This window comes from Bactrocera dorsalis, chromosome 4 (genome assembly GCF_023373825.1).
Source record: "Bactrocera dorsalis isolate Fly_Bdor chromosome 4, ASM2337382v1, whole genome shotgun sequence".
NCBI classification, from domain to species: Eukaryota; Metazoa; Arthropoda; class Insecta; order Diptera; family Tephritidae; genus Bactrocera; species Bactrocera dorsalis.
In genome coordinates, this window is record NC_064306.1 from 71,770,058 (window position 1) to 71,914,236 (window position 144,179).

The 144,179-nt window shown below is 38.3% G+C and overlaps 1 protein-coding gene across 1 annotated transcript; it reads right to left on the reverse strand.

Moving 5' to 3' along the window:
• Positions 1 to 2,855: 2,855 nt before the first annotated feature.
• On the reverse strand, positions 2,856 to 60,679 carry LOC105225572 (carbonic anhydrase-related protein 10). The gene is made up of 8 exons (XM_049455109.1): positions 58,506 to 60,679; positions 18,577 to 18,624; positions 12,661 to 12,797; positions 11,834 to 12,025; positions 11,533 to 11,695; positions 8,385 to 8,539; positions 3,110 to 3,241; positions 2,856 to 2,994 (listed from the first exon to the last, which is right to left on the reverse strand). The coding sequence occupies exons 1-8, from the start codon at positions 58,588 to 58,590 to the stop codon at positions 2,908 to 2,910; spliced, it is 999 nt and encodes a 332-aa protein (XP_049311066.1). The 5' UTR covers positions 58,591 to 60,679; the 3' UTR covers positions 2,856 to 2,907.
• Between the last annotated feature and the right edge of the window lie 83,500 nt (positions 60,680 to 144,179).

Consider the following 144,179-nt stretch of genomic DNA (forward strand, 5'->3'; position numbering starts at 1 on the left):
ATCCATGACAAACATTGAAGTTCGTGGTCTCGACGAATTCTGATTTCACCAAGACGGCGACACTTCCCACATATCGCATCAATCAATGAATTTATTGAGAGAATTTCATGATTTGTGATATCATACCACTAGACTTTTCCCAGTAGGAATATGTACAGTCTAAAGTCTATGCGGAATATCCCGCTTCGATTCGGGTCTTGGAGCAAAACAACACGCGTCAGATTCGCCAGTCATCAGTTGAAATGCGACTCAGACGAGTCATCGAAAATTAGACTCGATGGATGGACGATCTGAGACGTAGACACGGTTAACATTTGAAAGAAATATTCTTCAAAAGATAAATGTCAAGGACTGTTCGTCAATCTAGAAATGGATCACCCTTTATATTCACAATGGCTCAGCCCTCTGATGAATTTCAGGAACTTTCTATGCACTGTTGAGGTGATTTAAGCCTTATCCAGATAAATGAATTCAAGGACTTTCAGTCTGCATCTATGTAATGCTGTACAATCTATGTAGAATCAGGTGCTCTCTGTAGAGTACGAATAGTAGACGAAATTTGTCTCTAGGAAGGTTTTAGCCTCCCATTAGTACCTTTGAATGGCACATACCTGTTTTTTCGTGGCAATAAATTTCTCTGGCCACTCTCTCTTCCATGCGGAGCAGGTTGTTTATGTTCTGGGAACCTACCGCAATACAGGGTTAAGGGCTAATCATCCTTGAAGCAGCCGAAGAATGGCGATATTTTTAGGAAATAGAAGGTTCATTATTAGACACCTCTGAAATTAATTGAAGCAGCGGATAAAGTTATGTTCATTCAAATTTAATCCAAAACGGGTATGTTTAGCTCAAAACAGCCTTTATAGTAGAATTTAATGTCTCTTGGCTAAACTCTGTATTGGTGACTACAGTAAACTCTAGTTAGTGGGTGACATGAGCCGTTACAAAACAATAATTGAATCTTTTGTAAGCATGTATACTATATTATTTGTCTCATAGCATTTTTAATATTATTCAGCACTAAGATTTAGGAGTTCCCGCTAGAAAGTGTTACTAAGAAAATGAGAAAGACAACAAGAACTAACTTATACATTTCACTACAAGATTATAGCAGAAGTAGCACAAGTTTCTCATTTGAGTTAAGAAACTGAACGAGGAATACATTCAGTGACAGTGCAAGTCTACGTGGCCATACAGCACCTTTTGAAATATGCGTTTTGCTTGGCTAGTTTCAATACAGAAAACTGGTTAGCGGTTAGAGTGAAGTATGGTTCCAACATCTTAAAAATATTTACATTTAGCCTGCAGTTTTCGATGGTGCGGACAATGCTGTGACCTAACACTTTTTTTATGTTTAGTCACTGAATTCTCAAAGTGTCCCTGTCTAACTATCTGAATCCTACACCCAAAAACTTGTTCGGATTCAATTGTAAATTTTTTTGTCAGCGATTTTATATTGGTTTAAAAGAGAAATAAAGCCGATTTTGGAATAACGGTAAAACTACTCACAAACTAGTTACATTAGAGCTATAAAATGAATACTTTACTGCATGCATTAGCTTACATTACCGTGGCTGTATGGGTGATAGTGAGTATGAGTCAAGCAGAAGCGGTTAATTATACATAATTATAGTTGTGACTAATGAGTAGATTTATTGAGTATATAAGTATGCGTAGAGTTCTGCTTGCTGGAGAGTTTTTATTTGGTTTTGTTTGCTTTTTTTTCTTATACTTCGTAAGTAACTACATATATATGCATGTGTGTATGTATATGTATTTACGGTGTCCATTAATTAATTTTTGCTAGTTATTTTGTAGTTATTGTCCGCCCATACAGTTTGCATATTAATTCATTATTATGAGTTCTATTTAGCTACAATTATTGTATATTTTCTGTGTTGGAGTATCGGCATACCCATACAATGACCCAAATGCGCACACACATGCGCACAAATGTTGCTTGTTGTTGTATATAACCCGTTAGTATTGATTTATTTGCATTTTTTCGCACATTAAATGCATGAAGCTTCGAGTTGCGCGTAGTATACCTGATGCCACAACGTATTCGTATGTATGTATGTAGGTAATTTGTTAATTATTTTATTTTTATACATAGTGTTGCCAAACTGAATCGAATTACAATTTAATTTAATAACGAAAAGCAGCGAATACTTTAAATATGTTCCACACGAGGCATGAACCACACACACGCATACTCATAACAATGCAGGTATGTATGTGTGTGTGGGCGAAGAATTGCATTTGTGTGCAGATCGGCATAATAATGACAAATGTGCGAAATTAAGCGTGGAAAAGCGCGAAGTCGGTGTGCGTGCTGGGCAGCGCTGAAATCGGCAGCAACAGTTGCAGCTGCCGCATTGGCGCATTCGCCGCGGCACTGCGGCTATCTTCGCGATTGCCGCGCCCCGCACGGTGGCCGTAATAACGAATTCGATTATTATCGCGCACATTTATTGCTGCACGCAAATTGCCGACACTCGCCGCAGCGCTCGAACATATTGCTGTTGTTTGTCGTGTGCCATTGTTGCCACAATTAAAGTTGTCACTTGTTGTCGTGTTGCTGTTGTTGTTGAAGCTGCAATTCTGACCACAAATGCTGCGTTCATAATTATTCGGCATACAGCGGCAATCTCTCAGCGCCCCAATGCTGCTGCTGTTAATGATGTTTTTGTTGATGTTGTTGTTGTTATATTCACAGTTACTGCCGTTGTTGTACGCATGCGTGTCGTAGTGTTTATTACCGTTGTCTTTACACTTATCGCAAATGTAGTTGCTGATGTCACCAATACTATTACAGTTACTAACGTTATGATTACCATTACCATTACCATTATTGTTATTATTATTAATATTATTGTAATTTATTTGCATGTGCCCTGTGTTGGGTCAACGAATCAATAAGCCAGTGTCCGGTGACCAGCGATTCGCTCGGTAATACATGTCCTTGTACATGGTCGGACACGAGTTTTGATTCTGCAAAGAGTGGCAAGTAGATTGTGGCAGTTGCATTAATGTTTCATTGCAGTTTTTCTTTGAAATTGCTTATCGCAATATTTGTGTGTTGATTTGTTGTTGTTGTCTTACTCACCTTATTACGCTTAAAGTCTATGTTTGTCCTTACGGTTCTATGGTGTAGTCCTTGCACGGGACGCGCATTATTGCCTAGTGGCGCTTTCGGTGTACTTTCGGAGCCTTGCATCAGTCGTCGGAGTTGGTACAACTGCAATCAAAAGCAAGAAGTGTGATTAGAGTTACGTTTGAGAACAATTTCCATGGTTAAATTTCTCAGAGAGAGCGAGTTAATCGTTAAATTTTGTCTCAAAAAGAAAGAAGCAGAAAAACAAGCTGGAAAAGTAATTGATTACAGACAATACGTGTATTTCCTTGATTCATAGTAAGGTTACCTTAGAATACCTGTCGCTCAAAGTGCGACAAAGTGTCACGATTAATAAATTTGAAATAAGAGTATGTTTCCAAAAGCTTAAGATATGCCCAGCTTAGTTCCAGTCCTTATCCCAGATTTGTTCCCATGCAGACTTTTCCAAGGCCACTAATAGTTTATCTGATTTTCTTAAGTATATTGGGTTTTATGTAGTCATTCATTTCGAATACACCGATGCTATACTACCCTTTACTCGGACGAACAGTAGGAGAGTTAACTCAGCGCGTCACGCTGAACAATTATATACGAGGTGTGTTTAAAAAGTATCGCGAATTTTGTGTTTTTTTAAAAATTATTTATTTATTCATGAATATCTATTTTGTCTCCTTTAAAGTAATCCCCATGAGATATTATACACTTGTGCCAACGGTTTTTCCAATCTTCGAAGCACTTCAAAAACCATTTTTTTTATCTTCTTTAGCTCCTCCTTCGATGTCGTCTTTATCTCCTCAAGAGAAGCGTAACGTCGTCCTTTCATGAACCTCTTCAGTTAGGGAACAAGAAAAAGTCACAGGGGGCCAGATCTGGGGAATACGGTGGCTGCGGCATCACTATGATGCACCACGCCCCTGCAATCGAAGAAAACTGTCAGCAAAACTTTCGCGATACTTTTTGAACACACCTCGTATACAATTTGGACGCTCTCCTACTCTGGATGTTACAAACTTCGTGGCAAAGTTAATATACCCTGTTTAAGGAGTGAGTGTCCTCAATTTTAAGACCGCTATGCCAAATTTATGGTCGATCAACAATTGGCGTCTCGCGTGCCATTGAGAGTATCCGTAGTGTCGAGCACATTGCTGCCGCTAGTGCATCAATTGAGGAAGACCCAAATCAGTCTCTCACACGTCATTCTCAAGCGTTGGCCATTCTGTGATGTCGTTTTAGCGAACTTTGCGAAAAGATCTTGGCCTACGTCCTTACCAGATCAAATTGACGCAAGAACTGAAGCCGCTTGACCTCCAGTATCGTCGAATGTGTGTGAATTAGGTTGAGCAAGAACTTGAAATGAAACGGATATTCTTAGAAAAATCATCTTCAGCGATGAGGCTCATTTCTGGATGGCTTCGTTAATAAGCAAGATGTGCGTTATTGGTCAAGCAGCAATCCACACGTACTTCATGAGTCACCATTGCATCCCGAAAGAATTACGGTTTGGTGCGGTTTATGGGCCGGCGGCCTCATTGGGCCATACTTCTGCCGTGATGATCAAGACCGGCATGTTACCGCTCAATGATAACCGAATGTTTCTGAACCGAATTGGATGTTATGGACATGGACCATTTGTGGTTCCAACAGGACAGCGCCACAAGCCATACAGCCGATAGAGTATTTCCTGCGGAGCTATGCCTGTCTATGGTTTATGCCAACAAGCCAGTGACGATTGATGAACTTCGTACGAATATCGAAGGTAAAACTGCCGCAGTACCGACCGATTTATGCTTGAAAATCGTCGAGAATTGAGTTCAATGTCTGAATTTCTCCGAGTGGGCCTGTGGAAGAAATCGAGTACCACACATAATGGCATCGAACTTTCACAGGAATAAAGAATTTCATTGATATCCTAAGCTGTTTTTATTTTATTTAAAATTACTTTTATAGTGCTCTTATTAAAAAAGCCGTTAGAAATTTCAAAATGTCGGCTACAATTAATCTCTTTATAGGACACGCATGAATAAAAGGCACAATTTGTTCACAAAGTGCCAGTGGCCACATGTTCTTAGCGATTAATTGCGGATTCGTCGCAGTCCTGGCACTACTTTTCGAGATGATCTTTAACCGAAACTATTGCAGCATTGTAATGAGCGTCCTCTAGCGAATAACAATGAGACTTTCAAATGGGATAATGAACTCGGCAAAGCTTCTGCCAGAGATATGAATGCCAATGCCTTTAATAGTTGGTGGACTCACATCTGAAGTTATACTTTCTATAATCTCAAATGATCTTTATATTAAAAGTAAAGCATACTAATCGTCAGAAAACAATTAGTAATTTAAACAGGCCTTTTAAATAAATTAAAGTTTAGAGTAGTGTTGCAAGCATTTAAGTCAACTTAAAAGTGAATTATGTGGCACACATATGTGTACATATGGAGTTTTAAAGCAAATACTGCTCACACACAATTATTTAAATTTTTTATTGCTTCGTTAGGCGCATAATTTATTCATTACGATGGTTTTTTCGAGCCGCCCGAATCACTTCCGAGAGTGTAAATATTTAATTTTGAGCTTTTATCGGCCTATACTCAACAGCAACTTTTTGCCAATAACTTAATTTGCATTTAAACAAGTGTGTGTGTGGACTGGGCAGTATTTTTGAATAAGCATGTGTGTGTGTGTGTTTTGCTGATTGTAAACATTATTGAAATTGTAATTGTTGTGTGAAAGTATGAAAAAATCTCCAATAAAACGCTTTAAACAAATTACAAGCACTTAACACGTAATTACGTTTATATTAAGCGCCAGCGATGTGGTGAAAGTGAGCACACTGCACCACACACCACTACACATACACTACACGCTACCACTTCGGTTGGCCGCGAACGGGTATGGTCGAAACTGTTCGATTGACCGCCTGCATTCACATCTCTTATTCATCGCAGAAATGTTTGCTTGCATATTGTCGAAAAAGCCAGATGACCAGAACGTTTCAATTAAATACCACTTTACAGTTACATTAAAAATACATATCAACATACAGTTACGGATTTATTGGAGCGCAAAATTTTCGGTTGAAAGGGAAAATACTTCGATTATATTTTGCAGGCATATTCTCAGAATTATATAAAAGTGATATAAAGTATCGAGCAGATGCTCAAAACTTTCTTGACTGAACTTTCAAGTAGTCAAATCGAACTTGGACTAGAATAGAGTTAGTGTGGAAAGGTACTATTTATTAGTGCTGGCTCCGACTGCACAGTAAGGCCAAATCTTAGAAATATAGTAACTGCTTTAGCCTTAATGAAACGTACATACCACAGGTGTAATGCTCGAGAATTCTACGAAAAGATGCGGCGACTAACAGAAGGTTTCAAGACCGGGGCATACTCTTGTAGAACCCCCAGAGGTGATATAGCAACCGATACCCAGAGCATACTAAAATTATAGAGGGAACACTTATCCACTATGCTGAATGGCAGTGAAAGCATAACACCAGGTGGTGGTGACCTTGATTGCCCAATCAATGACGATGGAGCACACGTTCCATTGTACGACCATCAAGAAGTTCGAGCTAAGAAGCGAAAAACCGATAAGAGGCATGCATCAGCTTCTTTGTAGGAAATGGTCGAACGAAGGCATGCCCAACGATTGGAATTTTAGTCTGATCTGCCAAATCGACAAAAAGGGATAAGTCTCCTCAACATCGCGTATAACGAGCGTATTGTCTGAAAGATTAAAGCCCATCGATGATATTGATATCATTGGCGTCAACACCCGCGCCAAGAGTTCTGCTTTCTCCGGAATGAATAAGGAAGCGAAGCAACTGGGTCTGGTAGTAAACGAGGGTCAAACAAACAGTCGTCGCTCTCGCGACTGAGCACCCTTGTCACTGTTGACACTCATAACTTCGAAATCGTAGATAATTTCGTCTATATTGGAACCAGTATTAACACGAACAACAATGTCAGCGTCGAAATCCAAAGCAGAATAACTCTTGCCAACGTTTGCTACTTCGGAATGAGTAGGCAACTGAGAATTAAAGTAATCTCTCGAGGAACAAAAACCAAACTCTATAAACCTCTCATTATTCCCGTCCTGCGATATGGTGCAAAGGCATGGACGATGACAACATCTGATGAGTCGACGTTACGAGTTTTCGATTTCTGGTCTGTGCGTTGGCCGCGGCGAATATCGCATTCGAAGGATAGATGAGCTGTATGAGATATACGATGCCATTGACATAGTTCAGCGAAGCATAAATCATGTCGCCCGAATTGACGAAAACACTCCAGCTCTGAAAGTATTCGACACAGTACCCGCTGGGGCAAGCAGAGGAAGAGAAAGACCTCCATTCCGTTGGAAAGACCATATGGAGAAGGACCTAGCTTTGCTTGGAATCTCCAATTGTCGCCACATTGCGAAAAGAAGAAACGACTGCTGTTGTTAACTCGGTTGCAACCGCGTATGCGGTGTCTAAGCCAGTAAAGAAGAAGTAGATAGCTCCTTTTTTGTTTATGGTTTTGGATATGAGATAATTTAAGCAGAAAAATCTTTCTCACCGTCTGGCATCGTTTTCGGAGATCTTTCGGAGATCGGCTACGAGATTAGAGGGATAAAATAACACTTGAAAGTGGATTTAATGCTAACCTTTAAGGCTGAAAAGAGTGGTCTTTGTTTAAAACTTGACTGATTTTATGACATTAGGCAAAGCAGTCGAAGCAAAATCGACTTGAAGAAACTAAAAATAGTTCATTAAAAGTATGAAAGAACAGTATAAGAAGAGTATAGCATGGTTACCTCCAGCAAGCTTAAAAAATAATTTATTCAACCTGATTTGCATTAAATAAATTATATAACATTAAGTATGATACCAAATAACTGCATTTATTCGATTAATATCGCCACCAACACATGCATATACACGCAGTTGCAAGTTCGTATTTGCATTTATAGCCTATTTGTTTCTGTATTTATTTCTGTGCGACAATTAAAATTATACGCAGAATTCAATTTGTAATTTAACCACCGAAATAAACAAATTCGCTGATGCGGTTAATTAAGTTCAATTAGGTTGTAATTATGCCTTCATTGCGCTTTTACGCACTTTCACGCACACACACACATGCATGTGTTTATTTTTATTGGCCGCTCGGTTTTGCCGAGGCTTACGTCAAAATGAATAAATTTAGCGTTAATTTAATACATATTTAGTTAATTATTGCGACAGTGTAGTTTTAGTGTGGTCAAAGGTAACGCTCACCTCTTGCTTTGTGATATAAATGGGTTTGTTTACAATTATCCAAACGGTGCTCTCCCAGCAGCCAGGATGCGTTGTGGATCCCTCGTAGGTGATGTAGTGATCCGTGTTTGGCAACAGTGATCGCACTGATATGTGCCTGATGGGTGTGGAAAACCCTAAAAATAAAGAATATAATATATGGTTATGGAGAAAGTCTGTTATTTTGCTGAAAGGAAGTTGGCTTTATACGTATATAAGATTTTATTTTTATTCTGGCTGTTGCTTTCATACATACACATCGTCACCTAAAATGCAAAATAAGGTAACTTCACTTTTCATAAGTTTACAGGCGAAGGAAAACCGATATTGAAATAAAATTTGAGTTTTGGTTAAAAAATGGTTATATATTGGTTATTATTCCGTTATAAAATGGTTATGTATTGGTTATCATTTCGTTATAAAATTGTTATATATTGATTATTAGATTTGACAGTGATTTTCGATTTTTTTTGATGTTACACTGTTTTGCATTTTACGTGACCATATACATATATTATGACCGAATTAGATATCACGACGCCGAGGTAAATTGATTTCAGTTTTGTGATTCCGTGACAATATAATTGAAAACAGTTACACCACAGCAATACTGTACTAAAAATTTTCAAAATCACAGAACATTTATGAACTCCCAGTATCTATATCTCGAGATCCCCATGTCGAAGAAGCGAGTTGAGCTTTTTACAAAACTTCTTCTCGGTTAATTTCAAAATCCGTCTAGAAGTTTACTGAAGGTGTCATATCAAAGTTGTTTCAACCTTAGTCTAGGAAAGGCTGAACAGTCTAGCAGAAAGGGTCTTGAAATATTTCTATATCCACAGAAAATTGGCGTCTGTCAACTTTTTAGGCTCATCTCATGTAAGACTATTAGACAATGTCCGGATAAAACCTTTATTAGTAGAGTTAGATTAACCTTGATAACGGTAAATAGTTCAGTGAATTTTTAGTGTTTTTTTTCGAAGATTCGCGAGCAAGCGCAAGTGCTGGCCAGCGCTCTCAAGAGGACGTTCCAATTGGGAACACATTTCACATTTGGTTATAACGGGGGATCCAAGTAGAGGTACTTTATTCAATAGCCATTTCGTGACAGATCATGCGTGAGTCGTATTAAGTTATCATGTTATTTTTGTTCACTTTTTATTCCGTTTAACTTTTTCCTGTGGGGATATGTAAAGTCTGAAGTCTATGCGGATTCCCGCTTTGATTATGGCCTTGAAATAAAACATCAACGTGTCATTCGCCAGTTACCAGTGGAAATGCTCGAACTAGTCATCGAAAATCGGACTCAACGGACGGTCCATCTGAGACGTAGCCACGACCAACATTTGAAAACGGTTATTCGGAGGTAACCAAAGTTCCTATACCAACTGGTCACTGTCTGGTGGCAACACACGCCCGCAGAATGTGGCTGACACATCGAGAAGACTGCAGGAAATCTAGAACAAGGTACCAGTGAAACAATGGAGCATCTTTTGTCTACGCTGTAAGCATCTGGGGTCTCCACGGTCTGATTTACTTGAGGAGGTATCAATATTGAGGCCACAGAATCTGTTAAATTTAGCGGCAAACGCTGGCATCCTAAAGGATGGCTACTTCTCATTGACCTAGCAACTGAACTCCATCTGGTATCGCAAAGGACCAAAACTGCTCTATGCGTGGCTCGATAACCTAACCTAACCTTATCGGGTCACACATGTTCTTTTGCGAAGTAGTTTCAAACAGACAGACAGAGAGTAAGCGAGCACAACACTGACATATTGTTCTGGTAACACAGTGAATATCCACATTTCTGCCGGCGAGTGAACTCCACTTCAATGTCAGAGCAGTCGTCTAAAGATCTGAAACTAGATCTCGCAACTACTTAAGTCACTTTAACGACTTCAAGTTATTGCCGTGCACAATTTTTTAAAAGGTAGCGGTAAATTATCATCCACACACACTATCGCTACTTGGCCTTTATTTTTTCTAATCATATCCCCATTTTTAGTTTCAGTTTCTATTTATTTGCTCCATTTACACTTGTAACCCTTGTCCAACTTGAGCGGCGATTTCTTCGTAGCACCATTTTCCCTCCACTTTCGCCGGCCACGCAATCGCACCGCGAAGGTGCCTGCCGTGACGGTACTCCGGGTTTGGTGTTGTAGGAAAATTTAACTGCCACTTTACGTTTTGCATTGCCCAGCAACACACAACAGCAGGACGACTATTACCACTGATTGGCTTTTTTCGCTTCTCGCTTCTTCCTTTTTACTTTCCACTTTATTGCGCTGAAGCAACGCTGGCACCTTCAAATGACGCGAGGCGCTGGGCAACCAGCTGGACGCCGCGCACTTGCTGGCCATTTGTGTGGCGAAATGCACAGCGGAAGGCCGAGTGGCAATTGCAATTGTTGCTGCCCTGTTATTATATTATGAGCGGGCGTTTTTATTGCATTTGGCAGCGCATAATTTTGCGCCAACTCGAAGGTGGTAAGCGAGTATTAAGACGGTCGCCGACGAGACGAAAGCTTTGAGCGCGCGTGCGACACGCTTGTTGTTGCTATTATTGTGGGTGCTTTGAACCGCGAAAAGGGCAAATGCACACGTGCAAACATGCATAGATTGCTTTGATTTGTTTTTACTATTTTATTTTCTTTAAAAGCCGGCTTGTTTGCTTGCGCGCTGCCGGTCGCCAACACGGCTCTTTTACGGTTCGTAATGGCTGTCGTTCTGGACGGTAGAGGCTCGCCATATTGATGATTTCAGCTACGAGAAATAGGAAAGTAAAACGGCCTGCAGAAATAATAACTGCTGCCGGCCGGCCTATATTTGGCGCCGACCTCCGCGCACCCACGACCCTCGCTGTTCTCTGAACTCGCCTGCGGCCGCTGCAGGGCGAATGTTTGCACTCGTTCGCACTCGTATTTGAATTCGCCTTTGCACTTTGTTGACCGGAAATAACTTCCATGTCTTGTTAATTTCTTTTTCGGCACGCACACACACACCCACACACACCACTGAGCTTGGAATCGCATTTGAAGTGCATGTCGTTGACATTTGAAATCCAAACACACACTCCAGCGCCCCCGCTGTGTGATTATGCAACACAAACACAAAGCCAACACACTTACCTCGGTACAAAACCTTGTTGAAAGTGGTGGTAATAATTCGCAGTTCGGGGTTTGGCGTGTCCCCAATTTGCACCATGAGCGAGAGCGCCACAATGCCCTGTGACTTGTGTTGCGCCTCGGACATATTGTGATAGAGTTCCTTGTTGAAGCCGTAGATTTGTATCTGTGGAAGTAGAAAGAGAGTGTGCATGGATTAGCGGTAAAGTGAAAAATGCTTGCGTTAGCCAACAAGTTGTCACTAGTCAACTGTCAACTGTCAGTAGTTGTCGGGTGTCTCATTTACATATATGTTTGTACTTACCTCGCCGGGGAAACTGTAACCCTGTATGTAGTGCTCTGACCCCCGACTGTTCTCGGTGCCGTAGTGTATGTAAATCTCCTCGAATTGATAGCGATAGGCAAGTGGGCCGCCGGTGATGTTCACCGGCTGCTTTGTGTCCTTGTCGACGCGGAAGACGAGCGATTGACCTGTGTTGTGTAGTGTACCGGAAACCTGTGCGATAACAGCCAACCAACGAACCAACGAACCGACGAGCCAAGACCACCAGCAGCCGGTTAGCCAAACAAACAGTCAGTCCAAAGAGTCAACCAGCGAATCAGTCAACAAAGTAAAGCGTTCAAACAATCAGCCAGTCGAGCGAGCAGGCAGACAGCAAGCGATGCGACGAAAATTTGAAAAAAGAAAAAGAAAAAGAAGAAGACTTTGAGATATTGATTGTACACATGGTTTTTGAACGATTAGTGGGTTGTGTGTCTGTTTGTAGACAGTATGTCTTTCACTTTGTGGAAAAAGACCAAAAGGGAAATGATATCACAATGTTTATTCTTCAAATGTGTTCCAGTGATGTACTGGTAAGGAGCGTTACAAACAGAATTTCGAAGACAGCATAAATGTTATATAATTTAACTTAACTATAAAAGTCTGCTTATTTAGGTTCATATACAATTTCGTTTTGCTATTGGTGGAAAGCCACCCTGTTTTAAAATGAAGACAGGCGCTTGCACTCTAGTTTATGGCACAACGTGAATTGTGACAAATCAACCACTTTGAAATGTGGAACTACAACTAATTCTAAATATGTCCCTGAATATATTTACGATTTTCGCCAACTATAAAAATGATCTTACCTTGTGCTTATCGATGTGCAATGGCCGCAAATATGGATCGAAGAGTAATTTGTCGGGCACTATGTCTATTGGTGACTGGCGCCGCCCTTTGTTGCACATATTCCATTGTGGATTGATAAGGCCCCAAAAACTTGGTCCTATTTAATTGAAATATAAAATAAAAATAATTTAGTTATTGATTTTTATCATTACAAATAATTAGATTGAATGAGTTTTTTATGTTATTCGCTTTTCGAAACTCATATAATCATTAATCTAGTTGCGCAACTCACTTGAAGTAAGAAGAAGACAACGGTGGAAATATTTTAGGATTTAGAAAAGTATTCAAGAATAATATACGCTAGAATTTTGAAAAACGTTTAACAGGTATTCAGAAATTTTACCAGGAACATTCTCGGATAGAAATTTCACTGCAGAAATGCCTCTAAACAAGTTGAAGTCTCACTATGAGTAAAAGTAAAATAATCTGTTCAAGCATTACAACTAAATATAGATATCAATGATGAAGCCGCCGAGATTATGAGCTTCAATTTCAGTCATCAAATGGTTGGTTATCATGACGCGATAACGGTCATCAGTGATGATTCGAACTGCCCAAAACCCGCACCATACGTCAGTCCGGGTTGCTGCGAATGGCGTCGAATCGAGTCTCCACGGTCTTCGTGTACATTCTAAGCTACGGCTGCTATATTTTCTTCACTGCGAAGCGCCCGAAACACATTTTTTACATATCGTAAATTTTCGCACTAAAGTTGAACGTCGTTCAGGCGTAAGTCTTTCCATGCTGGAATGCCAAACAATACTGAATCAAAAGAACATGACAGCTTGGCACGACTCTCGCGTGATCTGTCAAAAAAAGGTTATTGAAAAAGGTTCACCCGGATCACTTCCAGGTGAGGATACCCTCTAGAGTCTAGACGAGAATGAAGAAGGGGCATAATAGAGGAGGAAGATATCATTTCAGTTTTTACTGACGGCTCCAAAATGGACTGCGGAGTAGGTACGGGAATATATTCCTATGGTCTGGACATTTCTCTCTCTATCAGTCTACCGAACTAGGCTAACACCTTTGAAGCGAAAGTACTGGACATAGAGAAGGCCTGCGAAGCTCTATTGAATAATTACGACAGGATACATAAAGCAACAATATAAACGGATAGCCAGGGGGCTCTCTTGGCCTTGTCGTCGTTCATGACTAATTTCAGCATAGTTCTTAACTGCAAGAAGGCACTGAGCTCACTAGAAGACAAGCTCCACCTAGATTTGATCAGGGTTCCCGGCCACAGCAACTTTTTCGGCAATAAAAAAGCAGACAAGTTGGCAAAGTCAGAAGCTTTTCTAAAAGAATCCAAGCCAGAGTAGAAGAGAGCTCAATAGCTGCTGGAAAAGTACAACAAAATGCAACATAACTAAACAGTTATGGCCAAAATATGACAAGAAAAGAACTAGCGACTAATGAAATGGGTCCAGGAAAAGTATCTTCACACTAACTGCTACCATACTAGAGCATTGGCCATTTGGAGAACATGCGTTTAAATGGGTTTACCCCACAATAACATCTGTCGAGGCTGGAACTAGTAGAGAATAAGAAAACAATTTTCCACTTTCTTGGTGAATGCCCGGCCCTATCGCAGATCCGACGCAGAATAGTTGGTATCCATCAAGCATCAAACCATGAATAGATGTCTACAAAAAGCATTTCGGACATTAGTAGCTTCATCGAAACCAGAAGGTCTACGACTAGTGCATCAAAATGGACACAGCTAGTGCTGATTGAGGCCGAAATATAACAGGGCTGCACTCCTACCTACCTACCTACCTGGATCACCCGTTAAAATGCCTCTCGATAGAAAAAATACAACTAACTTATGTCTTAGACGTGGCTACTATCGGAGAGCTTTGCTACGATTCGGAACATTTCACTACAAAGCTCCCACTGTTGCAGACAAAGATGAAATGCTGGCTGTGGACGCACACAAATTTTTTAGGTCAGTTAAGAAAAGAGAGATATTTTCAAAGCTCGAAATTGTATACAAAGATTCGCAATTTTTATTGAAAACATTTCGAATGAAATGCTCTCTTCTAAACTTTACTTCAATAACCCATTTTAAGCGAAACTTCCATATTCTTAACAACAGCTTCATTTTACATACTATATCCTCATATATTAATGAATATACCATATGTATACTCGTACATACATATAATACAAAGACCCTAAAAAAGAGCCATATTTTACATGTTTTATCAGAGTGAATTAAATCGGCGCCCTTAAATAACCACTTTTAATTACTTCCAGTTTAAATGCAGTCAATGGCAAATTCAATGGCGCACATGTCAAGGCGGCAATGTGAAAGTCAGTCACTCACTGTGCGGAAGTTTATCCAATGTCAGTTGCCGGATTTGCAGGCCACGAACCGCAATTTGCTAGCAACACCGCTAACTCCCAACTTCGGTGACAACAGTTAGGTGAATGAAAAGCGCTGCTGTATTTTATCCGATGCCATCAAAGTGAACGCGCGCGCAAATGGAAAGCAACGAGTGGCGTAGTGCGAATGCTTGCCGTTATAATGTATATAGTTGAGTGCAACACGGCCAAATAGGGTTCTGCTGTAGGGATGGGTTGCTTTTCTACATTTTTAAATCCTACAAAGTAATATTTAATTGTCAACTTTTAAGTATCTGGAGGACAAATTGGTATTGGTTCCTAAGGGAGACAGTAGACCAAACACATTGTAAGTCTCATGCGCTCATTAATTGGTCTTGTTAGATGTTTTTTTCGTGCCGACGTCAGTCAAAACTTGTCGTGTGGCAAACGATTTTCAAATTTGCTTATTTCAAATATTTAATTTACTAGCTGGCCTCTCAAGCTATCGACTGATCCCTTTTCGAAAACCCTTTATATATACGAAACATTAGCCGGCATTTCACTGAATTTCCACAAATGCATTTTTGTACTTTTATAGCGGAAATATAAATTTTTTTATTCATTGCACGCATATCCAGCTGTCATTTCTATACGATTCAGTCGCCGTTTGTCGCTCATATTTTCGTCACTCGCTGCATTCTCCTCCCAAACGGGCCACCTGTCGTGCTGTGTTGTTTTTCACCTATACATACATACACACATACACAAATAGGTAAACAAATAATTTTTGTCTGCACGCAAACTTCCCGACAGGTCACATGTCACTCATGTCAATTCAGTTGCGGCTTAGCTCAATTGTGGCAAATGCAACTACAAACACACCCACAAACTCAATACATATACGAGTACATAACATACCTACATACATATATACAGTCAAACTTACATATACATACACAAGCTTATAGGTGTGCAAGCACTCACAAATAGTCATTTGTATTTGCAACCAAAGGGGAGTGAGAGCAACTGGAGTGACTTGTCAAAATGCGGTTGAGTCAGTCGCTTAGAATACCGTTATGCTGCACATAGTGCGGGCGGAATGTCGCAGTGGGCGGCGTTTGTGGTGCATGCAACAATCTTGTATGCAACAATTTCAAGTTTCCGCGCTTATTATTGCACTTTGACTTCTGCCGCGGGCTTTAAATTTACAAGCAGTCACCCCGTGGCCTACAATAAATTCTACTTTTTATGGCAATAGTGTCGGCTTTCTTAAATTTTATATTGTTTCTGAGTTAATACTTTTTTCACTTAGCTGTAATCTAAATTGATATAAAGAAAAATTTTGAAACCAAATCACCTCCGCTACCAAGAACATTCTATCGCCCAAGAGCTTTAGGAACTTTATCGGCTTATCCTACAATAGAGATGATCTAGGACTTTCAAGCTCCGAACGTCTAATATTTAATACATACAAGAAAAACTTATGGCTCTCGGAGTTTTGTCGTCATCAGCCGAGTAGTGTGTTCAAATTTTCGATGACTCTTTCGAGCATTTCGAATGGTAACTGACGCATGACAGGTGTAATGTCTTGCTCCAAGGCTTGAATCGAAGCGCGGTTGTCCGCATAGACTCTAGGTCTTACATATCTCCACAGGAAAAAGTCTAACTGTGTGATATCACAGGATCTTAGTGGCCAATCGATCGGCTGAAAACATGAAATTATCTGCTCTCCGAAGTATTCTTTCAATGGTCACATTGATTAATGCGATGTGTGGGAAGTGACGCCGTCTTGTTGAAACCACAGGTCGCCGAGATGATGAGATTAAATTTCAGGTATCAAATAGTCTGTTAACATGGCACGATGATTCCAAACCACATCAAACCCTTGTTTTTTATAGATAAAATGACAGCTCTTTCATCTTTTCAGGTAGCTCTTAGCCCTAAATGCGGCAATTTACATACCGACTGAGCCATCGCTGAACAAAATTTGGCTCGAAAACATCGGAACTTCTTGGAACTTTTCAAGAGCCCTTACAGCGAAGAGATGCACAAGCTATATAGTGTACGTTTTCAATTTAAGATCACGATGTAGAATGGAAGTCATTCCATTCTCCACGGTCTTCGAGTACACTCTCAGCTATGGCTGCCATATTTTCTTCAGTGCTGGACGTGGTCTATTCGGTCGAATATTATCCAATAATGAATACTAGATCTCAAGATGGGTGATTCTGTTGTGAATAATACATTCAGTAGCAATGAAAAAATAACTTCTACTTGTATCACCCGTTATATATTTTTATAGAGAATCAATGTGACAAGCTGAGTCGATTCATACCAAGAAGGTACTCATTTGTCGGAACGAACCAGCATATATTGTACATATTTATGTATGTATGTTGCTGTCATACAAAACGAACGATCGGAATGAAGTACTTGCATGGAAAGATTTTTTTTGACGAAATATCTACTAAAACTTGACATGGGTTATTATCAAAGCCCACGCTATAATCTCTGAACAAATTTTGCGGATCGGATCACTATAGCATATAGCTGCGGTACAAACAGTTTCCGATTCAGTTCTTATAAAGAATATTCGGTATTTATGAAGGGTATTATAACTTCAGTACAACCGAAGTTAACGTTTTTTCTTGTTTCAATTTTTGTTGTAGAAATATTAGTGAAACAATACAGAAAGACTATTATTTACGTTTCTCACAGGCATATCACAACCATTAAATATTTTGTACCTTTTTTTAATTTAATAAATGATTTTGGTTATTAATTACTTGTTTAGCAACCAGTAACCTGTTTTTTTTTAATCAGTAACTGAAACAAGTGGGTAGCTATATCTCATAATGTTGGATGGGTTGTGTGTACGAGCAGCTAATGTTCGCCGCGCGTTTTCGCGTTGTCCCGTTTGATTGGTAATTTATGTTGGCGCACGTGCAGGTTATGATTATTCTCAATAACTGTCGCTTTGGATTGATGTTAATTGATTTTATGAAATGTGCGCGAACGCAAGCGACAGCGAGTTCGTCAAATCACCACATATACATATAATATATAAATATATATTTATGGAAATCTGTAGATACAAAAGGGTACTGAAAGCACCAAAGTGCAATGGACTTTGTACATATTGACACTCCTAATTGATTGAATTGCACGATTGTTTGTATATTTTGCATATATACATATATACAAATAAATATATCTGCTGAATTGAGTTGTTGAGTTAGAAAAATAGTTTTCACATTGACATGTGTTGGAATAAATTTATTTTTCGATCAGTTAACTAATATTACTCCACATAACTTTATTAAAATGTGTTGATGATTTACATAGCTTTAATTTAGGGCGAATTTTATGAATAATATTTTTTCAATTATGGTCTCTTGAATTGAAATGCGAGCTTGTTTTTCTTTTACTTCATATCTACAGCAAAAGGTTTTGAATTTTTCAAAAGTTGGTGCAATAAATGTCCCATTTTCAGCTCAGAAATGCTTTTGAAAACTGTATTTACTGAAATTGGTTTTAGCCCTACTTACCGGATATGCCATCATATGTCCACCATTCTTCCCAGCTGGCTTTGATTCCTGCAAAGAAAAGGGTAGGAATTACAAATTAAATGATACAACAAATTTTTTCGCGTTTGAATTGAAAACTTTATTGAAAACTTTAAAGGCACTAAAAACCTTTGCATTCAAAGCAGAAGAGGATATAATATCAGAGTTCGTAAAACCATCAAAATACGCTCTTGCTCTGATGAGTAATATTCCGCAAGAGGACATCATTTCAAATACTCAGGAGCGCAAGCTTAACTAACATTCTCATCACAAAAAAACTCCTCACGTATTTGGCTCACTCATATATTAGCATGAGCGAGCATTTTTAAAAGATAACTATTTGCCTAACGCATCATCTTTATTTTTATCGCTCTGAGTGTTCAAGTGATGCGAAAAATAAAACTCATCTTTTAAATTATTTACATACACACAATACAACTTAAATTAACGGTTAATCATGCATGTACCCAAAACTGTTAATATTTACACCAACAACAATTAAACTTTAACATAAATTTATAAATATACATACTCTAAGAGAATAAGAAATTGCTCAAGAGCACTCTCTGCTGCATCACTGAGTTTATCAGCGATACAAAATACTGAGTGCTGAAACCTGAGATGAGAAAAAGAAACTTAGCGCTCTTGTGAGGAGTATTATTTTGAGGAGCACGTACGTTTGAGGTAAATATTAGAGCGAAAAGATAAGATAAGTATTAAAGAGAAATATTCTAGAAGAGCACTCTTTCCTTTGAACTCACAATTGAGGAAATCAAAATTTATTGCTCCTCAATTGTGTTGTACTGAGGAGGAAGATAGAAATTTTACTCCTCAGTGATGAGTATTTGCGAACTCTGTATAATATGAATGCTATCCATATATGATTTAATATCAAAAAGAGCAATAACCAATCTTCTAGAGTGGTCAACTTCTTTTCAAAGTATTTCAGTATCAGTATAAAAAATAAAGCATATATATGTATATACATACATAACTCTTCTTCTTCATTGGCGTAGACATCGCCAAGTACCTATATGTATATATTAGGGTGTGTAAAAAACCAAACATTTATTTTTCGCTTGCTGCTCTGAAAAATAGCTTCTTGAACACCATTACGAAATTCTCCCCAAGTATAAGCTCTTAATGGTAACGGTCTCCGCCTTACCGTTTTCTAATTGTTTCTTATTATCGGATAGAAAAATTCATACCTCGCTGCCAACTAATATACTGCATAAAATATATCGCTTCATAGCCTTTGTAAGAAATTGAATGCTTGAATGACTTTTCCCAATTAAGAGCTTATACTTGGAGACATTTTCGTAGCGAAGAACTTATTTTTCATGGTTTAATATTAAAAGTTGTTGGTCACCAGTAAAATTGTTTCATATAAATGGCATCTAAAAAATACTTTTCATTAAAACTGTCGCACTTTTCGAGCCGTTTATCATAACATATTTTACAGCGAGGGATCTTGTAAAGCACAAAATTTTCGAAAACAGCTTTACAGCTATTAACCCGAGCTTAATAGTTTTTTAGAACTTTTTTTACTGATCAGGGTTTAATGAGTTTTCCTCATTTGTAATATACATACAATATAAGGAAACGCCGGAAACGCTATAAAATATATTTTGTTAGTCGAAAAATTCTTTTCGAATTTTGTGAATATTTTGTCAATAGACGTCGTTGCAGTCTCATATCTCCAGTGTTACCAATCACATTGTGTCATATAGTGTTGGAAAGGTGAGGTTTTAAGCTTCGTTAAAAAAAGTTAAATTCGGAAGTTGAAAGAAAGTTAAAGCTGTTCTTCAATGAGTGAAAATAATGAAGAAATTCGCTATATTTTGAAATTTTCGTATAAAAAAGAGAAGAATGCCGCACAGGCCACCAATGAAATTTTAAGTTTACGTAGACGATACTGTATCAGTTCGTGTAGCACAACTATGGTTGCCTTCGTTCCATTCTGGAAATTTTGATCTGAAAGATGCACTTCGCTCTGGTCGATCTGTCGTTGAAAAAGTCGATGATATTATGGAAAAGATTGAACAGAATCGTCACATAAGCAGCCATGGCATCGCTAAGGAACTTAACATTCATCATCAAACGGTTTGGAACCATTTAAAAAAGGCTGGCTACAAAAAGAAGCTCGCACGGTCGCTACTTGAATTGTCTGTGAAAAATTTAATGGACCGAATTAACATCTGCGAGTCTTTGCTGAAACTAAATGAAATCGAACCATTTCTGAAGCGAATGGTAACAAGAGCTGAAGAGTGGAACAAATACGACAATAATCGGCAAACAAGATCATGGTCCAAGCTGGTCGCAAAGCCAGGAGTGACGCCTCGAAAGGTTGCGCTGAGTGTTAGGTGGGATTGGAAAGAAATCATCCACTATGAGCTACTCCAGCCTGATCGAACGGCTGACTCTACATTTTACTGTCAACAACTGATGAGAATGAAACAAGCAATCGAAAAAAACGGCCAGAACTGATGAACAGAAAGGGCTTCGTCTTCCATCAGGACAACGCTACACCACACACATCTTTGATGACTCGGCAAAAACTGGGAGAGCTTGGCTGAGCAGTTTTGATGCATCCACCTTATTGCCCCGACCTTGCACCATCGGACTACAAGTTATTTCGGTCAATGCAGAACTCCCTTAGTGAAGTAAAGTTGACTTCAAGAAAATTACTACCATTATAGCCAATACATAACAGCCATACAAACTGCATACCGTCAAAATTTGTTTATTTGTGAAGGCTATAATAGCCCAAGTTAAGACTTTTTCCCTATATATTGATTAATTTTAACTCATATACTCGTTATGTTAACATTTGGATCACCCCAATACACACATAAATTCACATCAATAAATTCTTCGAATTAATAAACTTCAACTGGAAAACATTGAGATATTTGTATCCGCAATTTCCTTGATCTTCTCTTATTACAAACTTATTACAAATAAGCGGACTGCCCACAAGGCACAATAAAAGCATGGTCCGCTGTACGTAGTCACAGTAAAGAAATCCATTTAAAATGAACGCCGCGCTTTCCCTCCGGCACTTCATTTACACACAAGAATGTCAACATGATCATTAATGAAGTACAGTGTTGTGCGCGGAGTTCATGAATGCACTTCATAAAAATTTAAATGAAACGAGGAAAAAATGTTAATAATAAATCCGAACGCGAAAGCGACTTCGGCAAAAGCCAATTACAATAACCGCCGAGCATTTCTGTCACATGACGATAAAGTAAGAAATAAATATTGCGCCATTTTTTTTTATTTTTTATTAATTTACAAAACTCATTTCAGCACTCGCGCTTTTCAACGCTTTTAATGACAAAATCTGCATGTGTGTGTCTGTGTGTGATCATTATTTATTTGTGCACTTTTGCCGGCTGTGATTGCAAGCGATATTGCCGACGGTCGGCGGCAGCAGTGCGCCTGAATTACAAAAGCGAAAGTAATCACAAGTACTTCTGTGTATGTGTGTACGTGGGTGTGTGAGTGTACTTTTCACTTTTGTGAAGGCGAACAGAAGGCAGCTGGCGTTGGCAGCGCTGCAGTGCAGCTTAACTTTAATGCCGAAATGAATTGCGCGAAATTATTTTTACAAGTATTTTGTTGTTTTTTTTTTCGCTGTTAACAAGTCTGTGTGTGTAATTTGTCATGTTTACCGCGCTAAATATAATTTATGGCAGCTTTTTACAGCGCGCTCGTAATGTAATAGCTTAAAGCTTACGCAATAAAAAGCTTCGAAGTGTCACTGCGAGAGCCAGTTGACCGCGCCGATAAAAAACTCGGTTAAAAAACTAAGCATTTTTTCGAATTGATTAAAAACAGTTTTCGTAAAAAATCTGTTGACAGGCAGCGCGCCAAAAAAGTGTGTTCGTGTTTTTTCGGAAATCGTTTATTATTTCATTAATTATTAAATATTTGCATGTAAATAAGTGATATGTAACTTTAAACTCGATTTTCTATCTTCTCCTGCCACCGGCGTTGGCGCTTTAATGCCATGCAAACGCGCGCTGAGTGACACCGTGGCGTATGAGGTACGCATGCACAAGCATGGCGAAGTTTGCGGCGAAATTTGCATTCTTTGTTTGTGCAATTCTGCTTTGTTGATGCAAATGGAGTCGATTGTGAAACCAAATATTTGCACAGATTTTGTGAAAATTCAACTGCATGTAATTCATAGTGCAAAGCCAATAAAAAACCCGCTTCATTTCATTGTCTGTCGAGCTCGTGCGCGTTCGTGTGTGCATGTGTGTGTGTGCTTGTGAGTTTTACACATGAGTTTGCAATTTAAATAATCCATTTTTGTGAACTTTTTCGCTTTTGTGCTGCAAATTGTTTTTGTTGTGCTGTCGTCCCAAAATCAAAGCGAAATTAATATTTTATAATTTCTGTGAACTGACATTGAATGCGGCAATGAAAGTGTTTACACAGTCATAAACGACACTAACAACGACAAAGTCGCCATTGTGGATTAAAGAGTTTTATTTGAGTCGTGTGTTAGAAAAAATGATTGCTGTTGTTGTCATGGCATTATCATCAGCTGCATTTCAATTAAAGCTAATGGCGCTTCAGAGTCCAGTGGACAATTAAAGCTCAAATTTCAATGACAACTTGTTACTTTGAAAAGCGCTCTCACACAAAGGTTGACAAGAGTTCACAAAACTTGAATGAAAATATTTTAAAATAATTTTAAAATAATGCTGAATTGAAGCTCTGAATATTTTTTGCACCAAAGTGTTACATACCTATTTTAAAGCATTTTTGTTGCATTTAAGAGTTGTTGTATAATTTGAAAATTTTTATAGGGTGCAGGCTCAACTTTTAAACCGGTATGTGGAATACCTTTTACGTTTTTCAACCCATTGGGTTATTTAAACATGATTATGGAACTTCAACTCAGTCCAATTATGGACAGTCAGCAAACTGATGGGATCTTATCTGCGTGTGAAGAAATTTTGAAATGGCGGCAATTTTAATCTTGCGTTAACTATGGGACACCCTGTATTTAATTCCTATCTTGCTGTAATTTTAGAACATCCTTTATTTTAAATATACATAAAGGCGATTAATCAGTTTTCATTGTTATTTAATGTTTATACATACATCTATCAGCATAAAGTACGAAGCACCCTGTATATATTTACATTTATAGTGCGGAAAAATGAATTAATTCGAAACTTGCAACCCACTAATCCCACATCTTTGTAAATATTTGTGTATTTTAGCAAACCAAGTGCTTTGTATTTACTTATTCTTGTGTTCTCATCAGTTGATCAGCACTAAATGCTTCTTCAGTTCTTTCCATCAGCTCTGAGTCAGGGCAATAGTAATGCATGAATTATTAGTTCTGAGAACAGAAAACAAAAACAAAATACAAGCATAAACTAACTGCACTCAAAGTAAGCACTGTATTATTTACGCTGATGACAACAATCGTCAAAAAACCGTTAGGCAGCCAGCCATCCTGCCAGCCAAAGAAAGTCAGAATTGCGCATGCATTCTTTGTGAACTTGGCAACAACAAACGAAGAAGTCTGAAAATACAACGAGAACTTAACTTCGCAAATAAAAAAACATAATAAATAGGAAAAACAATCAATTTCAGGAAGATGTTGCCGAAGACAGCCCGGCAGCATGGCAGCTCAGCGAGCTGACGCGTCAGAAAGTCTGGCGCCAGCGAAGTTTTTAAGTTCCTCCTCAAAGCCAATCGACAGCGAAGGGGAGACACAATTGCGGCAATAATACAAAAGCACTTAAAGACACAAACACACACAAATAAAATATGGACATAATCCTGTAGTAAGAATCGTAATGCTTTTGAAGAACGGGTACTGTGCTTCGCCCTGCCAGAAGATGGTGGTGGCTTGTGGAACATAAATATGTAGTGACTGCTCGTTTTATTAAAACTGTATTGAAGTACAGTAATATCAGTTTTTTTGCGTTATCGAGATTTAGATTTTCTAAAAAAAGTTCAAAAATTACTAAGGAAATATGAATTCGAAGTTAATTCATTGAATATAAATATTTATTTAACGGTTAATCACTTACAGATGGTTGATGACAGAGATTAGTATTAGAACTATCCCTACTTGGTTGGACAAACCAAGAAAACCTGAAAGATCTATAAATTGTGTACAAATGTAGCCACTTATGATTATTTACTCTCCCGTGACCTCAAAATGCCAAATAGATTTCTGAGCCTCTGTAGAGAAATCAAGGTGAACACACCTCAAGTCAAAGAGTCAAAAGTTCGTCGAGCAGTTTCTTCATCATATCCATAATACCACATCATGAGAGCCACGATTAATTAGTGCTATGTTATACTTCACGTTAGTAAGCCTCTTCATGGTCACATTTTTACCATATTATTTTTACAAAAAATTCATTCACTTTATACTTAAAAAACCTGGAAAACTAAATGTGTGGAATCAAACAAATCTGGCTAAATTTTACTTTGGCTTGCGAAAAAATATTTTAGCGAGTTTTGAAACCACAATCGGTTTGTGCCTTTGCTAAAGCTTGCTAAAGCTTGAAATCTTCATCTCTCTGTTATAATCCTGTCAAGAACACTACGTGGCGATTAGCTCTGATGTGAAAATATCAGTTCAATTCCGAGCCTTTAACTATCTGAAAAAAATACTTTCTAAACATTTGCCTTTTACATATATAATCCCCCAGTTTTTAACCCCAAAATAGCTTTAAAATACAAACGAAATCAGGTATTATAAAATAGTCCCTTTGCATCACGTTAACGTCATGACATTATGGTAAAACGGAACTTGTTCGATTCACTGCTGGGATGTCAATAAGTAATCCGCGTTAATACAAACTCGCACACAAGTAAAGGGTGTCTTTTTTTAGACCCGTGGCTTTCAATGACACTTTTTTCAGAGATGGTTGTTTTGACAGCTATTACTTGATTTATACTCAGTTGGGTTTGCCATTTTATAATGAGCAGACTTATTTAGAAGTAATGTTCGTGAATGTGAGCCCACAGTGAGTTGGCCATAGATTCCGCTTTTCACAAGAAAATTTGTCCAGAACTAATTCTTACATATTTCCTCCAAATTGCCATACCCATAGTGGGAAATGTAGGCTATTTATGCCTCTAAGTGACTAGTAATGACCGCCAACGGGTGACACGTTTGCACTACAAAGCGGTTTTTGTGCAATTTGCACGCCCCTAGTAGGACTATCGAGGCGATTTATGCTATACAGATAATGAAACAATCAATTTATTCGAGGATGCTTTTGGTGAGAGCCTTTTGGTAAGCATAATGTCGAGGAGCTATAGTATGGCCTCCAAGCCACAAGATCGTGCGATTTAACACCGCTTGACTTTTTATTTGTGGGGTTATGTGAAGACGCTTGTCTGCGCTGATAAGCTCAAAACGATTTACGCCTTGGAAGAGAATATGCTGCTCCAATTGTCTAAAACACCCTATATATGTAACTATCAGCAGGGAAACCCGCAGCAGCGCAGTTAGTTGGCAAGCGAACCAAAAAACTATGCCACACAAGTACTTACCTAGTAAGCCAGAAATGTGTTTGTTGCTTAGGGCTAGAAAATTAAGAAAAAAACAACAACTTCAAATGACAAATAAGCAGCAGCGGCAAAAATTTAGCAGTTGAAATATTAATAGCGACAAGAAGAAGCTCACGATAAAGTAGTGAAATCTAAAAATTGCTCAAACGGAAACACAAACACAGTCGGAGACACTTCCGCATCCGGCAGCAGCCAGCAACCAACGCGTCACCACGCCGACTGCGGTGGCGCTTTGCTTTTGTTTTCGCCATAGCACGCAGTTGTGGCGCCTATTGCTGGCGCGCACACAGCGGATTCGGTCGACCGACTTGGCTGCCGTGCAGGCTGTGAGCCACCGATAAAAACGAAAAAAAAAATGCCGTGCTTCGTGTGTGCATGAAGTTTTACCGCTATCGAACAGTGGCTGCTATTGTTTTCGTTTGCCATAGTGTTGGTGTGGTGTTTGTTTTTGTTTTGCGCTGCTTGGAACGGCGCTTTTCTCGCTTTGTGCGCATTGCTTGGTTGCTTAGAGCTGAAAAGTATGCTATTAAATTGGCGACTAACTGACTGTGGAAAGCAAAACGAAGAAGAAGATGCTGCGCCAGAAGAAGGCAGACTACAAGCGCTCGCCATAGCGACAGCGAGACCAAGCAACAACAATGTTGCAAATAATAAAAATTTATCAGCGTCGAAATTGCTGTGAAATAGCACTTAGAGAAGACAGAAAAGAGCAAACGGGCAGATAAGGAAGGGAGCGGGGGAAAGGTCAACTCGTGAAAGCGAACAGACGCTTAGTCTGTCCGGCGCTGGGCGCAGTCTTGGGGGTTGCAAGCAGGGGTATTTGCATTCGTCATCAATTGCTGCCGTTTTCAGCTTCCCCGCACACTCCGCCCGCAGTTTATTTTATTTCTATTTTATCACGCACACACATACACGCACATGCAGACGGTTGTGTCTGTGTTAGTCTAGTTATCATTTAAGCACTCGATTCTCCGTCTAATGGCAGCGTCGATGGCTGACGATAGCGTCGGCAGCGCTTCAGTTTTGTTTTATTATTGATTTTGTTTTTGTTGTTGTTGCGTCTATTTATTTGAGTGTATCAGGTTGCACTCCATTCAATTGCTTAAATGCATTGCGTTTATTTATCTCGTTTTCTTTTTTCCTTTTGCTTTTGTTTTTGCGTGTTTTGGCGACGCTGACGCCAATGACTCGCCAATTCGGTGGCATCGATTGGTTAGCGACGAGCGGTGGACCGGTGGTGGTGGGTAGCTGTGCTGGGCACGCCACAGTGGCGCCACTTTTCCGGTTATTGATGTTTTTCTATGTTGCAACAGTCAACATAGCGACTCCGCTCATGTGTGCGTTATTTGCCACATTTGGCTGCGGCGTTTGTTGTTGCAATAGTCGTGTTGCCAAATCGGTTTTATTTGTCGCCAGCAATATATTTTCGGTCGTTTGCACAAAAACAACTCGAGTGCCGGCAATCATTTGTTGTTTTCGCCATTTTTTGCGTTGGCCAAAATAAATACTTAAAGCGCTCAGCGATGATTATGCCGCGTAGTGCTCTTTATATTTGCCGACTATTATAAATTTAAATTCACATTTCATGAAGTGGACGTGCACTTTATAAATGGAGCGCTTGGCGCCGAGCAATTAATTAGTTTTTATACAAATCTGTGTCAATTTAAGTCGCGATGCGCTCGTGAGTGATTGACGTCATTATTATTCATAAAATATTAATTGAAAAATTAACAGAAAAGGCGAGCAAAATTTGATAGAATTTTAATTTCAGTTTCGTTTTTTCTTGTAAATTGTGAGGTTATGTCACAGCATGTAAAAAGAGTTCGGCAGTGATTAATTTATTTCATCAATTTTAGCGTTGAAGTCTACTTTTTAAAAGGTACATTATTTCTGAGATTTCGAATATTTACAAAGCAAGGTAATTGTCAATAATGACTAAGGCTTCCGCCTACAGAAATTATATATTTTTTACATAAAAAAGTGGAAGGCTGTTGTTGTTGTTGTTGTAACAGTTATACAATTCCCACTTGGGTAGAAAGGTTGAGCTTGGTTGCCATCAAAGTCATGTCATCTAAGGGTAGGTTCAGAAAACAAACTATTTCGACGGAGTTAGATCATTGAGAAAAAGATGTTAGATGAGTGGGGTTCGTGGGACGTGAAAAGAGCTGATTAGTGTCATGCTGTATATATGTTTGGTATGTCAGGGTCCATTCTGGATAAGCAGAAGTTTTACGTGCTACAGTATCCAGAACGAAGTTGCAATTCTTGCGGCAACTCAAACTCTTGCAATGAGTGTTGTTTGACTCCGAGTACACTATTCACTGAAAGGGAGTCGGTAAAGGTGTTAACCGCTCCATGAATGGCTGTCAGTGCATGTCTGCTGTGTGAGTTGTGTCCGAAGTCTGATCGGCGTACTGCTCGATGTCGTAGACGTAGTCAAGGAAAAACCTCTTTATGTTTGTAGCAGGCGATTTCAGTGATGTTTCCAACAGAAACTGCTTGGAGAAGAGTTCGTTACGTTTCTTTACCGGCACATTTTGGCTTCGCTTTGTAAGTGTTCGAACGGAGACGTCAGTAGGGATCCTATGTTAGTCCGGAGTGCAGTGTTCTGATACGTGTGAAACTTTTTCGCCTGAGTTTGACTACATTCAGGCGACCAGTTAGTTTAGCGTAGGCGTAGTTTAAGACTGGCTAGTCGACTGCATTGTATGTTGCCAACTACGTTTTTTTGGTATTTTTCCCATGGCTGCCGGCAAGCCAGTTGAGGATTTTATTGCGACTCTGTAATTTTGGCGTAGGCTGGCGAATATTGCATCTAAATTATTTTTTAATCTATTCTAATAATTATTGATAATAGAAAATTGAACGTAGTCGATTGAAATGTTAAGACCCAGACGGTACTCCCTCGTCCAGTCCGTAAATATAGTCGCTGTGGACTTAGGGAGGAGAGTGTTAAGCTTCTTGCAGAGAAGAAGCGAGAAAGGTCGGAGAGATAGCTGTTTACTTTGAGCACATGCCATCGACTCTATTGCCTTGCTTGACGTCAACATCGCGCAATCACCAGAATATGAGGTTATGGATATCCTCCCTGGTGGTTGAAGGAGTTTCGAAATGTGGAAATAAAGCAGTAACAGGGAGAGAACATTACCCTGCGGGTTGCCCTATTTAATTCTTTTAAATTTGGATTTTTGAACTCGAAACAGTTCGGATGATTGTCGACCGCTCAGGTAGTTCATTGTCCATCTCTGCAGCTCTGTAAGGAGCGTGGATTGTTTTCTGTCCTCAAGTAACATTGTATGCTTGGCTTTTTATAAATTCAACGCAAAATTTTAGAAAGCTGTAACTGAAAAAAATATTTGAAATATTATTTTAAACTTTCATAATCTGATTTTTAAAGGTGTACCAAGACTTCTCTCACACTGGATGTGCTACTTAGGCATTCTGGGTATGCAATGTGCCAACGTGTAGTCTTGCATTGAACGGTAAGTCAAATATCTACATACCTGGCTATTCTGATAACATAGTAACACTATTAGTTACCTATTAGTTACCATGTTGATATCAATTACTCCCTCTAACTACACCTCTACAACAGAATATAAGGAACAGATTAGGAACTCAAACAGTAATTGTGGTAAACAAAAAGCTCGTCATAACAAAACTTCTACGATACCTGCATCTCGGCATTCAGCCGATTGAGACGTTTTATCTTCTATTTATAACGTTGAGGCTGAGTGAAAAAAGTAGAGAAGAGAAGAAAAGTTGAGAGTTTCCTGTGAGCAGTCTAAAAAATATTATAGAGTGCTTAGTTGGATTTTTAGGAGGAGTAATTCGTATCATTTGCCGGCCTACCAACCGGGAAGCTTTCAACAGAGTTGAAACCTTCTCAGCCACTATGATTAAGGGTAGAGTAAATTAATGTCTTTTAGTATATCTGAGTCTGAGTCAAATCGTTATCGAATTATACGGTTAAAGTCAATCATACAAGTAAATAAATAGACTCTCTGTCTGACCTTAGCACTTATCTGAAAAATATGAATAATAGTACAGTTGACACTAATTTCATTGTTTACTCTACTCTGAACTCAAAATTTTTAAACAAAAAGCGGTTTTTTTTATTGGTAAGTCGTCAATTAGTCAAAAAAATACTAGTACTTCGGTCGTTACTTTTAATCATCTGTTGTTATAGTAATTTTTTTTGCTTTTTAAATTAAAATAATTTTAAGCAGAAAAATCCATTTCACCTTTTTCGTAGATCCTTCTAGACTGTACATAAATGCATCAGGGTGTACTGTATAAATCAAAGTAAGACTCTTTTGCCTCACATCGACATAGTTCACATAACAGTACAAATATACGAAATATGTTTAGCGAGTCATGCGTGCATTTTCTGGATAATACAATAAAATACAATATTAATGAGCAACCTTCCTTGTCCCCACAATCCCTTCATGCTTTCGGAAAAGTTCATAACTCATTTTCGTGACGAAAAATAATTAATATGCAAAAAGTGCAAGACTTTCCTCGCAGACAGACAGACTTTGCGACGAATGTAAGAAAAAGCAACGCGACAGACAAAGCTTAATAAAAAAACCGATGATAGCCGACGAGCAGAGAGGAAATGACAGCGACGAGAGGGCAAAGTCTACCAAGAAATTAAAAACCAAAGCGAAAATGAAATTAAAATTCAGCAGCCAAACACAAACACGAGCAGACGCACCCACACCATTGCATAATGCAAATGCACAAATACACACACACACTTACATGCAAAAATATAAAATATGCTGTTTCAACGCGGAAGTCTGAAGAAACGATTAAGAAACGCAAAACGAATTAAGCGCAAGCGGCAGCGACGCCAGGAAACGCGGCTGTCTGCAGGAGTAGAAGAGCACTGCTTGCGCGGACGTGATTATCTTTGAATGCGAGCAGCGGCGGTAGGGCAAAATCAACAGCAAAAAAATGCACTCACACACACACACATACACAGCCACAACTATTGCCTGAAGGTTGCGTTTCATAAGTCGAGGCAAAAGTCAACAAAGTAATTCATCACTCAGAGTCGCACTGTGTACGCGCTTGTGATGCTTATCAGGCGACGATTAAAAACGGAAGTGGCAGCAATAAATTCACCGCACTAACACACACAAGCACACACTAATATAGTTAAGTATACGAGCATACGAGCGCTGAGGCGACATTATCACGTGTGCCTTGGCTTAAATGAAAGTAATAATAAATAATGGGCTGCTACAATTGTCGAACGCCCAAATGTATGCTACGGCGGCAAGCGAAACTATGCATTATGCGTCTATTGTTGGCAGATACGACACCACAACCAAACCCTAGCGAGCGTACAATGTGTGCGTGTGCCTGTGTGCGCGTAGAAATTTTAATTAAAATCGATGACATAACGGTAATTCAATATCTAAATAGCGCCTATTAATTTCGATGAGCATTTCCTCTCCACCATTGAACCAATGTCAATATCTAACGCCTGCAAACACCATAACTCAACGCATACACAACTACACATACAGTCACATACATATACACTCACACTCATATACATACGAACACATATATCAGAATATGGCTGTCGTTATGCAATGCCGATGTAATGAGTAATGAAAAGGCGAAATGGATTGATGGCATTAATAGTTGGCATTTGAGTTGGCTGGCGGCGGCGGTTGGGGGGTGGGGAATTATATGGCGTAGCGCAGTGGTAATAGCGCGGCCATAATAATGTACTATTGATGGCGTTCTACAAAATGTCAATATCGTCTGGTCAGCTGTGATGGATATGTATGGTGTGGCATGGAGGATGTTATGTGGCAACATGCTCTTTGTGGGTGTGTGACGAAGTGATTGTAATGACAACAAAAACTAGCTCACTTTCCAACTGTGTGCACCGACACACATTCCAACTTCACATATACATATGTATGGATGTATCGTGTGTGGCGACATTGCGTGCCACATGCATTCACTGTCAAGTGGGTGTGTCCCGTGACTGTGTTACGCCTGTTCGTGGTTTTGTTTGTCATTTCTCATTTTGATTTTGTTAATTTCATTGCTTCGTGGCTTTTCTCAGAAATCAGAGCCGGTTACGCATATATTTACATTAACACTAATGCCATTTTTCGTCTGCTGCCTTGTCTACTGGCGTACAAAGGTTTCTATAAATATATATTTGTTTATTTTAAGTCATTTCCTTTAATAAGAGTGATTGCTATTGTTATTGTAGTTGCTGTAACTGAAATTAGTATAGCTTGTGTATACAATATTTCTTTATTTAATATTAAATAGACGCCTTTTAGCTGCGCCTAAAAAGCGTCTCGAAATATATTACCAAAGTGTTTATTTTAGTAAGCAAAGTGTTTCCAATATTATTGATGGATATATGTGAGCCTCTTTCCTTTTAAGATCTGAAATATATTGCGTCACTTTTTTAATATCGAAACACTAAATTTGTTTTATTAAATAGCCTAATGTACTCACGACTCTGTTGAATTTAACTATTTGTAAATGCACTTTTAGATGTTAGTAATTACGTCATAGCATACAAGCTGCAAATGCCATCGGTGAATATTCTCGACTTCAAATTAACGCCAAGAAGCTTGACACTCTCGCTTTGTGTTGCGAGAGTTAGCATTAGCGATGATACTAAATTACAACTCTGACAGTAAATAATGGCTTATTTAAAGTAAATAGAAATACTTTTATTGTGGCTTTATTTGAAATGGAAGTAATGCGGAGAGAAACTAGAAAAACATGGGAACCTTGGGCTAATAAAATAACATTATTAATAAGAACATTACATGCTACATTTTTGGACTGGTTTTAATACCCACGTGGATGTCATTTCAAGCATATCATGGAAACCCCTTTAAAAATGCTCTATAAAATGTAATTCATATTTAAATGCCAGAAAATTACTCAGTTAATCGGTTTCGTTTCGCCACTTTTATGGCACTCTATATTTGAGCTCTCCGCTGTTGTCAAAAAAATGTACATAGCTAATATACAGAGAGAGAGGGAGAGATAAAAAGCAGTGGCGGATCCTTTGACAGGTTTGTTGCTTTAAATTTTTCCGGCTATTGCCAATATCTTCAGCACTAACTAGAAGCAGTGTCTCTATGACTTCGGTTCCTAGCTTAGCATAAGAGATAAGGAGGTGTTTTGGGGACAAGGTTTCGATGACATTCTTCGTAAAAGATGCGCTTTTGGGTTGATGTGCCTTGTTTTTGGATTTCGACATACAGATTTTGTATGCTGTTCCCCAAGGATCTTGGTTCGCTTCCACAAAGAGTTTTTCAAAACAATTCTTTTTACTGCGACCAATGACTGACTTAAGAAGCTACTTCCGATTATTTCTTAGTTTTTATCACCTCGCTATGGTAATAACGATAGCTTTATGGGAGGAGTAATTGGATAAAGTGCTTAGAAAATTTGAAAGCACTTCAGGATCCTAATCAGCTAAGCAGATGTCGCAAGACGATTTTTTTTAACAGATAACTGATGCGCTTCCCTAATAGAAAGCCTTCAGCCACTTCAATAGCAAATGCGAATCAAAACACATAATTTCTTTCAAGTTTTGTTAAACATACTTAGACTTTTATTAAAAATTTATTGAAGAAAAAGGCTTCACAAAATGTCTTCTATATTATTTATTGCTTTTAAATTTATATTTTGAGTTCGCATTAGCTTTGAATTGCTTGAGTAATAAAATATTATCTTGTAAAGTGATTTATCACTTTTAGCTTTCAATTTAAAATTATCTCAGGGCACTTAGGAAAATAGCGAAAAGTAAACAAAAGCAAATTAAAGTACTTTTGCTTAGTGAGCAAAGGTTATTGCATATAAATCATAATATGCTCAGTTAAAAGATATTTTTAATGGATGAAAATGCTTTATTACTAAGACACTGATTTGAGCATGATATTTACTGTTATTCACAGTTCATTATTAAAAGCTTTAAAGTGAGAAGTTGCATTAAATAATTCGGATAAAAAAACCGAAACTAACGAAAGCAGAACCGAAATTGCAGTTCGATCGAGAACAATGCAAATGAAAGGTGGATTTAAAATAAATTACCTTTCCATTTAAATTTCTGAAAATCGACAAAAAGTAGAATGATACAAAACAGCGTGAGACGTGTATTGCATTTACCGTTAATACATGTGTATCCACTCTCGCTCTCTCCATTATTGGTAGTGGCGTGTGGTTAGCCGCCTCATGTCGTCTGATGAATGACTGAAACGCGCACGTGACCTTTTTCACGGCTAACGGCAATGCAAGTACAAAACGGCAAAGTGAGAATTACAAAAGCAATAAGGTGGACCAAGGACAAAAGCAAAAATAGACTAAAAATTAAATTCCTGCAAGTTAGTAGCCAGGTCCAACTAATAAGTATAACATTCCTTACTTACTCTCTCTCTCTCTCGCACCCTCCCAACTAGGTTGGTTTGTGGTGCATACTTCGCCTTCTGTGCTTCGACCATCGGGCACGTACTACAAAATGGTTACTACTTTTAATCCTCACTAAATTGTGCAACCAACAACATTTTTTTCGGTCGGCAGCGGCAACAACATATCAACAACAGTGGCAATAATTCACAGCAACAAAAAGAGAATCGGATGAACAAAAACAGCAAATACTAGTGCAAAAACAATTGGTACAAACGGTTCAGAATTTATTTGTATGTACTGATATGTGGAGTGCTGAAACCAGCGTTTATAGAATAGATGTATGCCAGGGTCACCCTTTTGATTTTTTGCGGGCGTGATAGCTTACAATCTCTCTCATCGCAAATTATCTCAACTAAACTTAAGTAAAAGCGTTTGCTCTCATCAATTCTCGATTCACTGTGTGTACAGCCTAAGTTAACTATTATTGAAATTGTACCTCTAAGGATTCTTCACGATTTTAATGTCTTTGAAAGAACGAAGGATCGATTGTTTAATGATTATATATATCTTAATTCTAAAGTCGGAACGAGTTTGAACCATCATGTCGTATTTCGTTTCGTATTTTGGTAATTTTCAAATATACTTCACATATGATCAAAGATGAGAAGAGATTAACAAATTCACTGGCAACAGATGACATATTCCTGACTTGATTAATGCTTAGATTGTTGGGCAGAAACAATTAAGCAGTAGATGTTCCAAAGTTTCTGCATCTATATCGCAAAAGTCGCAGTAACTTTACAGTCCTTGACTAAATCTTTCCAGACTATGCCCTTCCAGTATTTGTCTCGGCGTTGATTGACAGGTGAAGCCAGTGTTTGCGTTTTTTGTCCTTTCTGCTTTCATGATCTCATCCTTTGTGGTATATGGACCCGCTGCGAAGAAATTTGTTCATGCTTTAATCTTTACTTCTAACATTTGTCTGATATTTTTCAATGCAAATGGACAATTCAGGTTGTTCTGTTCAAATGATCAGCTTTATTAGCCAATATCAATTTATATAAGAAAGCAAAGGAGGAATTACAGTACAATTACCTACTAATTATGTGTACGCTGCATTATAGCATAACTTCCGGTTTCATTATAGATCACGCAATTAAACTATAAAACAAAATAAATCAACAATTTACTACTGCCCAGCAGTTGGCAACCCTTTTGCTTGCTCTTCAAAGTGGTCAGCGGAACATATATGTAGATAGTCTTTATGTGTGAATGTGTGCGTACAATATTCGCATGGGTATTTGCACATTTATTGCAACTAATGCCAAAGTGTGCGAGTGTTTCGACTTTACAGCAAAGCGCAAATAAATTGCAATAAGAGCTCCACCAGCTCATAGAGGTACAAGCAAATAGTTACCCATACATACACATACACTTATGTGTATAAATATATACATATACTAAATGCATTCACTTGAAAATAACTTCTCATAGCAATTCGACTGTATTCAGTAATTAATACACACATCTGAACTTTTTGCTCTGCAACAAAATTGGTAACTTTCCATTTTGCTTTCAGATTGTTATGTATGTTCAAGTTTTTTCTCAGAAAAACTGTTTGGAACTTTTAGATGTTGACTTTGTTGTTGAAAACATGTTTTAATACATTTTGACAACATTTCATTTCAAAAACGTTGAAAATTATTTGTGGAACAAAATCAGTGAAGACATAACTCAGATTCAATCATAATATTGACTTAGAGGTTTGAATTATTTGTAAAATTTTCAAAAAAATTCAGCTATCATGACATTGCATTAAGAAATAATATACATATGCCTAATTTCATGAAGATATCTCGTCAAATGAAAAAGTTTTCCATACGAGGGCATGTATTTCATCGGCCAGTTTGTATGGCAACTACAAGTATATGCTGCAGTGATCGGATATCAATGATTTCGTCAGCAGCAGCCTCTTGAAGAGAAAAGGATGTATGCAAGAGACACAGACTGACATGGCTAAATCGACTCAGCTTGTCAGTCTGATCATTTATATATATTATATTTTATAGAGTTGCTGACATTTCCTTCTGGGTGTTGTAAAAATTGTGGCAATTTTCATATACCCTTTTCAGGGTAAAAAAGGGGAAACTGAACTGCGGAGGACCTTTATATTAATATTAAGTTTATTTTTTTTGAGATGCGTAAAAACCAATTTTCCATAGTGTAAACCGAAAAATAATAATAAAGTTTTTTACTCACACCAATGTCAGCGGCACTGATTATACATAATCACTATTCAATGTTGGCGAGGCTTACCTTTCTCATCTATTCTCTCATCCTTCTACGGACGCTTGCCATTTAATGCTTCATTTAAAGGGAAACAACGCCTTTTGTAAGCAAATCAAGAAGGTATTTCATTTATAATTACATCCTTAATGAAAGTGGATATTTTGATTTTTGGATTATTTTGGATCACGATTACTGAGATTCAAGGAAGCTGGTTGGCAATCGTTTGAATGAAGTTGGCTTGTCAAACTATAGCAAAATTTTTATAGAATGTTAAATTGAATGACTTAAATGTACACAACCCAAATTTTTCACAATCGACCGGATTTTTCTTGAAAATATGAGTTTTACTTAATTATCCGCTCATCAATAGCGATGATCTATCAATCGATTATTGAGCTGAAATTACTAAATAAATTACTAAGTAAACAGATTTCTATATTTTTGCATTTGTATGATACCTCGGAGCATCATTGTGGTGCATACTGAGAGAAACTCATACATTCATGCATTATATATACTTATATACAGCTCTGCATTTGTAAGTATAGTTGTGTATTGCATTTTCTCATTGACAAATTTTCTTTTGTTGATATTTCCGCATTCACTTCACTTTTCTACTCTACGCTTTGGATAAATTTTTTGAGCTCCCAGCAATTTAATTGAAAATTGATTGATAGTTCGCTCCCATTGTAGTTGTTGCATTTTTATTTTGTCGCACCGGTTGCATAGTCGAGGAATCGAGGAGTTTTGTTGATAGAAAAGTAGTAATTTGACATTGGGTTCGGGTTGAGTTCATTTAATTTGATTAAACGATGTTGTACAATACTGAGCATAAGCACATCCGATTTTCGTGAGTTTGTGACTGTGTGGGTTATAGCTTAAACACCAAGGAGAAGAGATTTAAGCAATCATCTGCTAAATTTTCTGTTCATATTGTTAGGCGGATTAAATGTGACTGATAATTTCATTCCTTCAATGGCAGAAAATTGCGAACTTCTCAAACGGTTTACTAATTATTAGAGTAAATATTTCCAGCTATTCGGACTCTGAATCTATAATGATTGCGCTCAATGGTTTCCCCTTCACTCAGTCGCCACTTAACCGGTTTTTTCATACGTCATTATTTTAATAAAAAAATTTGAATTAATTTTTTCTTCTACCAAATATAAACAATTATTGCAGCGCGTATATGCAAACCTCGGCTGCATTAAAGTAGTATTCGCTGAGTCCATGAAATTTTATTAGAAAAAAAATTTCTAAAAATAGACTGCAGCAACTCTGCAGTGCTCACATTTAAATTCAATTAGCTGATGCCGGTGTTAAAAGTTTATCATAAAATTTGCTGTGCTATAATACATACATACAAATGAAAGTGAAACTGAGTTTTTTTGGCGCTTGCCCCTGCAATATTGCTATGTAACTATGAAGCAGGAATGAATGCCGGGACGAGCGAGAGCGACCACTGCAGGCAGACAATAAAATTTGCCATTGCAAGCATCCGGGAAAGTTCGCACTTAATTAATGCGTGAAAAGTTTCATTTTTTCCTACTCACACACATACACATATACACATACGATTGGTGTTTGTTTGTATGTGAATGCAGCTATACTTATTTACCTATGCAAAAATAATTGCGTTGAGCCACAACGACTCTCACTGAATATCTAGAGCATTATATACATGTGTGTGTATGTATAAAAATTGTTATGCTGGTATTGGAAAATGCATGTGTGTGTTCGTTGTTGCATTGGTTATGTAAACAATAAAATTTTATGCAACTTTATCATTCCGGTCCGTCAAAATAAAAGAGTTCAAAGTTTGAAGCAAAACTAAAAATAACTTTCAGCTAATTTTTTTGGTAGGACTAACTGATAGCATAATTGAAAAAAATTTAATTTAATTTTATTGCATTTGTTCGAAACCTACAACGAAAATGCTTTCATTGCAAAAAGTACACGAGATAATCAGCAGATAACTGTTAACTTTAATTTTAAAATTAATTTATTTGAAAAGCGCTACAAATGCAGATTGAATTATATTGACGAAGTTAAATTTGAATTTTAAATAACAAGAAATTTTTGGTTTTTAGTTATGACTGAGGTTGAAACAACTCGGCAGTCTTAACACTCGGCAAACCAGAAAATATAGCCGATTTGTAAGAGTCTTATGATCTATTATGTAGCATTATTTTAGATAGCATAACGGACCGGCATTCTAAGCCGTTAAAGTGAGTTCCTAAGCGGTCGAAAGTTTCAAAAATCTCGAAGACCCTGCAAATTCCCGTGCCTTATCGATACTTTCATGGTTTATTTAAGGCAACTCTTAATGCTGTTTAACTTACATATCTACTCAAATTATGTAGACTTCCTCATCCAAAATAATCACCTCAAAATTTTTTCACCAATAAGTTCAAACCCAATATGTAATATTCTCCCGATTTAGTTTTATTTATTATTTTATTGTAATCAGAACTACGGAAGTGTCAACATTTATAGTCGCAGAAACCTTGTCAAGTACAGGTTAACTTATGGTTCGATCTAAAGAATTTGTTCGAAGATTTTTTTCAAGAATAATCTATGCTGAATTTTTTGTTTCAGATTTCATATATTTATAATTTAGAGAGTCTTTGAGGATTCGTTCTTCGTGACATATCTTATATACCTTATTATAAAAATTAATAATTCTTAGCAAGGAAATACTAAATATGCATTTCCCTAGTCTAACTCTGTGGATCCATATATAAAACAATTTTCATTTTCGAGACGACCTGGAAATCAAAGGTGAATATTTTAAATCATTCAGGATTTCTAAATATGTCAGTAGTAAAATAGGAACTATGCAGGATTTGAGGTGTCAAGATCATGTTTACGAGCTCCAGTTAGTAACAGAGTAGAGAGCATGCCTTATTAGAAAATCTTCATTTTAATTGTTTGTAAAATATCCCATACCTTTTTTTCTTTAGGGCAAGAGATTAATTCAAAGCCCATAAAACTTTTGATTGTTGCAGGCAAAAAACTGGTTTCATCCAAAAAATTTTGTGGAGACCGGAACAAGTAATAGTCCGAAATTGCCTGAAAGTCTAGAGCATATGGTGGGCTTGGCAGCACATCCCATTCAAGCTGTAAAAGCTTTTGGGGAGCCATTAAGATTTTATGAGGTCTCGCCTTTTCCTCGTGGAACACTTCACCATTTCTATTGATCAATTCTGGTCTCTTCTTTTTGAGTGTATCACACAATTTATCCAGCTGATAACAATACACTACAGAATTCATTTTGTTTGCATTGTCGGGTAAAAGCAAAAAATAAATGATCTCTTGGAAACCCAACCAAACAGACAACATATCCTATTTTCGGTGAATTTCGACCTTGAAGCAGTTTGAGCTAGTTCATTCTTTTTATACCTGATAAGTTGCGCTTTAAAAGCAAATTTCGTTCTGTAAAAACATGAGGAACACATATGCCGAGCTTTGAAATTAAGTCTAACGGTTTCATGTGCCTGTGAAAGATCGCGTTAGACAGCAATCTCTTCTGTTGTTAATCGTCGGAAGATTTTCTTTTAACCCCGTCGGCTTCAAGAGTGCTTCTAGGCCGTGGTGCATGCTCAAGATCGAAATTGCCGGAACGAAATTTTGCAAACCAATTTTGGCATTGGCGTTCGGTCAGCATATTTTTTCTGTATAAGACTGAGAACAAACGAGGCGCTTTAAATGTGCTAAAATGTGCAATTATTTCCGAACATCCCAACATTTTTGGAAATTTTTTTTTGGAAATTTTTCGGAGAGGAAGAACGGTAGCCGCAAATAACTGAATTAAGGAAGTGCCGTGGTATTTTTTGCCTTTTATTTTAGTTTTTGTTTTTTTCGTTTGTGTTTTATGCTAACAATTTGCTAAATTGAATTGTTACCGAGGGCGCTAAGTGTTCTGTGGATGTGTGAGTGAATGAGTTGGTGTGCGCAAATGGCTCAATGTAGATGATAGAGGGGTGTGGGTGGGATTGCGCGCATGTTGAAGGAGAACTATCGCACTTGTAGTGGTTGTTATTGCTGGTGTAGTGGTTTTTATGCTTTTCGTACACACCAAATCACCGCACTCACACCAAAACACACATGCACATACGTGAGCTTTTATCCGCATAAATAAGTATGAATTTACAAACCGACAATGCCAGACACACACACAAACACACGCACACATTCGTACACGTCATTAGAACGGCGAGCTGCAAACTCTTCGCACTAACGGTACTCAAATCCAACTTAAAATCCGGCGAAAATCGCACGAAAACGTAAAGCGAGAAACCATGAAATTGTTCCGTTGAACTTTTGTGCATTTTTTCTAAATTTATTTGTCAGTGTTTATTTTACTTACACAGTTCTGGTTGCGGACGAGTTTCTTTTTTCCTTCCGCCCCTAGGAGTTGATGCATTGAAAAAGTTTTCATGTTAGCTCATCGCGTGAGCAGTTTTTAATGTTTAAAACGCAATTACAGTCGCATCCATCCGACACACTCTCACCCACTCACACACACCCACACAAATACAAATAATAATAATATTAAATGGAGTGATGACGTATGTGGCGAGGGACGTTGGGCCCAGATTCTTGCACTTTCCAGTGAAAAAATTACCTTTCTGTGTAGAAAATGCAGTGACGCGTGAGCCGTGGATAGTTGGTTTCGAACTTCTGACCCTCAGCTGCACAACTGAGACACCGCACACAAGCGTATTGCGTGCGCCGACCATTTGCCGACAACACGCCGAGTACAAATCACTGTGTTTGCGCTGCAGCACTAAACAAATGTTGCGAAGAGTCGGGGCACGCGGGTCTAGGCAAGGCATGGCTTCGCCCGGCTCGACTTTAACTAAATAGTCGCCGGTCAGTCGCTAAAAACTTTGTCCTCAGCATTGCCACACACTTCTACGGCCATTCACATGTGACTCTGTGTGTGTGTGTGCTCTTGTGTGGGCAGTTATATTCCACTAAATGGCTAAACAAACGAAATGCCAGCGACGAGCTGCCATGTGTGTGTGTGACTTTGTACGCAACTCCCGTCCCGTTAGCATTCCAAAAGTTAGTGGCTGATTGCTCGCTGCTCTGCTTTAAAGCATTTTGGCCACTTGGCGGTCATTGCGTTCAACTGTCCCTAACCACCAGGCATGTTATGAGGCAATCTCGCAGTCCAGCAACCGGCTAAGCCCTCGTGGCCAGATATGGTCTGATAAAAAAGTAGAGTTGTGGTTTCAGCGCGTCGTGTCACGCGTGTTTTGGGAGTATTTTTGTTGTGATTTCCATGTGGAAAAAAAAATTAAAATTAAACAAATTTAAATTAAAAATTAAATAATTACTCTATTTCTGTTTTGCTTTTATATTTTGTTTCGCTACTTTCCTTGTGATTTAATTAGCGCTATGAAAATGCTTAGAAGTTTCTCAATTAAAATTTATTCACTTTGCTTGAATTATTGACAGTTTGAGAGGAATATGGAACTTAAAGTCATAATTCTACAAAATATGTTCTGTTTTAAGACTCGTGCGAGACACTTACCGCTTGAAGGTCAATACTTTCTGAATTAATAACTGCCTATTTAATTTCGGTTAACGTAGAAAACCCTTTGTTTTCGTCCAAACCCCCTTGGTAAATAAACCGTGACTTACTCTCACAATCAACCAGTTACAAAGTTAAAGCATAGAGTACAATCGGGAAGTTACTGATTATAACATAAGTTGTCTTTGATACGCCGAACCCTTCCGCAGATATCTCGAGTCTCGAGTTAAGTTCCTTCAAAAAAAAAAAAATAAATAAATCGAATTCGTTCCGAAAGCGTCTAAGTCTGTCGGCGCATTGCAATAATAAAATGTCATTATTCATTAATTTCCATTAACTAATCGAAGAATTGAAATTTTAGGTTTGTGAATATATAGATATAATCTGTAGATTGCTTTTTATTTTTCAAAATTTTAAAACAAAAACAAATTGTAATCATCCCAAATTGCTTTATTGTTTTTCGAAATATTCTCCATTAAGATTTATACATTTTTGCATGCGTTTGAACCAATTCTCGAAGCACAAAAGCACACTCTGAAAGGAGGTATTTCCAAAACATGCCTTTGAAGCATTAACGTCGCTGCAGGTGCCGAAAAACCTGACCTCTTAGTTTATTTTTTTCGAACGGGAATAAAATGAAGTCATTCGGTGCAAGTCAGGACGATATGACTACGAGTATGATCCACCAAATCGATATTTTGAGTTCTCAAAAATGAAATTGTTTCAGCCGAAGTGTGAATGCTGGCATTGCCTTGGTGAGGAGTGAATCGTTTTCGATGGTTGGTTTTCCTGGTTTCTTGAAGGACAACTGGCAAACAAATGCCTGTATACCACTCAGAATTCACTATTCTACGACAACCTAGTTTTTCCAAAAAAAAACAGACAACTTTTGCTGAGAAGTGCTTCGTGCAGCGAAAAACTGGTGTTGAATTTGGTTCTTCTTGAAACAGCCAATGCAATTTTTTGGTCTCTTAAGCGTGGAACAACAACTGATTTTAGACGACCTTTACGAAGTTCTTCTTGGAGTGATCTACGAACTCGATTGAATTCACCACACCATCGGCACTGGTCCTTGATGGATACGCCCGATGCAGTCTTGGTGAGTTAATCCACGTCGAAGGTTGTAATAACTAGTATTGCGAAAATGTTAGCAATTTAATTCATATTTTGGTCTAGAAGAATATTTTAAGTTACTGTAAACAACATATGTAACGCTCGTAACTCAAAATGTTCGGAGTATGTATACCATCAAAAACGTTAGACTTTACCATAAAGTTGTGAGTTTCCAGATTGCCAAACTAGTATTGCCAAACTAGTATTGCCAAACTAGTATGGCCAAATCCCGAAATATAAAAGGAAACCGCAATTACTAGAAATCGGGTCATTATAATAAACTAGTTGATACCATTCGATTCAATATAAGAATCAAAGGGCTTAGAATATAAGGCGGTTTGGCAAGCACTGACTACATGAGTTAAGGATAAGGCAGCCTTTTGTGTTGCCGTACCAGTATAGTATATTTCAAGCTGAGGTCTTTGCTATTGCAAGAGCTGCGGATCTGGCCTCTTATGAACCTGCAGGCAATTCCAGAGTCAACATCTACGTAGATGGTATTTTGGATAGAAGGGTCTTGGGAATCAGGGAAGCAGCTGTACTTGTAAGCATCTGGGGTCCCCACGGTATGAGACACTGAACACTGTATCGACAGTGGGCCACAGAGTCTCTTGAAATTCGCGTCAAGCGCAGGCATAATAAAGGATGACTAGTCCTCATGGACCTGGTAACTCAACTCTATCTGGTATCGCAAAAGACCAAAACTGGTATATGCCTACCAGACTAACCTAACGTAAGCTGAGGTCTTAATTTGTCCATGGGAAAAAATAATTTATTTTCAAAATACATATAAGCCGCTAAATAAATATTGGTTTGGTTTTGATATTTATCTAATACATGGTGAAATTTTTTTCCGTGGAAATTTTCGATGATCAAATTTTCAGCAGGATCACTAATCTGTAGTTAGACAACACAACCGAAGAGTTCATCTCGTTTTTCGCAGCACTTTCAAAATTCTTCTATCGTGAATTTGACCTTTTTCAAATCGTAGTTTATTAGGTATGGAATACTTTCATAAATAAGGTCTAATGTAGGGTGTTCTTTTAACGGAAGCATAATTCGCTGAATTTGGGTTTTACTGCTTCATCTTCCTTCATCCAGGTGATCCCTTGGTCAAGGAAAGACATATGATAATATATTTAGTTTTTCTGGATCAAAAACAAGAATCTCTGATATTGGTAAATTTACACACAAAAAGAGATTTGAAAAGAAAAGAAAAACCCACAATAACTAACAAAAGGAAAGAAACGAAATGTAAAATAGAAAAATTACAATTCTCTCCGACAATTCTATGCCTTCTCCGTATGCGAGTGCTGAAGTCCTTAATTTGACTAATGCAGTCTAGACGAGGAAATGCAGACTTTTTCATGATACTGTTGTTGTACGTGCTGTATTTATGTAAGAACACGAAAGCGTTACTATGTGTCGCGTACTTGCACTAGATATGTATGTATGTATAACCAAGTAATTACTGCAACAACAAGCGAGCGTGTTACTCATAATCAGAAAAGTGTAAAGAGTAGTGAAGACTGGAGGTTAAAAACTTGAACAACTTCTTTCTGCTAATGTGACAGTGATAATGAAATGCTTACACGCATACTGCCACACACACACATAGGCACACATACAGTTAAGCAGATATTTGTGAGCAAAAGCATATTCAGATTTAACACACATACACGCACACACGTACATGTGGAGTCACAATTAAGTTGTTGGCCAGACCAGAAGGTAACAAGCTGCAAGTTGGCTGCAAAAGCGAGTGTGAAGCGCAATTTGGATAATAAATGAGACGGAATTAAATGCGAAAACATGTCAGTGGCAAGCAGCAAATCATTCATATGCGCGCATCTACAATATGTTGTAATAACGAGTGGTGTGTGTGTGTTTACGCGGAAGGAAGTATTAAACTAGCGACCATTACTAGCTTGTAGATAAGAAGGGATTGCTGCCGGTGCGGCGCTTTTCACAACGCTAATGAGCAACAAATGTGAAATTCACTGTAATGGAGGGGGGTCTGCGGTGGCGGTCGCTGCTATTTACATTGCGCTTGACACTTGCACGCTGACATGATTTCATACTTAATTAAATTAGCGTAGAATTTCGGTGCTCCGAATAATTAAGCGGAAAAGCGGAAGTCTAACAGTATGAGCTGACTAATGAGTGAAGGCGAAGAGAGATATTTTCATGTTAAATAAATTCAGAAATTCGTGTGATCATTATACTTATTAGGAGAGGTTGACCTTTAATAAGAGATATTTAGTTTATAAGGTGAGTAGTTCAGTAGAGAATTAGGTTATTGTTATTTTTTTTTTTATTAAAGCTTATATTATAGATAAATGAGTGATAGACCGTTAACATTAGTAAAACTATATCAACAATGTTATGAGACTCAATGTTTACGGTATAAATTGAATAAAAATTTGGAAAACTCTTGTGGACGAATTTAGATTAATTAGCCGAAAAAGTGCAGGAAAAAATTTTCATTTTCGAATACCTTTGGAGATATCATACGTTTAAAATTTTTAGTATATTTTCCAAAACCGAACAGACTAGAGCTAGTTTATTCTGAATATGATCTATCGTTTTGGGAACTATTGATTTCTTTTCATAGAAATTGTTGGTTCTCTCCAAATATATACATACAATTTATAATTTTAGGCCGACAGGTAGTGCTGAAATTAAGATTCGGATTTCAAACAATGTGCTCTGAAGAGAAATTTTTTGTTTCACCCATGAATAATTTCAAAAATTTTAGCAATATAAAGCAAAGTATACCTCAACTGTTTCATTTGAAATAATTCGAGAAAGTTATGGGTCCAAATTATACCGAAACAAGTGTTAAGAGGTTACATGGGTTTCCTCGGCTAAAACGGCATTTCTTCAATAATGTTTTCTCATATAAAAAATTAGGATAACTTCTTACAGAATGATGTAAAGTGAAAAATACGTGTTTTAGCTAAAACTATAACTTAGAACCTGGAAAAGAGAAAAAAACTGTAAACTGGCTTTTTGGCAAACAGAAAAAAATCCTTTTTTCAAGTCTCTAAAAATTGTATCTCAAAGACCTGTGTACAATTTTATGAAGATCGGTTGAGTAGTTCTCAAAAAATCTTTTCAACCGACTTCTAAAACACAGTTTCGAAAAAAATGCTTTCAAAGACGGCACACTTAGACTAGTTAGCTTCGAGCGCACAAGTTCTTAAGGAGGTATTTCGAAACACAGATCAACTTAGAACAATATTCTAGAGATGTTGCAGAATTTAATAAGACAAGAAAAACAATCCATTTTTTAAGCAATGTGATCCCTTAAGGCCAGTTAATTCCTTTGGAGGGTTCATAAAAATTTGAATATAGTGATGAGTGGCTGTGATTATCAGAGAAGCAGTAACATTAAGACAAATATGGACGAAGCTGGCCACAAGCTAATTTTAAAAATTTCGAATAGTAAAATCGTACCAATATATATTTGGTAAAAAAAGTATTTATTTTTGGAAAGTTACTATGAATATTTTCATATGGATCCATATGCGCAATCCATAAAAAGAGAGACCCCACAATCTGCCCCTACTATCGTGGCATAAGCCTCCTTAACATCGCGTATAAGGTTCTATCGAGCGTATTGTATTGTAAAGATTTAAGCGCACCGTCAACAAACTGATTGGACTTTATCAGTATTTCTTTAGACCTGGGAAATCAACAATCGTCCAGATATTCAGCATGCGCCAAATCTTGGAAAAGATCTACGAAAGAAGAATCGACACAGAACCACTTCGTCGATTTCTAAGCAGCTTTCTACAGCACGAGAAGAAGCTGCCTTTATGCCGCGATGTCTGAATTTGGTATCCCCGCAAAACTAATATGGCTGTGTAAAATGACGTTGAGCAATGCAAAAACCTCCATCAGGATCGGGAAGAATTTGTCCGAGCCGTTCGTAACAAATGAGGTTTTAGACAAGGCGCTAACTATCGTGTGACTTCTTCAATCTGCTAGGTAATTTTGTCCGGATGGACGAAAACACTCCAGCTCTGAAAGACGGAGTACCCACCGGGGGAGGCAGAGGAAGGGGAAGACCTCCACTCCGTTGGAAGGACCAAGTGGAGAAGGACCTGGCTACGCTTGGAATATCCAATTGGCGCCACGTAGCGAAAAGAAGAAACGACTGGCGCGCTATTGTTAACCCGGCTCTAATAGCGTATGCGGTGTCTACACCAATTAAGAAGAAGAAGAATAATATCATAGATATAAGGAAGTAGAAAAATGTAAAAAAAGAAAATATGAGAAAAAAGATAATGATTTTTATAGTGGAGTTTATATAAATATCACGAGATTTTGAGTCATAAATGCGCTGATTGAAATGATTATCACGTGTAGTTGGTTAAGGAATTATAGTCTTTACCTTAAAAATGTAGTACAAGAGAATGTATGCATAAAAAGTTTTTTCTTTCTTTATTAAAAAACAAATTTATTAATTGATAAGATCGATTATGAGAAGCGATTAAACGACTTGGTGAGACCTTGGGAAAATGGGAAACAAAAAGGAGACTGTCGGCTGTAATATCAAAATCAGAGCGCTTCAACTCCATTATACTCCATTTATACTACATAAATTAACTAATTCAACCTCTTGGGTACTAATTACTAAAACGAAGTGAAAATAAAAGCAAATTTGTTGAATTAAATCTTTAACAAAGTCATTGCAAATAAGTAAAGCATTCAAGTTTAAACGAATCGTAATTATAGTACAAGTCTATATGTATGTGTATATGTTACATGCATAAATAACGGTAGTTGTAAATATATTGCCCGTCATGCCGTCATTGTGCTGATCGTTAACTTGCAACACACACATAACTGTACATTGGCATGTGTGAACTTGTATTACACCCTCCGACATGGTCAGCTGTGAAAAACGAGTGAAAGTAGCTCACGTGCCGCTGAGTAAGTGGCAAATGCCTGCGGCTTGATTCCAGGCAGCACAAGCGCACGCACGCGGGGCGCACCGTAAATAAACTGGCGCACATCCGTTTAACTAAATGCATGTATGTGTGTGCATGCCGTATCAAATGACGGCATGTGGGGCGATTTACAAGTGTATGTGTGCGTGCATGTATGTGTGTATTGGTTATAGGAAGCAAGCAAGCAAGCAGTCAGGCAGCGCACATGACGCCAGTGGGTGAGCACACAAAGCGATGGCGCCGCCCCACACTGCCGCTCCTCGAACACTCGTTGACGAGGCGAGCGCGTGACGAAGGGCGAAGATAACGGGTGGAATGCTAGCGAGCGCCAGCCCGTCTCTGGGGCGAGTTTAACGCAATAATTTGCACAATTTGTCGAAAATGCCTTTAAGCTAAACGCCGAGCGCACATCACCACCCACATTAAGCGCAATACACACACACAGAGATACATATACACCCACATAGTATATGTTACATGTAAGTGCGTGTGTGTGCGCTCATGCTATTGTATAACCGCACAAATAAGCGGATGTGCTTGCGCAAATACAACAACAAACAAACAAACAAATAAATATCCAGCAGATGTGGCACACACACACACCCACGTGCAGCGTTCACTAATATTTACATTTGCGTTTTTTATGCATCCTTCACTTGAGCCTGCGTGTGTGTGTATGTGTGTGCGGTTCATTCATGGCTGCCGAGCGTATTTGCAAAGCGACGACAAAAGCAACTCGGCGGCAGACAGAAGTCAATTGTTTGCGCTGATTTTAAAGCAGATTTACGCATTGTTGTTGTTATTGCAACATTTTCGTCAGAATCTGGCATTGTTGCCACAGCGCTTTGTTGCTCTCATTTTATCAGCGTTCTTCAGTCTTAATGCTTCACTCATTTCTGGCAATTCACATTTGTCCATTTGACTCCATATCATTTCTCATATACATATGTATATGTATGTGTGGGAGCAATAGACAGTTGTGTGTGCGTGTGTATGCGTGCAGCGCTTGTTTGCGTGCCTTTTGTCATATTAGCTGTTGAGGCGGGGGGAGCAGGACAGTACGCAGACAAATTAGCATGTTGGACATTCGCTAGACAAATGACGGAGAACAATGCATGCACCCTGTATATTTGTATATATTTGTCATAATAATTAGACATTTGTCCTTTGGCTATTGTTCGCAGCCTTTTTAGGTGAGCCCATTGTGGCTGGAGTTGCAGCGTTTACATATGCCTTGTCTCCTCATTGTCTTTTAATGCCTTTCTATTTATTTGCGTAATCTTCAGTGCGTGTGTATGTGTGTGGGTCTGTATGGAATTTGTGTGTTCGCTGAACTCTTGAACTACATAACGGTTTTCTCTGATATTTGTATAGCTTAAGCGATTACGCGGATAAATATGGAGTAACATTATTCCGCTTTACTACGTAATTTCACTTTTTTCGCGTCTTTAAGGCTTTAAATTTATCAAATGGGAGTTTTTCAGGTATTGGATAGACATGGCATGAGACGTAAGTACCCTGAGGTGGGTTGTAAGCTTGAAGTGACGTTAGTAGTTAAATCAATAGCTTTATATTGGACTTATTTTCATTTTGGTGCCATTATTTTCTACTTTTGGCGATATCCAATGAGTCTAGCTTCTACTGGGCATGAGGCATCTCAACCCACCGTTTTTTCAACATGAACGTCCGCAGCTTCAGAGTAAATTTCGTAACGATTTACTGAACAGTTCAGTTCACTGAAGAAATTCAAAGAAATTAAAATGTAACATTTTTCACTATTAAAGCAAAATAAAAGTTGAGCTTTCGGAATATCGAATTGATGAGACATAAAGTTCTGACCAGATTTACCTCGTAAACAATGATTCTTATTTAATTGCTCGAAAATAGTTATAGCTTTACAGAAACACCTAAGAGTTCTGTTCTTCACGGATCATATTTGGAAAAACAAAAACCAAAGGATATTCGTTCTAACATTTATTTTCGCAGCTATTTCCCCTTTCGTGGTAGTCGTTTCCTCCTAATTGACCAATATAAAAAAAAAATTTCTGAAATAACACTTTTCGCGTTTTACCGCCACTATATTAAATACTTCAAGAAAGTTTTTTTTTTAATTCCGTATATTATTTCATAAAAAGCTTATAAAAAGCTCCTATGAGTTATTAGCTTTAGTATGGTATATTCTGATCAAAAGCTCATAGAAAAGAAAAAAGATGTAAAAAGAAAACGTGAATAAGTAAGGAAGAGTTAAGTTCGGTTATAACCGAATATTTCATAATCTTGGAACTTGCAAGGATTAAGGCCATAGAAGTATCTTCCGGCACTTTAGGCCTGTTAGTTATATGAGGTTTAGGGCGAGTTTTTACCCAATTTTATTAATTTTAAGCACAAATATACAACGTGGGACCACGCTCACGTTTTCAAAGAATTTTTCCCGCAGATGCTCCTTGTCACCTCCAACCCCTTTGCCAAATTAGAGTCTTATATAGGGTGGGCGATATACAATTTTGAATTTCGAAGATAGGGCGTAAAAGATTGAGTGTAGCGTTTGCTGTATGGCACGTAGCGCCGTCCTGCTGGAACCAAATGTTGTCCAAGTCTTCCTCTTCAATTTGCTTGAAGAAAAATTCGGTTCGGTTCGCGATATCGCTCACCATTGATGGTTACGGCGGTTCCTTCTTCATTTTCGATGAAAAGCGGGCCGATGATTCCACCAGACCAAAATCCCCACCATACACTGATTCGTGCTGGGTGCATTGGCTTCTCGAAGATTACGTGTGGGTTTTCTGTGCTCCAAATGCGACAATTCTGCTTGTTAACGTAACCATCGAGGTGAAAATGAGCCTCGTCCGAAAAGATGATTTTTCGGTAAAATTGACCATCCTCGGTCAAACGATCTTCTGCCCAATCTGCGAACTGTAGAATAGTAAATAGCGACCCATTTCGTAAATTTTAGACTTTTTACTGAATATCTGTCACTTTCCGAATGGTATTTGACGTTTGCAAGTTTGATAGCCTATATCTTAATTTAATGCTTAGTTATGGTATTTTACAAGCGGGCCGATTATGTCCAATTACGAACTCGTACTTTTGTTTGCCAAGGAACGCACGTACCAAGTTTCATAAAGATACCTCATTTTTAACTCAAGTTAAATATAGGCAGACAGTCACCCGGATTTTAACTTATCTCGGCCTTTTGATCATTTATATATATCTATCTCGCTTAGGTTTAGGTGATACATCTAATCGTTATGTTCATATCTGGCTTAATTCCTTCCTCATCAAACAAATTGTCGCCATTGCGGCGAGTCAAATCCTTTTGTGGTTCTGGAAACTCATTTGCAATCCCAAAAATTAAAAAAAAAATTTGATGGAACTGCGGTATATCGGCATTAATGGGGGTTATTTCTTTCGAAATGAAACAAGAAATGCCGTTACCATGAATAGCAATCGCTAAACATGATGTTGATCTACCTTTTTCGTAATTTGATGAAATCAACGTAGACTATTTCCAACAAGACAATGCGTCGCCTCATGTTTCGGGTCGAAACATGGATACATTGCGTCGTTTGGCGTAACGGCAGCGAAGATCAAGGAATTTAACGCATTTAGACTATATTCTACGGATTGATGTTAAATCAAAGATTTACGTCAATAATCAGCAACGCTTTAAGAGCTCGAAGGCAACATTCAGCCGGAATTACAACCGATATACTTCACCGGATCATCGAAAATTGGCATAATTGGGTGAATTATTGCAAACGGAGTCTTAGTGGCTATTTGGTAGACATTTTCTTCAAATCGTAGGTGGCATAAAATTATCTTCAAAACGAAAAAAACGGAACCCATTTTGAAAAATTTTTAGTGTTTTATTTAATTTTTATACAACGTCGTTCTTGTTCGCAGACCCTGCATACATTTTATTCAATTTGCCTTTAATTATCTATATTACGGAATACTTTGTGAAGAAAAATAAAAAAAAAATAGGACTAATTATGATTATAATTGACACTTTTTTATAAATGACTCGAACTGCTTTCTACCTACAAAGCTTGAGGATATTTTACTATTTATATGCCACTTAAGTTCATTTTTCGGACCCACTCGTAGATTCCACAAAGTTTTGAAGTCGTATGAGTAACCATAGTGAAAGGTTGCACCAAGAAGTTTTGTCGAAATATATAACAATGCTACAATGAATACTGGTCAGCAGTAATGCTCTGCAAATTTCTTGATTTTAATACTCATTTCTGCGCACTTGATTTATCTGACCCTATTTTCAATATTAAAAAGACAATATTGCTTTCTCTTTATGAATAAAATCGTAACAATTTAGTATTACGTAATGTTAAATCTTAGCTGTTGGAATTTTTGGTTCTTTAACTGAGCAGTTTTACATCTCGACGCTCGAACTCACTTGCCTTTCAGGACTCGGCCAATTCTGCACGTATGAGGTTTGCGCCCCAAATTTGATCAGCATATGATCAAAAGTAGAATTACAGAATTGTTTTGCATATCAGTGTAATTAATTACTTTTCACGTAGCTGTATTGTAATGCAAACACTATTACAATAATTACACTTAAATTAACCAATGAATTAAGTATTTCCTAAGCTGCAGCACTTATGATTTATTTATTATCAATGGAGAGTCATTAAAAGCGGATACTTAACTAAGAAACAACAACAAATTGAATTGTGTAAATTAACTAAAAGGGCGCTTAATTGCTTCACATATAATAAGTTTTGAGTTGCCAGGCAAACGTGTGTGCAGCGGTGTGAGATGTTCTTAAATTGAACGCGCTTGATTGCATAAAATATTATATAATATATGTGGCATAGATATGTACATATATATATATGCGTAGACATAAACACATAAGTACATGTCAGCAAGTATACTTGCTTTATAATGTTATGCTGCAGGCATATTTCTACTTTCCGTCAGCACATCAACGTTCAAAAGTAAAATCAATCAAATCTTCTGTGAATTATGAAAAAGTATTTTTGCAGATTAACATCTGACCTTTACAATAACAATAAAATAATCCATTGCAAGGCATTTGTACATACATTTCTTTTTGTGAGGATTTAGTTGGAGTTTCAAAAATCTTTGTAAAGAGCTTAATAATATATTTAATTGGTATTTTTTAATTTTTTTGGATTATTTTTGTGTGTATTGGAGCTTGTAGTTCTAAGTCTACTATTTAAGGATAAAGAAAAGTTGATACTGAAGCATAAAGAAAACAGAGTACTTAATTGGGCTGCATGAGAAATCATGAAAAAGTATTAAACAACAGAAGCTCAAGGAATTGGAATTGGTTTTAATAAATAGTTGAGTCTTCACTTCAGTTTGAGTTTGAAAGGGTTTCTTCAATATAAATTTTAATACAAAGCTTTTTCTAATAGTTTCGGAAATGTTTTTGTCACCGTCTTTTTACGGTTATACAGAATTTCTTCGATGCCAAGTACTTTCTTTATTTCAGGTCCATACGAAATTCTATACAGAACATGGTAGGTAAATTGTGAAAACCAGAAAGTAGAAGGAAACTCGTAGGAAAGAAAAGGTAAAAAACAAGTATGAATATATCTTCCTTAGTATTTTAAATAAAAAATTATATATATATAATTTGGGATATATAGGTTAACAACAAATTTTGAGAAAGAAAAAAATTGGGGAAAATAATAATAAATAACTGAAAACCTTCGTTATTTGAATTTTCCACATTACACTTTGAGTTTATGTTATAGATCCTATCCTTATCTAAAACATTGCCGCATAAAGGTTTCCTGTAGGACTCGTAGTTTTGTGAAAATCGGGAAAAACCGTTTATAACCCTTAAAATTCCAATCAGGTGCGCCTCTTCCTTTTCCGCACTCAAATTATTTTTATACAGAGTATTATAGTTTTGTTCACCTAACGGTTGTACGTATCACCTAAAACTAATCGAGATAGTTTTATGTACATATACATAAATGATCAGGATGACGAGACAAGTTGAAATTCGGTTCACTGTATTTCTGTTCATCCGTCCGTTCGAGAAAGCTGTAACTTGAGTAAAAATTGAGTAATCTTGATGAAGCTTGGTATGTAGGTTTCTTAGTACAAAAAACTTTGAGTTCGTAGATGGGCGTAATCGGAACACTGCCATGCCCACAAAACGCGATTAACCAGAAACATTTAAAGTGCCATAACTAAACACCAAATAAAGATATAAAACTCATATTTAGGGCAAGAGATCGCAGTGACCAGGGGCACCAGAGACGTTAAAATTTGCCGTCAGGATGGTATGAGGGAACTTTTTTCATAGTCTTATATCACGGTGTGAAAGCGAAGCGAAATCGGACAATAACCACGCCTACTTCCCATGTAACACAATTTTAAATTCCATTTGATTCGTTCGGTTTCCACTACACAAATGAAGAACCAATTAATACAACGGGATGAAACTTTGCACGAATAATGCTTTTTGTGTGTGCCGCCTTATGACCAAAAACTGTTCAAATACAATAAAAATTGTTCACGCCCCTAGATACCGGATAATAGTTAGTACTCCGGTACCTATAGTTGAGTTGTGTTAGAAAATATCGGTCAATGTCTGAGATATATAATTGAAATTGAAATTCAGTCTGTATGTCAAATATTTATATGATTCGGCCTAATACTTCCTTTTTCCATATACCTAATATTTATAAAAAATTTCGAGCTTCCGGGTGATTTTGTACTGCATATATCGGCCAATATGTAAGTTATCTCAATAAAAATGAGCTAGCGTGTCTTACTCAGAATACTGTATCTTTGTGCCAAAAATAAATAAATTTGAGCGAATAACATATAACTAATATCAGGATTTTCGAACATCCGCCTGACTTTACTCTCGTTTTTTGTTTTTTTAGTATGTGACGTGTTAACAGTATATGGTATTGGGAAAAATAGATACTACCTCACCTTCTATATACTACATATAATGGTTTTCATTTTTTTTAAAAAATTTTATGTGTCTGTCAGTATAGGAGTTATGTATAGTACTCGTATATGTATATACATATAAAATTGCTTGGATTCCGATCCTGTGGTTGACATTTTACACTTTAAGGTATTTTCCTAGCATTGATACTTGTTAGTTGCAAGAGTATAAAATGTTCAGTTGCAACCGAACTTAGCCCTTCCTTACTTGTTCTTATGCTATTTTATTCCATTTATTTAGAAGAGAAAAAATAATTTTTTATTTCTTATTATTTCATGCAGACAGTCTGTTTATGCCAAGTATGTGTCCTATTCGTTACTCAGAACATAACTACCAAGTATCGTTTTTATCAAAATTTTCACCAAATTATGTATTTTATTTGGAAAATTCTAATCGAGCTAGTACTACAAAAGCTTGCAGATATTTTCGAAAAAATTTCACTTTACATTTTCTTTGTTCAAATTCTAATAAATTAGCTTTCCGACAAACTTCGAGCATTGTATTAAAAATATCAGATTTTTGCTCAACAAAATGGCAGCTCAATTAATTTCCGTTTTCACACATACAAAATCTCAGAAGAGAATAAATTAGAAATATATTCATAAATGTGCAGAGTTTTACTAGTTTTTCTATGCTGAAAGGTGTGTATACTGTTTCATAAACAGAAACATCCACAGACAATAGCATTACTGGCGAATAAATACCAACAGAAACTAATCGGACTAATCTGTAAAGAAACACTATTCACTTGTTGTACTGCGAGCAAACATTGAATTTGAAGCTATGCATACATCCAAGAGTATTTCGAGGATACCCTGCAGGAAAGCGCAGATTTGACTGCAATTTTTTCAGTTAGTTATTGGTTAATGTAGGGAAAAGTTGATGTAAACGTGACAATGAATAGAGTGCTTAAATGTTTTGGACACTGCGGATATTTTTTACGATCTGGTACTATTTCGCAACTATTTTCAGATATGAAAAATCAAGCTTAGCACATACTTAGAACTTACGATGTTAAATTCTATAGCCGCTTGCTGGAAAAATAGTACAAACGCCAACTAGAGACAAGCTCACTCGCCTCAAGCCAGTGCTGAACAAATTCTTCATTTCCCTACAGGGCTTGTACTGCAGTAGAATGACTGCTGCTTGCACTTGACTACTTAAATGTAGGATTGTGGCCAAGCGAACAAATATGAGTAATAATATCTACAGAAAAGTATGTATGTATATTTCTATATTTATGTAGTTATGCACGTGAGTTCACTCGTGTAATCTAATGCCTTTGCCGGCAATGAAAGTAGCGGCGGAAGATGAGAAGAAACCTTTCGGTATATGCTTTGTGCTGAATAGCTCATAATGCAGCAAACGCAGAAATGAAAAGCGAAGAGTGGAAAGCTGTTGGCGGAGCGGTGGACGCACTGAATGGCAGTTAAAATGAAGAAGCGGAGTCGGGAAGTGAGTCCACTGCGTGGGCACAAAGTTACAGCTTCATTTCTGATGCGCCTCCACTCTTCTTCAGAGACAGCCGCAGCATCATGCAAATATACAACTAGAAATGTGTGTGCAACACGTTTTGTTGCAAAAATATTCGCTGCAACTACAACAATAAAAACCACATACATATGTGTGAGGGACTTGAAAGTTACTACCTTGGCATGAAAGGGAACCGAATCAAAAGGGACGAAATGTCAAAACGGATATGAGCTAAAAATGATATGCGCCGTAGCAAATGGAAATGTTGCACGCCCAAGTTGTGTTATGTGTGCGCTGTTGCAAATAACGTTGCCATATGTAATGAGTATTTGCATAATTCCGTCAGATTCACTTTGGCGATCAGTTGTCGGGACAAAATTGTCTCAGCTGATCACTTCGTTACAAACTAGATATTTAAAGCAGAAGGTTGGAGGCTTAGATAAATTGGAGATATCAATCGAGTTGGCATAGTTTCAGAGGGCATTTCATATATAGAATAGGCAGACAGGGACGGATTCAAAGTAGAATTCTGGGGGTTTGGGGGGATTGGGGACTGCGGAGAGTGGATGTACGCCTGGAAACGGGAATGTAAAACGTTTAGCTTATATGGACTCAATGTTACCCCGAAGTGAAGTCTTAAACTCCATTTGGTCCTTGTTCCTACAACAGTTAGGTATTCATGAATGCTGAATCTCATCTAGCTAAGAACGGTCACTTCTGTAGCATCCTCCAGAACTATTTGATGCCATAATAACAATGCAAATATTAAGAAAGAATGCACTAACAGCGGAAATGAAATTTTTTCGATTATTAATAAAGTTGAATATCGACTTTTCAGCCTATTTTTAACCCTTTCATAGTAGGAGTAGGGCTTTATCTTGAACACAAAATCTCACTTCCTAGGAGTGCAACATCTTAAAATCCAAAGGTGAAACGCCAGCAACCCGTAATGCTCTCTGAATTAACGATTATCACTAAGACGAACGTCTTTATATCCCTTATATCCTTTAACAGATATGAATCTGAAGAAAGGCTCTAGAAATCTAGTACGAAATTTTCAACATTCGAAAAAAATTAAAAAAAAATCAAGGCACCAAAGATAAAATTGTTTGGAATTCCTTTCAAGTCTATAAAGCATGCATTACTTTACTTGACAGAACATACTTGGTGCTCTTGAGATAATCTATTTGCATATAAACACTCAATAGAAATTCAAGTTCGAGAACCAATGGAGAGCGGGCTGCGTTGACTTGGATATGCAGCTCAGCACTCGAACTGTGTAATGCGACATGACAGACAAAAAATAGAAGCGAAGAAGAATGGCATGTATGAAAGAATAAAAGTAAAATGTGGAGCATACTTCAAGGCGCACTGCATGGTTGAACGCATTTCAGCACAACTGAAACCGCATGCGGCAGCGCAAAGCCAATACAAACGAGGCGCTTGGCTGGCTGCTGCAATGCTCATCTCTGCTGCAAGAGCCTTTCTTCCATTTTAGATTGTGTTGCATAAAATTCAAGTGTGTGCTTGTGGTGTGTGTGTGTGTGCCTCTTCAATGATTACATGAGCATGTGGCTGAGTGAATTTCACTTACCGGAAGTGCAAAGCAAAACGATTGCTGAATAGGCGATAAAGCCAGAGGCGCACGAAGGCGCCGAGGCGGACGTCGCTGACGCCATGCTGTTGCTTGTGCTGCAGTCGGCGCTGCACGCTAACGATGCGGTGGGATCTGCCAATAACGGCGTCTATATGAATGCCACTACAAGTAGCACTTGGTATTAGAGTTGAGTAATAGTTGCTGCTTCAGCAGTGGCAGCTGCATGCCGCATGTGGCACGGCCTGCACGCGTGTACGTTCGATTGCTCGCTCGCTCGCTGTTATGCAAAAAGTCTAAGCTGAAGTTGGTACGGATAAATGCTGGCATGCATTCATGTGGCATGTGGCATGTACCAGTGTTGCAGTTCGTGCGTGCCACTCTGTTGCTGAATGAGTGTTGTTATTGCTTGCTGGCTGGTGTTGTTATCTTTTGTGGCAGTGACAGTGACACTCAACAACCACGAAGCGTAGTGACATTTGCTTGCCACACGTAAGACTGTAGGTGGCAGTGGACCACCGAGCGTGCTTTGTCGATTCTACAAGTCACAGGACTGCTGCATTTGTGTGTGACTGCGTAATTAATGCCACAAACAGCGTCGTCTTGTACGCGGTCTAGCCGTGCACGTGCTTTGTATTTACCGTTAAAAAAACATTCACGCACACACGCGTACTAACGCGGATTTTTTCTGCGAGAAAGCGTTAATAGAAATCACTATACACTTATCACTCCGCGTTCAACACTCTTCACTCCTCACTTTTCACTTAACACTTTCCGCGCCTTCGTTGGCTGCAGGGCAAACAAGATTGCCTACGTCGGCGTTGCGGCGTTGTGGCGCCGCACAGAAATTGAAATTGCAGTTAGCAATGGTGTTGATTTGCGCCAAGTGTTTTCCCCGCTCTATTTGTACTTGTTGTTGTTTACACAATTTTTTCCACTTCGAAAGGCACTGCGCCTTCGCTTATTGCGTATGTTTTTTGCTCAACGCTGTGGCGCCGCACACACATAAAAAGCGCACTAAAGCCGGGCGGCCGCCTCGGTTGTGAGTGCGAAATGCTCGGCCTGATTTTTTGCGCCTTGGCAATCGGCACAAATCCACACGTTTAAAGCGCTGTGCGCCGAAAGCTCAGCTAGCATTGAAAGCGTATGCAAGGCAATGCAAGGACTCGTCTCCTTTCACATGCAAATTTTAATTTCCTCTACTTGCTTCCTCGACACTTTGATGTGGCGCGCTGCTGGCTGTTGTCGATGGCGCTTGGCCGTTGCACAGGCGGTGGCAAGGCAGTGGCTCTGGCGCCAAGTGTGGCCGAGGTGGCGTTGAAGAGCGGATGAGCTAAGCTGTCGTGGCACTTGATGCTGCAGCTGCTGCTACTGATAGTCTCGTTTATGTCGCAGCGTTCGTTGTTGGCTGTCGGCTATTGACTGCTGTATGACTGTTTCCATCAGGCAACGCCAGCAATGGACACAAGTTGCATGCTTCATTTCCGCCAATAATTTCACATATACTTTTTTGTTCCTTTTTTTGTTTTTTTTTTTGTGTTGTTGCACAGCTGTGGCACGTTACCTAGAGAGGCTGCGGCGACTCTGTTGCCATAGTCAACAATTTCGGCGGCGTTTTTTCTTATTTCCGCTATTTCCTTTGTATGTTCTGTGCGCCACTTATTTGCACACGTTTGATTGCACTGCTTTTTGCCGCGAGTTTTCTTGCGCCGCTTTTTAGGAGAGCACTATTTAAACTTTCCTTGACTATTTTTGGTAGCTGCCTTGCTTTGGGCCATAACTGTACAGTGTTGTAAGCTCAGCGTTTGTTGTTGCGGCTGGTCGGCTGTGTGGCCCCGGTGGCAGATGCGCTACACGAGCGTTGAGCGACCGCACTTTCGACCAACAGTAAATTGCGCTGCCGGCTGCGCGCAAAGCTGTGGTTAACGGTGCTCGTGCGAAGTTTCACACTGCTTTGAGGAAATATTTTGTTTTTTACGACTTTTTATTACACACTTTTACAACGCGCATTTTCATATAAAAAAAAATTATATAAATTATTTATATACCTATATATCCTCTACTACAAAGAGTTTATGTCCCGCGCGCGCTCGTACGTACAGCTGTCGCACCTACTCGTGACTTCCGTTTCGCATGTCCTTTTGGTCGTGCGTGCAACATTAAACTGAATTTTTCATTGCCAGTCGGCGCCGACAAAGCACAACAAACCGCACACACAGCAGCAAACCCACAGCGTGGCATGCAACTTCAATGAAAAAAACGGGATCTTCAAATACTGTGTGTATTTCCCATTATTGTGCGCCTGAAAGCGCGCTATACTCTTATGCTTGCGACGAGTGCGCTCATACTTCGACTAGCGCTCACTAAATCGTCACTGTCGCTCACTCACACTACGCGCTCTTCGCGTGAGTGGCACGCTCTTATACCGTTTGTTTTGATTTTGCACGCCGCCAAGCCGCAACTGACTGCCGAAGGCCGCCGGCCGATTGACACAACAACAGCGCGTGCTTGGCGAAATGCTACAGCTGACTCGCCGCATGCCGAATCGTGTGTGCAGCGTGGCCTCGTGCGAGCGCTTAGTTTTTTGCAACGCCGCCAGTGCGGCCGACAGCTGTTGGCAGTTCCGGCACAGCGCCTGCGTTATGGCCAATTTTGTTTCCAGCGAATTGCAAAGCGTTGCGAACACGTGCCGCTGCTGCTCACCGCGTGGGCTGGTGGTGGTGGCTCACCAAGTGATTGTGGGCCTATGGCTGTGGTGCACGCTTAGCTGGGAGAGCCTGCTTCAGCTGCAAACGTCTTTCTGTGTGTGCGTGGGTGCCAAGCTGTTTTTGTTGTTGTTGCTTTGTTTTTGTATGTGGCATATTTTTATTGAAATACAAGCGTCGGTGCTCTTATCAGCACACTTGGTGTGTGTGTGTGTGCCTGCTGGCTGTTTAGTGTGGGCACTGGCCGGATCTTATTGGTGCTCCAGCAAGCCTCGCACACTTTTTGTTTTATTTTCTTTTGTGTTTTTTTTGCTTTTTCTTTGACATTCATATTTTATTGAATATGATTTTTATTTGGCAACAAATTGTAGCCACAATGGGTGTGTGCGCCGAAAGTGCGTTTAAATTCTCTGCTTCAGCTTTGTTATGGTTAAACTAACGGTTATAGACAACGAATTTGATTTGCGCGCGTAAATTGCTAGTCATGTTGCAGTGCTTGTTTAAATGTAAATTTAGCATGAAATTCAATTTGCAAGTGTTTTATCTGATTTGTGGCGCACGCCACTTGCGAATGACAAGCAACTGAACTCGCAACTGAAATATCACTCATACGCCCCAACCGACCACCTCTACGCCTTCACACCTGCCGCCTGCTTTGCGCTGCGTTGTTAAAGTGAGTCGCATTCCTAAAGTGAATAATTATAGTTTTGCCCCAAAACCGACACTCAGCCAGACCGACATCGGCCGCGCAAGCCAACACCGTAATTTTCAACTCAACACAAATTTAATTGGGAAAAAAGGAAGCCTTTGTGTGGGTGCGTTTTCCTAAAGTAAAACAATTGCTAACCGAAAGCAATAATTTAAATTCTATTATAGTTATTTTGGCTATAAAAACAACAAAACAATAAACATGTAACAACAACAAGGCTTAGATAACATTCGATATTTTGAACGGCCGACTATGCCACAGTGGAGCAGTTTCACACAAGGTGCAGGGAAAATTCGAAATAGAATTTTTTTTGGGGAAATGTGTAAAACAATTTCAATTCTAATAAATTCAATTAGATTTTAGTTTCCAAAAATTGTAACAAGTTCTAAAATAAATTTTTTTTTTTTTAATTTTTAAACTTTTTCTATATTTTTAAAATTTGACTATTCTTTAATATGGCTACAAGAGGATTTTTCAAATTTCAAATTATTTTTGGGGATATTCATTATGGTAGAAAAATGAACAGTTATTGTAATTGAAACGCAAAATATTCGAATATTAATCAATATGGCCTCAATACGGTTAAATAGAACTCCTTAGCGACCGTCTGTCTCTCCGGAACAATATCATGACACATTAAACAACGATTGTCGATAAAAACTATGAGCATCACCCTGATTTTCGAGCGGCTTTGGCGTGGTGTTTCTTGTTTCGCCTCGTTTTTCCTCCATTCCGATGATTTTTGACTTGTTTGTCATTGGCAGGTATAATGCTCTCCTTGAATGTGGTATTGGAGTTCGCAAGATTAATCATGTCCAAAGAAACATTCTTGCTACCTGGTACTCTTTTTGAAAAGAAAATCATTTTTGTCGGGACGAGTCGAGCAAGAACGCGTTTCATACCCAAAATATAGTAACCACCAAAATCATTCCAATAGACTCGCGAGAGATGTGGAGCTCTCTTAACATCTCTCTAACATTTGCCTGATGGCTTCATAATTAAGGACAGTCCTACTAAATTAGCAAAATACAGTTCTTTGAAATATCAGTTACCCGGAGAATTTAATTATTATTTCGGGGTACTTTTTGTCACAATGTAGGTATTATGGGATATAGAGGTAAAGGCGAAACTTTAAACGGGTTTTTATCGAAATTTTAATGTTTACTGTCTTTAAGGGGTTACATTGTTTTACGAGTTTGAAAAGATCGATTTTTTTTAATTATTTTATTCAATTCTACAATACCTGTTGAATATTGTCCTAATTTTTCAAGTTGATCCGAGTAATAGTTTCGGAGATACAGCCTTGAGAACTTGTGTGTTTGAGGCTAGTCATGAGAAACGAAAATTGGTTGGTGAAATTTTAGTTTCAATGAAAAAACGAAAATTCCTATGTAAAATGTATGGGAACCTAAAAAAAAAATAGCGACCCCTTAGAGTTAAGCTACAGCGCCTGGCTTGAGGGAGGATTTTTTGTTTGTCAATCACTAACATTTGAGGGGGTACACGTTGAAAAAAAAAAAAATTAAAAAATGGCTGCATGAGATAATTTTCGAATTTTCCTATATCAGCAAATGAAAATATTTTTTCATTCGGTTTTATATTCAATCAGTCTATATAATTTCAATATTTTAAATATTCCCATCCGCATTTTTGCCGCCACAGCACCACTGTGCGTGTGTGAAACATTGTTTTTGTTTGTGTTTCACATGCACGCCCACCGACATTAGCATAATTAGTGGTTTCAATAACAGAATTTTTTTCACAGCGCTCTTCAGCTAAACTACAGCTATTTCTCTTTTTAAAAGCGCTTTAAATAAAATCAGAGATTAGTTGCAACCAACCACAGATAGCAATATGTATTATTTGTTGTTGTTTTATTTTATTTTTTCTCATAACAGTTGTATGTAAATCTGTATTCAATATACTTTTGCGAAGTGCATATTGAATTCATCATTTGCGCGTCTGTATGTGTGTGCTGGCTGTGCGGTCTGCTGCTCTGGTGAAATTACCCACACATGCATGTGTGCAGCGGTTTTTTCGTATTTTGTGGATAAGCCAGGCGTGTAAATGTGCAGCGGCAAGTGTAAAAAAGCTGAATTGTTTATCTACAATGGTAAATTGTGGTTAAACTTTGCTTTCGCATGCAAATATTGCCCAATTCACGCTCAGTCACACACACACACTCACTATGACGCTCACATGTATTTGCTATATTTGCAATTATATCATTATATAATTTTCCAGCAACCAGTGTGCTCGGTTTGCTTGCGCTTTTGTTGCTGATTTATTTTTAACCTTTTCTGTGGTTTGAAAATTACTTTGCAAAGCTTTTATACATAACTAAATACAATACCTACATCAGTATAAAACTATAATATATTGCATATAAATTGCGCTGAATTTAAACAATGGAGTTATTAGTAGTGAAATAGAAATCCGCAAACAAAAAAGATTTATTATTTTAAAATAAAATTTTCTAAAAATATTTATAATAAATTTTTGAAAGCGTCGATACTGATATTTGTATTACGTATTTTCAAGGATAACAAGAATATGGGAATATGGAACACTGGTACTTTCAAAATTATGTAATATTTGCCAAGCAAAACTTCAACTCGAGCATTCAAGTTAAAGACCGGTAAATCGATGTAAAACCAAAACAGTAAAACAAAACAGGGAAGCTGTCGAAAAATCTCCAGAATGATTCTGAAAGCCCATTGAACGATCTTAAGGGGTTACATGGGTTTCCTCGGGTAAAAAAAGACTTTTTCAATAATTTTTGTGTCATTGAAAAATGAAATACTTTGATAGAATTTTTTATTATCACAAATATACCCTATTAAAAACGAAATTCTGAAATTTTTTGAAAAAAAAAATATATTTTAAACTCGATCATTGAATTTTTATCGAAAGAAATCTTTGGTCCAAGTCTTTAAGAATTGTATCTCAAAGACCTGTGTAATATTTCATGAAGATCAGTTGAATAATTATCAAGAAATCTTGCCAGCCGACTTCAAAAAACGGGTTTAAAGACGGCTCACCTTGCTTAACTAGCCTCGAGCGCAAAATTCTCAAGCCTGTATTTCCGAAACTATTACTTGAATTAACTTAAAAATTTAAGATAATATTCTAGAGGTGTTGTTGAATTTCATAAGGGCATATCGTCAATGAGAATTTGGTATGAGAAATCCTAATACTTAGAGTTGTGTTACATTCATTGGAAAATATTTCAATACTCTTTACGTTTCTACTGATCTGTTTCTTGGTCTCCAATTTTATAAGATTGTTCACTGATGCTTCCAAGCATTATTTTCCGGCACAGTCATAACTTGATAAATCTGTATCTTTCTCGAATCTCCCTGTTTGAAGACCAAAAAATCGTCGATTTTTTTTAGACTTTTTTCTGAGAAAATTGTTAAGTTTATTGACCCAAAAATTTGTGCACTTATTATGATATCTTTTGACTGTGTTTTAGGACCAAATATTAGTAAAAATCCATAGTCGTCATCAAAAGGGGAGTTTCTCTTCCGAGGCTGTTGTTTCTTTTTCATTAGACGGGTTTTTTACATGGCGGGTCCCAAATCCAGCGCACAACCCTGGGGAGAGATGTTTCACCTTATCACTTTAGCTCGCCTTCAAACCTATGTTCTTTGGCTACCCAGAGAATACTTGGTCTAAGACCGGATGTCGTGAGCTGCTTGAGCCATAGGTAAAATAGTTTCTGGCCACTGCCAAGTGAATGGTATTCACAGAACTTTCCTCACGTGCGTGAATTTTACACATCCTCCACATTATCTGCGCCAGAGAAGAAGAAGAAGAATTAGTAAAAATATTTGTTTGGAAAGGAACTACAGCTGATCTCCGGGAGCTCCTCTCAAAAAAGACGTTTTGCGGTGACCACTATATCTCTGAACTGGATCCTCTGAAATTAAAAAACCAAACAGATTTCGTTAAAGTAATGTTAAATCTAGTAATTAATCGAAGGAATAAGCAAAATAAATTTTTTTGACAAAATGGCGGTTTCTAAAAAACAACATCGAAATTTGACTAAAATTTCGTGTAATGTTGGTCACCAACTTTGAAAACACCATTTTGAAAAAAACGCGTTTAAAGTTTGGGTTCGTACTTCCAAGCACTCCGAAACGCCTTTCCAAATTTGCGAGTAACTTCAAAAATATTCACCGAAACGATATGAAATTTTCTGAGTGGATTCTACAATAAGTAATAATCAATATTATTTCGGGTTTCAGCCATCAATAAATGGCTAAATTTATTTTAAATCGCAGCTTCAACATTTTGTTTACGGGCATGCCTAATTGGTTGACTTTACATAATTGTAGTACCATTTTTAGTCAAACAGACAAAATTAGACAATTTTCATACAACACATGTATTAAATAAAACAGGTATGTGCTATGTATGCATTCAGCTAATTGTTCCAAAAATATCAAGAAAAACAAATAAACTAGTGAAAAATAGCAAAATTACAATGCATATTACCAAAATGCAAACAAAATTAGAAAATACAATAACAAGCATTATATGCGTAATTTATAAGCAAATACTAACATTATATAATATTAACAAAACTTGCATGTTTGTCTATGTCAAATATGTATGTCCATATCCATCTGCCATGTTTATATTATTTTGCTGAATTTAGAGCAAAAGTCTGTGTTTTTCTTTTGCCGCTTTGCTTGTATTAACATTTTGTATTATCGTTACACACACACACACACAAAGCATTCGTGTTAAGCGATTACATAACAAATATTAGCTTATGCCAGTACTAGCTAATGAAGTGTGGTGAATTAATGAATTATTCAAAAAGGCCAACAAACTCAGGTGGGACCAGAAACATACAGCGGTAAGTGCCGCTAATGGCAGAGTAAATGTTTTGACTGAGTGTTGTTGTTAATATGATTACTAATTGTTTTTGAATATGTTTAATTATCAATTAATTGTAATTTGACCCAGCTTGTTGATATTTTAAACATATACGCAAGTACGTATGTATGTATAGCAAGCTTAAACGCTTTTCGTATTAAAATTTATTTAAATTCTTGAACTGCTCTCGATATTTCGGTAATTTAATAATAATGTTACCAAACAAAACTCAAAATATATTTTATTTCTGCTTTGGAATATACACTTACTGTTTACACTGTCTCAAGAAATCTTAAAGTTTTGGGCTTTAACAAACTTCAAAAAAATCTCAACTTCATTTTTCTAATTTTTCTCCTTAAATTTCCCAATAAAAAAATGTATTTTTTTATAATTTAATATATTACAACTTTATATACATTAATTTTTTTTATTTGAACGACAAAATGTTATAATACCGAAACATTATTTTAATTTCCATAAATTATAACATTTTTCTCTCTGCTACAAATTCATGATGCACCAAACCGCGAATAACGAAAAAACAATGAGCATCACTTTGATATTTGAGGGTTTTGGCGCAGTTTTTTTGGTTTCGGTTCTTTTTTTTCCATTCCGTTTATTGTTGACATGTTTGCATATCAAACTCATTAACCCATGTCTCATCGGCAGTTATAATGCTCTCCATGAATGTGGGATCAGAATTCGCGCTATCAAGCATGCCCAAAGATTCAAATTTCATTCAAAATTCAGCTTTATCGGGACGAGTCGAGCATGAGCGCTTTTCATAATATTCACCAAAATCATTCGTACGGACTCCAGAGAGATTTTGAGCACTTTTGTCATCTTTCTAACTTTTGCCTGACGATTTTCAAAAACCATATCCTTCACTTTTTTAATATATTCATCAGTTGAACAGCTCGTCCAGAAAGAGGCATGTCTTCAACGATCGCTCGACCGTCTTTCATGGCTTTGTATCATTCGTAGGCTTATGTTTTTGAAGGAGCTGAATAACCGTAAGCCTTTCCAACATTTACAACGATTCCGCCCACGAAATTTGGTTAGAAATACAAAATTTGAGACAAATTCTTTGCTTGATATTTTTAGCTATTTTCAAAATCGCAACGAACTAATGAGCTGCACCGACTTCAGCAGATGCTGTAAACAAACGCGCTCATATTTGACATAGTAATTAAAGACAACCCTACCAATTTAACAAAATAAGTTTTTTTTTTTGAAATATCATTCACCCGGCAATTTAATCACAATTTCCGGGTGCTTCTTTGTCCTAATGTCTATACATTACAACGGGAATTAAAAGCAATATATGAACAACAACCAATCTTTTCCATTTTAGCATCTTCTTCTATAGTTAATGGAACTACCATTAAGCGAAATTTCGACACCTTATCGAGTCCACGATGTAAGCACATGTTCATAATACGAATGATGTTCTGGTTCGAGTTCTAGTCAAAGATTTGTTTTCTAGCATATTACTGTAATTTTTTTATTATAGTTAATACCAAGAATAAATACTTATGCTTTCGTAATTTTTGTCTAACTGCCAATTGCCTGAATTTATTTGCTTTGTAAATTTCATGACACCTTTTACTTCTCGGGAATGCCTAAATTTAAGGCATTTTTTAACCTAAGATAAAAAAAGAAAATATTTTTAATTTCAATATTTTATATATGATTTTAATTGATAATTAAAAAAATAAAAAAACAAGTAAGGAAGGGCTAAGTTCGGGTGTCACCGAACATTTTATACTCTCGCATGATAAAGTGATAATCGAGATTTCATTATCCGTCATTTACATATTTTTTTATTTTGCTGTAAAATTAATTATTATTATGTTCTGAGAGATTTACCGATATTTTCGGTGAAAAGGTTAAATTAAATAAAAAGCTTTGAAAAAAAAGTAAAAAAAAAATATATAAAAACAATGCAAAAAACATTGCTTCCTGGTTGACATAATTCCAACACTTACAGTGATCTAAAACAAACAAATTAATAAAAATTTTCATTTGCAAAAGTGATGCTATCATACTGGCCTCTGCTTAAAAATAGGTTCATTCAAAAACGTTGAAAAAAAGTTTGCTCCTTTATTTCGGCTTTTTTAAATTTTTTAAAAATACTTAAAATTAAAATTTTCCAAAATCCAAGGAAAGTGCGATAAACAGATTTATAACAAAGATTTTTATTAAATTTCAATGGAATCGGTTGAGTAGACGTTGAGATATCATGTCAACCATTTTAAAAAAGTAGTTTCGGAGATGATTTGAATTTTTTTTTAAATACATTCTATTTGCAATCTATTTTAGTAAATAATAAGCAAATTTGATAACTAAATCATAATTTGACTTATATTTTTGAAAAAAATAATTTTAGGGAAAAATCAAAAATATCTAAGCTAACGAATTATGAGATTTTTTCATATTTCTAAACTCAAATACCCCCTTAAGAGTACCATAACTGAGCAATAATTCCACTTTCCTTATTTGTTTTAAACTTGCGAGGGAAATTATAGACTTTAGATAAAGAATTTTATTTGCTAATATGAAAAAAAATTAACTCCAGCTTAATTTCAGATTAAAGCTGTTCGAAGCTTGTTCTATGAACATTTAAGTGTTTGCTTGTACTCAGCCTGTTTTGTTATCTTCTTTTACAAACTGAATTTCACACATACAAGTATTTTAGGCATTTTTGCAAATATTTCAGATATTTGCAGCTTAGAAGTGATTTATTTCACTTTTCTATGAACTTCATCGTTAACAACAAAAAAATTTTCCCATTGTTGGTTGTAGCAAATAGCAAGTAACTATTTAGGCTAAAATAACAAATTCTGTTGTAAAATAAGAAAATATGCTTGCTTAGCAGAAAAAAAATTTAAAAAATCCAATTGTTTAGTTTCAAATTGGTGTTTTAGGCTGTAATTGCAGGTATTAGCGCGCTCTCTTTAGCAAAAAACAGCCAAACTAAAATTGACCGCACTAAAGCGCAATTAAATTGCATTCTAAGCCACAAAAGCGCGTTTAACGCGCTGCCCGGAAGCACACATACATACACATGCATTTATATGTATGCTGGAGGCGCCATAATACTCCAATGGTTGCATACACGTATTATCTGACTTTAAATTGTATAACAGTGATTTTATTTGGAACTTGCTGAACCCGAAGTGGGTGTGGCAGTAGATCTTTGCACAGCAACGGCAAATAGGGGCAAGTGAAGCAGGCAGCGCCACAATGCCTGAGCGCCGTTAAATGCCGCTGCAAGCTGCAAGCCGAACTCAACTCAACAAATCCACTTCAACACACTCACACATACACACACATACAGGCACTGGGGCCTGGCTTTGTCACCGGAGTCAGAAGTTGCGCAAACTTCTGCATACACACAGCATCGGAGTGTGCGCCGTTGCTGTTGTTGCATGCCACAAACTTGTTGAAATGCTCGTTAAGTCAACGAGCAGAGGGCACCAAACACCGAACTCTCGACGCCGAACACCGAACATACTCTAATTACATTTTATTTGGCAATTTTGACACCGGATATGCAAATGCCACACACAATCCCACCGGAGCGGCACATACCGAATGGTTGCTTCGTGTGCGAACGCATGTGAATGCAGTTTAATGCTTTTTATTTGCTTGTGTGGCTGCCATTTCGCTCGCACAATGCCACTCAACACACAATTTTGCGACTAAGTGGCAGTCATTAAAAGTTGCACGTAATGATGGAGTTAGATTTTTGATTTGAAAACTTTGCTTAGACAACCGTTAGGGCTTATGCCTCAGTTGCACACAACACATGAATACTGGCATGTTTACTTTTGAGCAAATAACAATATAAAATGTTGCGCATACGCCTACGCCGACACAGCACAAGCGCTTGCCGCACTACATACATTGCCCACCACCAGCATGTAAATAGGAGTTAACGGTTTAATTTCGCACGAATGTAATGCCATACAACTGCTGCTCACAGCGGTTTGAAACTTTTTTTATTGCTCCCTCCTTTGCGCACTCTCATCCACGGCAGATCGGCTTGTCGCACGATTATTGCAGCACCTCGGGCGTCAATCGAACAAACAGCAACCGAACAATTCAATCAATGCAATTTCCGTCTGACATTTCAATTACATTTCCGTAAGCCTGCTGGCCGCATGCGCCCTGTTTATAAACAGCAACAACAACGACAACAAAGTTCAGGTGAAATGAGATTTCTCACAATAAGGCAACAAAGCGTTGATCAGATCAGATGACCTGTTTTGTCGCATATTGACTCCACGCTGCCTACTCACTCGCAGTGGTCCAGGTATGCGGGGCATACATTACACTGTATTATTGGCAACTTTAATATCGAATTTTTGCGCTGCAGAATGCAAATTGAATTTATACACTATGAAACGTATTCAACGGTAAAATTTCAAAATGTGTTAGGGTGTAGGTTTTCTTTATTATCGTATATCATGCTTTGTATTCCAAAACTATTTTGCTTAACTGCATTCAGTGATTGTCTGTTATAACCATGTACTAGAGATATTGGGGTACGTTAGAAAGATTCCATTGACAAGATAAGTGATATGAAATCCCCTTGAGTGTTCAACATGGATCAGCACAGTATTGAATTTCTATGAAAAAGAAGGAGTATATAGAGTTAAAGGTATGCCCTTGCAACTTCCAATTTTTTCATAACGCTACAAAATGACTTTGCAAATAATATATTTTAAAACTTGGCATATAGTTCTTAATGGGTACTCAAAATGCCTTAGATGGAAACGCATAACTTTAGAATACAATTCCTGGAAGGATTTTACAAAAAAGCATATAAACTTTGCGCTTAAAAAAAGGCTTCTACTATAGAAACTTTAGTGCTAACTTTTTGATTTTAGAAATTCTGTTTTTTCCCTTGATATATATCTAAAAGAGGTAAAAAGTAAGGAACAACTGAACAAATAGTACAGAAAAGCAATTAGTACAGATTTCTGGAATTTTTTCAGGATAAAGTGAAAAGAATCTCAGAAAGCCTTCTTTGAGAGGAAGAGTTCTACAAAGTAAAAATTTACTTAAATATTACAAAATGTTGCAAATGTATAAAGAGTTAAGGGGTACCATTTTTTCAATAGCCTATTTTGGCAGATTTCGTGTGAGTCGTGTCAAGCTGTCATGTTACATTTATTCAGTACTAGAGGACCCGTCCACGCTCCACTGTGGCTGATACATCGATACTACTACTACTACTACAATCTATATGATTTCTATTAGTTGGATTATAACTATTAGTTAATGAGATATAGCATTTTTGTGAAGCAACTTGTGTTAGTTTAAAAAAAAAATGGATCATAAAGCATTGCTTTTTTGGGGAAAATACTGTTGAATTTAGGCTCAGGGAAATCCACCGTTGAGTTGTAAAGTAGGTGCTCGCAAGTTCATAATCCAACAAAAACAACTAATGCCGAGAAGTGTTTAAGTACTCTCTAATCGCAATAAAGCCGAATTTTTGCGTCGGTGATAGAAATATAGCTCCATCATTACCCACTGGAGTGCAATCGACAGTCATTCTAGTGGACTGCACATGATGAACCGGTTCTCAGGCGTGGAAAAACGAAAAAGCCGGCTGGAAAGGTTGTGACATCAGTCTTTTGGGATGCACGTGGTATAATACATACTCAACGACTGATTACTGAACCATTTATAATCTATTTCACTGCGCATTTGGTTGTAGTTCTTTTCTTCTATTCCAAATACTTAGCAATTGTATTATTTTTGAGGAAAATGTCAAAGTTGTTGGAAGTGTTTCCGCTGGCTGTACTGTATTCTCTGGGTTGAAAAACACTCTTTAGCCATTCTTCACCATAATAACCGACTATTTGATATCTGAAATTGAAGCTTGTGATTTCGGCGACATTTGGCTTCAACAAGATGGGCCCACTTCCTAAACGTCCCACCAATCAATGGATTTATTGAGACAACACCTCGGTAAGCAGATAATTTTACGTTTTGAGCCAGTCGATTAGCTGCCAAGATAGTGGGATATCTCACCATTCGACTTTTTCCTATGGGGATATGTAAAGCCTAAGGTCTATGCTGACATAGGCATCTAAGACGTAACCGTGGCTAACATTTGAAAGAGATAATCTTCAAAACATAAATGCCGAAGAATATTCCTTCGAATGATAGTAAACATTTCCCATTGAATTTGAAGTTTATATGTTGTTCTTTAAAGAAGTATTGAACTTCGAAATTGAGCACACTGAAGAATCTTCCAAACAATGATGGAAAATAAAGAAGAAGGCACCAAAAAAAGGTCCTCCACTGCTGCCATGATTGCAGCCTTCTTTGTTGATGAAACCTAAAAAAAAATTCTCGTTAAACTAAAACATATTATTTGTACGATAACTGTACGGGCTCATAAAAAAATCAAAAATTTACAAAATGGCGGCATGTTGAAAAAAAAGTTAAATTTCATCCAAAATTATGATCGTTTTTGGCCTGCCAAAATTCGATTTTTGATTAGATCAAAAAACTGGAAGGTCATCGTATGGAGAACTTCGGATCATTTGTCTCCGAGTAATCACTCCAACAAATTCGAAAAATGCTGTTTCGAGAAAAACGCGTTAAAAAAATGTCCCATATCCAATGCAACTACCTAACTGCTGAGCGGCTACTCTTTTAAATGGCTGTAACTGAAAAACTATTTCAGATATCGATTTGAAATTTTAGTATGTTGTTTTTAAAGGTTTAACCTATCGAAATATGAAATCGATTTTTTGAAAATTTCACCCTTAAGGGTAAACCTAGCGTTACCGCCTTAAAAACGATAACCTTGCATAATTTTGTTTCTAAAAGAAAGATAACTTCAAAAAAAAACGGTTATTAATCGGTAAGATAGTTAAAAATTTAAAATCTGCCCCTTAAGAAGAAGATAGTGGAACTGAGTCTCCTCCGGAAGCTGTCAGCAGCGACGATATCAGACCGCTGATATGTATAAGACTATCTAAAATCGATGAAAATCAAGTTTTTGCATGAAAAACTCGTATATTTGACAGGCTAAATCGTTAATTTAGCCTGAATAATTATTCAAAATTTTCTACAGTCGCTGAATATATAGTTCACATGAGACCACTGTATCATATTGCTGCTAGTCAAACTGACCGATCAACATCAAATTCCGTTCCCGCGACAAACCGGAACGAACCTAGACCACTCGACAGCACACCTTGAAATTAGTTCAGGAATGTTTTTCCGCTACAACAATAAAAGCATGATAAACAATTTCTTTAAAGATTAGATTTTATAATTAAGCAACTTTAGCTAAACTTTAATGTTTTTTATGTCAAACAACGTGACTAAATCAAACTAGTTAAGGATACAGTTTTATATGTAGTTGCTATCAAATACGCATCTATGAAGGGTATATAGTATAGATTCGGTGTAGCTGAAAAAAATGTATTTTTGCTATTTCTGCTTTTTCATTTTTGTCTGAAGACATGGTTATAAGTTAAAATAAGTTTCCAAAAAATCTTCATCTTGTTGGCGGTGGTGTAATGATATTGACTGTGTTGGAATCACGCCTCTCCAAACTCATTTACTTTACTATTTCAGATACATCGTTGTAAATTAATAGCAATTAACAATAAAACAATAAATGCGTAACACTCAACGAGCCATCACATGCTACTGACCTACTTCCGAGAAATGATGGAGGAAAGCATAAATGAAATGAAAGTTAAATAAAGAGCAAGTACACACTGAACATAAGCAAACAAACATACCAATAGTACATGTTTTTAGTAAGTGTGTACCATACAGACCATACAAGCTGCCATTTTCCAGCAATAAAAGACAGGGTCGTTCAGAAGAAGGATTTTTAAGCACTAAAGCTGTGGCAATTGCCAAAAGTGGAAACAGAGTGGCTCAGTTGGTACTTTTACTTTTACCAGCATCTGTGTAGTCTGTGTTTTGTTCTTCAAATATCAGTGAATATACATTCAATTCAATACACCATCTCTATTTTAAATTTAATATTAAACCAATCCCAAGTTTTTAGTAAAATTTAAATTTTTTAATGACAAAGACATGAGTCAAATTACCTAATCGTGAGTGATCTCGAGCAGGAACCCTCTTATAATGCGATAGTTCTGGATTAGTTTCAGCCAGCTCCATTTATTTCAAGGCTTTACATAACAATTTCTACGCACACACATTCCAGCATTGTTTGCATTCTCCTGTTGACCACTTCTCGCAGTCCTTGCCACTTTTCTATTAAAATTTTTAATCTTTCCTTCCTTTTTCTGCAAGCAACGTCGCCAGCAGCAATCACTATATATCTATATACGTTTATATATATTTATATAAATGATTGAATACAACAAAATGCAGAATTTTCATCCAAAAGTGCATGTTTATGCTTGCAAGAGCATATTTGTGCACAGCTTTCAGTTTCAGTTTCCATTTCAATCAGTCAATCAATCAATCAGAAAGCTATTACATTCTGGGCAGCGATGACGTTGGAGAAAAGCATAGAAACAAGCTGAGAAATATGAATACAATTGCTTATTTTTGCGGTGAGAAGTCGAGGCTTGTTCTACGGGGAAATTAAAAGGGAAGAGTAGAAGAAGCAGCAGAGGTGAGTAAATGAATAACTGAGAAAACACAAATATTCTTGAAAACAAAAATATCTTGAGGGCAAATTACAAAGTATACACAGCAACATAAAATCAAGGTTATTTATAAAAATATATGTATATAAATTTATGTATTAGGGTGGGCCAAAACGACGTATACGTTTTTTTCTTAGATTTAATTTTTTTAAATTTTTATTCTGAAAATATCTTTCGGCAAATTTGATAAGTTCTACAGCAAATAGGATATTTTACGATTTGGGGTGTTATTAGAGTATCAAATTTTAAAAATTATATTTTTTGATTTTTTGTGAATCTTTAAATTCCCTTCAAGGATGAATTTTCATTTTCACTGTACAATAATTCAAAGAGCTCAAACTTGACCAGAACTTTGATAGTCTTTTCGGAATAATTGACATAAGAAAAAAATTTATTTTATTTGGGCTACCCTAAAGTGTAAACATACATATATATATATATCAGCATTTAGTAATTTAAAGCGTGTTCGAGGAAAAAGATACAAAATAGCAAGATCCTTCAATTTATTTTTATTTTTCATGCAAACATATCAAACAACAACAAAATTCTTCAAGTTCAGCACAAAAAAATCAAATAAATTCCGGCAATGCGTAAATTAAAAATATTTTGCATTTATGAGAAATAATAACAGTTTTTGGCTGAATTCTTGTCGCCAAGCACTATTTAATCTACTATTTGTCACTTGAACTCTTATTCCTCGGTGTTGTTGCCTGAAGGCGTTGCTACTCGATACCAAGTTGCTTGCCTTAAGTTGCTTCACTTCAATTCAGCTTATCAAATATTTGCTTGCGAATGCGGAAAATTTGCTTGTACGACGACAGACGTCTGCCCAGCAGTCAAGGCACCAACACACTTCCATACACACACATACAACACATATACAATAAACTATTGATGTAATGGAAAGCTGCGCCCGCGATGTTTTCAATAGTCGAAATAAACCGGCCGCCCACTGACTTCCGTACCTCAAGCACAGCGGAATTGCTCGTTCTTCCTTCATGTTTACTGTGTTCGCGGCGTCTTCTTTTTCACCCGTTTTTATTATAGCGAATAAACATGCATAAATTGAAGCCAAAGTCAAGTCTGCCGAGGGCGAATTGGCGCTGGAAACCTTTTAGTTATATTAGATTGGAAACACTAGCAGCGCAGCCAGCGAGTAGTGGCAAATAAAAAGTAATGTTAAGCACAAGAACTACACACACTCGCACACAAACGCCAACTCCTTCAAGTGTGTGTGTTTGTGCAGAGCGAAGGTCATCAGCGAACGCTGCGTTGTAGCAATATTTCATAACAATCTCCAATGTGCCAGTGTATAGCGAACATAACGGTATATGTGTGTGTGCTGTTAGTGGCGTGTCGAACGCGCATGGGGCTCGCGCTGCTTGTCTACTTATACATTTTTCTATTTTCTTAATTTATTCCATTTCAATAACTTTCAGCCATAAGTAAAGGGATGAGCCTTTTTATGTGGCCAGTTTACCGACATTTACCAATACATACATACATATGTATATATAAATATATTTTTATAGTTGTATTTGTATACTTGTCTGCATCTGCAGTTTTTTTGCTATTTTATACAGTGCTTATTTTGCTTTAACGAAATGCTTTCTTATAAAAAAAATTAAAGCAGTGAACGAGTCGGTTATTTCTCTGTTATAAGAAACAGATATTTTGGTTTAACGTTTTAAAGTGTAGTAAACATAGAATATTAAGTTAGGTTAGGTCGTGAGTTGATCAAAAATCGATGGTTCTCTCTTAAACAGATATTTGTTCTTTGTGTTACCAAAAATCTCCCTAAAGTGCATCACCTCATAGATCGACAAAGGGTTTTGAGCTTACCGCAAATTTGTTGATAAATCAATCCCCGCTACTTCGGATAGTAACCGGGTAGTAAAGAAGAAAGTGACAAGGTTAATTCATTCTATGAGCTTGGATTGAAGTTAAGAGGGAGGGAAGGAAGTGGAGTCTTCTATCAAAAGTTCTCCTTCAACTCTACCAGACCACAGTAGAGTCTTTCAAGCGAATGTGGCTGCTATAAATCGCCGTTGAGCTATCCTCTTGCCACTGTTGACCAGTGTAAGCAACGGAATCAAAGTCCCGACGTACTTCATGTATACAGCTCCCTTTAGCCTAATAGGAGTATTTGCCGGAAATCCCGCACCAGCTATGACTACAGGTGCATCGTATCGTATGGCATTTGAGAGCACCACAAATTTCGATGCGGGCCGCTTTCTAAGCACGCTCCAGCTACTTAGCTAGTGTATGTAGATTTTCCGAGCACTCTCCTCGAAACCAGATGGAGCCGGAACACTATTTTTGATGAAAAGTCTAACATTTTTCACATTGCTCCTTTACAACAGTATAAATCGGTCGATACCATCCTCACTCTCTCCTTCCTTGTTTGGCTAATATGAGAGTTTCCTAGCCAGGATAGTATATGAAAGTAGCTTAGTTTTATTCAGATTTATGAGTAATCCATTTCAATGTGTTCATGTGATTACCATATTTAGATAAACCTGGGTAAGATCATAAATGGTGATTAGGAATTTTTCTTTTACCAAACGAGCTACATCGTCCGCGTAGGCAACACACGGGTTCTTCCGTCCTCAATTCTCTTCAAAAGGTCATTTACCATTGACATTCCGAGCAAGAGGGAAAGGACGTCATCTTGTTAGGCGCTCCTATTTATTTTCCGTGGTACTTCCTCTTTCCGCCACAACTTTAGTTAATCGCAAGATCATATACTTGAGACTAACTTCGACCTCAAACTTGTTGAGAACTTCAATAACCACCTCCGGCGACACGTTCGAATCAAGGATAGTGTAGTCCGTTCATATAAGGACTCCCTCCAACAGCGACACTATCGAAGGCATGCTGAGAACATAACACCCAGTTCCTTGGAACTCGAAAACTAATATACAGGGCCATGAGTTTCTCTAGCGTTTTCAAAAGCAACGCGGAAAGACTGATAGGTCTGAAGTCCTTAGCAGTGGCATGAGAGCTTTTACCGCCTTCAGGTCGAACTCGACTTTAACCTGTTTCCAAGCCTCTCGAACGTGGCCTAATCTGACGCTTCAATCATTGAGTTATTTTGAGCTCTAATTATTCTAATACTAATCTCATTTTCACCTTGATTCTTACAATTAATAATGTAACTAAAATTTTATGGTAATTATCTAGCGTTTCACTGCATCTTGTAAAGACTGCACTGATTGCAACACCATATATTGTGATTGTATATTTCTGCAATGTCAGTTTTCACTTTAAAGGAAAATACTTCTTTCAACTATTCCGTATCTGTATTGAAATCTACCAGATAAATCAACAGGCATTACCAAGTATATTTCTCAAGAACGAAAAGCTTGTAACGGGTGATTTTTTTGAGGTTAGGATTTTCATGCATTAGTATTTGACAGATCACGTGGGATTTCAGACATGGTGTCAAAGAGAAAGATGCTCAGTATGCTTTGACATTTCATCATGAATAGACTTACTAACGAGCAACGCTTGCAAATCATTGAATTTTATTACCAAAATCAGTGTTCGGTTTTTTTTTTTTTTTCGGACAAATTTTGTTCAGCGATGAGGCTCATTTCTGGTTGAATGGCTACGTAAATAAGCAAAATTGCCGCATTTGGGGTGAAGAGCAACCAGAAGCCGTTCAAGAACTGCCCATGCATCCCGAAAAATGCACTGTTTGGTGTGGTTTGTACGCTGGTGGAATCATTGGACCGTATTTTTTCAAAGATGCTGTTGGACGCAACGTTACGGTGAAAGGCGATCGCTATCGTTCGATGCTAACAAACTTTTTGTTGCCAAAAATGGAAGAACTGAACTTGGTTGACATGTGGTTTCAACAAGATGGCGCTACATGCCACACAGCTCGCGATTCTATGGCCATTTTGAGGGAAAACTTCGGACAACAATTCATCTCAAGAAATGGACCCGTAAGTTGGCCACCAAGATCATGCGATTTAACGCCTTTAGACTATTTTTTGTGGGGCTACGTCAAGTCTAAAGTCTACAGAAATAAGCCAGCAACTATTCCAGCTTTGGAAGACAACATTTCCGAAGAAATTCGGGCTATTCCGGCCGAAATGCTCGAAAAAGTTGCCCAAGATTGGACTTTCCGAATGGACCACCTAAGACGCAGCCGCGGTCAACATTTAAATGAAATTATCTTCAAAAAGTAAATGTCATGAACCAATCTAACGTTTCAAATAAAGAACCGATGAGATTTTGCAAATTTTATGCGTTTTTTTTTTTTAAAAAGTTATCAAGCTCTTAAAAAATCACCCTTTACTTGGAATATCCTTTCCTATGTCCTTTTGCTACGTTGTTGAAATTAGTTTATTAATAAAACTCGTTTGTTTGAAATTATTATATAAACAGAGAAGCAGATACCACTTCTGAGCCTGACTGAGTTCTGCCGACTGCAGCTATTATATAAAAATTGTTATCTTGATTTATAGGAAGAAATCTGAAACGGATAACGTCTTAAATCTCAAGTGGGTCCAGCGTCCACTGCATTTTTCTATCATAAATCGATAAAATCAACACTTTACTTTTAACTTAATTTTATATTTTCTGGAACAAGTGTTACTATATTGAAGTTGAAAATCGCACTTAAAGCCTTCAAAGAGATGAACAAATCATCCATTAGCAGAACTGAAATATTACGAATTCATATTGGCATTGAACCACTTGCAATAACTCTGCTTGTTTTGCCAAATTGAACAATAGATCAAGCCAACTTAAGCAGACAAAGCAAAAAACTGTCTGTTAGACCATAAACACACACACACACATAAATACACGCTAGTGCAGTGGAAGAGTGGCCGCAGCCATAATACGATTATAGACTGACTATTTGTTAACATTCAACTTAGCCCCGAATTAATTCTCCGGAATTGCTCTACTGAACCCTCTTAAGCGAAAATGCCACAAAACAACACTTGAGTGTGTGAGCGTGGATGTGTGTAACGGAATGCGCAATTACATTCACAATTACGCCAGGAGAGAGTGGGGTGCGGGGACTCTGTGGCGCGCATCAACAGCATCAATTTCAATTATTTCTCACCTGGTGGAATTAATTACAGTTAAAGTGAATAGCCATGAAGCCGCACCGGCACACATATACACACACGCAGGCATACCCAAGCATATGGGTGACTCGCAGTACAAAGCGTTACATATAACGGGATCATTTTAACGTGTTGATGGTCGCGGTGTGTGCGTCTGGCGCTGGTCGAGCCACATTCCGTTTCCGTGTTTTGTTGCTCTTTTGGGTATTTTTCCAACAAATTTTCCATCCACTTTTTTGTCGAACTTGTTTGTTGCGCTTTTAACGGTTGTTACAGTTCGCCACTAGTTTTTGGCGCATCGCACAGCACACGGCTTACCACTTGTAATTGTTAATGGCCTTGGGACTTTTATTGTACTTCTGGTGCAGCACTGCTCACACACACACACACCAATATGCGAGCGCCTGCGTGCCGGAAGTGCAAAGGAACATTAAGTGATATCTTCGGTGCGCTCGCGTTGACCTTTTGCACGTAAATCGAAAGTGCACAACCTAAATTGTAGCATACTCCACGGCGCTTGTGGGTTATTAGTGGCAGCAGGCACAGGCATTGCCGCTAGAAGGATGCTGCCTGCCGACATATAAGCGGTCATATATTAGAAGCGCGCTGATAGTTTGAATCTTCGCACAGGTGCGATCTAAGTGTATGTGTGTGAACTGTGACTGTATGCGTTCATGGCTGTGTTAATTCGTGTGTGCGTTGTCTGAGCAGGAAGCGATAATCACCGTTACCGTAATTGGACATGTATCAGCTGGGGAGATGGGAGCAAAGCGTGCAGTACTCTTCGAATACATTTGTATGTATGTGTGGATATGTGTATAACATACATCCAACAATAGAAGTATGTGAAGCTATAAATTTCCACGATATATAGCTATAGGTGCGTTCAAATCTATTAAACATAGTAAACGGCTGTTGTGGCATTGCGTAGGAAATGCCAGCTGCCATAAATTAATTATATGATTATACCTACGCAGTAATTGAGGAAGTGAAGAGCGCCCAATCGCTATTATGAAATTTGTGAAGCTTGTGTGAGCTGCCAAAATGCAGGTGCGTTCAGGCATATTGGGCAATGTTTAAACAATACGGATTCAATATACATAGTTGAGGGTTCAATTAGCGGTGTCCCTTTGGCAGATATAAGTAGGTATGGAGGCCGCCATATGTAAAAGAATTCTTTCTGGCAACTTCCAAGTGAATGGCGCTCAGAGAACTTTCCTCGCTTGCGTGAATTATGTTTACTCGATCAACATACTCGTACATCACTTCTTCGTCGATTTCAAAGCTGCTTTTGACAGCACGAAATGCCAGTTATGTTATGTCTGAATCTCCGCAAAACTATTATGGCTGCGCAAACTGACGTTGAGCAATACCAAAAGCTCCGTCAGGATCGGGAAGGACTTCTCCGAGCCGTTTGATGCCAAACGAGTTGGTACTCTTGGAGTAAATAATATGAGCTGCAGTACTAAATAGGGAAGGTACTATCTTTTATAAGAGTATACAACTGCTGGCGTACGCCGATGATATTGATATCATTGGCCTCAACAACCGCGGCGTTAGTTCTGCTTTCTCCAGGTTGGACAAAGAAGCAAAGCAAATGGGTCTGGCAGTAAATGAGGGCGAGACGAAATATCTCCAGTCATCAAACAAACAGTCGTCGGACTCGCGACTAGGCTCTCACGTCACTGTTGACAGTCATAACTTCGAAATCGTACCTGGAACCAGCATTAACATGAAAAGGAAAATCAGCTTTGAAATCCAACGCAGAATATCTCTTGCCAACAGGTGCTACTTTGGACTGAGTAGGCAATTGAGAAGTAAAGTCCTCTTTCGACGAACAAAAACCAAACTCTACAAATAAAACACTATCCCGTTCTGCTATATAGTGCAGAGGCACGGATGATGACAACATCTGATGATTCGACGTTACGAGGTTTCGAGAGAAATGTTCTGCGAAAGATTTATGATCTTTTTTTGAGATTTTTCTCTCTCTAAAGAGTAACCGTGATTCGACTTTAAGTTGCTTTATTTAAATGTACTCGTTAAGGGTATTACGGCATAGATTTAGCAGAAATAAACTTTTTCCTTGTTTCAAAACAATTAAGCGTATTCTCAATATTACTGGTATTGGGCTATATTTCGAGTCCCATAATTTTCGTGTTAGTTGAATCAGGTTTTGGTAAGCAATGAATGAAAGAGCAGGGAATTGTCATTTTCAATAATAGATACACTACAACTAGACGTAGTCTGATGTGAGCCGCCACTCTTTTTTGCAATATAAACGCACTTAGTACAATAATATGTTTCTAAAAATAATAAGCTAATCAGCAGATACTCGTATTCGTCATTATTGAATACATACACATTCACGTTTCCCCACACGTTGAACGCTTCCTGCAAAGATAAAAGTGACAAAGTGTAGATGGCTTTATGTTGCATCTACAAGTATATTTTTCATAAGCAACTCAGTCCACATTAGCTGATAAGAGCAGCGCGCGAAAAGCATCATTAGCGAAGAATCTCCATACGCCTGAGAGTAGGTTTCCATAAGGAAAGATAGATGAAAGCAAAAAGAGGCAAGCGAAAGCGGTGCACATAAGCAAGCGATGAAGCTTCAGTAAGCAAAATCTGTGAATAAAAAAACAGACAATGAAAAATTTAACTAAGCAAAAAAATCACTTTAACAATGCAACAGCCGAGCAGTTTGAGGGGCGAGCCCTCCAGCGCGCTTTGATGGGGGTTGAGAGTAAAAAATACGTTTGGTGTTAAGTGCAGATTGTCGGAAATTGTCACACGCGTGAGTTGATGATAAAACAAGCGCTTTCGCCCGGCGCCTCTCACATACCCATCGCCCCCCGCACTTGATTACGCCACAGTGGAGGTGCCGCCTCATCTGGTTTAAGTGACTTTGAATTTGTTTGAGGCTGTCGTAAAGTCATGGCTGGGGGGCATGGCGTACGGCGGCTGGTGGCGATAAAAACAACCGCAAATGTGTGGATAATATTTAATGCCACAACAACTTAACTCAGCGCGACGCGCAACTCAATTTGTTAAATGAACAAATCATCAGCGAGTGACGTAAACAAGTAGCAGAAGGAGGAAAAGCAAAAGCTCTGTCTTTGTGCGTGTGTGTGTGCGCGAAAGAAAGCACTTAAAAGTTAAATCACTGATGAAAAGCGCAAATTACCAGCGACCAAGTCAGTGCGGCGGTCGCGGGGAGCTGGCTATGGCGGCTGAGCTGTGGGTCTTAAGACGCAGAGCGTACTTTGTAGCTTTGCTTTTGAGGGGTGAACGCACGGGCATCAGATTGAGTTGGCGATGACAAGGTTGTCGAGCTGACGCCCTAATGACTCTGCTGCTGACGGGCTGACAAACTGACATCCATTCATTGATGGAGCCATCAAAGTGAAAGATAGTTTCGCTGCGATTCTTTTCTTCTTATATTCCATTGTTGTTGTTTTGAGGTAATGAATTTTAAAGTGTCAACACACATACATATTTTATTTAGAATTTTTTCCAGCAGCCTTTGCTGTCATCTTATGGGGAATTATGCGTTTTTCACACACGTTGCATGGCCCGCCTGCGCTTAGAGGTGTGTATGCGCCGAAAAGCGTGCTTCTCATACATTTTGCTTGGCGTTGCTCACGTTCGCTGCGCCACGCTGCTGAATTTAAATAAAACATTTTTGTTGCGTGTGTATGTGCATGTGTGCCTGTGTTAGTGTCGCCTTTTAGCCGTGGCCTGTCATTCGGAGCGCATTTATTGTTGAAGCCATGACAGGTTGCACGCTTCAAATGCGTCATGCTCTGCAGCCAAAAGCAGCTTCTTGTCATTTTCGTGCCGGCGGTCCTCCGCCCTCCGTCGCAACACGACTTCGCTTTCAATTTCGCCGCGCAAATTGCACAAATTTGTCTTTAACCAGCGCGTACAAGTGAGCACGCGCTCACGCCCCTCCACAAAACGAGAGGAGGGGTATTCTCAGCCCAGCGCACACACACACACATGTACGTGCCTGCATTTGCATGACATATGCGGTGCCATCGGCAATTCTTCTGGCAGTTACATGCGAACACACACACACATGTGCCCATTTGAGCCGCTATTGCATGTGTGTGAGTGAGTGTATGCGTGTGTGTGTGCAGAATAAACAGCCTTTTCCTTTATTCTTCGCTTGCATGCATGCAAAAACACACTCACACAGTCCACACACAATGCCTGTTTAAGTGTATGTGTGTGTGTGTGTTTTGTGCTGCCTTCCGTCGTTTTTAAAATGTAAATAAAATATTGCGCCCGCATTAAATTTCCATTTTGATGCGGTTTTTATTCGCTTTTAAAGATGATTGAATCACTTACGTTTGAGTAAGTGTGCGGAAAATGTCATTTATTTCTCAGCGTGGCCCTTCTTATTGTTGTTGTTGTTGTTTTGTGGTTTTTTCGCCGTTATGAAATATGTTATTTTGTGGTTATTATATCTGCTTGAATTACCCAGACGATTTGTCAAAGGAAAATGCGGGCTTAGCGCAGTCGGTTTGTTCTTTAAGGATTTACATGCAGTTAAAAGAAGACAATTTATTTTATTGCAAAAACAATTAACTTTGTGGGATACATATTTAATTCGCGAATGGTGAACTGATAGCTCATTCCTCTACTGTCTGTTTAGGAGAGACACCGAGAATGAATTTTCTTCGCATTCCCATTTTAATCGATAGTAAATATTTGAAAATAGTTACTGACAGTTGTCATCTGTTCGATAAGAGTATTCATTTCAGACCTCCAGAACGGCTGACCGAATTCGAATATTTGCTTACATAGTTCGTGTGATTTACAGCGAAACATAAAAAAATAAAAATGGCTTGCCACCTTTTCCTAACGATTAGAAGTATGTATAAGCCATTCATTCCGCAGTGGTTTAAAAAAGCTTACAACCGATAATTTTTATGAGTTGGGTTACCTTTATAATAATTTATAGTAACCATAGCTCTTACTACTTGTATGACTTGAGAACAACCTTACCAGCTAAGGGTAAAACTTGTTTTGTTTTTTTTATACAGCATATCTGATAAAAAATATATGAAAATTTGCATATACGCAGAAAACTTAATGAACAAATCTCGAATAATGAATTAGATGAACATTTTGGAGATCACTTCGTTCATGTTTAGTTTTTTTTCAAATTTTATTTTCGTCTAGTAGTCTATTTTTGATTTTTATTTATTATCTACAACTCTTCGAGATGCAGTGATTGGTCGGCTGAAAAGGGAGGCGCAAAAGCGCCAGACCGCTTTCGTCCGCAATTAGGCCATCATTAGGCTTGTTGTAAACCTGGATGATAACCATATTAAGCTTTATCCGGTAACTCAGTGAATTTGATAAAAAACCAAACTATTTCCACCCTGCTGGGGAATATATTCCGTCTCATCCACAAAGATAATGTTCCGGGTCTCATTATTTTCCGCGCATGCTCTGCTTTCCGCCGAATCCCCTTTTCCATTTATCTAAAGAGTTGATACCTTGTAATGAACCCTAAAACGATACTAAGATCCTTTTCGCCTAGAATCAAGATCTGTTTGGGCTCTCTACCATCAACACTGCCCCAAAACAATTTTTTAGTATTCCCTGAGTTGGTCACAATAGACCTAAAGTCGCGGTACCTTCCTGGTTTATCAATCAATCAAATGCCATTCGCTGATAGTGTTCCAAGATCTGAGGTGTTCTTCTAGGGTCCATTGCTTCAAACAATCCTTGAACTAGCTGAGAGGTCTGCGCCAGTATCTGGCTTTTAATTTTATACCGAAATGACTGGGTACCCAGATGATATTAACCGAGTTACACACTGAGAGCTTAGTTATTGCCTGCTTGCCTAACCTTACGCAAAGAGCCTTAAATGCCACTTGGGTCTCCACTAGAAGGTTTATGGACTTATTAGTTAGAGCAAAAGCCTGCTTGATACCTTCAATTTTGACTACAATTTCGGTTTGAAAAACTGAATTGTGGTAATTTAGCTTGAAGCTCCTTTTTATGTTTTACTTTTTTATCCGTCGGTGAATATGTCTGTCTATGAGCTGTCGATCACGGAACCTTTGGCTTTGGAGATTTAGAAACATTTCTAAACTACTGCTGTGATCAAATTTAAAGGCAAATTTTGTCCATTTCATCTCCTTCAAAGTAATCCCCTCCCGCAGTAGTACACTTATGCCAACAAATTTTCCAGTCATCATAGCACTTGGAAAAATTCCTCCGTCGTGAGGGCCATCAGAGCCTTCTTCGATTCAGCTTTTATATCCTCAATTGAGTCAAAACAGTGCCTTCGAAATGGTCATGGAAATTTGCTAATAGCCAGAAGTTTCATGAAGGTAAATCAGGCGAAAGCGGTGGTTGCAGCACGATATTAGTTGAAAATGTGGCGAAATGATCACAAATAACTCATACAGTATGAGATGGTGCATTATCGCACTTCTGTGTTAGATTCAGACATATGTCGTAAAAATCGAAGAATTCACGTTTAGAGCCTCACAACACGACATGTATCTTAAATACTAATGAATATTTTGACGTGAAATTTAACATAGATGTCACTAACAGTACTACCAACTTATAGAAAAAAAAAATTCCATTGGAAAAGACGCGAAATATAAATTAAAAATTCACCTCTCAATTTTATCACAGTATTATATTGCAAATACGTTTTAGAAATATTCAAGGGAGGCGCTTTTCTTAACTTATTTTGAACACTTCTCCCTCTTTCGGGCTAATGAGGCCTTTAAATAATAAAATGTCGTTATTTAGCAAAGCTGAAATACCTAGAAAAAAAGTTCACTGTACAACATTTTCAAATATTAACTATGAACAGCAACACGCGAGGTGTTAAATTCAAAATCGCTCGATATTTCAGCTTTAAAATCTCTGTCGAATGTATATCCTTGACGCTTGGCTGCTATTGAACTTGATTTCCAACCGAGCCAGACTGAATTATCGCTCGTGTCAATCTGCAGGAAATTGAAAAGTTTCGCAACTTTGCGACCGCAAATGAAAAAGCAGACTAAGCACCGAAAATTACAAGCTCACAACCAACAAAACACACAAATCTAAAAATAAATGTGGAAATAGTTCGATAAAGTGGGCGCGTAGTGAACGGTGCATATACATACATATGTATTGAAGCATTTTTAAGCATTCGACTTTTTCTACATTAAAAGCGCAACAGAATGAAAGCTTTAAGCATTATTCAAACTCTCTTAGATGTGTGTGTGTGTACGCCAAGGCGGTAAGTAGCTCAAGTAGACGAATGAATAAGTAAGTGGGCGAATGAAGTACCAGAAGAGGGATCAGCGCTGGATAGTGCGCTGCCGCCGAAAAAAGGTGGAAAAAAGCGACGCAAGTGAGAGAAAAAAGGTGAAAGGGATTTAGAAAGATTGATATGCGCGATAGTGGCGTCTAAAATGAAGTATTTTCAATAAAAGCAAGCGGTCTGGGCCGAAAGGTTAACGGCGGCCACATGGCGTGTAAGAGAGTGTAAATATTGAAAAGTGTTGGCTCTGCTTGGAAAGCATGAAGAGCGCTTAAGCTCAAATCCATCATTAAAGCCGCAATGCAAGCAAGCAATGCATGCCAACCGAAATTTAATCAAGGCAATTTCATTAAAAAATCGATAATTGGAATTCTTGATTCGATTTCTTAAATCTAATATTGAGGTTTCGAATAGCATTTCGCCACATTTTTACTGTGTCGTTCGCCTGGCTTCCGCTTCGCCACGCGCCGTACGTGTGTGGTTTATCAATTGAGCGAGCGCACCAACACACTCTTAGCAACTGCGTGTGTGTGGGCGTGTTTGCTGTTTCGGCGTCTTAAAGTATGCACGCCTGCATTGTGATTTCACAGCGGTCACACACCTCTCTCATGCACACGCTCACCCCCGCACTTGCCCGCGCCAACAGTTCACGCACGACTAAACGATTTTCTTCCATCTTCTTCTTCTCTGCTGCCAATAAAGTTTGTTTTTTTCTTTGTTGAATTCGTCGAAATCTGCTTTGCATACTTAACTCGCTCGCTGTCGGAATGTGGCGCTTGTATACTCGTATGTGTGCATTTAAGGGCACGCGGATACCCTCGTATATAGCTTTATTAGCATTTAATATACTATACTAGCGTGGCATATCATAGCCTTATTGGTTTAGGTGTGAATCGCACATTCTTGCCTTTTGCTCTTTGCCTCTCCGGTGGTATTGCGTGCGAACTGCAAATATTTGAGCAACTTAGTGGCATATTTTAATGAGCTTACTCTCTGCGATGGTTATGTCTATAACTTTAGTTAGTGATATCACAATCTCGACACTTTATTGTTATTGTTTATTAATATTTTTATTTTTTAAGCCTTAATAGATTTTAGCAATTTTTTGCTTATTTTATCACTATTAGGCCAAACTTATCTACGCATTAGGAGAACTTAACCCTAGAAGGGTACGGTTAAATTGTAGGCGCTTATAAGTACCGATGAATAAATTTTACTCACTTCAGAATTTTTACGTTATTATCTGATTATCCGGCTTATGACAGAGTGGGACAAGCACTGCTAGTGGCTTGACTTTCAGTGTGGCCAACCTGCTGATTTACGAACAAATCTATTCCGTATGTGAGTAAATTTTACTCACAGTACCCTTCTAGGGTTAAGTATATATAAATATGCTACAGTCACCTTTCATTCAAAAAACATATCTTCTCAGAGAGCATTCTATTGAGATCATCCCAAAATATAGACGCCATAGAGCTTCCCAGCTGACTGTTGCGTTTTTCTACTCTTTGGAGCGGGTTAATCGTGTACAATTCACTCGGTTGTCTATCGACTGGACTTCGGAGTGAAATGATGGAGCCATGTTGCATTCTTTGCTATATTTTGGCGCAAAAGCCCAGATTTGTTACTCTTGAACATCTCCAAAAAAAGTTTTTGTTTGAACTTTATTTTTTTCCTTCAAACAGAAATATTTTACCAAGATGCGAAATCCTTTTTATCAATTTTTTTCACAATAACAATAGTTCCTTCACTTAAAAAGATTTGTGAATACGAAACAAATGATGCAACAGCTGTCCAATTTATGCACGCGCGTTATGGCTTAAAATCTTGTCAGACGCAAGTTGTCAAGGTTATATTGAGGTGGGGGAGGGGTGTCCAGCTTTTGCAAGGCATGAGCAAAGCTAGTATTAGCCGTCTCAACCAATTTGTGACAGGCTCAAAGTGCTTGTCACTCTAAAAGAATCCGAGCCCTAAGCTATCCAAGTGAGATACTTCTTGGATCGACCTTTTAACCTTACCTAATGGGTTTTAGCCATTGTTCTTCAACTGGTTCAAAAGGTCGCAATAATATTCAGAATTAATTGTTTCACCAGTGTGCAAGTAATTCACAAACAAAATTCGGTGACAAACCCAAGGCTCATCAAATGAGATATGAATCGACGCACAAACTCTACTTTTTCCTTTTCAAAACGCCCTCAATATTGCTGAGAAAATGTATTTTTGTTCCATTGTCTAAAATCCAAAATTTCACTTAAAATATGGCTCACACTGTCTAATAAGAAGTGTAGAGCCTCTACTAAATCTTTTTCTTTGGCTATGACTTCTGATGGTGATGTGCTTTTTGGTACTCCTTCACGTGGATCGTCTTCAGCAATAATTCTACCTGCAGAATTTTTCGACATCCGACTATCTTAATTCCACCCACACACTCCCTCGTCCGAATATCAAATCCAATCCAACACTCTCCGACTAAATTTCTATATCACATAATTAGGGTTAGGGTAATTTCACATTCTATTCCTCTTTATCGATTAAACAGTATACAAATCTAACAAATGCCAATAAGTGCCGCTTTGCCGACAATTATTACGCAACGCTCACACTATGCGCACAATTGAAAAGGGCAAATATTCTCCGAAAAATTGCATCGCTTCAAATTGAATCGTGTCATCTCGCCGAGTGCGCAAATCCAATTTTATGCAATCAAAAACTGCAACTACTTGACATCCAACAATAATTGAAAAATTATTGCAAAAATCGAAAGACAAAGCATTAAAAATTTTAATTTCACACAACTCTTTGTTGTTATTGTGTGTTGACGAGCCTTTATTGGCAGCGGCCAGTGAATAGAAGTGCATGTGTTTGACATTAAGTGCCGCCAACTGATGCTCAGTCCACTCACCATTCGAACCGCCACTCCCAAGCAACCCTGCAATCACATTTGTAGTGCTGTTATTACAAGGGGGGTTGGGTGTGTATGAATGTGTGTTTGTGTACGGTTTGTCATTTTGCATTGTGCATAGCAGCTCATCCCGCCACCGCAGTTGATGATTTGATGAATGTGTCAATATTTTCCGCGAAATTCCCCACAAAAAATGCACACGCATCCGCAACTCACACACAAACACACGCATACAGGCACACTCATGATTAGAAACGTGCTTTTACTAAATTGGAAATGCAAATCTCTTTCGATTTTCACTCGATAATTTGTTCAGCTTTCTGGTCCATTTTTCGATGACCATCGACGCCACTTCACGCAACAATAAAATTGTATTTCCTCTCTTCTTTTTTGGGTCTAAATTTGTATATGGAAAGCGTTAGGATTATGGTAAATATATTTTATTATATGAAATAATAACAAAATTAATTTTTCTCCATTTATCAATGAATAACTAGCATTAGACTTTAAAATAATTCTCGCAGCACTTAAACGACATAGATCTTTGAAACTTTCTGAGCACATTTCTAGAGTCCCTTTTTTTGTACGCTTTCCAGGCTCTAAGGACGCAGTAAGTCCTAGCTAAGAGGGGAGTAATGCAGTTCCGTTCCCGAATACATCTTTACTGAATATCGCTCTATCCGTGCCATGGCTCAGGGCGATTTTTAGGGGATACTTGGATTTCAGCTATATGCCACACTCATGGAGAGTGGGGAGGTAGTTTTCATACTGAATGCAGGTAGGAACAACCCATCCTACTCAAAAGAGTTTAGGCTTTTAAGCTTAACTTCTTCCTGCTGCCCTCCAGAAAACGCTTGAGAACATATTGAACAGCGCTGCGCTTCTTAGAAGCTTGTCCAATGCGCAGCATTCATAAACGAAGGGCAGATCAATAAAGACTGCACTTCATACACTAGTATTTTATATCAAAATGATCTTTGAATATAAAGAATACGCTCTTGGAGCATTCCTAGACATTTCTGTAGCATTTAAACGCGTCTCTACGGAAGTACTATGTCAACATAACTCTTTCTCAAGGAGATTTGGCCAGCAAACTGATGAGGAAGCACAACGTGGATGAAAGAGTCAGGAAAGTTAGCTATGCTCTATATGCGCACAGGCAGATGCTCGGCACAACCTGGGAGCTCTCTCTCTCTCTCATGTACTGGTAATGTAACACAGCTATTGTAAGACCAATTCTGCTTTACGGTGCAATAGTAAGGTAAACAGGCCTTACGGAAATCCACCTACCGGAAGCCCATGGAAAGGTGAGCATAACAGGACCTTAAATAACAACTCCAACGGCGGCACTTGAACTGGTACTAAACCTGCCACCTTTAGACTTCTTTGCTGAAAACTGCGCAACAAAATCGGCGGGATAACTATTGGCTGCAGGGGAATTTACATATAGAACTTTCAGGAATAGCTCAATGGGTAATGGCGGCTGAGCAAACAGCGAGTGCATGATCCCACTTTTCAACTGAGAAGGAAGGTTCAAATTAAAATAGAAAAGAGTCCAGAGTTAGGTATAAGGCAATCTTTTAAGTTGCCAGACCACTGCAGTATATTTCAATCTGAGGTCTTTGCTATTGCGAAAGCCGCGGAGATGGCACCTGCAGGCAATTGCAGACTCAACATCTACGTCGACAGCCAAGCAGGCAGTAATCTCGCAAAGCATGTCAACCAGAAGAGTTTTGAGAATCAGGGCTGCAGTGGAATGTGTTGCCAGAAGAAATCAACTTCACTACCGAGGGCAATAAAATAGTGGACGAGATTACCAAGAATGGTGTTCGGCTATCATCCAAAAATGTGATCAACATTGGGAAACCCATCCTTTTCCTATACGGCGATCTCGACAGGAGCATGGTAAAGAAAATCAAAACCCGATGGAACGAGCTACCTGGGTGCACAACTGCGAAAGTCATGTGCAAAAAGGGTACAGCGGAAGTACACAAAAATCCTATTGGCACTCGATAGAAGAGACTGTAGGAGCATTCTGCATTGGATTTCAAGGCTGATATTGTTGTTGGTGTTGATGCTGGTTCCATGATAGACGAAATTATCTACCACTTCAAAGTTACTACGGTCAACAGTGTCTTATGAGTCAAGTCGAGAATGCGACGACTGTTTGTTTAATGACCGGAGATATTACGTCTTGTCTTGCTTACTTATCCAGCCTGGAAAAGGCAGAACTAAGGGAAGATTGTAATTCTCTATTTTGCTATGCAGCTCAAAAGTTTGCTCCAGCAGTAGCTTGAAGAAGTCGCACGAAAGGAATCGCTTTTATCGAACGACCCAGAGAGCTCCTTTCCGATACTGACGGCGCTTTTGGTTTTATATTTTTATACAAGTTTTATTCCCAACAATTACATATTATTATTATTTTTATTTCTCCTTATGCACATAGTTTATTAGTTTCTTATCAATCTCATAGTACAGCAAGTATCCCCATTGCGAGCAATATTAATACATGTACAAGCCAAATTTTCAACAATGCGAATTTGCTTCTTCTTTTTCCAAGAGCTTGAAGCCCTAACTACATCACGAAACTTTTCTCACAGTGAAACGACTCACTTTTATATGTGTAAGTATGCGTATAAAGCATTTCGAACGAAGAGACATTCCTTCCCACATGAAAAGTGCAACGCAGCATCAGCTCAGCTGTCAGCCAGTCTGTCCAATTGTGCAGCTATGCAAGAGTTTGCAGCGCAAAATTAGCTTCTATGAAGTTAATACACATTTTGTCGCAAAACTTTCGCAACTCCAAACTGCTAAGCAGTGAGTCTAAGCCAATCTAATCCACTTAAAAGTTGTAGCTTCGAGTAAAAAGTGCAGCAGGAGCAGCAGAGAGGACAAAGAGGCTTCACTTATGTATCTCTTCTTGCTCGTGGACTTTGGGTCACGCCCTGCGCACCGCAACGCCGCGACATCGAACTGCACCATTGACCTTAGCCTTAATAATATGGCCAGTGCTGTAATGTGCTGGTATTAGCAGCGCTTTCCGCTCTAATTGTCTACAATGCAACGCTGCTTTATACATGTGATGGTGTGTGTGCTTGCTGGCGCTCAATTGCAGCGGCGCATGGTGCACCGGGGCGTATACGTAATCTTTAGAAATTGCTTTTTTTACATAAACAAACAAATGCTTTACATTTTGCCACAAATACACACACACACATCTATCTGCAAATATTATTTCGTGCGTCGCTCATTAGAATATCTTTCTTCTTTCTGTTTTCGCCTTTTTTGCGGCACTCGACTGAAGGATGTGCTGCAATGCTGCCACAGTTAAGTGGAGCATTGTGCTCATTAAATTTACATTATCGTAATTATATGCATTTTTCACTTTATTACAATTGTACTTGCGCTCTCATTTTCCTACCATCTTCGTCTGTATGTGTGTAAGTGTGCCGGTGTATATATGAGTGTGTGTGTCTGTGTGGCGCTTGCTACGCAAATGACCTTAAATAAAATCACAAAAATTGCAAATTGCAACGTTGCAGCCATGACATCGCAAAAAGCACGCATAACAGCTAGCACACAACAACAAAAACAATATGGCAATGACGCATTTGCCAACCAAAAAAGCATTCGCGGCAGCAACGGCAAGTAAATGTGCAACTGTGTTCGCCTTACATAAGGCCATAAAATAGAAATATGCTTAGAGCATTTGTGTTGCATGCCACTTGAAAAAGTGCGCCCCGCTGCCGCCTTATTGCCACTGCCGCGGCATTCTCACTATTTCCGGCCGTTTTGCATTTCACAACTTCCGCCGGCTGCCTGAAATGCTTTGCTTTTGTCTCTATTCCGCAGCGTTCCCCTAATCCATCCCTGCGGCATGAGTTGGTATGCTTAACGCATGGCATGCAACGTTGCATTCTTAATGAGGTTTGTGGCCGCTTTTATTTACATTTGTCATTCGCACTTTGTTTCACTTTTGTCTCTTAGTTAATTTTCACATTTTCAGCTAAACACACACGTACATACTTAAGCTTAATACATATATACATATTTAATTTTATAAGAGTTTGCGTGTTTGTTGTTGGCAAATAGCAGTGAAAATGAAATTAAAATTAGGTGTCACATTCACTTTAAATGTTGGGTGTGACCTTCATTTTCCGCTTCGTTGCCTTTGATGTTGTTGTGCCCTTTAACGGTGTGTTTTACTTTTGTTTTCAACAAAGCATTCGCGGAGCACACGCAAGCCACATTTTAAAATTAAAGCCTTACAGTGACGTTATCATTCGCCTTGATTATAGTAAAGTAGCAAATAATATAAAAATCTGATATTTAAAAGTCATTATCTTGACGGATTTCAAGATCTTTTATATAGCGACTGAACACTTTCATTTCATTAATGTTTTGGTAGTTAGACGTAAGTATGACACAACATCAAGCAGAAGGAGCAAATGGTAGGCTTGATCAAACGCTCCATTACTGGAGCTGAGACAAAGGCTTCGGAATATGAATATCTTCCGAATAGCGCTCCAAAAATGAGCTGACCCCAAAAAAACGCTGAAAGCAGCGAAATCCTTCCCAGCCAAAGCTTATTATATTTGTACTGGGTCGTTTAATAAGTAATTTCGTTTGTTAGCTCAATTAAAAGACGATTTCTTTATGTAAAATATTTAAATATTTAAGGAAATTACATAAGTATTCTCGATTTCGATCCAATACCATTTGCCATCTTGGTCTTTGCAGAAAACAAATTGGTCCAAGCCTATCCAAAAAATTTTGTAGAGGCCGGAACAAGTACGAAGGTGCCACGTCTGGAGAATACGGTGGTTGTGGTAAGACATACGAGTACGAGTACAAAAGTTTTTGGCGAGCCATCAAACTGTATGAAATCTCACATGGAACACTTCACCTTTTACATCAATCAATTCTGGCCTCTCCTGTTTGAGTGCACTAGTCAATTTGAGCAGCTGATTACAATACATTTCTGAATTAAACGTGGTATAGTCGGGTTCAACATTTCTTTCAAACCCCACTAAACAGACAACATAACCATTTTTTCGTGACTATCGGCCTTCGAAATAGTTTGAGCTGGTTTATCCTTTTCGACCATGGTTTCTTCCGCTTTATATTATTATAAACAACCCATTTTTAGATGCCGGTAACAATTCGATTCAAGCATCGATCATTTCTATTACGTTTGATAGCCAAATCAAAGTCTTTAATGTGGCGAAGCAAATTTCTATATGTCAGAACCTGAAGAACCTAGACGTTCTATGTGCTTGTGAACGATCGCGTTAGACAAATTTAAACATTCAACAATCGCTCGAGTTGATATTCGCTTTTTTCACCGATTAACGACTTTATTTTATCCGAATCGGCTTCAAGAGACCTTCCAGGACCTGGTGCATCCTCAAGACCGAAAGCCGGAATGAAATGTGGCAAACTGATTTCGCCATTGGCGGTCGGTCTACAGATCTTCTCTACACATCACATAATTAAACTCGATCAAACGAAATTTCTTTGCGAACGACACAATATGAAAATTTGATTAGCCAATCGAATAATGATCGAAGGAGTAAAACGTTTCATAAAATCGTTGATTTTTAAGCTCATCTGAAGAAGATCTTTTCACAAAAACGACTTTTTTCTTGAAAAGTTTCCATTTTGTGAAAAATCTTAAGTTTTGACTAGTTCTTCAGTCATAATTGTATTCATTCATTCTCATAATAATTGAAGATAATTGTAAGCAGAAAAATATTTTTTACCGCCAGTCACTTTTTTTCTGGAGATCCTCTTGGAATTGGCTATGGAACTTATGAACGAAAAAATTAATCGAAACTATTAAAACTCGCCTAAATGTTATAGATAGATTATAGAAATGTCTTTGACCAAATCTCAAGTCAATTTATCAAATATTCGATTTTTGGGAAAATTTCATTGCTTTTGACTCGCCTCACATGTTAAATCTGTCAACACAACTTAATTTTTTTCCAAAAAGAAATATTATTATTGCAGCATGAAACACTTTATTTAAGAGTTTCGAGAACTCTTTTATTTAAAGTGAAATCACAGTATTTTCCCGGCACTTCATCTTCGTCTGCTTGAAGAGTTCATGAAATAATTGGATTACCTTTTTGTACGCAGACGAAGATTGCAAACATACACTTTCGAATAACTGCTTTATATGCAACGCTGTGTGCATACACGGTGTCTGCATGCAGCAATACAAATTCAAATGCAAAAACAAATACAAACACAAATGCATGAATGCACTTATCAGGCGCAAGTGTGAAATGTCAAATGCGAGAAACGACAACACAAAGTAAATGAAATTCGGTGGTACCTGCTCCGACTGCGAACCCAACCGTTTCTGGACACACACACACCCTCGCACACGAAGAGACAGGTAGTGCTCTGACGCGTCCATTCGAAATGCGAATTGAATTGAATCGAATTGCAGAGAGAAGTGCATTGAGTTGAGCTGAATTGAATTGACTTCACCTCTGTGAGCTGGAAGTGTGGGTGTGTGCGTGCGTCGCCGATGCCAAGGTGTGAATTTGAATGTCAATGAATTTACGCTGCACTGCTGTACCTATTCACAAATACACTATAGTGTGTGTAGTTTATGGAAGACAAGCTGTGACATGAGAATGGTGTCTGTTGGAATGCAGCATAACTGTACATTGTGCGAGCTCAATATTTCAGGACATTACTTGTACTGTGCCTAAGCTAGTGAAGGATACAAAGCTGCTTTAGATATCGGTATAAGATCCAGTGTATATCTTAATATATGATTTAGATTTAGGTACAGTTTAACTACGATCTTAAAGATTTTTTCCGACTTGGTTGGAGAAATCACGCGTACATTCCTCAGAAAGAAAACGTTTGTTGAATTTTCCAACGAAATTTGAAAAGAGAATATGAAATCAAAAGAGACCTTACTAGAAACGCTTTCAACAACAAATCAAAAGTCCAAGTATATGGACTTGATAACTATGGAACTAATCAACTATAAGTCAGCACTTATTTTGTTTATAGTTTTATCCAAAGAGGGGCTCACTCTATGTTCACATAAGAGTCTTGTTCCGAAATATGCTTTTGTCCTCAAAGATTTATGTAATTATGTAGAACAAAGCCAAGCGATGCTAGGATTGCTCTAAATCCGTGGTCTGCTCTTGACACGAAATTTGCTTTGCTTACCGATGAGCGTAACTCAGTATTTACCAGCATAACGGTACACAAGTAGATGCGTGTAACATACATAGCAAGTAGGAGTAGTAAATTACGTTCATAAGAATGCGTTCTCTCAGTGGTGTTGCTGTAACTCAAACGTAAACAAAAGAAATTCGGACCAGAGGCTAGACTCTTCTACAGAAATCTAATCATTTATCAATTTTGGAAACGCTTAGGAGGGTATAGAGCCTACTGTATGGTATTATATACTAAATGTACAATTATTTTGAAATTTGTGATAATTAGGACCTGTTAATTCGAACGAGAGGCAAAATAGTTGCGTTCCAAATTTCTTTCTTGCATCTTTCTTTCTCGGAGCCTAGCGTATCTTCTGTGAGTGTTATGTCATATATTTTAGGCCGTCTCGGAATGTGTAGGAGAACAGCACTACGAAGTTATACCAGGCCCTTCACTTCCGTCATCTGATGTCTTTCCTTTGTAGTACTGGTGTGACTCCCCTGGTAATCTCAAAATTCCCTCAATTTCCCCCTTCCTACCCAAAAATTCCACCAAAAAAGTGCACTTTCCTTCTCTAACTTCATCGATCTACCGTAAACAGCGCCTAATATGCATCTTTTTGTGTTGCTGCTCGGATTTTCGTTATGCCTTTTCACACACTCACACACAGTCACGTGTCTTCACCAATACTCACGCACATTTGTTATGTCATTTGCAGTGACATTTTCGATGCTTCAATTGTTTGCTGCTCGTAAAATATAACCCACTATTGTTGGCACTGTTGTTATTATTGTTGTTTTTATTGTCATGATTGTGCACTGGTCGGTGTACGCCATGCCATTGTTGTAGACACGGCCATAGCTTGCCAACATAGTCCATTGTCCGGCCGAGTGCAAATGGTTGGCCGGCAAATCACACCGTTTGTTGTTGTAGTTGTCGGTTGTTGCAGTGCCGCAATTTGAATTGGGTCTCATCGAATTTTGATTTAACCTTATTGTTATTCAATGTCCATTCTGCATACTGACTTGCTTCGTGCCTCGTGAATCGTACATCTTGCAACCAGGCGACATCGTTGAAGTGTCACAAAATTTATAACGGACATGTTGCCACGAAATCATATAAGCGTTGAGACACTTGTGAGTGCTCATACATGATGATTATGGCAGATCTATGAGTATTTATATGCGTCTGTGTGGGGATGTGTGCAGTTATGAACATGAAGGCGTTGCCAGAGTATTTGTAAGTGGGAATTAATGACTCTTAATGTGCCTCGTGCTGCAACTGATGTGCGCCACAGCTTGTTTATGGCTTCGAAGCTTTGCTCAGGTATGTTGCATTGTCTTACAGCAAGGTAAAAAATATTTACTATTGTGATATTGGATTCAATATCGACATTACATATTTTGAGTATTTTCAGTTTAAAAGTGTTAGAAAATGGATACAATTCCTGATCCTTCAAAGGGGTTATAAGTATCATCGAAAACGACTATCGGAAGGTTCTAAAAAGTACAAATTATATCTTTTCATTGCTTACAAAAACAATTCTGCAACAGAGCTCTCCTTTGATGGACGAAGCAAAGGGGGTTTCCTCAACTCGGTTGATCCCTTCGATAAATGGGGCATATCTCTCTGCAGGATCGTACCAAGTACCTTGGAGTGGTTTTGGACAGCAAACTGCTGTGGAAGCACAACGTGGATGAAAAGTGAGGAAAGGTAGCGATTCTTTATATGCGTGTAAGCAAATGCTCGGCATAACCTGGGGGCTCTCTCATTCACTGGTGCTATACAGCTGTTGTAAGATCAAGGTGCACACTAAGCTGTGCTTAACGGAATCTTTAAGAACAACCCAAACGGCGGCTCTTGACCTGGTACTAAACCTGCCAGTTATAGACCTCTTCGCTGAAAACTGTGCAACAAAATCGGCGGGCCGATTACTGGCTGCAGGAGAATTTATTTATAAAACCTTCTGGCAACTACATGATCCCACTTTTCAACTGGGAAAGAAGGTTCAAAGTAAACATAGAAAAAGATAGCTAGCGTTAAGAAAGGCTCGAAAATGGACGATGGAGTTGGTGCGAGAATATACAATCCAGAGTTAGGTATACTGCAGCCTTTTAAGTTGCCGGACCATTGCAGTATATTTCAAGCTGAGGTCTCTGCTATTGCAAAGGCCGCGAAGCTGGCACCTCCGTTGACAGCCGAGCAGTAAGTAGTAACCTCGTATTGCATATCAGCCAAAAGTCTCTTGGGAAGCAGGGCAACAGTGTGGCTGTTAGGCCACACGGCATCTAGGTCAATTAAATAGTGGACGAGATTGCTAAGAGTGGTGTACGGCTATTTGGATAAAGAAAATCAAACCCCGATGGAACGAGCTACCTGGGTACACCACTGCAAAAGTCATGTGCAAAAACGGTAGATCGATAGTTCACAAAATTCTTAATGCCACTCGATATAAGAGACTATGGGAACATGATCGAAATACTAACTGGTCACTGTCTGATAACAGCACACGCCCACAGGATGGGGCTGACAGATTGAGAAAACAGCAGGAAATGTCTAGAGCAAGGCACCAGGGAAACATTGGAGCATCTCTTGTGCACTTGTGCAAGCATCTGGGGTTTCCACGGTATGATACACTTGAGGAGGTGTCGATTTAAAATACGCGTCAAGCGCAGACATCTTAAAGGATGACTACTCCTTATGGACCTACCAACTGAACTCCAACTGGTGTCGCAAGGGAACAAAAGTGATAAAAGTGTGGCTTATTGGCCTACTAAATTAACCTAACCTAAACTAACCTGTTGTTATTTTTGCTTTTTTTCATCATCATTGCCACTTAAGGGCTTCTAGAACAGGGTGCATGATTTGTGGTTGTACAGTTGTGCCGAAATCCATGAAGCCAGTACGTAGAATAGGCTAAGAAAGATATTATACATAACAGTTATCAAGCACTTTATTTGCCCATAGATGTTCATTCCTAATCAAAAATTCACATTTTTTCATTGTAATAAATATTGAAGTGTTAGCGTCAATTTGAGACGCTTCAAAACGATGAGATTAAATTTCATGAAAGTACATAGTTCACTTCTTAGAACCATAGATACTTCAGTTTGTCGCTATCTCTTAGTTAGCACAAAGATTTCTCAGCCCATGTTGAACAAACATAGAAAGGATAATTCTGTCAACTAAATATAAGAAAACTCGTAGATTATCTAAGTTAAGATAGGTGGTGTTGTTAGAGATGAATGACATAAAAACCGGAAATAGGAAGCAGAGGTATTTGGTAATACTTCAGGGAATTCAGTAGCGATCATTGAAGAATACTGTGAAGATCGAACGCGGAAGGTTTTGTCGCACATTACTTGCTTCGTTGCAATGCATGGATATTACTAGCGTATAAAGATTTTTGACTCTAACAAAAAGCAAACTTCAGGTATGATTTCTGTAAAGTTTCAGAAAAAAAACATTACCAATTCAAAAGGGTAAAAGGAACAAACTATTTATATAATATCCCTCACTTTCCAGCTAGAAAATTATTTATTTATACATTTACACAATCAAACAAATCCAACTACATATTTAATTTAAAGTTTCAGAAAAATTTTACGCCTCTCCCAAAAAGGTGCATGCAACTCGTAACACATGTAATACACCTGCGCGACAAATATTATATTACCTTTTAAGTATGCAGAAAGCCTTAAAGTATGCCAAATATGCCACTCACGCCACATATGAGCTTGAAATCGGCGAAGAGGTAGGCAAAAATACACACATTCCGGGCAGAAATAAAGTTTCAAAACTATTTTGATAAAATTCTCTACGTCACATAACGGACCCACATCAAACTGGGTTCAAGTCCTCTCTTTTCTTCGAACACTTCTTGATGCCAGCGGCGCAATAGGCTGCGGATAACTTTGGGTTCAAGCAAAAGTTAACCTTCACTATAAGATGGGCTGCGGTGGGGTTGTGGTGGAGGCAGCAGTTACGGCAGCAAAGGTGTCGCTTACCTGGTACAGGGGTTGGTGAGTGTGTGTGTGCTTTTAAGAAAGGTAAACGAGATGACAATGTAAGCATATTTGGAGTTTATATTAAGGGCAAATAATAAAATGCGTAGACCACCGACTGCACGCCGCTCTCCACCGGCAGCAAGCAGTGAGCTGTGAAAAAGGTTGCGCTTATTACATTTGACAGTTGACATGACTAAGTAAGTGAATTTTAATATGAACACCAGAAATATGCTACTTTATGAGTTTTGCAACTCGAACCGGCGGCGCGGCGGAATTTCGTGGGGAAAACTTATTTTCCTAACGAGATTTGTATTATTTGCATGCCGCACAGCACAAACACACAAAAATGTTTACATTGACAGTTATTAGACATAACATTCTCACTTTTTTTGAGTTCCTTTCTCATAGTCCTTATTTTTTGGTAGTCAAAAGGGCGGCTCAAATTAATTAAGTGTTTAATATGCAGCAAAAAGAAAGAAAAAAATGAAGGAAGCAGCAAGAAAGTTATTTATTTCAGTTCACCAAACAACTGCCTCATTTATTTTCGCCAACTGAAAACAAAAGGCCAACTCAACCAGGTTCTCAAGGCAGTTAGTTGATTTAGTGAAAGCTGCAGAAGACGCGGAGCTCGCGAAGAACTCAATAAATGAAAACTAATGCCGAACTGTCGGTGTCAGTGTCAGTGTCATTGCCGCAATAATAACAGCTAAAGTCGCAACACTCGGCCGTCATTTGTCACAACAAACCGACGAATGCAAGCGTTCGTGCAAAAATGCGCCTCCCCTCGGCAGCACTCAGCAAAACCAAACCGAGCTAACCTTGCTAATATTTATTATTTTTATTTTTCATTTCTATTTTCTACTTCCTTTTGTGTGCACTTCTTTCTATTTTATTTGCCAACTCGACATGACAGCAAACATTTATTCAAGTGCGCCGCATAATTAAAAATGAAACTGTTAGTTCAACCGCCCAGTCTATCCTGCTTGTGCGGCCGCTCGGCGTGTTGATGAATGGGTCAACTGCAGCGGTGGCAATTCCACACACACACACGTGTACGAATGTATATTAATTAGACTGGTTAAATGCGCATAACCAGCTAAAAGCGGACACCATAATGAACTCATTAATTAAAACGACTTAGAAGCGGCCAAATATACTTAGCATTATGAACCGAAGAAGAGCAGAAAGGAGTAGAAGCGAGTGCTAAGTGAAATAAGTAGTTGCTGCTGCAGTATGGATTGCTGCCGGTGGCTCAAAAGTAAAGCTCGGAAAATGCGAGCGATCTAAAGGAAATACTTGGGGAGAAAGCTTAAATGAGAAATGAAAGAAATCAAAATTAATGACTGCAGCAGACTTTTAAAGGACATAACTTAAACTGTACATTCATAATTCTAAATGAAAATGTTTTTTTTAGAGAAAATATTAACTTACTTAAGTGAGTAAAATTTTATATCCACTAGTATTCAGGAACTAGTTAAAACCCAAGTTAAAGTTTTCCCTAAAGATAGAAAAACTATTTTTTAATTGGATTTTTAATATCTAATACGAGCTTTATTCAAAAATATTAAAAAAAAGAATTCGGTGAAAAAAAAAATATTTACTCGATCGTCTGCATTAATTTAGTCGCCTTCAAAGCAGGCCAATTCGATTTTATCACTTATGCAAACGCTTCTTCCAAGCGCCCCGAAGTCTTAGTTTTTGCCCAAAAACTGAATTACTCAACATAAATGAGCTTTTATTATGAATAAACTGGACCAAAAACCATATCTCAGGAACTACTAATCTAATTAATTTTACAGCAAAATAAAAAAATATGTAAATGACGGATAATGACGGATAATGAAATGTCGATTATCACTTTATCATGCGAGAGTATAAAGTGTTCGGTTACAATCGAATTTAACCCTTCCTTACTTGTTTTATAATAGCTTCGCGCCAACGCTGCACATATAGTATTCTTTGTGGGCAGCTTGGACAACTGGAAGATATTCGTAGTGCATCACACCTCGATAGTAGAAGAAATCTTGATTTTTGACCCGCTTTAACGTGGTTTTTTCGGCTTCGGCTTAACATTGCAACGATATTCGACTGTTTCTGAGTTGTAAGCATAGATCCAAGACTCAACGCTAGTAATAATACGTTTCATAACATCCAGGTCAAAAAGCTTTGCTCCTCAGGGTTAATGGCACGCTGTTTTTGGAAGAAATTGAGTGATTATGAAACAAATCGTGCTCTCACTTTCTTAGGCCCAAATCGTCTTACAAAATAGGTCTTACTGATATTCCAACGATGCCTGTAAGATTTCTGATTGTTAATCGGTGATTCTCAAGCACCAATTCCTTTATTTTATTGGCATATTGGTCACCAGTTGCTGTGTATTGCCGTCTTGAACTTGGTTCGTCGTCAACGTGTTTTCGACTCTTTTTGAATGATTTGTACCAATCAAAAATACTTGCTCGCGACAAACAATTGTCACCAGAGGCATGTTCCAACATTATGAACGTTCCGGCAACAGAAATTTGATTTCGCACACAAAATTTAATCGAACTTCTTTGTTGAATAATTTCACTCATGCTAAAAATGCTCCTTATGTACTTCAGAACGGCAAGCGTATACTAAACAGTAATGATTATTTTGATGTGGTATTTGGCACTTATGTCACTGTCAGTTACACCATCCTAGAAAAAAATATTTCGATGAGTGGATTTTCAAGCGAAATTTAAATTAAAAAGTCTTACTATTTTTTGTCCACAGATTAGCCAAGGTGTCAAGGTATCAAAATGAAATTTAGCACATAGAGAGCAGCGGATATGTAATAACTCTCCACATCTGCAGCACAACTATTTCTGAAACTATGATGAGCATGATATGTACATATACAAGTATGTATGTTTTCAACCCCGAATGCGAAATATTTTAATAAAATTATGCGAGAATAACAACTTCAACCGCCCTAACCACCATATGATGATATTTGCAAACAAGATATCCCAATAAAAGAAAATAATTTGTATGGAAAGTAATATAGAGAGGCATTCCGAAATATTTCTCACTTCTTAAAATCTCATTAATTCCGACCTTATCTTGCGAATCGAATATCGGGTATCATCGTATTGTGTTGTAAAGAATTGGTTTAAAGTCTAGTTTTTGTTAAAATAGCTGTATTAAATTTCTAGTTGTGCCTTGGTCTTTAGAAGGCTGGTGGATATTTTCTTTTTAAGCGAGTTTGAGTACAGGTCTTTAGCGTGGCTTCAGCTAATGAATTTGAATGACCGCGAAGGGTAAGTTAATAATGACATATTTTTGGTCTTAGTGAAATAACTTGTAAGTTCAAAGAAGCAGATGTAAAAAAGCTACTTTGAAACATTTAATGAGGTCTGTTTTGCATTTTCTGAGTAAATTTAAAATAGTAATGAATATATTTTGTATACCATCAGACAACAAAGCTTTCAACAAACATATCTACACATAACTGACTTACAAAAGAAAATATGAAAAATTTACCAGAGTATTAGATTAAAAATTAGGATTTTATCGATTATAAGTTAAAAAAAGTTTCTCAATATTTTGCATTAATTATTATTATGTTATCTTTTGTTTCCAATGAATATTAGTCTACCATGAATTTCCTTAAATTATTACCATTTTCAAAAGCTTCTGCACTAGTCTAATTGAAAAACTTAAGCACGAGTAATTGCACTAAAACTAGTTGACCTGGCAATTCCGTATCGCCACTACGGTGGTGTAATTGTGAGTCGTAAAATTTTTGTTGAAGTTAAATGCGTCGCGCATTCACTTTCACCTTGTTTACCGTTAGCGCTCATTAACTATAATTTGCCTGTCAACAAACTGGTAAATCGCTAATTCTGTCAAACTGCCAGCTGTGAAAAGCTCAAATACAGTAATCCAACGCACCTCTCTGCCAACGCCACCCTTTCACACTTGTCGTCGCTCTCCCCCAACTCCTCACGTGCGCTAATCACGCCGTTGTGACGCTGTATTTACGATGAATTGTGGCAACTCCCGCAATGTTGCACGGTATGCCTTGCCACAACTCTGCTCCTCCCAAGTTCGTGTGTTCAGTAGAGTCTGTCAAACATGAATCACTGAGGCGCCCCAAAACAATTTAACATCACATTTAGCATTTGGCAAGACAAAGCCTTTTGTCATACAATATAGTGTTGGGTACCCACTATTTGTTGCTGTTATTGTTAAACTGTTTATTTGCCGTAGTTGCCGTTGTGATTGTTGGTGCTGTTGCTGTTGCTGTTATTGTGACACCCCTTTTTGCGTTGGTATTGCGGAAAATAAATTAGAATATTTTAATGAAAACACTTAATCACACAGCCGTCACCCCCCTGCCGCCACCAGCTCGCCCCGCTGCCGACCACACTGTGAGAACTTGTTGCTCCGTCGGTAGAACGCTCGGTGCTAGCAGCTCGTGGCCGGAGGCAGCCTTCACGGTGATGCGATAATCGAGTAAAAGTGTTGAGGAAGAATTTCAATTACAACTTTAATGGCTCGCTGCGAACTTTTTGAATGGGAAATATGCGAGCGCCCGTATGTGTGTGTGTGTGAGTGTGTGGGGGAGAGTTGATGAATATGCGCGCTCGTAAATGTGTGGCAGCAAACGATTTCCCTACGCTTTCAGCTACTTCGAATTTGTTTTCGCTGAATGAAAATGAGTGGCATGCCCCGGCGAGGGGCGACGGCCGACGTGAGGTGCGGTATTGTGGCAGAGGAAGCCGCAAACGCTCGGTTGACAGCGGTTACGATTGTGGGCACATTTGCATAAAATACCAGCTGTCACACTATCAACACTTAGCAATAAAAACAACAACAACAACAGTGAACACCCACAACCAAAACAGAAATAACAGCAGTAATGAGCGTAAATATTTGCTGTAATTGCTGTGGAACGACGTGTCAGTAGCAACAATAACAACAACAACAATAACAAGCGAGTGAACAATAATAATTATGTTATTTTAATAGCTTGTAATTATGTGACAATTCGTTGCAGCTATTTTGGCCCGAAGCAGCGCTCATGGATCACCCCTGGGCGGTGGTAGCCATTCACATTGGTGTTGCTGTCACTGGCACTGAAGTGGGAGCGGAAGCAAGTGGCATCTGCTGTGGAAGGTCGGTTTGGGGTTGGCAATCGGAACATTCATTTTTCAAACGGTACTTATTTGCATTGTTTTGTTGCACTTATTTTGAAATACAAAAACATAATTTGGGTTTTCGTTTTGGACAGTAAAGGTTCAAGTTAACAAGGTGGCTGTGAAACAATTTTTCTTCTCATGGTCAGTTCCTAAAAGAGAGGTTAGCAGAGTTATTGTCTGAGTCATTGTGACTCTTATGAAGAATAATTGTTAAATTGGGTGCCTCACGATTAACGTATACTCATTTAAAATGAATTAATGGATAATAATGGTATTATTAAAGAAGGACGAATTAATTTATAAAATAATCAAATTTCACAGAGAACGAAGCAAATCGGGATGCTAAAGTTGAAAAATAAAGCAGTAATTAATGTAATGTGGGAGCTTTTTGCATACAGAAGATTTTTTAAATATAAGTATCAAGGTACAGCCTTGAAAATTATGAATTTAAATAGGTATTAAACAGGAAGTAATCGGACAATGATGGTTTTTCATAGCCAAAGGAGCCGAATATTTCAGATGATTTACAAATTTTTAGGCACGAGTGTTTGTCTTTAGCTTGTTAATTTTTCGAATGCTGACACTTGGTCTTCTTTATAGGCGTGGACACTGATTACGCAGTTATAGCGAGTTTACAACAGCGCGCTAGTCTAGAGAGTTTTCGTCCGTAACATCGACTTATCAGAAGTTCTCATCGTCTATGCCTCTTATAGAGTTTAGTTTTTATTGGTTAAGAGAGGACTTTACTTCTCAATTGCCTACTCAGTCCGAAGTAGTACTTGTTTGCAAGAATTATTCTGCGTTGGATTTCGAGGTTGATAATGTTGATGTTAATACTGATTCCAAGATGGATTTACGACTTCTAAATTATGACTGTCAACAGTAGCGTGAGAGCCAAGTCCCGAGTGCGACGATGTCTTAAAGGCAGCTCCTTTGAAGGCGAGTTAAAGTCAGAAAGCGAACCTTCGCTACCAAGGGTTGTGCTTTGGGTTTGGGACTCATCATTTAAAAAGTCCCCAAATGAAAAGGAAATAAATGAGTTTGTTATATGCAAATATAGAGACTTGAGTGAACTCCTTTGAGCATTGGATATGCAGGGAAGTTTTTGTTACAAAATTGGAATAGTTTGACTCGTAATGTGAAATTAGACCAAGTAATGTTGAAATCGAGTACTACTTTTTCCCCTATTTGCAGCTAGACTGACAACGATTTGGTCTACTATTTCGATTTGTTAAAAAAATTTTCTATTGCTGAGAATACTAGCCCAAGCGCTCGCAATAATCATTAAGGCGTTATGTACCCTGTGTTGATCGAAACAATCGAAAATTGTTGATTGCTCTAACTGAATGCATAACCTTTTCAGATTAATCCTTCCAAAATTTCATAAAGTTCTGAGTTCTAGTAGCTGAGTTACAGTTGTCAACAGCGTACTTCTCCCATGTCTCCCCAAGAAGGTGAGAAAGTTTAAATGTGAATAATTCGAAATGATGTTTTTCAAAAGGTTCGGTTGCGGTGCATAAGGTTTCTCAAGGGCCATGTGAGTTATCGATCTAATCTTTTGCAGTTAACTCAAAATTCCAATATCGCATACTTAATCGAAGCAGTTTTCATTTGAAACGTAAATTTTTATTTCAGAAAGAAAAATATGAATTAAGAGATTCAAAAATCGAACTTTCGTTCGTTCCGTTAGGTTTCAGCAGCTCAAATACTATAAATAACACCAGTCTGGTCCGAGCCGAGGCAACGCTGTTCAACTTTGACCAGGCTGCCTTCCATGGCTTTCTTTTCTTTGGATTGCTGTAGTGACACTTTTCAAAACCCGTCACGATTCGATGAAGAAGCCCCTTATTTTTCGGTGTAGAAGTAATTATTCACGGGTGAAAAGGCGAGGCTCAACATCCCATGGTTTCAAATCATAAGGAAGTAATTTTCCTTGTTACTGAATCATTCCCAGCGCATGAAGCCGCTTTGAAACGGATTGACGCGTGACTCCCAAGGCTGACACTAATTTACCTTGTAATCGGTCAGGTTGCCAAACACCCACTATTATAAATGACAACAGAAGAAAGTAGCAGAGGTAAGGTATTTTGTTCCCAGCGGATGAAATATTTAAGTGAAGTATAAGCTTTACCAAGAAGTTCAAGGTTACCCTTCGCAGCAAAGCTGAATGGAATGATTCCACTCTCAAGCTATTGACTGCAGGTTGAAGGCCCTTAATTTGCCACCCAGTAATATATTGGACTTTATCAATATTCTCAGGCTAGATGATGCCTTGTGATATGGGTCGCGGTGCATTCCCCGTCTATCTATCTAATCTATCGACTCCCAAGACTAAAGCAAGCCTTTCTTGTGTTTGTCACGGATTCTCATCGAGCAACGTGCCCAATGCACCATTCTCGCAAGTTTTTAACATTCCTTCAAGTCGTCTTTGAAGCGACGACAGAATCACGACATGTTGTTTCACTTGCGGCCGCGCCTTCGTAAATTTGTTGAATTTCTGGATGTGCCAACGATTTCTTTGACTGAACGACAATTCTTCTCACAAATGATGATTACTTGGCAAATCGAACTGCCTAGCTCAACAAAAAGTATATGACACATAAACAAAGTCGCCAAGGTGGAAACGCAGCTTCTTTTTCAAATGTCTGTGTTAACTTTTTCACGTTTTGGATATATCAAAATCGATCACCACTAACTGCTGGAGCCTACTATTGACCAGCAGCGAAAACTTAATTGTGCACCAATATATATTTTTCGCATTAAGTATATCCGATTTCTTTTTATGGTCGTGGACTTACGTGATATACATTTGTATTGTATTCTTAGCCCTTAGTTTAAAGTTCCTTGTAAATACCCTTCAAGGAAAAAACTTTATTCCTCAAACTCTAAGAATTCAAAAGGGAATTCAAGTAACAGTGAGACCCTTAACTATTTACTTGTTCGAATATCTTCTTCTTCTTTACTGACGTAGACACCGCTTACGCGTTTATAGCCGAGTTAACAAAGAGCGCGCCAGTCGTTTCTTTCTTCCATTCGCTACGTGGCGCCAAATGGATATTCCAAGCGAAGCCAGGTCCTTCTCCTCTTGGTCATTCCAACGGAGTGGAGGTCTTCTTCTTCCACTGCTTCCCCCCGCGGGTACTGCGTCGAATACTTCAGAGCTGGAGTGTTTTTGTCCATTCGGACGGCATGACCTAGTCAGCGTTGCCTCTGTATTTTAATTCGCTGAACTATGTCAATGTCGTCGTATATCTCATACAGCTCATCGTTCCACCGAATGCGATATGTACACTAGGAATATATGAAATATCTAAAACGCCTTTAATGCAGCGCTTTAAAAATTTTAGTCACCAAAGCTGGGCATTTGCTTAAACCGCTGTTCAGTTAAAGTGAATGTTGATCATACGCCATGCGGCACTGAGTTCAGCGCAAGTGAATACAATCATTTTTTACGAAATAACATAAATATTTTTCCACTTCACTCGCGCGCTCGAAGCCAGTCAATGAATAGGAAACAATTTGTTATAGTATTCATGTGCGACAACACATACAACAACAACAACAACAACAGCGGGAAAAATTGAAAAAATAAACAAACACGCAGCGCCGACAACAAATCACAATACCTACTGCTTACGTAACTATTGCACGATTGAAGTACAAGGAAGTTTTCATTAAAAATTTCCACATAATTAAGCAGCTCCACAAATGATAAACAGCGCTGAAGCAAAAGAAGCGCGGAAAAATGAAGTGAAACCAAAACAAGTACTTATTCATTGCTGTTTTGGAATTTCACAAAGTTAAGATGCGAGAAAAACAAACTGAAGAACTGGAAAAAAGTTTCTGCGGATAACAAGCAAAGAAGTGAAAGAAGCAGCAGCTGCCGAGGTAAGCGGAGTGCAGCAGAAGAAAGTGTTGAGCAAACCGCAAACGCAGCGAAACGTGCCACACTTTGCGTCCAATTTATATTTATTATACATAATACCCAGTGTTGACGCCACGTTGCGGGGCAGCAGTACGGGAAGCGGGAAGTCAACTAAGCAGACGCTACGCGAACCGTGGTTGTCACGGCGACGTGGTCGCTGCGCGCTTCCAAAGGAATCACTGCACTGATTGCACAATTGAATTGCAGTTGTGGCACGACAAGCGCACAACAAAAACAACTGATTATAAATAACCCGCGGTCGGTACGCGGCGCGCTTCCTGGCCATGGTGCGCCTTCCCACTGTCAGTCCGGTCGCCTTGTGGCGCTTACGAGTGGGCGAGTGCTTTTGCGTGTTAGAGCAATGGCCGTTGTTGATGCAACAAGCCGCAGCCAACGAAGCGTGAACCCGAATAACCGTCAAGTTAAGAAAAGTAAAGCATGTTCTCCCTCCGCTTCGCAACGCCGGCGCTCAAAAACAGCGACGCTCAGTTTACTTAAAGAAGAAATTTTCCGTGCAACTTCTTGCTCGTTTTTGCTTTCTTGTTCGGCTGCGTGGCGTTGTCCTTGCAAGTTGGCTGCGCGTGTTTACGCATATTTGAAGCTACAACAACAAGCGGAAAACTTACTCGCTCCACACAAAGAATGTCTTAGAAGTTTGCGTATGCGCTGGATTTTCTCTTTAAAGGATTCACCACTTCGTCAACTTCTTTAGAGCAACGCTTGCCTTCTAAAATTTATTTCTGTAGTTTCTTTGAGCTTCTTTGTAGTGTTGGCGTTGCCAGTTTGCCCACCACTTCCGCAGCGCACCATGTTATCGTAAGAAAGGACAAGCCATTGCGCTGCTCTGTTGTCACTCTATATGCGTCATGGCACAGTGCAGAGTATCATCAACAGCTAAGTGGCATGCACCCGCAGTGAAAGTACAAGTGATACAAAAGCTAAGCCAATCACTATAATTCGCGCTAAAAATTTGCTTTAAAGTTTCTGCTTAAGATTTAGCCTCATTCGATAATGCCAATAGTTTGGGTTTGAATCAGTTCTATTATACTTATATATTCTGAACAACATGTACCATATCTTTGAAAATGTCCCTGACTTGGGGAAAATCGCAAACGACATATTTTTTTTCATTGCCAGAAGCCTTTTTCTAAGACGAGAGACTTTTTCTTTAAGGATCAGCTTTTCCTCTCTATGCCACGTAAGCCACCAATGAAATTTGTGAAGTTTACTGAGACGATGCTGTGTTAGTTCTCTTAGCACAACAATGGTTCGCTCGCTTCCGTTCTGGAAATTTTGATGTGAAAGATTCACCTCGCTCTGGTCGACCTATCGTTGAAAAAGTCGATGAAATTATGGAAAAGATTGACCAGGACCGTCACATAAGCACAGCCATGACATCACTGAGGAACTTAACAATCGTCATCCAACGGTTTTGAACCATTTAAAAAAGATTGGCAACAAAAAGAAGCTCGATGTTTGGGTACCACATGACTTGTGTATGAGAAATTTAATGGACTGAATTAACATCTGCGATTCATTGCTGAAGCGAAATGTAATCGAAGTATTTCTGAAGCGAATGGTAACAGGAGACGAAAAGTGGATCAAATACGACAATAATGTACGAAAGAGATCATGGTTCCAGCATGGTGAAACTCAAAAAAGCCGGGATTGACGCCTCGAAAGGTTATGCTGACTGTTTGGTGAGATTGGAAATGAATCTTCCAAAGTGACCTGCTCCAGCCTGTTCGAACGATTGATTCTACATTTTGCTATCAACAACTTATGATATTGAAGCAAGCAATGGAAAAAAAGGCCAGAACTGATCAACAGAAAGGGCTGCGTCTTCCATTAGTACAACGCTGGACCACACACATCTTTGATTACTCGACAAAAGCTGGGAGCTTGGCTGGAAAGTTTTGATGCATCATATATATAGCTCTGACCTTGCACCATCGAACTATCATTTGTTTTTCTCAATGCAGAACTCCCTTAATGGAGTAAAGTTGGCTTCAAGAAAAGCCTGTGAAAATTACTTTTCGCAGCTTTTCGCGGAGAAACCACTGATGAAATAATATCTATAGCGGAAAAATGCCAAAAAGTGGTCGACCAAAATGGTACATATTTGGTTCATTAAAGTTCATTATGAATATAAAAAAATAAGTTGAAGTTTGATTAGAAATACGAAAATACTTTTTCGACTACCCAATATTATTTCCGATCAAAAAATGCACCTGGGAAAGGCATCAAGCTTCTGTGCAATTTTTTGTTGTTTTTCGATATTTTATCTGAAGGTGAACTACACTGGATAGTCAGTCTGAGGGGTTGGAGAAATGTACGGGGATGAATAAAGTTTTTCCCATTAAATTGTTATGTTTCAAATGTATGGCATAAGCTTGAGAATCTGTTGAATAGGTATACTTTTTAATGCATTTATTATCGGAGCTTTCATACTAAAAAGTTTCTTATTTATATAAGAGACATTACAGTTTCAAAGTTTAAAAACGATTATTATTTTCTTCGGAAAAATAAGCACCCTTTTTTGCTGTGTAATGCAGCGCCGCGTCGCAACCCACAGCTAACGCTTTATCATTCCACTTAAGTTCTGCATTTTCGAGTATCTGGTGTCATTATGGATATCGATGTGTTTTGGCACTTCCTTTGCGCAAAAATGATGCACTTAGACTCGCATGATACATAGTTCCAGCCGCTGTGGCAAGTACATTTATTGACTTCCTTGCATCACAAATTTTGCTTGCTTGCTGCAAATACCGCTTTTTCTTGCAGCTTTACGTTACTCGACACCCACACACACACATACTCTCTTTTTTTAGAGTATTCTTCATGCGAGCTAAGCAGCCACACCACCACAAATCATTTCCGCCGCCTGTTTGTGTAATCTCCTTGACTTTACGAGGTCGCCCACAACTCGCTTCAGCACTTCGCCACCACCACTAACACATCGGCGCTGCACTTATAGTGACACCCTTTAGCTTGGCGGTTCAAAAGGAAAACGGAATTTATCCTGGACCATAAATTTTATTCCAATTTTCCGGTAGCACTGACATCCGTTTTATGTTAAGCGCCAACATTACGCTCCTTGCCTTGGCTCTCACTCACACAGCGTTGTCCTCGAGTTGGCGTTGGCGTTGGTGGCAGCACTTTGTATGACTTACACAAAATTGGTACCCTATAATGACGGATCAACATTGAGCTTGTTTGTCTACCCGTCTGTTCGCCGTCTGTCTGCACGCGCCCAAATAGTGGCAAGCGGTAGTCGCAGCCATTGCGAAGCTCCGTGTGGAAGTACAACACTGTGCTGGAGAGTTTAGTTTGCGGCTGCAGTCGGAAGTGTCGGTTCTTTTTCTTTCGGCACTGCGCGATTTTTCTCCTTTGACGGAAGTTAATGTGCTGCCAGCATACTTTGGGCCGGAGTTAGGTCGCTACCAAGACCCGAAAGACACTGAGTGATGATAAGCCACTGAAATGATTTAAGCTTTTCGCATTTGGGTATTTTAGTGTGAGCATAATATAATATTTAAAACAAGGACAAGTTGATAGTTGCAATTTAAGAAATGCGACTTAAACTCTTTGAGACAATTACTCCGTAAATGAAATATGTATATATATGTACATTAAATAAAAAACTGTATTTTCCTAGTTCGAAATAAAGTGAGCAAAAACTACAATTTCGGTTATAGTATCTGAAAAGACTAGCTTTAGTTGAGTAGTAGCTTAAATATATTTCTAACGATCCACTGTATCTTCAAGCGGAGAAAAAGTTTTGAAAAGAAAGCTCCTACTCTTCGAAGAAGGCTTCCACCTCTTTTTTACGCACTCAACAAAAATAACTCCGTGCTAATTTACCAATGTTAACAATTAATCAAGATTTTTCTATTCGGTGTCTCAATAAAAAGCTCTCTTCTTGATAAATTTTCAAGATGTTATATGACTCTGCTTACATCGGGGCTGGTTAAAGTGAAAGAAAGTACTCTAATTGGCCGATTGAAAGACGGTGACTTCGATATTAACGAGTGTTCGGATGAAGAAAGGCCAAAAACCTTCGAAGACGATGAATTGAAGACGCTGGTGGATGCAGATCCACTTCAAACCCAAGAAGAGCTTGCTCAGCGCAGCTTACCCGCCAAACCATTTCAAAGCGACTAAATGCGCTGCGAGTAATTCGTAAACAAAAAAAGAGTATTCTTTATTGAATCATAACGAGTGCTGATTCACTACAGCAGTAAAAAGAAAAGAAAATCTTGGGGACTGTCCAGTTCAACGTCGTCGCCTCGGAAGAATATTCCGCGCTGCTGGAAAAGTCTTTTCGTATTTTGATGCTGTATCAGTCGATTTAGCACAACAATGGTTCGCTCGCTTCCGTTCTGAAAGCGAATGGTATAAGGAGACGAAAAGTGGATCAAGCGTGGTGAAGCTCATCAAATGGTCTCAAAGCCAATATTGACGCCTCGAAAGCAATCGAAAAACACGGCCAGAACTAATCAACAGAAAGGGCTTAAGGACAACGCTAGACCGCACACATCTTAGATGTCTCGGCAAAAACTGAGAGAGCTTGGCTGGGAAGTGCACCATCAGGTTATCATTTGTTTCGGTCAATGCAAAATTCCCTTAATGGAGTAAAGTTGGCTTTAAGAGAAGCCTGTGAAAATTACTTGTAACAGTTTTTCGCCGACAAACCAGAAAAGTTTTACAATGATATCTCTAGCGGGAAAATGGCAAAAGTGGTCGACCAAAATGGCATATATTTGCCTCATTAAATTTTATTATAAATAAAAAAAAAAGTTTAAGTTTTATTAGAAATACGAAAAGACTTTTCCTCCCTATATTATGAGCTACTGAAAGCAGTCGAAACTACCAATGGGGAACGATAGAAATTTCAATTGATGCGATTGAGCCGAGCACTGTGTGAAAAGCGACCTCAATACAGAAAAGTGACACCGCTGCATAATAATGCTCGACCTCACGTTGCCAAAGCCATTAAAATCTAACTGTAAATTGGAAGTCCTACTCTTCTTGGCATATTCTTCGTCCAATTGTTATTTGTTCTGTTCTATGGCCCATGGTCTGGTTTAGAAGCAATTCCACTCACAAGACGACATCGAGTAATATGTAGCTTGATCTTTGGATACCAAAATTACCAAAAGACTGATTTTAACCTTTTTATTCAATTCTATTTCTATGAATGTTAGAGAAGAAAATCGCACCAAAGCAACAAAGCAAAAACAAAAAGAACGGAAATCTCTGAAATTCACTGCATTTATTTGTCATTTTTGTGGATTTAACCATTTGACAGTTGATGCACTCAAACTGCAACCAAACCGAAAACTTTGTCAAATATTCGGCGAACTATGCACACAAACAAAAACAACCGTAGAAAGCTAATAAACGAGACAAAAGCGCAAAAAGCAGCAGAGGGCGGAGACAAGGTGGATGTGAATTCGACAAAACAAAAATGCCTGAACTCTGCTCACAACAAAAATAAGAAAAAACATAAGGGAAGCAAATTTAATACACATGCACACTAATACATACACACATGTATGTGTGTGCGAAGACAACAATATTTGTGTAAACACAATTTCGGCATGCTGCATCAGACTTAAGACTGCAGCAACTGGGTCACCAACGAACGCCTGACAAGCACATCACCGACATTGCGGCCGTCACCTAAGCAGTGAATGTCTCTAAATTCTCCCACATAATCAATTTTAAATGGACTCACCCATCCACACACACACCCAGATACACATATATAGTCGTGTCGGTGTATATGTGTGAAGAGCTTCTACTGTCTGTTAGCCGTATCACTGTGAAGTCATACCCCTTCCGCTCGCTGCTATGCAACGGTACGCTCATGCAGCTATGCAGCTCTTCGCTTTTTGTTCTTTGCTTTTTCATTTTCCATTTTCCGTTCTTGATTCTCTGCTTTCTGTTCTCTGTTTGCAAATTAGCATTTAACTGAACGCTCAGTAGCCAATCTAAAGTGAATCAAACTTTGACAACAAACAGCAAAGCGATGCCAGAAATTTGTGCACGGAGGAGGGGACAATTTTCGGTGGTGTTAAGAAATGCACGGAATGCCGAGTATTAGCAGCTCGGACGAGCTCTGGTAAACTCAAACTCAAAGTTGAATTGAATGTCAACACTCGTGGTGGTTGAATGGTTGGTTGCACAGCAAACTTCTAGTTGTCCAACTGGTTGAATGCTTGATTGGCTTCAGCTACGGCTGAGACGAGCATCCTTATAGTGTGATAACGGTTTCGGTGTATTAGAATTATATGCACAATGTTGGCGTCAATGTTGTCTAAAACCGAAAGGACGAATATCACTTCTTTAGGTCTAAATATAATGTGGATGTTTTTGCAGACTACAGAATATTTTTACATGTTTTAAATGAAGGATCGTATCTCTCTACCGAGACAGAGGTTCTAGACATACTTATAAAATATCAGGCAACTGTAGTTTTTTTTAATTTCTGACTTCATCTTTTAATACTGTTGCGAGTTTGGTCAGTTTTGTGTTATATATATATATGTATTTAATTGATTTTTTCTTAAAAATAATATCGTGCCTCAACCACCGCACTCGCCTGATTTACTTCCGTGTAACTTCTGGCTGTTCAGCAAACTCAAAAGACACCGTTTTGACTCGTGCTGAATCAAAGAAGGCTCTGTTGGCCATCAGGACGGAGGATTTTTCCAAGAGCTATGATGACTGGAAAATTCGTTGGCATAAGTGTACTGTAGCGGATGAATGTGATCAGAGTAGTATAGTGCGTTCGGCAATTTTTATGATGACTGAAATCATTCAAGAAATAAGTTCCACCACAGATTGTTAGAAAAAGCCTTATATATGTATATATGAATTGTTTGTCGCGAGCAAGTGTTTTTAATTGGTACAAATTATTCAAAGAGGGTCGAAAGTCCGTTGACGATGAACCACAACCATGAATATGAACCAATGACCAACACATCTATAAAATAAAGTTATTGGTGTTTGAGAATCAACGATTAATAATCAAAGATCTTACTGGCATCGTTGACATATCAGAAAGACCAGTGAAAACCGTTTTCAAAGATCATTTGGGCGTAAGGAAAGTGAAAACACGAGTGGTTCCGAAGTCAACATTTTTTTCTAAAAACAGCGCACCGTTAACGTCTTGAAAAAATGCTTTCCGACTACCAGGATATCAGAAACGTATAATTATGGCGATGAAATAGGTGATCAATCGGTCGAATATCGTGGCAAAGGTGAGCCGAAGCCAAAAAAACACGTCAAAGCAGGTAAAAAATTAAGGGTATGTTGACAGTTTTGTTTGATTATTAAGGTGTGGTGCACATCGAATTAATTCCGACTGCCCAAATTGTTTTCAAGGAATAATATTTAACAACTGTTTCGAGGATTGGAAAAAACGTTGACAGAAGTGTATTGTTGGCCAAGAAATATTACTTTGAGGTTTTTGCTCATAGTAATATTTTAAAGGGTCACTGACATTTCTTCCCGGAATTTGCAAACTTCGCGTCAAATTTAATATATATTGTTCAGGGTACACAAATGTTGTATGTCGTTGCACGCTATAACAAATCTGTAATACAAAATCTCCATTTATTTATAGTATTTTAAACGAATAATTTCGTAATTGACTATTCGTTACGTCACTAGTAAGTCTCCGTTGGTGTCTGTTTTCTGTTTAAATGCAAATTCCACACAAATATGCGGTTTATATTGTATATTTGTGTGTACTTTTGTCGCGCCAGTAGTTTCGTGCAGTTGATAACTGCTTATAAACAACAATTGTCGTTTGGTGCTGCCAACGAGATTTTCGAATTGTCAATGCAAAATAAATTCTCTATGCCAACAAACAAACACTCGTTGGGCTGCATTACAAAAACTGAAAACAAACAGAAATAATTTAAAAAGCAAATATTTTGTTTACTCACCGCAGTTCACAGTTGTCTCGCATTGTCACTATGCCATCTCACATAACTGTCACAGGCTGACATAATCTATTTGCTGTTGTTGTTTTTTCAATATTTTAATTAGTAAACTTTTGCGCGAAACTTTCTGAATGTAATGAAATGCCGCTGTTATGCCAACACCCAGTCGGCGCAGCGAACTGTAGTTATGGTGCAGAATCAACAACACGCAACAACAACAACTTTTGATTGCTTATGCGTGTGCAATCTCATTGCTTTGAAATTCTTCAGAAAATATCATTTCACGCTTCACTTGCGACAATTGCCATTTGCAGCGCCTTAACATATGCTACGTTTTTACTATTGCACTAAATGTCTGCTGCAAATTCAATTTGAGTCAACCAACACACGCACTCAAGCCCACACACATGAACCGTTAGCCAAGAGAATGCCATTATGCGCCCTAATCGGCCTCATCAATATTAAATTGCAGCAAAAAGATAAAACCAAGTGCCGAAGATAAGACGAGCAAGCATGTGTGGAAGGAACAGAAGACGCAGAACGAAGACACAGACGACGGCCGAGTCGCAGGCACGCTGACGAAGTGATGAGTGGCGCGTTAAATGACCACACAATGGACGAGTTGATTGAAAATTAAGACATCAATTGTCTGGGGCCGACCGAGATGCCAGCAAGAATGATGAAGCTGCAGCAGCCAAATGCCAACGCGATGAGTTGCAGCAATTGCTTGCCACTATCAAGGCTATAGATGGTGATGACGTTGATTTCAATTTGGTAATAATGGCTGTGATCTGTGTTGATAAGTGTGCACACATGGCTCCAAAAAGACACCGCTTGGCACTAGACGGTAATGCCACAGAGCAATCAATTGAATGACGCACAGCAAACCGTTGTCTTCAATACTCAGTGTGGTAGCAGAAGAAACTCTGCAATCAACGAGCAGAAATTCCATGCCACTATTATGGCAATTTAGTTAGGAAGAAAGGGTGTAGTTTTGCTGAAGAGTGTAAAGGCTAGCAGATTTGTTGTTGGTTTCGGATCTGATGATCACATTTGATTGCAAGTTCAGACACACATGACCAGTAGCGGTGTCTTAAGTGTATCAGTCAGGACTATTGAAGGCCTACTAGGTTGAGTTAGAATTCTCATATCCTCAAATGAGTCAATAGCTTCGCCTTTAAGTAGTAGATGAAAGTTATGTTGAAGGTCCTCATATCTACACTAATGAACTTTAGTTTGAGAATAAGGGAGGTCAAATAACGACATTACTGAAAAATGAAAAATTAAATCAATCAGTTTCTTAGTGCGAGACAATAAAAATTATATGGTATGCCTTCACAAAGGTAATAGCACCCCTCAGAAAGTGTACGGATCGCTTTAATAATATCTAAACTTTCTTCGATTCAAACCAAGTAGACTTTTGACCGATTTTTACTAATTTTTCGGCCAGAGGCATACTCAGCAATCGATGCCCCAATCTTCGCTCATCCAAAGTGCATTCGTGTTCATTCCCACAAACACTTTCAAACGCAGAAAACAACCGCTATTCCACAACACATTTCCACACTTACAAGCATACAATGGGGCACTTAAATCCTAATAGTCGCCTTAATTGAGTCATCATTGCCCGGTCGGGTCGGTGCCGTTGGTGTCATCAGCGGCCATAAACAACAAACTCGCTTGAGAAAAGTGCAAAGCAACAAAACCGCAATAACGTAAATACTCGGACTGTCCACTGACAACTGGCAAGCATTTAGCTCAACAAAGTGGTCACTTGCCACAAATACTCAAACTTGCTCCGTTCGAGCAGAGCGCTCGGGCTGCTGATGACGGTCAACAAAACTACGAGCGTGCAACAGTTCTTGTGTGTGTGTGTGTAGGTTCTGTCGTATTGCTGAGTTGTCGCATTGTTGGCGCGGTGGCCACTACACAACCGACAATTTTATCGTCCATTACGAAATTCCATCGGACAATAAAGGGGAAAATTCCGCCGCGTCGAATGTGTTGCACATTCACTGCATTTACTTGGAAGAGACGAAAGTGGTAGCGGGGCGGATGTGAGCGTGGGAGCTATTGCGGTGACAAACAAGTCGTAACGTAACGACTCGCTGGTATTTCTGGTCATTTTTGGTCATTTAGTTAAACGCCAGTACGAGCATCGAGTGACCGAGGCAACTCAGGCAGTCGCCAGTGAAGCGAACGCGCACTTTCTGTGGCACGTACTTACAGGGGGTAAATGTGTTTCAAACACATGCTATATCATCCTCGTTATATCGTTAGGTAGACAAAGATAAGCAGAGACTGTTGTGGAGGACTGTGAGCTGTACCAACACAAGGTAAAGAGTTTTTACCGAAACGCTTTCCAGGAGTGGATTTTATTTGAAAGTATATGAAAGTATTTGCAAATTTTAATTGTCTTTTTGATCAAAAAAATAAAATTAATCGATTTTTAATATACAAATAATGGTTAGGCTCGGATTTATTCATTACTTTTTAAACATACTCGTATTAACTCTTCAAAGCCTACCAAGAGACTTGAAATGCACTAAACTGGAAATTTTACATTACATGCCGTTATATAACAAATATGGCCCACACGAAAAAGCAAAAATCTTAAGCATATAAATCTAGAGAGTGTTGAGCAACACCTACTTTTTCTAAGTATTGCGTATGTTGTCGCTTTTTTTCAAAATTTTAACGTTTATTTAAGAAAATCATGTACAATATTATTATCGAAAGTATTGCTCATCTGAAGCTATAACATTTCCCCATCTTTCCGGAAATTTGTTGATTTCATCCCTAAAGAGCTGAGCCCGCTTGTAGGTCATGAATGAATCGTGACCGTTTTTTGATATCCCGATATGAACCGTACCGGGTTTGTCCGGAAAGTAATTGGACTGGGTCGATTTAAAAAAACTTATTGAACCAATTGGTACAAATTTTTAAAAACTTTCAAAATAGGGTCCTTCAGTGCCAATGCAGCATTCTCCAGAATAGCCTTTAGAGCCGAGGTGCATGCTGCTTCAATCCCCTCTGTGCCTTTCATCGGTCTTTGCAGGCAAGGACACAAAAAATATGTGGGGGACCACATCTGGGCTGTAGGGCGACTGCGGAAGCGTTGGGATGCTGGCCCGTTCACAAGAAAGGCGGTGTGAGCCTAGACGTTGTCATGATGCAACTTCCAATCCGCTGCGATGTCTTGTCGGACCCGATTGCCCAGGAGAAACAAATTCATGGTGGACGATGGCTTTGATATCAAAAAAGACAATGAATATCGTTTTCATTTTGGATTTGCTCATTCATTCGCGACCTCTTCCCGGCCCTCCAAAAAGGCCTGGTGCCACCGAAACACACTACTTCTTGCTAAATAACATCTGGGTAAGCGTGCTAGATCATATCAAACGTCTCTGTCAAGGATTTACCGAGTTTGACACAGAATTTAATCGCGTACCTTTGCTCTAACGAAGTGTAGTCGTGGCGGAAGTAAACCAGTCCTATAACTTTCCGGACAAACCTTGTATAAAAGATATGATAGTTTGTATCCCGATTATGTTAAAGGTCAAAACAATGATAACCTTTATCGATAAGTAATATTTTCACTATATTAAATATTATAATAGTAGTTAATGTACAACATGGCCATGGCCAACGCGTGTCCGGATCTACATACTTATACTATATATTTGATCGATTTCTAATAGCTCTTGCACATCATTTAGTACTTAAACCACTAAGTAGCACTATCCAACTTATAACTGTACATAGCATCTTCGGCACATGTTAACGCTCCACCCACAATTGGTTTAAGCTCGCGCATACATTTTTAATACACAGTAAATGCGATAAATACCACTGACGTTACTATGAGGAGCGTAGTTAGCTGCAGACTGACTACAACTTTGCGCTGGTGGCAAGCACTTCAACCCCCTGACCAACCAACCAACTCAAGTCTTCACACTATCAGCTCCATTTCACATCCTTCTCCCTTCTATTCCGCGTGGTAAGTGTCAATTTAGAAAATGTCATTTTATGCGCCATTTGAATTCATCACCAGCAAGTGTCCCTGTGACGATTGTTGCACGCTTTTTTGCAACAACTATTGCGCAGCAATGCAGCAAGATGGTCAAATGCTCGTAATGCTACAGCAGCAACTGTCAACACTGCGCTGGTGAGTAGGTGCCTCACCCACAGATGATGGTGGGTAATTGACCAAAGAGTCGGAGGACCGAGTGGGGTTATAGCTTCGGTGCAAAAAGCGCTCAATGGTCATTTAAGTTATTTATACGCTTTTCAACATCCTCCTCGCCTTCGTCGCTCTCTTTTATGAGCCACATTTATGTACGTAATACTGTTTATTGACGCTGTAATTGATGTTTTGTGAGACTCACTGCAATGTTGCTGTGGCCTCTCCATGTGAAGACTAAGCATGAATAATTTGCGTTATTACTTTAATGGGCCATTGCTCCAATCGAAAGCGAATAATCACTTAATTGATTTAAGTGTCCAAATATCCACACGACTTTCAGCTAATCCTAGCAACTCATATAGTAAATATCAATATCTATATCTGGCTTTGTTTGCTCCCGGCTCGACATTGGCGCCACAAATCAAACGCCTAACTCGCAAATATTCAATAAATTCTCTTTTAGTAGTCACGTCTTCTGTTAAGTAGTCGCACGTTGATGTGTGTACGTGCAGTCGGAACTTGGTAACTGATAGCCAAAATAACGTATGCAGAAATCGTATGTGTGTGGACAGTGGGGTGTTAGCTGACTGAAATATGTGTAAGATTTACACAAATCTTCAAAAACTAAGAGACTAGTTCGCGTATAGACAGAAAGACGGACGGGCACGCTGGCGAACATAGCTAAGTCAGCTCATCAAGATGATTATTTATACTATTACTCAGTCATTTAATTTCTAATTCAACCAGTTCGGTGAGATTCCTGAAACTGTAAGCTTCCAAGTGTTTGAGCCTTGATCTCGCAAACTTGGAACATCAAAAAGGAAATTATGAGATGTTTCCACCTCTCTTTTTTAACACAGCTACTGTAGCTGACATACCTGAGGACAAAGAGCTCAGTGGATATCTTATAATCGATCGGTCAAAAGGATCTTGCAACAGCGCAAGACCCGTTGGAAGTCCAGCGCTGGTTATGTCCCCGCGAAGACCAGGTATTCACACGAGGAGCATCATCAGCTTTTAAATTGCCTGCGTCTTTGTTGCTGCCTGGCACACATAAGGTAATGGACTCTATTAAGTTCTGTTTAATTAAACCAGTAGTCAAAACCAACTTGACCTAAAATCTAATTTATGGTAAATTAGTTAAACTGTTTTTCGAATTTGCACCTACTTGAGTTCAGAAAGAGCAACTTGGTATAACTCGATGGAAGGAGTCACGCATACAGCGTTTGTCCGGAAAGTAATGGGACTGGATTTGGTACAGAGCGTTCCTAGCTCACAAACGAGCGGCTGGTCAGTTGTCTCCGAACACCTGGAGAATCAGGACAGACATTTTCGGGCGACGTGTTTCTGTGAGCAATGCAAGCTGAAAATACAGCGTTCGTCAGAGCAAGATTTGCCATTAAATTATGTGTAAATCGGAAAATCTTCGACAGAGACATTTGTTATTGATCAATCAGACTTACTCAGATGTTTCTTTAGTAAGAAGGGGTGTGTCTCCGTTGCACCAGTTCTTTTTGAAGGGCCGGGACGAGGTCGCTGACGAAGACCGGAATAATGTGCAAATCCAAAGTGAAAACGGTGCTCATTGTCTTCTTGGACATCACAGGCATGGCCCATCATAAATTTATTCCTCCTGGACAAACCAGCAACGCCAAGTTTTACGTGAAAGTCCTCAAGAGACTCAAAACCGGGTTCGACAAGACATCGCAGCCGATTGGAAGTTACATCACGACAACGCGCTGGTTCACACCGCCTTTCTTGTGAGCAGTTGGTAACCACTGCCGGTATCCCAACGCATCTGCAGCCTTATAACCGACCAGATGTGGCCCCTCACCGGTCTTTTTTGTTTTCTTGCCTGAAAAGACCGATGAAAGGGAAGCATTTTGAGATGACAGAGGGGATCCAAGCAGCATTTACCTCGGCTCTCAAGACTATTCCGGATAATGCCTTGTCGCGAAAGGCCTTCAATGCTTATAAATTGCGCTGGAACGGTGAATCGACGCAGAAGGACTCTATTTTGAAAGTTTTTAAAGAATTGAAACGATTGGTTCAACAAATTTTGTTCAATCTACTCAGTGCTATTACATTGTCGTATAAATTACCAATCAACTTCTTAAAAATAATAAAGTTTTTTAAAGGTTTTAAAGCCTATTTCGTTTATCTAAATTAACAACTATGGAATCAAAACTTCCTATCTCCAGATCTTAGTATATTACTCTTTCTTCGAACAGAATCACCTAAAATATATAATAAAAACTATTTCTACCATCTCTTAAATCCAACAAATTCGCTTGGTTAAAATACTGAAGCTGTCTACTGTAGCACACTAAAAAGCCCGTCGAACCATTCAAATACAAGCAACCAATAAAAGCAATAACGGCAACATAGGCCGTCGCATGTGACCTTTGCCGGCAGATGTGCATTCAATGGGAAAACAAAAGTGCCAAACAACAGGAAATGCCGAAGAGGAAATTCATCAAAATAGAGTGAAAATACGTGCGAAATGCTAAAATTAAAGTTTTTGCCCAATAACTCAGCGAATCTACGGATGTAAGTGTGAATTTATGAGAAAAGGGACAACTACATACATATACATACGCGAATATTTTTATACAAAACAAGGCATGTATATTACATTAAGCAGCCATTTCAAGTGCAAAACTGGCGAAGAACTCAGCAAATGAGTGCGCTCTCGAATAGAGGAAAATTCAATGCCGACGACTTTAAGCGCAGATTGAAGTACTTTACCTCAAATAAAGTGAAAAAAGTATTTAAAAGTGCATAATACATTTGGTTATAAGCATTTATTACCACACAAAGCATTTTAATTTCATTCAAACACTTTTCATTGACCTCGCAAATCTCCAATTGAGAGCGCATACAATGAAAGTGAAGTGTCACTTCCACGAGAGTCTCTAAAATTCACATTTGTTCGAGTAGTGTGTTTGTGGCGTGCAAAAAGCGAAAGCTGTAAACAAATGACCTCAAATGCTTGACCCATTTCCAGCTACTTTATTTATGTGAGAGCGTGAACATCACAAAAAAAGACGAGTCAGGCGTGAAAGTGCATGGAGAGGCCAGACCAGGTATACATAAGAATACTTGTTTTCTGCTGAGCACAAACACACGTGCATACTTCGAGTACAATTCGCTTTTGAAGCCGCACCGCCGGGCAGCAGGAAATGGCACTTCAGCCATCGCGCTTTTGTTTTCGAGTATTTTTTCTCACCTTCACGAGCACTGGCGAAGACCAAAGGACAGTAGCTGTTATGTTGTCTTGTGGCGCTATTTACCGGCTTTTTAAACAAGTTGGCTGCGCGAAGTCAAAAGCAGCAAAATGGTTTGCCTTTTGTTTGCTATTCGTAGCTCTACTACTCCGCAAGTATTCTTCTTGCCAGCTTACAAACTTGTTTTCGAGTGTTTGCATTGTTTTTAAATTTCGCTGTTTTCCACTTTCAATTTCTTGTTTTACCTGCTTTAAATGTAAATTTTGCCACAAAAAGATTCAATTTAATGTGTGAAAATTGAATTGGAGCAAGCGTATGCTCATGTGTGCACGTGTATATATTTATGCAGACGATAAGTGAGGAGTTCAGCCTTTGAGCGGCTCTCCTGAGAAAGGTGTAATGATTTATACGCGAGAGTTCTTCGCATAGCAGCGCTTAATTCCCTTGGTTTCCACTGCCTTTGCTTATCCTTTTATTGAAGGAAAACACATTGTTGACATCAGGCGCCTAAATGCATGCTAAACGGAATAATTTGCATACTTTGAAGGTGCTGATATAAAAATAATGGACCGAGGTCGTACTCGGCACACCTACTTATTTATATCACTTATGTTTATATATATATTAGGGTGGGTAAAAAACCTAATATTTTTTCGCTTCGTCTTCTCCTTATTGGCGTAGGCACCACTTAGGCGGTTATAGCCGAGTTTACAACAGCGCGCCAGTCGTTTTCGCTGCTTGGCACCAATTGGAGATTCGAAGTATAATCAGGTCCTTCCCCATCTCTTTCCAACAGAGCGAAGGTCTTCCTCTTCTTCCCCTGTCAGGTACTGAGTCACATACTTCCAGAGCTGGAGTATTTTCATCCATTCGGACTACATGACCTAGTCAGCGCAGCCGACGTCTTTTAGTTCGCTGAACTATGTACATATGTCAATATCTTCGTATAGAAGTACCTCGTACATCTCATCGTTTCTTCGAATGCGGTATTCGCCGTTACCAATGCTCAAAAGATCGGAAATCTTTCGTAAAACCTTTTCCTCAAACACTCCTAAGGTCGACTCATTAGATGTTGTCATCGTCCAGGCCTCTGCACCAAATAGCAGGACGAGTGTGTTGTAAAGTTCGAGAGAGGACTTTATATTTTTTCATCGAGAGAAGTCTTTTGCTTGGTACTATAAAAAACAAGTCCTTAGACACCTCAAAGAACGCCTCTGCAAATCATTTGTTGAGTATTCAGTTTCCTACAAAGTCAAGATAACGATCAATACAAGATGTTTCTCAAGTAGTTGAAAACGAGATTTGAATTTTTCGATCTAATAATAAGAAAAAAAAAGAAAACTGTTAGGTGGAAGGCGTTCCCTTAAAATATCTAAGAACTAATTTTTCAAAGTACCAAACTCATAAAAATAGTTTTTATTTTTGAACCACCCTAAAATATAAATACATATTTGTATGTCTGCATGTTCTCTTTGATTCCATTATATCCATTACAAAAGAAATTCCGAAAATTCACACGCAGTAAAACAACTTTGACTTTCTTTCAACTTTTTTTTTACTTCCTACTCTTAGTTTTTGCTTTCTACAGACATTTTTTCTGTGTTTTAGTTTTTTTTTCCTTTTGACTCTCTGTTCAGCGTCGTTTACTCACTCTTTAAGTCCTTTGTGGTTTTGCTCTGCGTTCAGCCGCGACAGACGTGGTCTCCTTATGTGGCCGCCGACGTCTGGTTAATGCAATGCCCTCGGCTGTTGTGCGTAGCTTTTTTTGTTGTATTTTTACGCTTGAGTTTGCATTACGTAATGATTTCATTTGATTTGCATGAATAAATGAAAATTATATTGGAAAAGTTTTCGAAAAGAACTTAGCAAAAACAACAAGTCAAAATGAGTGATTTATGTGCAGGCCTTTGAATTATAGCCAGACATAAGTTACATATTTACATATTTTTGCTTAGTATGTGTATTTTTTCACAAGTAACAGTGTTTTTTAAACCTTTACGTCTCGTGTTTCTCGTATGTCTTTGTATTTAAGCCTTTGTAGAGGGAAGGAAAGTGTAAGAAAGTGTGAGAGTACAGAAGGTATGAAGTCATACTTTTTCTTCCTTAGTTCGGAGCTTATGAAATTATTACAGATGGTAGAAACACACATGCTACCAATAGTTCTTTGAGCTCAGTTACGTTCGATTTTTATTTTTAGTTGATGTACCATTAAATATTTGAAAACCTTGCATTCTAATTTTGCCCTAAAGGTCTTCTATTTAATCACGAACAATCTGTTCTCAATATTTCTTTAATATGTTTTTTGAAAAACAATATATAAATTACTTCAAATTACATACGCAAGCAGAGTTTGTTCGTATTTACCCCAAAAAAAATAATCTTATTCCTCCAACACTCATGGAATAGCCGCCTCGCCAACTCTGCAGTGCATGTCTGCCCTATTAAAGGTTTCCTTTATGCGGCTCTTCATGCAATTTTCTCTTAACCTTCTTCGCTTTGCTTTGATTAGCTCACAGAAAAGAAATCATATTTATTTTCTCTAGTAAAACCACCTCAGGCTTAACACACCCGTGTAGGGATCATGTAATAAAGAAAAGCTAACATTTCGTTTTTGGTTTTATGGCATTCACACATTAATAAGACTTTTAATGCCAATTTGTTAGTAGTCAAAATCAATTTTTTCATTATTCAATACACTCTTCTATTTTGTGATAATCCCTTTTCATCCATTTTAGAATTCCCGACACAAAAAATGTCTTCAAATTCTACATATTCTAGCTCACGGCCATAGATAATCTTCCGCAAGTCATATCTGTTGGTTAAAAAGGTTAAAACAATATTATTTATGAATAAAAATTGAGAGCTTGGTTTTATATTTGTAAAAGTTCAAACAAAAGAATACATCTGTAACTAATTTTCATTACCCTTTCTCTCTTGACCTTCTGCTTTTCAAGACTAAAAGCACTTTTCCTCATAAAATTCTTCCAAAATCACAAATTTTCTATTTAAATTCAACGTTTAAAGACATAATTAAGATAAAGTACTTTCTCTACATGCTTTATATATTTAGCTTAAGAGTCATACATACATATACATATAAGCTCATTGAACTTTCTGCGTTCGATTGTCAAAGCTAGTAAGCTTATCGTCAAGTGCTCTAATTGCCGCTCTCAATTCGCATGACTCACCATATTTCCATTGTCTCAGCAAATGTAATTAATGACTTGTTCTATTGTAATTTTACTTACAGCAATTGAGTGCTTACGACTAAACGCGGCAGAAATGAAACCGCTTTAGTATTCTATGAAATATGAGTAAACATTAAATTCAATAATATGGTGGATAAGTGTTGAAGCCAATTGAATATTCCAAACAGGTGACAATACTGTTAGCTTATTCATTTATGGACCTCGAACAAGGTGTATTGAGCAGTTTGTAACACTCAGCAGGAAACGTCGTAAACTCTATAAATTACACGCCTAATATATACATATGTGTAAATTTATTAACTTGACGAATTGAGGTGTTTTAGCAGAGTCTGCCGGCCTATCTGTATATACGCGAAATAGTCCCTCAGTTTTCGAGATATCAATCTGAAAAGGCACACGTCCTCAAGAAACTACTCTTTTGATGGAAACGTCGAATATCGGAACACTATAGCATGAAGCTGCCTTATAAACTGATCGACCAAAACAAACATTTTTTCGTTTGACAATATCACGAAATTTCGCTTAGATCATTGTCCGAAACAACACTACAGTCTACAAACATATTGTTCGGATGGGACCACTATGGAAAATACATAGCTACACAAACATGCCGAACAAAATAAGGAAAATTTTACTTATACCTTTTATGGTATATAAACGCAATTGTGATGGGTAATATAGGTTAACGTCTTTTATTGTTTTATCAATGCAATTAAATACTAAATTGGTTATTTTTACAAAATATTCAAATCAAGAGATTCGAGTCTAGAAATTAAAAATGAGTTTCTCTCAAAACTACTTTTTTTTGATGCCGTGACCATGATATGCCAAGTTCTAATCAGCGGATTTACATACTTGTAATATGTTATAAATATTCTTAATATCTTTAAATATCTCTTTATCCTATGAACCCGCAAGTGGGAGCTGGCAGATGGAGAAGACTGGGCTTCCACGGTGTGATACACTGGCGAAGATATCGGTAAAGAGGCCACAGAGTCTGTTAAAACTCGCGTCAAGCGCAAGTATCCTAAAGGAAGATTGCCCCCATATATCTGACAAGTGAACTCCATATGGCATCGCAAAGGACCTAACTGGTCTATGCGTGACTTACTGTCCTACCAGATTAACCTAACCTAAGCTTTATCACATGAAGAAATAATAAAAAATTTAAAAAAAAAATTCGACAAAGTTAAAAATTTGGTGAAAAATTGATTTTGTTTTCTCTCGTAATTCAGCCTTCTAGCTTAGAATACCCTCTGAAACCAGTTTACCAAGGAGCATCTCTTATTTCCAATGTGAGTGTTACCATAATACTTTCTTTAAAACCAAACTTAGAACTAATATCAAGTAGGTCAGCTGGCTCTTTTACACAAGGTTAAGTACCGGGTTTTTCAATAGGGATGAAATGATTTCTAAGTATTGTTTTGGCCATTTTTAACATGATCTGTAATTTTTTTGGAAAGATATACAAAAAAACAATTATGAAATTTTATTATCAAAAATAATCGTTCTTCAATAGCTACTTTTTGTGCGTTTTTGCCATTTTATAGTCATAATAATCATCCATCATTGCCCGCTATTCTTCAAATTGTTAAAAATTTCGAGAATACATATTCCTTACATAATATTCAAAAGGCAATCAGACAAAGAACCACTCGAAGTAATGAAAATACTTCTGCCGTTTAGGCAACTGTTGCTGAAGACCGCAATTTGTCAATTCCAAAACATTCTCAAGTATTCGGACTGTTTCAAACCGCAACTTGGCGAATTTTTAGAAAGAATCAGGGCTTGTATCCAATAAAATTGCTCTCACACAAGAACTGATGCCATTGGACCATCGTAAACTTCGTAATTTTCCTTTTGAAGAATTTGAAAACGTCAACGATTTTTTAAGGAAATTGGAGTCTCACTTTGCTCACTTTCATCTGAGTTCTGCGGTAGATAAATAAAACTGTCGATTCTGGTGCGAAGAAAATCCACAATTATTCATGAACATCCATTACATTCACCTAAATTGACAGTTTGGTGTGGTCTGACGGAATCACCGGTGCGTAGTTCTTTTGAAATGAAGCTGGTGACACCGTTTCTATCAATAGAAAGCGGTATAAATCGATGATAATCACGGTTTATCTACGTTAGACAACTTCTTGTGGGATTATCTAAAGTCTTTAGCAGTAAACTAGACTTTCTTCGAGCCCTAGAAGTCAATATTGAACGATCTATTCATGACATACGACTTGAGTTAGCAAAAAAAGGACTAAATAATTGGGTTCATCAAATTCGTTCCAGCAAAAGAAGTCGAGGAGGCCATTTGAGTGACGTTATATTCAGAGCTTAATTGTATCGATTGTTCTTTACATTAAATCAAAGACATTTTAATTTCCTTAACGATTAGTGTGCTTTTTTTTTGAAAAGAAATCATATCACTCTTGCTGGGAAACCCTGTACTTGCACTCTAAGTATTTATGGCAATTTACAGTTATTTATAGCATATTCAGCCTATTGGCAGCGCTATCTAACAGTGGTAATCAGCCAAATGTAACACTCGATAAACCGAAAATCATAGTTGGTTCTGATATGGCGAAATACCGAAATGTCATTCATTTTAATTGAGCCAAATTGTTGCAATCGGGAAGGGGTTGGAATGGGGTATACATGCACAAAAGTGCTTTTGTCAGTAAAGCGCAATAAAGCTAGGGAAAGCTCGTAAATTAAAGTGGCAAAGTAGGTTGCTGCCACTTTCAAATAAATATTTTAATTCGGCACTTATTCTAATGGAAGGATCGAAAAATATTTGGAGATATCCAGCAACACATACATACATACATCTAAAGCGTGAGTATAGCACTTAGTTACTGGAGCAACTGAAACCTTTTAATTAAGCCCACAGCGGTTGTGGCAACCACTACTCAATGCACTCTGGGGTCACAATTCGACTCATCTAGCAGTCGACAACAAATTATAGATATTCAAATGCAATTTTCGTGTTTCGTTGTTATTTCGTTGATGGCAGCAATGGCAGTTTAATTGGAAAACTTTGGCCGCAAAGCGCCTACACCAATCACTTTCAAGTCAAATACATTAAACTGAATTTTCAGATATTTTTATTAGTCACTTTCCAACACTTTGTTGTTGGTGTTTGTGGGAAAGGTGAAAGCGCGGTGCAGAACGCATTATTTCATTATGGCTTTCACTGGCATTTCATCATCATCAGGCGAGTGATTACTTAATAAATAGCTCCTTGGAGACCGCGCCAGCCCATTATAGCGGGAGTAATAAAATTTTATGCGTTACCTGCCGACCAACCGGAGATTAATGGGGGAGTTATATGTGTATCGACATAACGGATGTTTTTGGTGGATTTTGCGAAAATATAAAACTAGAGAAAAATCAGCCACACAGTCCTCAGCACCACTCCACTTCAAATGGCAATATGACTCGCGCATCGTGCATGCTTCCTCTTCCTCGTCGAGCTGGAGCTGGAAATTCACTTAAGTCCCGCAATTTCTCCAAATTATCCCCACAAATCCGACGCTTTTAATTGATGGCGAAAACTAAAAGTTCGCAGCAATAAAGAAAGGATTTTCCGCCGGGGCTTAAGCCGTCAATATGAGTGTGTATGTGTGCGTGCGTGTGTGTGAATGTGGCACGAGAGAGCGATGATTTTGTGAAAATGCTATAATTGAAAAATCCGCTTGTAATCTGACGTGTAATCCCATTTGCCCAGCACTTGTCTTATGTCTTTCATATGTCTTTCGCGTACACTGGAAACTTAAATGCACACACACATCCGCACATGTGTGTGTTAGCTAATCCTTACATGGCCATAAACATGAGATTATGTCCGTTCGACACAAGATTGCAGCATAAGCGTTGTAATATTTTTTCCTCCACAGCAATTTCGCTTGTTTCGAATGTTCTGTTTGCGCAAAAACAAACAAACTCTCGCACACACACATACGTGCATACTCACGCTCATATTTGTACTACATGCTCTGCCGCTCCTTAAAAAGTATCTGCGTGTATGAGTAGTTTGTGTAGTTTGTGGAGAAACAATAAGAAGCCAAGTGGGGCAGTCAGTGGCAAGGAACAAGCTGCTCGCAGATAACATCTATGCCTTTAGCATCCTTCTGCCGCTGCCATCCGCTTGCAATATTTAGTTATATGTGCTCGTCTCCTTCCCCGCAATTCTGTTGCATCAGCAATGTTTGCCGCAGTCCGATTTATTTGCACTCTTCACTCGCCTCCTCACTCAGCCGTCGTTTCCTTTTCAACTTTTTCATTACTCTCCTTTTTGTTTGTTCTTTTCTGCCGCATTTTTTCGCTCCAAACTGCACACAATTTCACTTTTGTGGCCACATTTGTTCGGACAGTTGTCGTCGTTGTTTTTTTCGATTGCACATTTTGATAATTCTTATCATACAATAACATTCATTGCTCTTCTTGTTTTGGATGTTGACTCTTTTCATGTTTTACCCATTATTTTCGCAACTCAAGTGAAAGTAGCAGCTCATATTTTACAAGTTGGATAAATTTCGGTATTTTTTGTTCAATATTTTAGAGCTCTTTCCAAAAGTCCAAGGCAATAGTTTTAACCTAACCGATAAATTATCTTTAGCTAGTACAATAGCATCAATAAAGTAATCGGTTGAGTGTTATGTAAAAAGTCATGTACCATAAGAAGCATTTTTTGAGTAGTCACGGAATAGTTATGGACTTACCTTTCTCTCGAAAACTCGTAAAGTCGACTCATTAGATGTTGTCTTTGTCCATGACTCTGCACCATTTAGCAGGACGAGAATAATGAGCGACTTATAGAGTTTTTTTGTTCGTCGAGAGATGACTTTATTTCTCAATTGCATACTCAGCAAGAGTTATTCTGCGTTGAATTTCGAGGCTGACATTATTCTTAGTGTTGATACTGGTTCCAAGATAGACAAAATGATCAACGATTTCGAAGTTATGACTGTCAACAGTGACGAGGGAGTCAAGTCGCGTCTTGCCCTCGTTCATTACCAGACCTATTTGCTTTATAGAAAGTAGACTTAAGGGCGCGGATGTTGAGGCCGATGATATCAATATCATCGGCATATGCCAGCAGCTTATACTCTTATAGAAAAACGTACCTGATCAATTAAGTTCTGCATCTCGAACTATTTTATTTTAGCAGCAGATTGAAGAAGTAGCACGATAGGGAGTCGCCTTGTCTGAAACCTCGTTTAGTATCGCACCACTCGGAGAGGTCCCTCCCGATCCCTACGGAACTCTTGTTAGTATTGTTAAACGTCAGCTTAAAAAGCCGTAGTAGTTTTGCGGGGATACCAAATTCAGCGGCTTTAGGGCAGCTACTTTTCTTGCTCTCAAAAGCAGCTTTGAAATAGACGAAGAAGTGGTGTGTGTCGATTCTCTTCTCACGGGCCTTTTCCAAGATTTGGCGCGTGGTCAGTTCTTGATTTTCCAGCGCTAAAGCCACACTGATAAGGTCCAATCAGTTTTTTGACGGTAGGCTTTAATCGTTTCAAAATACGCTCGATAAACCCTATAAACGAGGTTGAGGAGGCTTATCCCACGGTAGTTAGCGCAGGTTGTGGGGTCTTCCTTTTTGTGGATTGGGCAGTCACACTTAAATTCTAATCTTTGGGCATGCTTTTGTCCGAACATATTCTACAAATAAGTTGATTCATGCTTCTTATCAGTTCTTCCCCGCCGTATGTGAATAGCTCAGCTGGCAGTCCATCGAACCCCGCCACTGTGCTGTTCTTCAAACGGGTAATTGTTATTCGAACTTCTTCACGGTCTGGCAATAGAACGTCTGTTCTATCGTCCTCTTCTGATGCTATTGTTTCACTTATGTTGAAGGCGTTTTTACTAAGCCGAACCCAGCTAAACCCTGGGGAGGGAAGGTTCGCCTTCTCACTTTAGCTCGCTTTCAAAAGGATGTTCTTTGGCTACCCAGAGAATACTTGGTCTCAAACCGGAAGTCGTGAGCTGCTTGAGCCATATATAAAATAGTCGTACATACTTACATGAACTGCTACACATGACTAAACCCGCTAGAATTTTAAAAAGTTCAACAAAATTTGCTTCGTCCGCATCGCTGCGGAATGGAAACTTCAAACCGCATTGAATATCTGATAAGATTGTGTTGTTTGCCAATTTTTTATTCTTCCTTGTGAATAAAAAAATAGCGCACAATCAAGCCGTTCGAGGATAATCGCGGATAAGCTGAGCTCTCATTAAATAAATTCCACATACTCAGCATGTTCTTATCACTTTAATATCCTTGCGCTGCACTCGAAAAATAAGACATTGCCATACATAAAAGCAACGAAAATACGAAGTAATCAATCGGTTTCACTATCGAGCGCCCAGTAGTTCTTCTTCTGCTTCTTCTTGCTCTTGGATTTCAACTGTTTTAGTTTTATCTAAATATGTACAATTTATTCCTCGAAATTCCTTTCTATTTGGTCTCCTCGTACGTGTGCTCTTCCCGCCAAAATATATTACAAGCGCCTGCGAGCTCTGCTGCTGCCAGCAGCTGCTTGTGGTGGATGAGTCGCGGACTCAAGATAGATTCGAGTAGTTAGTGGCGAGAGTGCACGGGGGTGAGTGCTCGTTTAAAGGATAAGAATACACAAAATCGATTTACTTATCGGCAGTAATGAAGCTGGTAAATGTATAAAATTGTTTAGATTGCCTTACGGCTGAATGATTGCGGTTGGGCTGTGGTCTTCAAGCCTGACTGTAAGTATGTGTGTGTTGAATGTTGTGCATATGTGTGTTTGTTTCGTTCGACAAGGCGAGTGCCTAAAGGATTTATTTGCGACTGACGCCATCGATGGCACACACTTGCATCTTTTATTTTTATTATTGTCGATCTGAGAGTCGATATGTGACTATTTGTACACATGTGTGTGGTTGGCAATATATTTAAATGTTGCTAGCATTACAACACCATGCGTGTCGGTTGGTTGTTGTTGCGATAACGGCAAATGTGCTGGCTTAACTTTATGGTGCCTGATTTCTTGTGCAATTTTGCTTTATAAGTAATTTTTGTATCCTTCAAGGCGTAATGAAGTAATCGAAACCAACAACAGCTACAACAGCAACTAAATGTAAGAATAAACAACTGACACTAACCATCGTCGAGCATCCGCATTTCCATGTATGTAGACTTGCTCGCGAGTCATGGTATATTGGGTTATACTCGGTTCTAAATTAAAGTGTATTGAGTCTTTGCTAAACATGTTCAGCCTAAGAACAGTCTGGAACATTGAGATTAACAAAGCTTTTTATTACTTTATTTTGGGGGCAAAATTGTTGTTGACTTTTCTGCTTTATATTGTGCACCGAAACACCTATAATGATTCTGATAGATAGAGATTCTATAAACTTATCATAGTACTTCTGAATATCTCGATTATAGTAATCCAAAATGTTTTCAAGTTCGAAACTCAGTCAAAGGAGTGTAACAGAGTTTAATATTGAGTAGTTTAAAAAGTCTTTTTGTATTTTGTCAATAGATGTCGATGGAGACGATTCTATATCAGTTCGTGTAGCTCAATAATAGTTCGTTCGCTTCTGTTCTGGAAATTTCGATGTGAAAAATGCATCTCGCTCTGGTTGACTTATCTTTGAAAACTCGATGAAATTATGGAAAAGATTAATCACATTCATCATCAAACGGTTTTAAACTATTTAAAAATGGTTGGCTACAAAAAGAAGCTCGATGTTTGGGTACCATATGAATTGTCTGTGAAAAATTTAATGGATCGAATTAACATCACGATTCTTTGCTGAAATGAAATCGAACCATTTCTGAAGCGAATGATAACAGGAGACGAAAAGTTGATCAAATACAACAATAATGTGAGGTCATGGTCAGGGCGCAAGGGTAGCAAAGCCAGGATTGACGCCTCGAAAGGTCATGATGAATGTTTGGTGGGATTGGAAAGGAATCTTCCATTATGAGCTGCTTCAGTCTGGCCGAACGGTTGACTCTACATTTTAATGTCAACCACCAGGGGCGTATCCACGGGGGAATACCTGCGGAGAGTTCCCCTCCCCCAAAAGTTAAAAGTTATACATTATTTCCATCATAAGTGACACTTCACTAAGAAACGGACATTGTATTGCAAGTACAAAATTATATAGTGTAAAAAGATTCTATTCTGGGAGAGCTTGACTGGGACGTTTTGATGCAGCCACCATATAGCCCTGACTTTGCACCACCGGACTACCATTTGTTTCTGCCAATGCAGAACTCCCTTAATGGAGTAAAGTTGGCTTCAAGAGAAGCCGATGAAAATTACTTGCCGCAGTTTTTCGCCAAGAAACCAGAAAAGTTTTACACTGATGGAATAATGTCTCTAGCAAAAAGTGGTCAACCAAAATGGTACATATTTAGTTCATTAAAGTTCATTATGAATATAAAAAGCACCTACCGCACTCCTTCAAAATTTTATTGGCGGTAATAAAATCTGCCTTACAAACATTGATTTTTTTAAGACTTTCTCCAAGAGGAACTTTGCATAAAATCAGAAATGTGAGCAATGATAAGAAGAAAGGAAGCTCCTGCCGGATCTTATGTGGCAAATACGCGTTTATGAATGTAACTAAAACTCATATACTCATATATATATGTATGTATACATACATATCCATATACAAACTTTTATTATTTATTTATCCAGCAGCAAGGCTTCTTGCCTGTTGGCTGACAATTTACTTTTAAGCGCTTTACGGCGCTAGTGTTGGCTCTCACCATTTTTGTGGCTTATCGAAAAGTCATTAGGCGGGCATTTAATAGAGCCAACACACAACGGCAAACGAAAGTTGCTGCGTTATTTAATGACAGTAAATTGAAATTCCAACACACACGCACACACACAAGCTTGGTGAGTCATCAAATATTCATATTACAGTTATTGTGCTCATGTGGCTGCGTAATTACTTCGAAATCTCAATGAATATTTGTGCTTGTTGTTGTTGTTGGTTTATATGACTTAATGATTTCGGAATGTCAGTCTAGCTGCTGCACAGCCAATGTCTATTTGCGCTCGCTTATTGAATTTTGGACCGAGTTCAACAAGTCCACCGCTACTAACAATCGAAGCCTAATAACGGAGCTATCAATGTGAAATTTGCCTTATGGCAATCGGATTGATTATTTCATAAATGCACTGCTAATTTTAGGTGCGTCAAATATAAAAAATATTTATTTAAGGTAAAAATAATAATCAAAAATACCTCTTCTGAAAGACACATATTTTTTATTGGTTGAGAAGAATATAGGGCTTCAAGATTTTATTTTCCAAAATTGCCAAGATTTTAATAACTTTCCCAAAACTATTTGTCCATAGCTAATTGAAGATAAAAAAGACCAGTTTTGAATTACTTAGTTCAACTTCTACACGATTTTCAGCCTACTACAAAGGTTCCCTCTCAGCTCAATTTTAAAATAACGCTCAGTACAAGTCGATTGGATTTTGAAACAAACATCTAGTTATCGAAAATAATAGATATTGCAATTATCTTCCCATGGAATCTCTATATAAGGGGTGATCCAAGTAAAGGTACTTTTCTCAACAGTATCTTGAGACCCAGTATTCATTATTGAATAATATTCGACCGATTCGGCGCCGTTCGATGCAAGTCGGACTGACGTATGGAACGACTTGACGCATTTTAAGTCGAACTCTTAATCTCTCAAGAACTGAAGCCACTTGACCTTTCCCTCTTGAAAATTTTTCGAGCCAAATTTTCTTCAGCGATGAGGTCCATCTCTGGCTCAATTGATATGTTTAGAAGCAAAATTGCGGCATTTGGAATGAAGAGCAACCTGAAGAAATTCAAGAACTGTCATTTCATCCAGAAGAAACAGCAATTTGGTGTGATTTGTGAATCGGTGGAATCATCGGTCCATATTTCTTGAAACTGATGCCGGTAAGAATGTAACCGTCAATGGCGACCGTTATGGCGCCCTGAAATTGAAAGCTCGTGATTTCGCAACAAGACGGCGCCACTTCCCACATATTGCATCAATCAATAATAAATCCATGGAGAGATCACGGTGAACAGATAAATTCACGTTTTGGGCTGATCGATTGGACATCAAGATTGTGTGATATCACATCGTTAGACTGTTCCTGTGGGGATATATTCTGTGCAAGCAATGCCGCTTCGATTCAGGCTTTGGAGCGTGTCATCCGCCAGTTAGCAGTCGTATTGCTCGAGTCTCAGAGACTATCTGAGACGTAGCCGCGGCCAACATTTGAGAGTGATAATCCACAAAAATTAAATCCTTACATATTGACCAAAGCTGGCCGTTTTTGGCGATGGCTTTCTTTAGACAGTAAAATTGTGACGGTTTAGGTCCGAATTAAGAGTTTAATCATAAGGATGATTCCCTGCCACTCCAAATTTTTTGGCGTGCCAAAGCGTGGTGCTTTTTTGACGCTTGTCTTTCATAACAGTTTTAGAGTACGTAACAGCGTAACCCAATTGCACTTACATAACGTAAGATAAAGTCTATTAAAGCTTTATATAATAATGGTGTTGGATTTTTTTGAAAAAATTATTCCCAATAGATCTGCTCCCACTTTCAGTGCCAACTCACACCAGCTCTTAAAGACTTTCATTCACAGGGTACCAAGGACATAAAACAACCAAAACACTGTATAGTTTTGCCATTGATGCGTTTAAACTCCTCAACCGTAAGGTTTAAACCGCTTATAGCAATACTATTGTTATCGTCACAAATGTGCATCACCCTAATGCGCATCTATAATGCATTTCCATTTACAAGTGTAATCTCATCGAAATCGAACTTCCATAGAAAGTGTAGTGTGAATGGAATTCAATTGAATTATTATGATTAGCCGCATGGCATTGAATGGCGCACAGAGGTGTACCAAAGCACATGCCACACATTTACATGCCGATAATTCATAACAGTAATTTGCAGCGCATGTGAGCTTTTACACACACACAAACAGAGAGCAACAGCATAATGCAAGTGCTCACCTGATGAGGGCCACTCAGACTTAAATGTGTTAATTAAAATGTCATTTCGACAATTTAGAAAACTTGCTGATACCATGCAAGTAGCATAAATCACCGATACACACCCACACACACACTCACACACGCACACGCACCCAACTGGTCTATTGAAATTGATAAGCTTTCGGTTATTATTTAAGTATTAGTAGAAATTGAATTCATTACTTAATTGCATTTTGATTACAGATATTTGTGGCATTGCGCGTGTGTGTGTGTTCAGCTGGCTGCCAACCAACCAATCATGTGACCACATATGAACATCTGATAGTGATATTATGACTTTGTGTGGGTGTGGAGTGCTAAATTATAGTCGGATGAAGATTGAACAAAATGAAGTCGGAGTGAAAACAATTAGCTTTCCGAGAATCAGCAAGCATTAGCCTTCAGTATTGTATCTCATTAAATGTAGTAATTCACACGTGTAGCTTGGAACACAATTCGTACATAAAGTCATAACATTATGTAGAAAGAGTCCGAAGTTTACTTATTTAGTCTTCAAGGCCTTTCAAGACTTGTGTTTCATTTTGTAACGTTTAATATGAGTCATTAATAAGAAATGCTACAGGTTTCTAGAATATCTCATTTTAAAGTTTATTTACCAAGGGTCCGAAAAGTTTAAACTTTTCAATTCTTTCATATAAAATATATCCTGTGAGGAGAAAGATAGCTTTCAACCCACAAATGTCACCACGTCATACGTACAGTACAAGTATATTTTCTTTTCAGATTACGAATTTATTTATTCTAATTCAATTTGCTTTGTGTGGAATCTTCGCACCATTACGACACACCAAACACTTGTGACGAACCACGAGTATTACAATGTATCCCCGGCGCAGCGTTGCCTCTTCCTCCAACCAGCTCATCAGCACAATCGAAAGCTAACAAACCACGAAAAGTCAGGAAATCGCCAAATTCTTTGTTTACCAACTGTTTAATATGCAGATTTCGTCGGTTGTATTTTAAAACAATTTCGAAGCAGACTGCTCTCAATGACAGAGTGGCGCCAAAGACGCCACATCCACTTGCCGCTGAATCAGCGACACCCACTGGGGCATAAACCAAATGCACGCTGTCACTTGAGCGGCGCATAATTCAATTTATTTGCGCTAACAACAGTGAGAAATTGACTCCGTGACGTGGAAAAAGTAAGTCGGGGATGTCAAATGTGTGGCATGCGAATTTAAAAAAATAGAAAAACTTTTATGCATCATTCAGTGCGATAACTATATAAAGTATGTACCATGATGATGACATAGTAGACCGCCAATGCGTTCCAAAGCCGAGTTAAGCACAGAGTAACACGCAGATGATGTAATACATCTGGACAATTCTTACAACTGTTAGCTGACTTTAACATAATGTTCCCTTGGTGCACAATACTTTCAAAATGGACCGCAACCACGCCTGCTTCCTACATACTCGTAATGCCTCAGTGAGTGTCATGTGCTTTTGCACTGTACAATTGTTAGCCCTAACATTAGAGTTATTGAAGCAACTAAACTCTTTACTCAAACTATGTCTCTAATGAGTAGATATTCTACATTATCCACAGATAGAAAGAACGGTTAAATTCTGGTGTAACCGAAGATTTCATACTCTTAAAACATGCTAACACGAAAGCCGTCTAAATACCTAAAGGTGATGATCAATTTTAAAATTGAATTTAAAAGTATCGCCGAGAATTCTTCTCTTATTTTTTGAATTTCTTTAAGATTTCTTTAAAATTTCTTACATATTCACAGATAGACGCCGCTTAAAATGAACCGGTAGTTCGAAATTGGGGGCTAAGAGAGTTTTTGAACCGATTGTACCCATTTTTGACACAAGTTATAGTCTGATTTCTTAAACTTTTGGGCGCTATATTAAACGGTTATACATAGAGAGTTAGAATTTCCAAAAAAATAGATTGCAACTAGTTGGTGCAGAGTATTATAGTTTTGTTAACCTAACGGTTGTATGTATCACCTAAAACTAATCGAGATAGATATAAGGTTATATATAGTTAAATGAGCATGGTGACGAGAAAGGTTTTAATGCGGTTGACTGTCTATCTGTCTGTCCGTCCGTCCGTGCAAGCTGTAACTTGAGTAAAAATTGAGATATCTTGATGAAAATTGGATTGAAGGTTGTTAGTATGAAAAAATTATCAGTTCGTAAATGGGCGTAATCGGACGTTTGCCACGCCAACAAATCGCCATTAACTCAAAACCTATAACATAAGTGCCATAACAATATAAAACTGTAATTTGACACAGCAGATCGCAGTAGCAAGGGACATCTGTGAGCGAAAAAGCAAATTGCACCAGCACGAATGTTATAAGAAGTCTTACCGATAGTGTAAAAGTGGATGAAATCGGAAATGAGACAGAGACGTAGAAATTCGCCGCCGGAATGGTATGACAAGACCTTTTGGGATCGAGATACAAATTGAACGATGGGCGTGGCACCGCCCACTTTTTGGTGACATCCCATATCTCGGGACCCACCTAGCGACTTTCACAAAATTTAGTTCGTGACATTCTTTTTATATTCTTATGTCACATTGTAAAAATGAGCGAAATCGGACAATAACCAAGCCATTTAAATTCCACTTGATTATTTTACTTTCCAGGACACAAATCAAGTTTGCACTATATTGAATGACATACAGTTAGAATACAGTTAAGGGATACCATAATATGTGCACAAATTTTCAATAAATTTAAAATTTTTCTCAGTGAAAATTCGGGAAAATTCACTATATAACGCCTTAAACACCTTGAGGTGGCAGACTTAATTCCTCTCTTTAGGATATAATTATTTTATATACACATATGTATGTGCAATAATAAATGTTTATAGTTGCCCCCGTCTCATGTTAATTTCTTATTCGAAAAAAAATCTTTGTGATTTCTCTTAATTTTCACTTCCATTAATATTATAATCTCAACGCCCAACTAATCTGAAGCTTACAAACTTCGTCTTAATTTAGCAGAGCGTTCGCTGAGGCAAAGTAAAAAATTTACATACAAATACGCACACTCATCACTTGCCAGTTGGTTAATACTTTGACACTTGGCCATTTATAGCAGCATGTCAAAAAGTTAATCCAACTGCCAGGCAAATGAGGAAATCCTCTGCATGCGCTCGAGTACGTGGCCTCACACACACGCACATATACGTTTGTAAACGCAGCCACTGACACAAACTAGGGACTTGACTACATGTCGCGACAGTCAGTCAGTTAACACTCACTCTTCTGTGTCCTTCACATACACAGGCACACACACTCACTTGTCCGACGTCACTCAAATCGTAAGCTAATCCGCCCAGCCACTTGTGTAGCTTTTGCCTGCCGGAGCGTTCAGTTAGCGCTCAGCTTAGTTGCTAGATACTTTGGCTGGTCAGTGGAATTTTTTATGTTACATCAACTCTTTGTTGTTGTTGTACTTCAACTTTTTGTTGTTGTACTCATTATGTTAGCACGTAGCGGCAGTTGGATTTGACTGATTCGGACTTTGA

Coding starts and splice junctions, on each gene's coding strand:
- LOC105225572 (XM_049455109.1), bottom strand. CDS start 58,590: ATGGCGTCAGCGACGTCCGCCTCGGCGCCTTCGTGCGCCTCTGGCTTT. Junction 18,625..58,505: donor CGTTTTGCTTTGCACTTCCG/GTAAGTGAAATT, acceptor TTTTCTTTGCAG/GAATCAAAGCCAGCTGGGAA. Junction 11,696..11,833: donor GTTACAGTTTCCCCGGCGAG/GTAAGTACAAAC, acceptor CTACTTCCACAG/ATACAAATCTACGGCTTCAA.